General features: G+C 44.8%; 1 protein-coding gene across 1 annotated transcript; it reads left to right on the forward strand.

Moving 5' to 3' along the window:
• The first annotated feature begins 19,841 nt into the window (after positions 1 to 19,841).
• On the forward strand, positions 19,842 to 76,434 carry LOC137428460 (uncharacterized). The gene is made up of 4 exons (XM_068118376.2): positions 19,842 to 19,971; positions 41,563 to 42,552; positions 44,166 to 44,230; positions 75,814 to 76,434. The coding sequence occupies exons 1-4, from the start codon at positions 19,842 to 19,844 to the stop codon at positions 76,432 to 76,434; spliced, it is 1,806 nt and encodes a 601-aa protein (XP_067974477.2).
• Positions 76,435 to 144,179: the final 67,745 nt, after the last annotated feature.

A 144,179-nucleotide genomic window follows, 5' to 3' on the forward strand; every position in this document is an offset into this window, starting at 1 on the left:
GAAGACTACAAGAGAATTATAATTTTTGTATTCAGGGATACCTACAAGAAAAGGGTGCTCGGTATTACATACCTTATGATTTGGAGCATATACATGGAAATTTTATCATTAAAAACTGGCCTTATACTGATATTGCTAAACCCACAAATAGAGACTTGTTTAAAATATTAAATAAAAATGAACTTCTCAAAGTTATGAAATATAAAACTCTTAGAAATCGTCAACAAATCTTATTGGTATCCTATTATGAGAAAAATAATTATAGATACAAGAATATCTCAAAATCCAGATGAGTATATGTATAATATTCTTTGGGGCTCAAACCCAAGGGTAGCAAGGGATGAGGAAGGAGTTGAAGAAGAGAAGGAGGAAGGAGTTGAAGAAGAGGAGGAGGAAAGAGAGAAAAAGGAGAAGGAGGAAAGGGAGAAAAAGGAGAAGGAGGAAAGGGAGAAAAAGGAGAAGGAGGAGAGGGAGAAAAAGGAGAAGGATGAAAGGGAGAAAAAGGAGAAGCAGGAGAAGGAGGAGAGGGAGGAAAGAGAGAGGGTGGAAAAATATAAAAATATGACCATTCCTGAGATTAATGAAAGATTGAAGTTATTATGGCAAATAAATCGATCTCAACGCACTGAAGAGGAAAATAAAGAATTAATGACTCTTACGAAGATATTGGTTTTTTAATTTGCTGTAATGAATTCAGAGAGCAGATATACAACATATAGTTGATGATGTTGGTGTTATTGACTTTAGTTAGTTTTATTTGTAAATAAATGGAGGAGAGAGTGAAGCCATTTCTAAGGATTCTTTATGTTTTAAAAATCAAGATAGAAATGTAGAAGTTGAAAACCAAAAAGGTTTTGGCACTATGTCGGACTTTTTCTCATAAATAAATATGAGTTATTGTCTCAAATGTAAAAAGAAAACGAAATCTAAAAATATCTCATGTTAAAGCTAAAAATAATAGAGTTTATCAAAAAGGAATATGTCAAGTGTGTGGCTCTAAAAAGTGTCAATTCATCTCACCTAAAACTGGAGGAGACATACAAAAGTTTTTGTCAGGTAGCAAATTTACAACAACTGGAATTCCAGGGGAATTACACCTTCCAGGGTATTCTTTCTGTGGCCCAGGAACAAACTTGGATAAAAGATTAGATGAGGCTGACAATCCTAAACCTTGGTCTAAACCTACAAATAGGGTTGACGAAGTGTGTATGAAGCATGATATTGCTTTTGGGAAAACCACTACGTTGACTGAAAACCATAAAGCCGACAGAGAAATGTTGTATAATTTGTCTTTGATACAAAATCCAACATTGAGAGAGAAAGTTGATAGGTTTATTGTGAGAAATTTGATAAATGCTAAATTGAAACTTGGTCTTGGTTATTCACCCTCAAAAAACTATTAGGCTCTAATGATGTCATCAAGACTGAGGAGCTTTTGGCTGAAGAATTACACAAACCTATAATCACCAAGTTTAAAAGAAGGAAGGTTTATTCCAAAGACACTGACTACATATGGTCCGCTGATTTAATTGAATTGAATAATGACAGGGGATACAGGTATGCGTTTAACCGTTATTGATTTGAGGAGTAGATTTGCCTGGGTTATTCCTTTAAAAAATAAAAAGGGTGATACTTTAATGTTATCCTTTAAGCTAATATTTGATAGGGATAAAAGAAAACCAAAGAAACTGTGAACCGATGAGGGAACAGAGTTCTATAACAAAATATTTATGAAATTTCTTAAGGGGGAGGGTATTAAATTATACAGCACCTTTAATGAAGGAAAAGCAGTTGTTATTGAGCGTTTTAATCGTACTTTGAAAGAGAGGCTATATAAAAAATTCACACAACTCGGTTCTCAAAAATGGGTGTATTTAAATCAGGGTATTGTAGATAATTACAATAATACCGTTCATTCATCAACAAAATCAAAACCATCAGAATCATTTACAAAATTAGAATATGAAAAGGAGATTAATTTGAGAAAACCGAAGTGCAAAGTTGGTGATATTGTAAGAATATACAGATGGAAAAGCCATTTTGAGAAAGGTTATACAAAAAATGGACTAATGAATTATTTAAAATCGTTGATGTAATGGATAGTCCCTTGGACCTACAAATTATATGATTTAAATGGAGAAGAAATCTTAGGGTCATTTTATTCACAGGAATTACAAAAAACAAAGCTGATAACCCTTGAAAATAATAAATAAATAAATAAAATGTAATGGGGATACGTTTTTAAATCTGTGAACCCCAAACACAGAATCCCACAACTTTTTAGTTGGGGCTTAACTTTTGTGTGTATAATGGGGATATGTTTTTTCAATCTGTGAACCCCAAACACAGAATCCCACAACTTTTTAGTTGGGGCTTAACTTTTGTGTGTATCATGGGATACGTTTTTAAATCTGTGAACCCCAAACACAGAATCCCACAACTTTTTAGTTGGGGCTTAACTTTTGTGTGCATCATGGGGATACGTTTTTAAATCTGTGAACCCCAAACACAGAATCCCACAACTTTTTAGTTGGGGCTTAACTTTTGTGTGTGTGAGTGGGTCACAATAATGTACAAACCCTAACCCAACCCCCACATTAAAACACCAAATTTGTTAGTCAAAACAACTGAATCCATTACATCAACCATAAAAAAAGTTCTTAACTCCATCTCTTTGTATGACCTTACAATTCTATTTATCTTTTCCCAACTTTTTAAAAACAATTCAATGATAATATGAGATAAATGAGTCTGTGAGGTTTGACATTCATTCAAAAATTCACCTCACATCCAGAACCCTAACCCAACCCAATCCCTAACCCATCCCCATCCCTTACCCAACCCATCCCTAACCCTCACATTCAAAATCCCAACCCTAACCCAACCCATCCCTAACCCATTAACCCAACCCCATTCCTAACCCTCACATTCAAAATCCCAACCCTAACCCTAGCATAATCTTTTTTTCCTTTTCTTTTTTTTAATACGTATTTCAATATTTTTTTAAAATGTTTTTTAATACGTATTTCAATATATATTTTTTTCCTCTTCCTCCAATTCTGTCTTTCAAGGCTTTCAAGTTGGAAAAAGTAGAAATGGGAAGAAAGTATTTTCCAGCATCTTCTTCCCCGAACTTTCTTGATATTGCTGAAATACATGTAAAAAATATATATATATTACTTATCTAATATTGAATGAAATAACATATACTTTAATTGATTATTAATCAACTGAACTTACCTTAAATCAAACGTCATTAAAGAAAGAACATTGTTCATTGCTTTAGAATCCAAAGAGCCTCCAAGGTAAAACTCTTTCGTTGGATTATCAAGGTAAAACTCGTTCTCTTGGTCATGGTTGCTCAAAAGGTCTTTAAACAAATCGATCATTTCACCCCAGGTTGTGGCAAAAGTGGTATTTTCATTTTGAATCTCAGATACAATTTCCTGTGAGAGAAAATAACAACGTATTAATTAATTATTTTTTACATTTAATACACAATTATTATATGTATATTAAAATAAAATATTACCTTCATTGATGAGAAATTAGAATCGAGTTTATCAAGGTGAAGGTTTAGCTCCACACAGGTAGAGTCTCCAAAACGAAACCAGTTTTCAAAGTCTCCAAGGTAAAACTCTTTTCCTAATTTTATGAAATTTAGTGAGTCTCCAAGGTAGGCTCCACAGTTAGAACCATCTAGGCAGACCTCATAATTTGTTTTTCCCAAATTTAGTGAGTCTCCGAGGTAGGCTCCACAGTTAGAACCATCTCGGCAGACCTCATAATTTGTTTTTCCCAAATTTAGTGAGTCTCCAAGGTATAACTCTTTGGCTGGGTCATCAAGGTAGAACTCGTTCTGTGGGTCTTGGTTGTTCAAAAGGTCTTCAAACAAATCAATCATCATTTCACCCCAGGTTGTGGCAAAAGTGGTATTTTCATTTTGTATCTCAGATACAATTTCCTGTGAGAGAAAATAACAACGTATTAATTTAATACAATATTATTATTTATATAAATCAAGCTCTATGAATATTAAAAGAAACTTTGCTGACTCTTACACGAGTCTTATCTTTAAAAAAATAAAAAAAAATAAAAAATAAAAAAAAATAAACTTACCTCCATTGATAAGAGGTTCGAGTCCAGTTCATCAATCTGAAGGTTGAGCTCCACACAGGTAGTAGGACTCCAAGGAATGTCAAAGTTATCCAACTCCTTTTTAGCATAGTAGTCCATTCTCAAGTGAAGCAGAAAGTGTGTTTGAAAAGTCCTGTGTGGTTAGTGCCTTTTATAAGAAAGACTGGGTGTGTCATTTCCTGTGGAAATTCCCTTGGGCAAGTGTGGGCAAGTCTGGGCATGTCTTAACCGGAAATGATGTAATGTCTCAACAGAAAATGATGTAATGTTTCAACAGAAAATGATGTAATGTTTCAACAGAAAATGATGTAATGTTTCAACAGAAAATGATGTAATGTTTCAACAGAAAATGATGTAATGTTTCAACAGAAAATGATGTAATGTTTCAACAGAAAATGATGTAATGTCTTAACTAAAAATAATGTAATGCTGGAGAGTTTATAAAGTGGGTGGGCTTTAGTAAAAAGTGGGCGGGGCTCAACAAAAAGTGGGCGGAGCTTAACAAAAAAGTGGGCGGAGCTTAGCAAAAAGTGGCGCGGAGCTCAACAAAAAGTGTGTGGCACAAGACCCGAACATAATCAATGATCAATGAACAACAATGATCATTGATAGTAAGAGTAAAAGGCCCATAAGACCAAGGGGGTCAGGAATAGAGGTGTTAAGGGGAAATGAAGAAAAGTGATGGTGAGAGGAAAATTTACATGTAAGTGAGAAGGATCATAGGTTCATAATGCTAGAAGGATTATAGGTTCATAAAGGAAGAAAATCATAGGTTCATAAGGCGAGAAGGATTATAGATTCATAAAGGAAGAAAATCATAGGTTCATAAGGTGAGAAGGATTATAGGTTCATAAGGTGAGAAGGATTATAGGTTCATAAGGCGAGAATGATTATAGGTTCATAAGGTGAGAAGGATTATAGGTTCATAGAGGGAGAAATAGAGGTGTTTATGGTTTTTGAAAAAGACAGGGGGGTAAATGACATTAGATAGGGATTTCCCATGTTAAACTGAGGTGTCCCAGAAGCAACATTTATCACCTACTCCTGTCGACATCCTTTTCCTGTGCAAAGGCTAAGTCTAAGGCACAGATGTGAGAGTAAGATATTGTGACATTCTCAAGCTTATTATTCTAAACAAACCGGGCCGGCTTCCAGGACAGGAAATGTATGCCACAAGGGATTTTACAGTTTCCAAGCCTTGGCCAGTAAAGCAAGCTGAGCCAAATGCAAGCAATGAATATACGTGCAGGCAAGTTAAAGGATAATAAATCATGGTCCCAACCGAGCTTCCAAGGTGGGCTTTTTAAAGCAAGCAAAAGTTCAACATGTTTTGCAACATCCTTTAAGTTCTTATCTTCCTATGGCAGCTGTTTGGGGACTGGGATTATAAACGTTTATTTCCAGGGGCAGCTTGACCAAAGGATGAACTTCACAAATGCATTCATGAGCAATTTCTGAAGCAAAGGGCATAAGTAGTTTAAAGCAAGCATTAATCTGGTTACAGTCTTTGGCCCAGTTGGACAGCCGAGTACATTGTAACGATGTGAAAAGTGGCAAGCTTAATTCCATAAATGCAGTAAGCAAGTGTTCGGACCGTGCCATGGCCTGTGGTCACAGATGCCGAGATAATTGCATGTCCCATCCGATAATTTGCTCCAGGCTGGCTCAAGGAGCAAGATTTAACAACCTATCCACATTTTATATCCATGCTGTATAGGCCTTACAAGTCTCACCCCCCACATACATATATATATATATATATATATATATATATATATATATATATATATATATATATATATATATATATACATATATATATACACGAGGTGTGTTCAAAAAGTATCTGACCTTTGTTCTTAAAAAATACTCGTATCCAGATACAACAAACTTATACTAATCTCCTTCAAAGTAGTCCCCTTGGGCTGCCACACACTTCTCCCAACGGTTCTGCCACTGTCGGAAGCAGCGCTGGAACGCTTCTTTTGGGATGGCGCGCAGCTGGTCCATCGCATTCCGCATGATGTCTTCTCTGGACTGAAATCTGGTCCCTTTCAGGGGCATTTTCAGCTTGGAGAAAAGCCAGAAGTCACACGGAGCCATGTCGGGAGAGTAGGGAGCCTGACGAAGCACTGGTGTGTTGTGTTTGGCCAAGAAGCTCTGTATCAAATGTGAAGAATGGGCGGGTGCGTTATCGTGATGGAGCTGCCAATTGCCCGCTGCCCACAGGTCCGGCCGTTTGCGTCGCACAGCGTCATGAAGGCGACGCAGAACCTCTTGGTAATACTCCTTGGTGATGGTTGTGCCGTGTGGTGCGTACTCGTGATGAACCACGCCACTGGAGTCGAAGAAGACGGTCAGCATGACTTTGACATTGCTGCGGACCTGCCTTGCTTTTTTTGGCCTCGGGGATGTTGGTTGCTTCCATTGTGATGACTGCAACTTGGTTTCTGGGTCGTACCCATAAACCCAGGACTCATCGCCAGTGATCACTGTGTTGAGGAAGCTGGGATCGCTGTTCACAGTCTCCAGCATGTCCTGTGCGATCTCCAAACGGAGTTGCTTCTGCTCAATCGTTAGCAGCTTTGGTACGAACTTCGCTGAGATTCTCCTGAAGCCCAAATCCTCCTTCATAATGGAATGAACGGATCCAATGCTGACGCCCACCTCGTCTGCAAGTTCTCTGATCGTGATTCGATGATCCTGCATCACCAGGGTCCTCAATTGGTCAATGACGATCTCATTTCGGGATGTTGAGGGCCTACCCGAACGTGCTTCACTCTCCACTGATGTGTGGCCATCTTTGAAGCGGTTGTACCACTCCTTTATCTGTGTGGTGCTCATTGCTTCGTCCCCGAAGGCCTGTTGAATCTTGCGGATCGTTTCCACTTGGGAATCGCCAAGCTTTACACAAAATTTGATGCAGTAGCGTTGTTCAAGTTTTTCTGTCATTTTGTCAAAAACGAAAATCCGACGGCGCTCACTTACACTTCCTCACTCATCGGCGGTCTGCCGTCGAATGACAGCTTCTGCAGGTGGGAAAAAATTCACGCGTGCGCATTAGGATCGCCTACATACGTGCACCAATCAACGCCTCCCTAGCTTCATTTGTTTACACACGACAAATTAATGTCGCATACTTTTTGAACACACCTCGTGTGTATATATATATATATATATATATATATATATATATACATACAAATAACAATAGAAAATTTAAAAACGGCTTTGCTACCAAATATGAAGTCTCGAGTGTCAATAATTTTGTCGATGCCATTTATTTTTATTTTCTGATTTAAAAGGATATATTAAGGTCTGAATCAAAAACAAAGGTTCTGTAATATTAACAGTGAAATAGAGAATCGTGGAGACCAAATACTTTTGTCAATTTCAACTTATTGTTGGAGAAAATTGTGAGTTATTTGAAAAAAGTGCAAGGGTGCCAATATTTTTGGCCACGACTTTCGGGGCTCAAGGGAAACATTGGAGAACCGTTGACCTTTCAGCACCATGGGGAAGCTCTTGGAGCAGATGAGGAACCATTACGTAAATTAATTTAAGAAAGCCAGTACGAATTTGCTAATGGAAAATCATGGTATAAAAAATTGGTATCATTTTTTGAGGCAGTTGCTGATTGGGAAGATGATGCAAGTGCAGGAGGTGAAGCATCGCTGAACTTCTGGAAGGCATTTCATAAATTACTAAATATAAGGCTGTTCATATTGGATCTGGCAGAGACTTCAGCAGAGATAGGGGCAGATTTTTGGGGCCTGGGCAGAAAAAATATTTAAACCCAAAACAAATCCCCCCAAAATACAAATACATGAAAATGCATTAATACATAGTCTCCATTCAATGTTACACCGAGTTAATAAAGGATACACAAGGACTAGGTACATACATCTACAAGGAATAGGACTAGCTGATTGGTAATGAACACACCCCAGCTCTTTCATTGGTGTGTTCATTACCAAGTTTTTATGACTTACAAAATCGAAGATTTTAAAAGTACATTGGTTGGTCTTGTGCATTATTCTGTCTGTTTGTTTGTCAGGTTGGTCTGTTTGTTTGTACGTCATTCGCCAACAGATAGCAATTCTAAACTTAATCGCCATGAAACATAAGCAAGTTGTAAAGGTAGTCACAACTGAGAAGCCTGTTGATTTTGAGGTCGAAGGTCATCTTGAGGTCAAATTTAATGAAATTGACATTCTTTATCTGATTGCCATGAAAGTTGAACAGCATTTGCATATTGATTCACTGAACTGGGAAATCAACTTTTTTTGAGGTCAAAAGGTTGAAGGACAACTCAAGGACAACTCAAAACTTCAAAATCATAAATTTTCATCTGAAAATCAATTTTCATCTCATTGATCCGAGCTCTGATTAAGATTGTCAATTTAAATCTTCATGAAATTGATAATTTGATGTCTCCATGGCAAATTTCTTTGGGGGCATTGGGGGTGGATTATGCACGACGTTTTTGTCCCCCGTCGCACCGCGGAGCGAAAGTGGGACTCTGGTTTTCCCCTCCATCCGTGTGTGCGTCCGTCCGTGCGTGCGTCTGTGCGGACGTGCGTGCATGCATAAGTGAAAGACCGAATTCTAATTTGGTGTGTGGGTGCAACTAGGCATATGGAAGAACCCTATTGAAAATTAGGTCGCCACGTCAAAATCCAAGATGGCTGTCACCATATCTAAACCTTGTGAGCGTGATATCTTGAAAAGTAAATGTCTGAACCTTTTGAGCGGAATATCTTGAAAAATAAATGAACTACTAACCTCTAATCCGGTGTGTCAGTGTATCGAGGCATAAGGAAGAACGCTATTGAAAATTGGGTCGCCACTTCAAAATCCAAGATGGCCGCCGCCATGTATGTCTGAACCTTGTGAGCGGAATATCTTGAAAAATAAGTGAAGTACCAACTTTTAATCTGGTGTTTGGGTGCATCTAGGCATAAGGAAGAAAGCTATTGAAAATTGGGTCGCCACGTCAAAATCCAAGATGGGCCGCCGCCATATATATGTCTGAACCTTGTGAGCGAAATATCTTGAAAACTAAACGAACTACTAACTTTTAATCTGGTGTGTGGGTGTATCTGCGCATAAGGAAGAACGCTATTGAAAATTGGGTCGCCATGTCAAAATCCAAGATGGCCGCCTTGCGTCTTCCACTTTGTCAACTCACATCACTTCACCAACGGGGGACCTGGGCGTAACGCTTCTTTTATTTGTTTTTGTGTACATAGACAAGGCTCGTGGAAGAACAAAAAGTTTATTGTAGAGCGCTCGCCAAGTTGCTAAAGCACTCGAGCAAGCACTACAGCAAAACTGTTGGTAAGGAACGGCTGGTTTGGCAAGCGATAGCAAGTCCATTGGGAACTGCACACATCTAGATGAGCGAGACAGACCGAGCACCCTTTTCTGATTCTGCCGCTTGTGCAATTAATTTGGGGTGATTTTCAACCCTTTTCACCTTTTGTTATCTCCACAACTGAAGGTGGATGGAGGTCAGGTTTTCACCCTCGTCTGTTTGTGAAGAAGATATCTGAAAGATTTGTGGACGGGTTCGGATTAAATTTGGTGGAGATGTTGGGTATGTGACAAGGACGAAATGATTAGATTTTGGTGAAGATTCGGATCTGGTGAAGATTCGGATTCGTGGCGATTCGTCTTGGCCCTGCACAGTCGGGAAATGTGGACCGAGAGTGTGAGGTTTGGCAGAGACTCTGAACAAGGACTGTGTGAGGAAAAGGAGGAGGGTTGCGCGAGGGAGATGAGGAGGATTGCGCGATGAAATCAAGGGTTGAACTGAGTGGCGGGGAAAAGCATTTACTGTTTTTACTTTGAAAAATTTGCCAAAGGAGAAGTGAGTCGAGTGAGGAAGGAGAGAGTCAGGCGAGGGAGAAGTGAGTCTGGTGAGGAAGGAGAGAGTCAGGCGAGGGAGAAGTGAGTCTGGTGAGGGAGGAGTATAGCACATCGAGTGGAGGGTGAAAATTACAACAATGAGGTGGGGGGGGGGGGGAGGGGGTTGGGTGAGCGGTGCAGGAAGTGGGTATGAGTGTGTGCACGCATGATGGGGACAGTAGATCGGCCAGGTCAGGGCTGCTGATTGATGACCTGAACGCCCCCAAATTATTTAAGATGGCTCTATCGCTGTCAGTCTGGCAGTGGTTTAGAAGTGAGGTCGGCTTGGTAGTTTGAATGTGGGATCAATGGGGGTTGGAAAAGGGTTGAGGTGGTGGACATGATGGAGAAGATGCAGAGAAGGAGGTTGAAAGTGTTGTGTGTGCAGGAGAACAAATGGAAAGTGGCAGGGGGAGGAGGTTGGGAGGAGGGTGCAAGTTCTTGAATGCGGGTTACGATGGCAGGTGGAATTGCCTGGGAATAATAGTAACGGAAGATATTAACAAGCAGGTGGTCAGAGAGGATAGATAGGAGAGAAGGATAGTTATGGCATGGGTGGTGATACAGAGGTAAATGGTGTGTGTTATTGTTACATGCTCCTCCCCGACCCCCTGGTCACGGTGTACCTCCGAGCCCCGAGAGGAGTTACGGCAGAAAAATGTGTTATTCTGTGTGTCAAAGATCAACGGAGAAGCCACCCCAATTGTTACTCACAAACAATTATTGTATTAAGATCACACAAGAATAACAGTACAACAACAATAGTATTCAAAAGTACAATCAATATGTCCTATGATGGTACCATCAGTTTTGTAATATATAACTCACTGTGCTCCTAGTGAGTGAAACAAGAACATTCCCCAATGTCTCTTATTCCCGGCTTCAAGACGAAGTTGATTTGCTCCAGCGATCGCCAGAACGATGTCCAATCGAGACCAGAATCCTGGGCGGATGGCAAGTACAGTCACACCGCCGGAGCTGTACAAAGGTGCCATCAAGGCGACTGGGAAATCCAAAGGCGCCCTACAGGCGACTGAGAGATCACACCCTCGGGTATGGATGAAGTGACCTTCAAAAAGCCACATCACACACACGCCCCAGATCGACGTCTGAAAGTGGTGAAAATGGTCGAAAAGAGACGAAACCGCGAGCGAAGCACAAGTCCTGCGTGAGTCAAAATGGCCAACAACCCGCTCTTGAGACGTAACGGCCCGGCGATAATTCTCCTCGGAATCCACCGCCAAAAACCTGACACGCAGGTTGAACGGTCACAGCGATGACAACTCTGTCGAAGGGACCCCTTTCCCGGGAACCCGAAAGTTCGCTAGTGACTCTTGCTCACCAACGTTCGCTTCAGAACTCGGAGTGGCTCGGCCCCTTCTGGTCCGACTCACTCGCTCCGCCCTCTTTTCTCTTCTTCCTCTTCGTCGTCCGGTTCCCGATCCGGTTTCCTGTTTCTTTCAACATTAACTTTTTTTACCTTTTGAAAACAGTTCATGAACAATAAACCTTTTGAACACAATCATAGTACATGGAATCAGAAATATTTACAGTGGATGTAAACCACCACAACGGAAGTGACGAATCCGTAACAGTTATATCGCTTTGTGGGTCACAAACACAAAGGACTGGGGCAGAGAAGGAGGAATTCAGGGACGCACTGCAGAGGATGATGGGAATGGTTGACCTGCAGGTGATGCTGTGCATTGCAAGAGACTGTAATGTGCACGTGGAAGTTGTGGAGCTTGGGTAAAGAGGATTGTGTGGGAAGTTTGGTTGGGAAATGAGGAATAAAGAGGTTCAAGAGATGGTAGAGCTGGAATCGAGGAATAGGTTGGCCATAGCAGGGTCATTCTTTCAAAAGCGGGAGAGCCACAAGATTACCTGTATGAGTGGACAGCGATGGGAGATGGTGATATCGATGGTGAGATGGATGGGAGTATCGGAAGCAGAAGTTAGGTTGGTGAAAGGATGTACATGGGAACGAAAGGAAGAGTTTTGATTAGTCATGGAATGTCGTAAGAATTCAGTGTGAACATCGGTTTGAGGCAGAGATGCTCTCTCACCCCACTCATGTTTTTCATGGTGATGGAGCTGGTAAGCAGGAAGGTAAACATGACAGGTATTATTGGGAGGATGTTGAATGTGGACGATCTCGTGAGGATGTAAGGCGGGAGATGCAGGTAGTCCTGGGGGATTGGAAGGTATTTGAGAAACATGAGCTGAAGATGAGTATGGAGAGGACTGAGGACACGTGGGTTGAACAGCAGAGAAAAGAAATGAATATCAGGTGAGAGGGGAAGGAGATCAGACGGGGAAATATGTTTGATTATCTGGGGAACAGTGACCAGGGGATGGTGGTGGTGGTTCGTGTGCAGCCTATGGCTGCTTGGCTGCATCATTTTCTGGGGTGTGGCTGTGCCGCTGATACAATGCCCCCGTTACCATTCAGCTGGTGCTCATTTTGTCGACGTCGGAAGCATGGGTGCAACGGATGATACAGGTGGGTGTGAACGTGTTTATGAGGGTAGAGGGAGTAATGACAGACAGAAAGATGTCAATGACATTGAAAGGGAAAGTTCGGATGCCATGTGTCATGCCAGCCTACCTTCATGTTCTGGAAACGGTGGCACTGGCAGAGGGACAACAACAGAGGCTGCAGGTTTGTAAGAACAACTCGGTGAGGAGGATTGCAGGAGTGAAGAGGGTGGATAGAAAGAGGATGGATGAACTGAGGGAGGAGATTGGTGTGCAGATGAGTTTGACGGGGAGATTGGTGAAATACCGGCTTAGATGGGCTGGACACGTGGTGCAGATGGGGGAAGAGAGAATGCAAAGAGAGCGGATAGGTTGACTGAGCAAGGTAAGAGGAAAAGAGATAGGCTACGGTTGAGATGGGAGGATTGTGTGAAGCGTTAGATCAATAAGGTGTGTGAGCCTGGTGTTGGCTTTCCAGTTAAGGTGGTTGACTTGATGGTCTTTATGGTCCCGAGTTCAAACATCTGTCATGGCATTGGATTATCACAATGCGGGCCTGTCATCCTTCTAAAGTTCACAAAATGAGTACCAGCTTACTGGTAATGGGGGGTGTTGCATCAGTGGTACAAACGCACTCACAGAAAGTGATGTGTGGCTTAGCAACCACAGACTGCATAGGAACCACCACCACCCGCAACATGGGAGTTGCTGGGGAGTAGAGAGAGTTGGCTTAGAACATAACAGAGTGAAGTGGAGGTGTATCGTGGTCAAGGTAGGGCAGAAGCTTGGAGCCATTGGACCTCACCCCTTATAATGGGAAGAGGACGAGGAGAAGAATTATTCTTCCTATTTCCTGCATTTTTCCACATTGCATTTCCAAAGAAGCTTAACTTTCCCGCAGGGTTCAAAATATCTAACTTTACAAATGCTCTTCCAAAAAACTTTAATACAGGTGAGTCAGTCCTACTTCCCAGTGTGATGATCTTGAACTGAATTCCCATGGACATGTTCCAGAGGAATGTTGTTGTTCCATCCGATTTTATTATTAGGTTTACTCTCCATGAAATGGAGAGTAACCTATTATTACTGCTAGAGTTTTTCTTATTATTCTTCCACGCTATTTTGCACCTCCGAAAACTTCATAATTAAGTTTCTCAGCAACCGCTGGACGGATTGACAGGAAATTTTCATCAAATGATCGGCTAGGCTCGTAGAATTTTTAAATGCTAATGATGACGTCATGTGTCACGTGGTATGGGCGCCATCTTGTAAAACACCTTCAACTTTGCCCCTCTGTATCTCCGAAACGGCTCAATGGAAAAATTTGAGGAATGGCTCATTCTAAAGAACTCTGCAATGGGAACAAAAAACATGTGTATTGAGTATATCAAAAATGCTAACGTTAAGAGGTTAGAATTCGTCAAACACAGTTTTTCTCCCCCGAAAAAGATTTTTCCCCCAGATGCTTAGTTAAAAAAAACTCAGAATGCGAAAATTTTCGAAGTCATACGTCACATGGTTCGGCCGCCATCTTGTTTTCCGTGAAAAAACACAAAAAACCCTTTTTCTCCGCAACAGCTGAACGGATCGAGCCCAAACTTGGCATGCGTATTCGGATACCCATGACAAACAAAAAAGTCAGCGAGCACGACGTCATCCGACACGTGGTTTCAGAGTTATGACGTTTTCAAATCTCAAACTAGAAATGGAATCACCTCCATAATTTGTGGAGGTATCGAGTGGAAACTTTACACAAGTGTTCCTCATGGGGGGATGTTTAATCGTTACTTGAGACGTTTTTTTAAGTCACATGGTTTGGCCGCAATAAATAATGGAAGTTAAATTTTAAAAAGCTTGTAACTCTTGAACCACTGCATGGATCGACTTGAATTTTTAATACAATGTAGCTCTCATCGGGTGGAACAAGTGTGCAAAATTTCAAGATGATTGGATGTACGGTCGCGAAGCTAAAGTCTTTATTGTTGAAAGAGGAACAAACACACCATTTTGTCCTGCCAGGCCACATCTCCCAGTGCTTTTGCCATTTTCAGTTTTAATTTCCTTTAAAAAACATTTTCTCTGCAATAATAGGGCCGATTGAGATAAAATTTTCACCATAGGAGGCACTCGGTCTGTAGAATATTTTAATGGTAATTATGACGTCGCAGGTCACGTGGTTCGGCCGCCATCTTGTTTTTCGTGAAAACACGAAAATCCATTTTTCTCTGCAACGGCTGAACAGATCGAGGCCAAACTTTGCAAGCAGAATCGCATACCCATGACGAACAAAAAAGTCAGCGAGCACGACATCATCCGACACATGGTTTCAGAGTTATGACGTTTTTAAGCATGAACCTTTAAAACCTAGCTCCTCCCTCATTTTTGATCCAATCGAGGAGAAAATTCACAGCTCTGTTCAGCATGTCGGTCTACTAAAATGTCATTTTAGAATTTGCGATAGGTCACGTGGTTTGGCAGATATCGTTAATTAAACGATTTTTTTTTTTAATGGATATCTCTTGAATCGCTTTATTGATCGACATGAAACTTCATACTCTAGTAGAAGTCATGAAGAGTAACAAGTGTGCAAAATTTCAAGATGATTGGATGTACGGTCGCGAAGCTATGTCTTTATTGTTGAAAGAAGAAACACCATTTTGTCCTGCCAGGCCACGTCTCACAGTGAGTGCTATTGCCATTTTAAGTTTTAATTTCCTTTAAAAAACATTTTCTCTGCAATAATAGGGCCGATTGAGATAAAATTTTCACGATAGGAGGGACTCGGTCTGTAGAATATTTTAATGGTAAATATGACGTCGTAGGTCACGTGGTTCGGCAGCCATATTGTTTTTCGTGAAAACACGAAAACCGCTTTTTCTCTGCAACGGCTGAACAGATCGAGGCCAAACTTTGCAAGTGGCATCGCATACTCATGACGAACAAAAAAGTCAGCGAGCACGACATCATCCGACACATGGTTTCAGAGTTATGACGTTTTAAGCATGAACCTTTAAAACCTAGCTCCTCCCTCATTTTTGATCCAATCGAGGAGAAACTTCACAGGTCTGTTCAGCATGTCAGTCTACTAAAATGTCATTTTAGAATTTGCGATAGGTCACGTGGTTTGGCAGATATCGTTAATTAAACGATTTTTTTTTTAAAAAATGGATATCTCTTGAATCGCTTTATTGATCGACGTGAAACTTCATACTGTAGTAGAAGTCATGAAGAGTAACAAGTGTGCAAAATTTCAAGATGATTGGATGTACGGTCGCGAAGCTATAAGTCTTTATTGTTGAAAGAAGAAGAAACACACCATTTTGTCTTTCCAGTACGTGCTCACGATAACGCGATCTCCCGCGGTCATTTGAACCGCAAAAAAAATTATAATTGCAGCTTTGTCAATAGCTGAGGCATATTAACAAACGAATGAAACAGATTTGCTCAAATTCTGACTATTTTTAACTCGATCGTATTTCACTGAAAGTAAGCCCATCAAGGCGCGTACGTAATACACGAAAATACAATGGCCCATTTGCGCATATGCAAACATCCATCCACATATTACGTAAGGTGCTGTGCGAGAAGGAAATGGCTGTCATGGTCGTAATTGGTCTTGAAATTTGCGCAAATAAATGCCCTACACGATGCCGTTTATTTCGTCACAATCCATCCAGCCGATCTGAAGTTATATGAAGAAATGCATTTACGTCGTGACGTCATCACGCGATTTTCGAATTCAGACGTCTTTTCGGAAATTAAATAAAGATATAAATCGAAATGAATCATGTCCGCGATCTGCGCATGCGCGGTTTTCTCAGTCGCTTTTCAGTGGTATCGCAGTGCAACCCATCTGCGCATGTGCCAGCTATTGAAAATTGGGTCGCCACGGCAAAATCCAAGATGGCCGCCACCATGTATGTCTGAACCTTGCAACCTGCATATCTTGAAAAATAAGCGAAGTAGCAACTTCTAATTTGGTGTGTGGGTGTATCTAGGCACAAGGAAGAACGCTATCGAAAATTGGGTCGCCACGTCAAAATCCAAGATGGCCGCCACCATATATATGTCTGACCTTGCAACCTGCTTATCTTGAAAAATAAGCGTGTGTGTGTGTAGGGGGGATGTGTGTGTGTGTGTGTGTGTGTGTGTGTGTGTGTGTGTGTGTGTGTGTGTGTGTGTGTGTGTGTGTGTGTGTGTGTGTGTGTGTGTGTGTGTGTGTGTGTATGTGTAGGGGGGATGTGTGTGTGTGTGTGTGGGGGGAGGGATGTGTGTGTGTGGGTGTGTGTGTGTGTTTGGAAGGGTGTGCATGTGGGGGGAGGGGTGTGGGTGTGTGTGTGGGAGGGGGTAGGGGGGATGTGTGTGTGTGTGTGTGTGTGTGTGTGTGTGTGTGTGTGTGTGTGTGTGTGTGTGTGTGTGTGTGTGTGTGTGTGTGTCGGGGTTGTATCCAAGGGGGTTGTGTCAAAGCATGTCCAATGAAAGTGGGGTTGTATCACAAGTGGGGTTGTATCAAAAGTGGGGTTGTATCAACAGTGGGGTTGCATCAAAACTGGGTGCGAGTAAACCGGTCATCACTGCCAGCAGTTTTAAAGTGGCAGTTCTAGTTTATCTTATTTCTATTATTTATCTTATTTCTATTATTTTATTGTTTATCCCTGGTGTTGGGCGAGCGGCTAGGGTGCCAGCTTAGGATAAAAACCAAGGATCCTGGGTTCGAATCCCGGTCGATCGCTGAATTAACGCCAGGGGGGTTGACTCAGCCTGTTCATCCTTCCGAGGTCGGCTAATTGAGTACCAGTTCACTGGTAATTCCCTGCTTGTCGTAAAAGGCAACAAACAGGGTTGGCGGCAGGAAGGGCATCCGGCCGTAAAACATTGCTTCAAAAAGGGGACAAAAAAAACAATCAACAACCACGGTCCCCGAAAAGGCCAACCCCCGCCTTGCAGGGAAAAATGGCCTCTAAACGGTGGTTTTTTATTATTTTATTGTTTATTTCATCCTATTATGTTTTCGGGTTGTCCATCCGTGCGGTTTAAACCTCGTTTTTCTCAGCAACCACATGTCCGATTGAGACGAAACTTTCAGGGTTGGAGTGACACCCATGCACAATATTTTTGTGATAATTGTGATGTCATCGGTCACGTGGTATGGCAGCCATCTTGGATTCAAAGCAAATAATTAAAAAATTATTTACCGCAGAATGGAAAAATTTGAAACTTCACACATTGTCAGGTCCTCCCAAAGGGAAACAAAAGTGTGATAATGATGACATCATCGGTGAAGTGGTATACCAGCCAAAAATGTTTTATTCGAATTCCTTATCCTAAAAATCTGAAATTGCATGCACATGATTTGTGACCCATTTGTATTGAAATATTAAATTTATGACATCATAGGTCACATGGTTTGGCAGCCTTATTGGATATGTGTGTCATTGACTGGGCATGGCGATTAAAAGATGATCATGAAAACATCATTGGTCAAATGGTGTGGCAGCCATATTGGATTGAAAGAAAATATAAAATAATTACATCTCTGAAACTGCTTACCCCATTGATGTGAAATTTAACAGATATCATCTAAAACCACTGTCGCATATAGTTTGAAAATGATGTAGGTCACGTGGTTTGGCAGCCATCTTGGATAGAAAAACGCACCTTATCCGTTCAATATGAAACTTCACAAACGTTATCGCCGACCCACACATATGCAGAGTGTACAATTTTGTAAGGTCATATGTCACGTGGTATGGCAGCCATATTAGCCTGAAAGCCATTATTAAAAAAATTCCCTTCTCTGAAAGTGCTTCACCAATCGGTGAAACCTGTCATGGCTGGTGAAAATGTGATATGTGAAAACAGCTGAAGGGATTTAAATCAAATTTGTTTATTTTTAGGACAGAACGAGGGCATATACACGCTGTGGGACTATGCGGAGGCATATTAGTGAAACAATCGCATTGTTCTCATTTTACATAGTTTTATATTTGGCTAAATCAACATTCACATCAACATGTAATACAATCAGAGTATTGTCTTCAGAATCTGCACCATGTACACTTTCTTTTTGGGGGTGTCACATGGTGTGTGTTTGTGTTTCATGAAAGTTTAAGTGCTGTAACTGCTTTTGGGAGAGGATAATGTCTCGAGTACAGAGGTACTTCACATACAGGTACTTTATCAGATCAAGGTACTCAGAGTGGAGCAAACATCAGGAAGAGTGGTATGTTTGTCGCCCCACTCAAGGTTCATCGACCATGGACGCTCAAGTTGGCTGTTGGAAGGATTCCTATCGTGTGCAGCTGAAATCGGAACAGCCGACTGCGCTTGGGCGTGGAATGAAGGTTGAGAATCTGGAAGGATTTCCTGAGATTGTGCAGATAAAAATAGAGGATGTGAACTCCTTTGGCATGGAAGAGGAGCAAAGCGACCAGCCGAATGGTGAGTTGTGTGATCAACGTGACTTCTGATGGGATCTGTGTTTGGTTATTGCCAAGTTTTTTATATACATGATGGAGGCTCGTGGAGGAGATGGAACAGAATGGAAGGGAATGAAATGGAGGGGAAAAAACCACAATTTGCAGAGTCAATGTGAGAGTGAAATGAAGAGAATGGGAAGGAAGAAAGGAGAAGGACACATGCAGGTGAACAAGCTGCAAAAAATTTGAATGAAACACAAGAAGGAGAAGGGGAACGCGGAAATGAAACAGAAAAGTAACAAACCAAACAACAACCAATGAACAAATGAAAAGAGATGAGGGAGAGGGGAAAATTGACAATGACCTGGAAAAAGGGAATGCTTTGGAATGGAGTAATTTGTGGTGGAAAAGATAGTGGTTGGATTGGGGATTATGTGAGATGGTGATAAGCAGCTGTCTTGAAGACCTGGAGGGAAGAATGAGATTGAAGAGAATGTGGAACATGTTTCCACAGGTAGAAAAAAGAGGAATGGATGAGTGGAGGTGAGCAGTGATTCTAGATTTTGAGAATTTCACCAGAAGGTGTTTGCTGGTGGATGTGTTACCGCAGAAACCTGGAGGGGAAGGACAAAGCATGGAAAGGGCAGACCAGAAAGAAGGCAGAATAAGAGACACCACCAACCTGTCTGTGGTGTGAACGTCATGGGCCCGCAGACTCAGCTTCATCGCGGGAGATTCCAATTGTCTTGAGGCCTTGATTTCCACAGAGTGAAGCTGAGAAAGATGAGGCAAAAGAGCCAGGCAAGAGGGGGGAGCAGTTTTAATGTTGATGAAGCTGTTGATGAAGTCCTTGTTAGTGGATAACAGATCAAGTGTGTTGAGGAAGGACTTTGCACAATGGAGGATGCTCACTCTTGCTTTGAAGGCCAACTGAGAAATGTGGTTTCCCCAATAAAGATCATAGTTGATGATGAGACCCAAAAGTTGGAGTTACTGAACTTCTTCATGAGGATTGTTAAGAAAGGAGGTTGGAGGGTTTGCCAGATGATCCTTTTCACAGAGAGAGAGTGAGAGGGTGAGATTTGTAAGAATTGATGACATATTCCAAGTGTTTGAGCTACTTGTAATTCTATAAATGTCTGAAGAGAGGGAAGAGGCTGCTGCTTCTCTGAAGAATGAGGCATGTCATGGCAAAAGGTAAGCCTGGTGTTTGCTTCATAGCCACGACCCCCTGTCGCTCTATTGAAATAACACCAGGTGGGTTGACTCAGCCTGTCATCCTTCCGACTTCGGCATCTAAATGGGAAATGATCATAAATGAGTGCACTAAACAGCAACAACAGCAGACGGTGGGGTCATCAGCAAAGAGATGGAGGATTTTCCCAAAAGTCAGAGAGATGGTTGATGGAAAAAAGGACTTGACCTACCACACTGCCTGAGGACAATACAACCTCGACAGGGAGAGAAGATGAGAGGATTCCATTGAGATTTAAGCTTAACACATGTCTGGGGAGAAAACCCTGATCTCATGTGTGAAATTGAAGGCCTCCATCCATTTTTGAGAGAGCAGAAGAATAACGTTCATGGTAGAGTCACTGGAAAGAGTGGAAATGTGAATGGTTTGGTGGGTGTGCGGAGTATCGTTGAGAGAGAGGAAGACAAATGATGAATTTCGAAAGATGATGGGAATAGAGCCTGTGATGGATGCTGTGAAGAGAAACAGGTTGAGATGGTTTGGTCATGAGTTGAGGAAGGACGAAAGTGACTGGTTGAGAAGACTGATGGAAATGAATGTAGAAGGAAGTAGAGGACAGGGAAGACTGAGAAAGACTTGGCTAAAGATGGTGGAAGAAGAAATGCGGGCAAGGGGGTTAACAAGGGGAGATACAGAAAATAGGGCAAAATGGAGAAGATTGTCATGGGGCCCGCAAGGCTAACCCCCGCTCCAGCAGGGAAAATGGCCTTAAAATGCCTGTTGTTGTTGTTGTTGTTGTTGTTTGTTGTGGAATCACTGGGTGTGAATCTGAACATTTCACAGATTTGCTGTGCATTTTGAGTTGTGGCTCCGTCCTCCATCATATGAAGATTTCTCTCATTCGGTCAACTGCGCACATTGAAATGACCACGCGGTGAAATTCATAAAACCATAACATTGTGATGAATGATTCATGCATGTGCATTTGCCTCCACTTACTGTCCTGGGAGGTGATTACTCTCAGGAGGTAATATTGTCATGTCTCCTGTTTGGGAGTCTGAATCCGTTACAATTTACATCCATTGAAAGTCCAATAACTTGTCTCATTTGTCATTGGAGGAAACAATCAATGGGCTCTCGCCTCAGCAATCATCTCCAGCTGTGACTCAGCCGAGACAGGCAGCCAACACTTGGGCCCTCTCATGAAAGAAAGCTGAATAAAGCAATTTATAAACGCTACACAAGATAAGACCTTTGCTGTTTTAAACTCTACCCAGGTTCTTCCACAGCTGCAGACAATTGGAAGTAGCAAAAGGATGAAAACCCCAATGCTACAAGCTCATATCATGGACTGATTTCATCACTGATTAGCGAATCGTCAGCGATAGTTTCGACGGAACGTTGTTCTGTGGAGGAATCCAGGGCCTTCAATCTTCATATCATGTGCAACACTTGGCTCTTGATTTGTATCATTGTTGGAAGTCCGGCTTTGCTGCTGATGAAGGTGATAGTGGGAAGTTAAAAAAATTGTTCTGTGTGCCGAGATTATCTCGACTACCCTATGTGAAAGACAACAAGGGATCATAAATGTCCATTAACTAATGCTGGGAGACAAGACATTCAGTTTAATATTCATCCGATGGATGGCACATTGATTAATTGACTGCATGCGGAAAACCGGGATGGCAGTTTATGTGTGGGCCGAGATTTGAACTTTGACTAGATTGCTCAAAGATATACTTGCAAGGTATTGTTGTGTGCCTGCCCTCTGGTGAACACCGCAGGGCGACACGGATGACCAAACGAGCTTTACTCCCAGGCGTTCAATCCAAATTTACGGTATTCTTTACACGCGAGGGAAAGGGGGATGACAAACTTACCTGGACGGCTTCTACCCGACTTCTTCACACCTGGATAAATTAATCAACTCAAACGACACAGGGTTAAAATGTACAAAAAGACCGGCTTTATTAAATAAACTGCCGGTAACAAGGAAAGCACCATAAAAATAAATTCCTCATTGGAGCGCCCCCGTACAGACTCAAATACAAACAATGGGAAACATAACTGTAAAAATTAATGTGTTTGTGTGGCACTTCGCTCTAATCAGCTCTTGAACCTTGTCAGGAATCGTCAAACCCCCTCACGTCCTTCGCGGCAAAACCGCAGGCAGCACTGCCGTGGGCACAAACTAGGCGTCACGCACCCTCGTTCGCCCAGCTGCACTCGGCTTCGTCGTCCTTGCGCGGGAAGCTGCAGTTCTCGGTCCGCAGTTCCTCCTCCTCCACACGATTGCGATGAAGATGTTAGAACACGACCGTTCACCACCAAATCCAGCAAACGAGAGATACAAAATCGTGGCTGTTCCCATTGAATATCCCTCGCTCCGGAACACCCCAACACAAAAGAGAAAGCCACGAGGAAAGCGAGAGAAGAAGAAAGAGACAAAATGTCGGGACATGACTGTTCATGATGAATCTCCCTTGCGCAAGAGGAGAAAATGTCAGCCGAGCGTTCCTTTAGAGTCAAGGCTCTGACGTCATCTCACGACGTCTCTGTGTCCGCTCTCCTCAGCAAGTCCCATCTTAGCAGTCTTTTTGCCAATCAAATCCCGGACCGATTACTGCTCTTTGGGGCGTGGCTTCACGGACATTTTGTGTGTCTGTGCTCACCAGGTCGATGTTATCCATGGTAGTGTTCAATGTCCTCTTTCGGGTTGGTTTTTATTTGGTGTAGTTAATGCGCGATTTCTTACTATTTGTGTGTGCTGCCTGGTGTCATAAGGAACAAATGAAAAAATAACAGAGGCCATTACATACAGGGGATTAATTTACCCATCATCCCTAGCTAATTAACAAACACCACCTCTCTCATGGGGACAAAGACACACTCTTCCACGACATACAATCTACACAAATTTCCTACTTATGATACATCAAGGTTCTTCTTCATCACGACATACGGAGCATGTTTTTTTTTTTTTTTTTTAATACTGAATCGAGGCTCGTGAAAGAGCTGACAACCGTGAGGGAAAGACACCACAGGGGGACCGCGAGGGAAAGACAGTACAGGGGGACCGTGAGGGAAAGACAGTACAGGGGGACCGCGAGGGAAAGACAGCACAGGGGGACCGTGAGGGAAAGACAGTACAGGGGGACCACGAGGGAAAGACAGTACAGGGGGACCGCGAGGGAATGACAGCACAGGGGGACTGTGAGGGAAAGACAGTACAGGGGCACCCTGAGGGAAAGACAGCACAGGGGGACCGTGAGGGAAAGACAGCACAGGGGGACCGTGAGGGAAAGACAGCACAGGGGGACCATGAGGGAAAGACAGTACAGAGGCACCGTGAGGGAAAGACAGCACAGGGGGACCGTGATGGAAACACAGCACAGGGGGACCGTGAGGGAAAGACAGCACAGGGGGACCGCGAGGGAAAGACAGTACAGGGGGACCGTGAGGGAAAGACAGTACAGGGGGACCACGAGGGAAAGACAGTACAGGGGGACTGTGAGGGAAAGACAGCACAGGGGGACCGGGAGGGAAAGACAGTACAGGGGGACCACGAGGGAAAGACAGTACAGGGGGACCACGAGGGAAAGACAGCACAGGGGAACCGCGAGGGAAAGACAGTACAGGGGGACCGCGAGGGAAAGACAGTACAGGGGGACCGCGAGGGAAAGACAGCACAGGGGGACCGCGAGGGAAAGACAGCACAGGGGGACCGCGAGGGAAAGACAGCACAGGGGGACCGCGAGGGAAAGACAGTACAGGAGACCGCATGGTAATCTATACACTCTCCCTGGCTCCAAGGTAATCATTGTCTACCCCCGACAAACGTAACACAGGCCCCTTAAATTCACCCTTACATTTTGCATCGAACCCTCAGATTACCCATGCCAATTTTTCCACATTTCGCTATCTTCACCAAAGAAGGGTGCTTCTCCATACACCTGCCAGCCGAGCATGGCCCCATGTGCTCGGCTCGTTCCAAATTTCCCGATTCCATCCCATGGCTCTCTTCCTAAGCCGAGAGTCCACAAATCACCACAGAATATCTGTGGAAGGTCATTCTCACACCATCATGTTCCACAGGTGCCACAATGGTTGTCTGGTGGGCTGTACTCATCACTGTCCATGCGGATCGACCCGCGTCCAAAAACCAGCACAGCATGGCAGTTCATCACATGCTGGCTGTCCCAGAGTCTCGGGGAGAGGCTGCCAGGCCGCATGCCCGGGCGGTCACCACATCAGGCCCTTGTTGGCCGTCTGTGGTGCCTCCACCAAAGCGCGGCCCACAACACCTCCCGCGAGTGGTCCTCATAATACACCATCCTAGGTACCTGTGAGAAACCACCTCAGATCCCCGGAGGTCTAAACCCCCACCTGAGACATTCGCTTGGACGGTGCCCCAATGAACAAGGGAAGCCTCACTCCACCCTACCCCCCCCCCCCCCCATGGGGCCCCTGTTCGTACCATGACACCTATGGTCGGACCCCACGTACCAATCTCACCAGCACAGGCCCCCCAGCTGGCTGGCATAATCAGATTTTGAAAGGGGCAACTTTTCCCCGAGGCCCACCTCAATGACCTCTCCTGGTCCGAATTCCGCACCCTGGGGACCAATTCCCTCCAAGGCTGTGCCAAACCAAACTCCCATTTAAATTGAATTTTAAATTTCCTTTGAAATTTTTTTGCCCCTTGTGTCCAAACGGCAGCTGCAGGTAACGACCCCTTTCTCGGGGTGCTCTGCCCCTCCCTGCAGTTGTTCCAAATTTTATATGGGGACCAGTTCTTCCGAGGCTCTATCTCCCGACTATTCCATGTCCGAATCCAGCTTGGAGACCAAAACACCCCCCCCCCTCCCCCTCCCCCCTGCTGGGTTTTCAATTTCGGAGCCTTTTGTACCCAATTGTTGTTTGTGGTGATGGTCCCCTCGGTCGCTTTAATCTCATCCTGGGGACATTCCATGGGCCGACTCACCTCATCTCCCAGACTCTCTTGGACTCGATCAATCCCCTCCCTGATGACACGGTCCAAGGTGCTCGGCTGCTCCGTTCCAAATTCATTCACATTATCATCCCCAATCACTTCTGGCCCCAACATGTCTTCATCTTTTCACACCCGGTCTGGTTCTCTTACACGGACCTCCAATATTTTTACCCCCTGTTGCCCCGCATCAAAGACCTGGTGCTCCACAAGTTCAAATTCCTCTCCCTGTTGTTGCATTGTGACATCCACACCAGCCGGACAGCCTTCCAGGTCATTTCCAGTCAAACATTCCCCATTTAAATTTGAGTTTCCCCCATTTACCTCGACACTCCCCATTTACCTCCAAGCATGCCGTCTCCTGCGCCCCAAGTGTATCAGCTTGGGTTGCACCCTCTTTCATTCATTCTTTCATTCCCAATACAATCTCTTCCCCTGCTACTTTGTCAATACATTCCCCCAGTTCTTGTGTTGTTCCCTCCATTTTTCTTCCTTTCGTTCATTCCTTCCCTCCATTACATCAATTTTGCCTTCCAATTGTTCCCCACGCTCATTCTGAGCATTAATTTGTTCACTCGGGCTATCTTTAATGAAACATTTCCCCTCCTGTGCCACAATTGTATCAATTTTGTTTTTTCCATTCCATTGATTTGTCCCTTCAATTCATTCTCTATTTCCTCCATGAATTTGTTCGTTTGTTCTCTTCGGGCTTTTATTTCAGCAATTGTTACATCCATGATGGCTATCATTCGTTCAGTATGGGCATCCATTTTTTCATTCATTTGTTCGCTCCGAGCATCCATTCCCATTAACCATTTGCACATGGCCTGGAAATCCATCGGATCCGTTCCCATTGTCGCCGGCTCCCTCATAGGAAAGGGGGGTGGACTCGTGCTCGGGACGTGCACACAAAGAAAGAACAATTCAGTATCTTTTACTTTTTATTCCGATAACATAATCATCAAAATATGTCTCCAACTCGTCCATATTTTCCACAATGCTACTTCCTCGATTTCAAAACATGTTTATTTTTATGCTCCAGATTAATTTGTTTCACCTTTTCATTTAAAAAAATGCACCAACCCAACTGGTATTTACCCTCCAAATTGTTTCCTGAGCCTGGACCTCCATTGTGCAGCTAAATAGCACCAGGCAGACTGAATCCGCCCATAATCCTTCAAGGTTTACAAAATGCGCAGCAAGTTACAAGAATAGGGGCACTGCATCGGCGGCACCACCACGTTCGAACATCGCAATTTCCCACATCTTTTACACTATATGTCCATGATTAAACACCCCCGTTCATTGTTTTAGCCAAATTTCTTAGCCTACCCCCTACACAGCGCGCGCGTGTGTGTGTGTGTGTGTGTGTGTGTGTGTGTGTGTGTGTGTGGGGATGTGTGTGTGTGTGTGTGTGTGTGTGTGTGTGTGTGTGTGTGTGTGTGTGTGTGTGTGTGTGTGTGTGTGTGTGTGTGTGTGTGTGTGTGTGTGTGTGTGTGTGTGTGTGTGTGTGTGTGTGTGTGTGTGTCTTCATAAGGCGAGGTTTTATAGGCTTCGTGTAGTGCTTTCGGTGGGATTTGAGTGGGGGGTGGGGAGGGGGGGTTAAGGGGCAATTACTGTATGTCCGCCTGTTAGAAGACCCAATGACCCAGAAGACCCCAAGGACTCTGAAGACCCAAAATACCCCAAGGACCCCAAAGACTGAGCACACCCAATGGACCCTAAAGACCCAAACAACCCCAAGGACCCAAATGACAAAAAAGACCCCAAGAACTCAGAAGAACCCCAAGTACTCTGAAGATCCAAAATACCCCAAAGACCAAAAAGACCCAATGAACCCCAAACACCCAAAATACCCCAAAGACCCAAAAGATCCGATAGAATGAAAAGACCCTGAAGACCCAATGGACCCCAAAGACGCAAAATTTTGGTAAGACCCAAAAATCCCTAAGACCTAAAAGACCTCAAGGACCCAGAAGACCCAATAGACCCAAAATACCTGAAGACCCAAAATGCTCTGTCGAATGTTAAAGACACAAAAGATAATGAAGACCTAGAAGACCCCAAGGACTTTGAAGACCCAAAATACCCCAAAGGACCCCAAAGACTGAAAAGACCCAATGGACCCCAACAACCCAAAAGACCCCGAGGATCCAAAAGACCCAAACAACCCCAAGGACCCAAATTACAAAAAGAACCCTAATGACTCAGAAGACCCCAAGGACTCTGAAGACCCAAAATAACCCAAAGACCAAAAAGACCCAAAGGACCCCAAATACCCCAAATACTGCGAAAACCTTAAAGACCCAAAAGACAACAAAAACCCAAAAGGCCCTGAAGACCCAAAACTTCCCAAAGACCCAAAACACTGAAAAGACGATCTCGCGAGATCTCGGCGAGGTCACGTGTTTTCGAAGCTGTTCCATGCGCTCACGCTTTCGAAGCTAAGTGATCTTTCACAATTGTGTTTTTGTCGAGATTGTATCTATCTTTCGGTGTATGTGTACCTATAGCGTATCCTTTGGAAAATTTTCGGTGCTAATTTTTCGTAAATGTATACACAATCGTCGGTTAATGCGTATCGAGTATTCTGAGGCCGAGTACTCGTAGGCTTAGGCTACCGTACCGTCTTCAACCTTGTGGTTTTGTTTTTCTCTCCGATTCGTCGAATGTGCTGCAATTATTTTCGTTCTCTGTTTCGTCCCAGTCGTTCACCCCATACCTCCTTGTTTAATATCTCTACTCAAAAAAAAAACAACCCAAAAAAATATTTCCTTCTCAGGGCTTATTCGTTTATTTGTTGTTCTTATTTGTTCGTTCGTTCTTCGTTCACGTTGTTCGCGATCACGCGGTTAGAAATGTATAATCTCTCCCCTGAACAACTGTTTTCTCTCTTTTATTATAACACCCTTTTCTTCTTCTACAAAAGAATGCTTTCATCTTGCTCACCAAATCTATTCATTCCAAAAAATATATATAATACCATCTCTTATAGTTCCTCCTTTCTACATTCCCTAAACTATCCAGAACTCCACCCCTCCTTCAGTGTCCTCAAACTTATTTTTGACTCGAAGGTCTCAAACTCATTTTGCAAAAAATGTTCGTTTCCCATGAATCGTACACTTTTCAAAATCCAATCTCACCGCTCCCCTTCAAATCCTCCCCATCACCCATCCCTTTCAAATCTCCCCCCTTGCCCCTTCCCTCCCCTCCCTCCTAAACTCCCCCCACACCCCTCCCCTCTGAGACTCTCCCTCGCTCCTCCCCTCCTAGACTCCCCTCTCACCCCTCCTCCTCAAAGCATCCTCCCTGCTTCTTCCCCCTTCCAACTTTCACCTTCATCTCCCCCAACCTTCTGCCTCGCTCTTCCCCCTCCTCAAATAACACCTCACTGTGCCTCACCCAATCTCCATCAAACCTTTTGTCCGCCCCATTCTTCCCTTTCTCCAAGCTATTCTGAAATCTCTGAAATCTCTGACACACCTTCAACAGCTCTCCCTACCTCTTCCTCCTTTCCACATCTTACCCTACCCCCCCCCCCCCTGTTCTGTACCCGATGCTCCCCCTTCCTCTTCATTAACGGTATGGACCTCAAACATCCGGGGCCTTCGCTCAAACTTGACTGATCTCTCCATACAGGTTGCTTCTGACAAACCAGATGTGATCTGCTTAACAGAAACTTTCCTCCTTCATGATGTCTCTGATGCCTTGGTATCTCTCCCAGGTTACTCCCTCCTCCGGTATGATAGACCTGAGACTCGTCCTGGAGGTGGGGTTGCTATCTTTATAAAAAACTCTCTTCCTCACTCGCCCTCCACTGCTCTCTCTCCACCTCACCCCCAGGAATACCTTTGGCTATGGCTTCCCCTTCGCTCCCACCTTTTGTTCATATGTGTGTTGTACCGTCCACCAAACAGCGATGACTCCATCTACATCTCGCTGTCTGATAATATGGACCAACTTCTATCTACTCATCCCAACTCTCTCTTCCTCATATGTGGTGATTTCAATTGTCACCATGCCAGTTGGCTGGGTGTGGGTACCTCTCTCACCAGCCATGGCTCTTCAGCAAAGGACTTCTGCGACTCACTGGGACTGACACAATCTGTCAATTTCCCGACCCGTATCTCAGTCAACGGAGCATCTTCTCTTCTGGATTTGGTTATGACTAACTTCCCTGAAAATGTCTGCTGCTCTTCTTCTGCTCCAATCGGCTCATCTGATCATGTGCTTGTCAAAGTGGACATCTCTCTGCCCATTCTCAGAGAGCCTCCTCAGCGTCGACGAGTCTGGCATTTCACTCAGGCCAACTGGCACGGTTTTCAAGCAGCCATTAATCATCTGGACTGGTCTCCCATCTCTACCGCCTCTGACATCAACTCATCCTGGGAATTCTTTCAAAGTAAATTGCTCTCTCTCATGCACAGATTTATCCCATCTCGTCTTCAGTTGTCATACCCTTCCTCCCGTCCATGGTACACGAAATCTTGTGGTGAGGCTGTTGCCCTGAAACAATTTGCTTTCGTCTCCTGGAAAGAAAATCCAACGGAAGGAAATCTCATTTCCTTTCACAAAGCCCGAAACAAGTGTGTGTCCACCCTCAGGAGAGCCAGGAAACAATATCTCACCGTTCTCAAGACCGAACTCTCTTATCTGTCTCCCTCTTCCAAATCCTGGTGGTGTCTGGTCAAATCTGTTTCTGGTGTTTGTTCCCCCTCCATCCCCTCCCTCACCTCAAACGGCTTAACGGCTGACTCCGCACGTGAAAAAGCTGAATGCCTCAACTCTGTGTTTGCCTCTAAATCTTGTGTCCCAAACCCATCCCTCTCTGTACCCACCGTACCCAGTCGTACCCAGCTGCTCCTGGACTCAGTGTCCTTTCCTCCTGACAAGGTGGAAAAGTTTCTGTCAACCCTCGACTCTGATTCTGCAACTGGTCCTGACGGCATCAGCCCACGTGTCCTAAAATCGTGTTCTTCCGCTCTTTCACTCCCTCTTTCTGTTCTCTTCACCCTCTCTTTTGCTCAAGGTCATCTGCCATCTGCTTGGAAATCAGTCAACATCACCACTTTGCACAAAAAAGGTGCAAAAACAGATCCTAGCAACTACAGACCAATCAGCCTTCTCCCAATTATCAGCAAAGTCATGGAATCCATCATTGCTTCAGATATGAAATCTTTCCTCTTCTCCAATGGCTTGATCTCTGATCATCAATTTGGTTTCAGACCTGGTCACTCTACTCTGGACATGCTGCTTCTGCTTTCTCAACAATGGATGGAGGTCCTCAACGCCAAACAGGAAATTAGAGCTGTCTCCATTTATTTATTTATTTATTTTTTTTTGTATACTGAATCGAGGCTCGTGAAAGAGCTAACATTTACTTCACAAACAAATCGACCAGACAAACAAAATACACAAAAAGAGGGAGCGGAAGACAAGATGGGGAGAAAAGGGGAAGCACACAAACACAACATCCGAGAGCAGGGAGATGTGTGGAAGGGAGAGGGCCCGGGGGGAGGAGGCATGGGAAGGGGGGGGGGGGAGGGAGAAGTATAAAGCACAAGGACACCAAGGACTTCCAGGACAGAAGTTGGTATTTCAAAAAGTGGAATTGGGGTGAAATTAGTGGGGGTAGAAAAGATCAAGGTTTTGGATGGGGGAAGATAAGAGATGGTGGTGAACAGCTGTTTTAAAGACTTGGAGGGTGGAGTGGGATTGAAGAGAGTGAGGGAGTTTGTTCCAGAGGCGGGAGAAAAGAGGAATGAAGGAGTGAAGGTGAGCAGAGAGTCTTGATTTTGGCAGTTTAACCAAAAGAGGGTTGCAGGCAGATCTTGTGCGACCTGTAGGAATATTTGCGGGACAGAGCCCAGAGAGAGCTGGGGGGGCAAGGCCAGAGAGGAGTCGGTAGAAGACGGAAAGACCACCAACCTGCCTGCGGTGAGTGAGTGAGAGGCCCTTGGAGTTAGCTTCATCGTGGGAGATTCCAATGATTCTGAATGCTTTAGTATCAACAGCGCGAAGGCGAGCTAGGTGTGAGGCAGGAGCACCAGCCCAGAGGGGAGAGCAGTAATCCATTGAGCTGCGGATGAAAGCCTTGTATGTGGTGAGGAGCTCAGGTGTGCCAAGGAAGGACCGCACGACGGAGGATGCCCAGTCGGCGACTGGCTTTGGAGGCCAGATTTGAAATGTGGTTTTTCCAGGAAAGATCATGGCAGATAGTGAGACCCAAAAGCTTGAGTGACAGAACTTCTTGGAGAGGATTATTCAGAAAGTGGATCGGAGGGTTGTCCAGTCGGTCTTTTCGGAGAGACATCGTAAGAGTGTGAGATTTGTCAGGATTGAAAGACATGTTCCACTTTTTTCCCAGTCTGTGATTTTGTCAAGGTCTGCAGAGAGTGAGGAGGCTGCAGACTGCCGATCTGAGGGATGAAGAATGGAGCGACAGAGAGTAGAGTCATCAGCAAAGAGATAGAGAGGATTTTCAAGAGAGTCAGAGAGATCATTGATGAAGACCAGAAAAAGCACAGGGCCCAGAACACTGCCTTGGGGAACTCCAGCCTGAACAGGAAGAGGAGATGAGAGAAACCCATTCAGGGCCACACGTTGACTACGACTAGAGAGGAAGGCCGCCAGCCATGCGTGGAGATTTCAATGGATACCAAAAGAGGAGAGTTTGGTGAGCAGAGCGGGGTGCCAGACCATATCGAAGGCACGTGATATGTCAAGGGAGACTGCTCTAATTTCCTGTTTGGCATTGGGGACCTCCATCCATTGTTGAGAAAGCAGAAGCAGCATGTCCAGAGTGGAGTGTCCAGGTCTGAAACCAAATTGATGATCAGAGATCAAGCCATTAGAGAAGAGGAAAGATTTCATATCTGAAGCAATGATGGATGCCATGACTTTGCTGATAATTGGGAGAAGGCTGATTGGTCTGTAGTTGCTGGGATCTGTTTTTGCACCTTTTTTGTGCAAAGCGGTGATGTTGGCAGATTTCCAAGCAGATGGAAGATGACCTTGAGCAAAAGAGAGGGTGAAGAGAACAGAGAGAGGGAGTGAAAGAGCGGAAGAACATGATTTTAGGACCCGTGGGCTGATGCCGTCAGGTCCAGTTGCAGAATCAGAGTCGAGGGTTGACAAAAACTTTTCCACCTTGTCAGGAGGAAAGGACACAGAGTCCAGGAGCAGCTGGGTATGACTGGGTACGGTGGGTACAGAGAGGGATGGGTTTGGGACACAAGATTTAGAGGCAAACACAGAGTTGAGGCATTCAGCTTTTTCATGTGCGGAGTCAGCCGTGTGGCCATTTAAGGTGAGGGAGGGGATGGAGGGGGAACAAACACCAGAAACAGATTTGACCAGACGCCACCAGGATTTGGAAGAGGGAGACAGATAAGAGAGTTCGGTCCTGAGGACGGAGAGATATTGTTTCCTGGCTCTCCTGAGGGTGGACACACACTTGTTTCGGGCTTTGTGAAAGGAAATGAGATTTCCTTCCGTTGGATTTGCTTTCCAGGAGACGAAAGCAAATTGTTTCTGGGCAATAGCCTCACCACAAGATTCCGTGTACCATAGACGGGAGGAAGGGTATGACAACTGAAGATGAGAAGGGATAAATCTGTGCATGAGAGAGAGAGCAATTTACTTTGGAAGAATTCCTAGGATGAGTTGATGTCAGAGGAAGTAGAGATGGGAGACCAGTCCAGATGATTGATGGCTGCTTGAAGACCGTGCCAGTTGGCCTGAGTGAAATGCCAGACTCGTCGACGTTGAGGAGGCTCTCTGAAAATGGTCAGAGAGATGTCCAACTGGACCTTGACATGTCACGTGCCTTCGATACGGTCTGGCACCCTGCTCTGCTCACCAAACCCTCCTCCTTTGGTATCCATGGAAATCTCCACGCATGGCTGGCGGACTTCCTCTTGGGTCGTAGTCAACGTGTGGCCCTGAATGGGTTTCTCTCATCTCCTCTTCCTGTTCAGGTTGGAGTTCCCCAAGGTAGTGTTCTGGGCCCTGTGCTTTTTCTGGTCTTCATCAATGATCTCTCTGACTCTCTTGAAAATCCTCTCTATCTCTTTGCTGACGACTCTACTCTCTGTCGCTCCATTCCTCATCCCTCAGATCGGCAGTCTGCAGCCACCTCACTCTCTGCAGACCTGGACAAAATCACAGACTGGGCAAACAAATGGAACATGTCCTTCAATCCTGATAAATCTCACACTCTTACGATGTCTGTCCGAAAAGACCGACTGGAAAACCCTCCCATCCACTTTCTGAATAATCCTCTCCAAGAAGTTCTGTCACTCAAGCTTTTGGGTCTCACTATTTGCCATGATCTTTCCTGGGAAAACCACATTTCAAATCTGGCCTCCAAAGCCAGTCGCCGATTGGGCATCCTCCGTCGTGCGAAGTCCTTCCTTGGCACACCTGAGCTCCTCACCACATACAAGGCTTTCATCTGCAGCTCTATGGAATACTGCTCTCCCCTCTGGTCTGGTGCTCCTGCCTCACACCTAGCTCGTCTTCACGCTGTTGAAACCAAAGCGTTCAGAATCATTGGAATCTCCCGCGATGAAGCTAACTCCAAGGGCCTTTCATTCACTCACCGCAGGCAGGTTGGTGGTCTTTCTGTCTACTACCGACTCCTCTCTGGCCTTGCCCCCCCAGCTCTCTCTGGGCTCTGTCCCCCAAATATTCCTACAGGTCGCATAAGATCTGCCTGTAACCCTCTTATGGTTAAACTGCCAAAATCAAGACTTTCTGCTCACCTTCACTCCTTCATTCCTCTTTTCTCCCACCTCTGGAACAAACTCCCTCACTCTCTTCAATCCCACTCCACCCTCCAGGTCTTTAAAACAGCTGTTCACCACCATCTCTTTTCCTTCCCCATCCAAAACCTTGATCTTTTCTACCCCCGCTAATTTCGGTCCCCTTGTGATTTATGCCTCTCCCCCCCCCCCCCCCTTCCCATGCCTCCTGCCCCCAAGCCCTCTCCCTCCCAAACTTCTCCCTGCCCTCAAATGTTGTGGTTGTGTGCTTCCCCTTCTCTCCCCATCTTGTCTTCCGCTCCCTCTTTTTGTATATTTTGTTTGTCTGGTTGATTTGTTTGTGAAATAAATGTTAGCTCTTTCACGAGCCTCGATTCAGTATACAAAAAAAAACAAACAAAAAAAAAAAAAAACACAAAATAAAAAGACCCCAAGACCCTCAAAACCCCATGAAGACCCAAAATACTGAAAAGACCCCAAGACCCTCAAATACCCAAAACACAACCAAGACCCAACATACCCCAAAGACCCACAAAGACAAAAATACCTCGAAGACCCAAAATACCCTGAAGATCCAAAGACTCCAACTTCCCTTAAATACCCAGAAGACCGAAAAGACCCCAAAGACAAAAAAGACCCCAAAAACTGTTCCAACCCATCATTTTTGATGGCCTTTATACTCGTGTTTAATATGTTACAAGATTCAATTCATCATGTATGTAACAGGACCCCAATAAACCCACCACCGAGAAGACTTTGCCCAAACATCATGCTGAAATGTCAAAGCACAATAACATGCATGTACTCAATCAGTTCCCTTCATTCATATGACATAATTACGAAATAGAAGATAACATCAAATGGTTTATCATTGCCTTGGTTCCTAAGGAACCATGACAAGAGGTTGTACAACATTGCCTCTGTTGGAGTTACACTTTTCCCTATCCTGAGAAATGAATTTAAACAAAGAAATTCAGTTGGGATGCCGGCGATGATTTATCTACTCTTCACGAAAAGCACATGATTTGTTTTTACAATCAGAAAACATTATAGAATCAAATGCAATACCCTCTCCTCTGGCGAGGGTAACGAGAAGGGCACTTTGTGGAGAGCATACCTCCGCCTGGTTGACCATATCACTCAATGGTGAAGAATCACGAAGAAAACTATTCTAGCTGGATCCAGATCCGGATCTTCACCATTATTGAATTGATTCTTCTTTGTCACACACACAACCTGTCCAATAGGTTTCGTCCAAATCCATCCATAACTTATTGAGATATCCTGCTATGTATCGTTTTTGGCTCCATCTCCCAATGGTGAAGTCACTTTAAAAATTAAATAATTCTCATATCCGAATCCATATTCAGATCTTCACCAAAATCTATTCGAATCGTCATTGTCAGATACCCAACCAGTCCACTAAGTTTCGTCCAAATCCATCCACAACTTTTTGAGATATCCTGCCATGTATAGTTTTTCGCCCAATCTCCCAATGGTGAAGAGTCACTTAAAATTTTTTGTAGCCAGATCCGAATCCGGATCTTCACCAAAATGTAATAATTTCGATCCGAATCCGGATCTTCACCAAAATGTAATAATTTCGATCCGAATCCGGATCTTCACCAAAATGTAATAATTTCGTTCTTATCACATACGCTACATCTCTACCAAATTTTGTCCGAATCCGTCCACAACATTTTGAGATATTTTATTCATAAACGGACAGACAAACAGACAAACAAACAGTTTCAGATAGACAGGGGTGAAAACGTAACCTCCATCCACCTTTGATGGCGGATGTAATCATTATTCTGCTACTAATTTCTCCCACAATGTCACAATGCTTTGACACGTCACTATTCCCTTGGGGAAAGTTTTTATTTTCTCTGTTCAAGTAAGACCTCAAATCAATGATTTTAATGCAATATTTATATTTATTTATCTATTTTAAGAGTCTGGAACCAGCTATGCATGTAACACAACACTGCCTGCATTTAATAATAGTTACTTTTCCAGATTTATTTGTGAAAGTGGAAGTGAAAACTGAGCACGACATTGATGTTCACCTGGATCGACCCGAACCCAAATATGCTGAAGCTTCTTTCTTCAAGAACCATCCCCATGAAGGTTTCTGTCAATGTCTATACATTTTGATTTGAACAGTTTGATGATGAACTCTGGTGTTAAGAAACATAGGGCCAATACTCCTGGTATAGTACCTGGTAGAATAATACCTGGTAGAATAAACAGTATACTGCACCGACTCAGGGTATTTTAAACCAATTTCAATGGTTGCTAGAAGACAGGGCAGCATGTACAATCACACTAACATAATCATAAGTCAGAATCAAACTTTAAACAAACAAAGAAAAAAATACCTATTTTGGGGGGCAACTCCCCCTCCCCGAACCACATATACGTCCGAAGACCACAATTTTTCTTATGCCTCTAACAAACATTAGTACATCAATGGTGATTAAGGTTTGGTGAGGTTTCATCGAAATTGCAAGTGTAGTTTTTGAGAAGAAAGCAAGTACCTATTTTGGGGGTAACCCCCCCCCCCCCACCCTCCATAGATCCCCAAAGGGGCAGATTTTTTTCAATGCAGTGAATATGCTTTGGTACATCATGGGTTGTGAAGGTTGTGGTGAAGTTTCATCGAAATAGTGTGTGTAGTTTCTGAGAAAAATGCAAATACCTATTTTGGGGGGAAACCCCCCCCCCCCCCCCCGTGCCCCCTAAAGGGGCATTTTCTTTTCATGCCATGAACAAACTTTGGTACATCATGGGTAGTGAAGGTTGTGGTGAAGTTTTATCGAAATTGTGTGTGTCGTTTCTGAGAAGAAAGCAAATACCTATTTTGTGGGGGAAATCCCCCGTTAGTTTCCCAAGGGGGCAGATTTTTTAAAATGCCTTGAACAAACTTCGGTACATCACGGGTGGTGAAGGTTGTGGTCAATTGTCATCAAAATTGTGTGTGTCGTTTCAGAGAAGAAAGCGAATACCTATTTTAGGGGGGGTCAAACCTGGACCCTCGTTGACCCCCGTAGACGCCCTTAGACTTTGATTTTCTTCGTGCCGTGAACAAACATCGGTACATCACGGGTGATGAAGGTTGTGGTCAGGTTTCATCGAAATAGTGTATGTAGATTCAGAGGAAAAAAGCAAATTCCTATTTTGGGGGGGTCAAACCTGGATACACTCTGACCCCGGTAAACCCCCTTAAACCCCGATTTTTTTCAGTGCCGTGAACAAACTTTAGTTACAACACAAGAAATATCATTTGTGCCAAATTTGGGCGCAATCCCATCAGCGGTTTCAGAGAAGAAGTTTCAAGTGTTTACGGACAGACGGACGGACAGACTGACAGACGGACAACGCACCATCTGATAAGCTCCCCCGTTCCAGTTGAGCTAAAAAGCTAGAGCAATGCGACTCTGCGCCAATATGCATCCGCATGTCATGGGTAGATGCCGTAGTTCGCTGTCCTAAAAAGAAACAAGTGTTTTTTTGTTTTTGTTTTGTATGCAAGATCGAGGCTCGTGAAAGAGCGAACATTAATCACACAGAAAGACAAACCGACACATAAAACATATAACATCGGGAGCGGTAGACAAGATAGGGAGAGAGGGGGAAGGACACAAACGCAACAGTTGAGAGCAGGGACCGAGAGACATGGAGACATCGAGAGATCTGTGGGAGGGAGAGGGCTTTGGTGGGGGGAGGCATGGGAACGGGGGGTGGGAGAGGTATAAAACATATGGACACTGCCAGGACTTCCAGGAAAGAAGTTGAATTTCAAACAAGGTGGATCTGGGGTGAATTAGTGGGGGTAGAAAATATCATGGTTTTGGATGGGGGAAGATAAGAGATGTTGGTGAACAGCTGTTTTAAATACCTGGTGATTTAACAGCTGGTGATTTAAATCCTTTCAGCTGTTTTCAAATATCCCATTTTCACCAGACAGGACAGGTTTCACATCAATCGGTGAAACGGTTTCGGAGAAGGGATTTTGTTTCAATATCGGCTTTCAATATCAGCACCTGTCCCGGGGTACCGGGGTGTGTACCCCGGTTTAAAATAGGTACACCGTATCCCTGTGTGTCGTAAGAGGCGACTAAAAGGGTTGGTGTCAGGAAGGGCATCCGGACATAAAATATTGCCTCAAAAAGGGAACCATGACAATTACAACTACATATGGGCAGGGTACAGCTCGAAGTACCCCGTGAGGGACCTCACTCCCTCTCGTAAAAAATCGAGGTGGGGAACCCGATCGAAGCAAGGGTAGAAATCACTCCATTTATGATGACGAAACGTCTGATGCCCCACGTGGATATCGGTTTCTGAGGTTTGGGACATGGAATGTAGGGACAATGACAGGGAGATCAGGAGAAGTGGTGGAAGTATTAATCAGAAGAAGAGTGGACATATGTTGTGTGCAGGAGACGAGATGGAAGGGAAATGGTGTGAGAATGGTGAAGGGTAGGCAGGGACAGAAATACAAGTTTGTGTGGCAAGGGTGCCTGGAGGGCGTGAATGGTGTTGGTGTCCTGTTTTCTGAGGGGTTTGTAGACAGTGTGGTGAGTGTGACGAGAGTGAGAGAAAGGTTGATGATGGTGAAAATGATGATTGGAAAGCTCTTGGTTAACGTCATCTCGGGGTATGCTCCGCAGGTCGGTCGGAGCGATGAAGAGAAGGACAAGTTCTGGTGTGCAATAGAGAAGCTGATGGAAAACGTGAAAGATGAGGAAGTTGTTGTGGTAGGCGGAGACCTAAATGGACATGTGGGAAGGAGTCTAGATGGTTTTGAGGGAGTTCATGGGGGTTACGGATATGGTGTGAGGAATGGAGAAGGTGAAAGGATTTTGGAGTTTGCTGATGCAGCTGGTTTGTTGATTTGTAATACTCAGTTCCAGAAAGAGGATAATAAGCTTGTTACATACACGTCAGGTGGGTCGACGACAACCGTTGACTGCCTAATGGTGCGTTGGTGAGATAGGGGGCACCTTCGGGACACAAAGGTGATCCCGGGGGAGGAGGCTGTTTCGCAGCAACACTTGGTTGTCTGCGATTTAAGGGTGAAAGGTGCGAGGTGAGCTCGGCGGGTGAAGTACCAACCGAGAATAAAGGTGTGGAGGTTGAAAGAGGTGACGGTGAGTGAGGCATTAAAAGAGAGGCTGAGTATGGTAGAGGTTGATGTGGTTGAGCTTGAAAGTGGTTGGATGTCAATGAAAGATAGTCTGTTGGGAGCCGTTGGTGAGGTATGTGGATGGACAAAGGACCACCGAGGCACTCGGAAACATGGTGGTGTGATGATGAAGTTGGAAAGAGGATTGACGAGAAGAGGAAGAAGTTCAAGGAGTGGCAGAAGACGAAGGGTACGGGGGCAGAAAAGGCAGAGCATGAAAGTTATAAGGCAGCCAAGAAGGCTGCAAAGAAAGAGGTAGCAAGGGCGCAGGAGGTATGCAGGAAAATGTTCGGAGAACGCTTGGATTCGGAAGAGGGTCAGAGAGCGGTATTCAGGATTGCAAAGCAGATAGCGAAAGAGAGGTGTGATGTGATGGAGGTGAGTAGCTTGAAGGATGAAGTGGGACAAATCGTTGTGGACCCAGATGGAATTAAAGGAAGATGGCAGAGATACATGGAAATGCTGTTGAATGCAGAGAATAAATGGGATGGCAACATAGAGAGTAACCCAGTTTTAGGACCGACAGAGAAGATAACTGAGAAGGAAGTTGAGGAAACGATTAAAGCAATGAAGAGCAGAAAAGCGGGAGGGCCGACGGGAGTTGTGGGAGATATGTTGAAGGCAGCAGGAAGTTGGGGTGTGAAGAGAATGACAGAGATCTGCAATCTGGTGGTGAAAGAAGTAAAGGCCGCATTCCAGTGAATTGGGAACTGAGTACCCTCGTCCCTCTATACAAGGGGAAAGGTGACCCTCTGGACTGTGGCTCGTATCGAGCGATAAAGTTATTGGAGCATGGAATGAAGGTATTGGAAAGGGTTGTTGGAGAGGAGGATAAGGAAGAAAGTGAAGATTGACGAAATGCAGTTTGGATTTATGCAAGGAAGAGGAAGGACAGACACACTTTTTATTGCAAGGCAGTTGCTGAAGTACATGGTGAAGAGGAAGAAGTTGTTTCTTGGGTTTGTTGATCTGAAGAAAGCATTTGATAGGATTCCACACGAAGTGGTGACATGGGCATTGAGGAAGTTAAGAGTGGAGGAATGGTTGATCAGAGTAGTGATGGCAATGTTCGAAAGAGCGCGCAGAGCTGTAAGGACGAAGGACGGGAACAGTGGTGAGTTTGAGGTGAAGGTGGGAGTGCATAAGGGGTCAGTACTAAGTCCACTACTATTTGTAGCTGTGATGGAGGTGCTGGCTCGGAATGTAAAGGAGGGTTTACCATGGGAGTTGTTGTATGCAGATGGTCTGGTGTTGATTGCGGAAAGTATGGATGGACTGAAGGAGAAGATGAACAAGTGGAAGGAATGTATGGAGACAAAAGGTCTGAAGGTGATTATCGGAAAAATGAAGGTGATGGGGTGATGGCAAATGGTAAAGCAAGTGGTGAGGTGGAAAGAACTGGGAAATGGCCGTGTGCGGTGTGCAGGGAGGGTGTCAGAGTGAACTCCATTCAATGTACAATGTGCGCAGAGTGGGTTCGTCAAAAATGTAGTGGTGTGAGAGGGTCATTAACCAGTGTGGCAGCTACATTCAAGTGTAAGGTGTGCACAGAGGGAGTTGCAGATGGAGGAAATGTTGAGTTGGATGTTGGCGACGGCGTGAAGCTGGAAGGTGTGAAAACATTTTGTTACCAAGGAGATGTGTTGAATGGAGAAGGTCGATCAGACTCGGCAACGGCTGCTTGAGTGAGATGTGCATGGAAGAAGTTTCGGGAACTGAGTGGCGTGCTGACGAGGAGGGGAGTGTCGTTGAAGCTGAAGGGAAAGGTGTATGCTGCATGTGTGAGAAGTGTTATGATTTATGGGAGCGAGACATGTGTGATGAACGTAGAGCAACAACGAAGGGTGGAAATGCGAATGGTTCGGTGCATGTCTGGAGTATCGTTGAGAGAGAGGAAGACGTATGATTAATTGTGAAAGATGATGGGAATAGAGCCTGTGATGGATGCTGTGAAGAGAAACAGGTTGAGATGGTTTGGTCATGTGTTGAGCAAGGATGAAAGTGACTGGTTGAGAAGAATGATGGAAATGAATGTGGAAGGAAGTGGAGGACGGGGAAGACCGAGTAAGACTTGGCTAAAGGTGGTGGAAGAAAAGTTCATGATAAACTTTCAATCACCATGCCGAGTCAATGAATCACGTAAAGCTTTGAGTCAATCGATTTGGTGCTTTGGGCGAAGATGTTTTTTTCAAGTTTTAGGTTAAATCAAATATGGCTGCCAAACCATGTGACCGATGATGTCATAAATTTAATATTTCAACACAAATTGGTCATAGATCATGTGCATACTCAAAACTCTGATACCTAAAGTATGATTATCATGGAAACCCAAACTTTTGCACATTACTGTATATACACAACAATATATATACTTTTAGTTTTCTGCAGTGGAACAAATACGATGTACATGTTTCGGCACATTTGTCTGGTCATGTGAATCTTATTTTTTTACAGATCATGTGATGTTGTATTTACAGGTGAATCCACTGAATCTACACGGGAGACTGCACCAACTGCAACATCACCAGATGCAACAAACAAGAGGAATTTTTCCAAGCAAGACAAAATGAATGTGGAGATGTTTGCACAGAATAATTTTCACAACGCTCACCAAAGAAAGAAATCTGAACATCAATACAAATGCACAAATTGTGGAAAATCTTTCCGTCGCCCAGACAAATTGAAAATACACATGAGAGTTCACAGTGGGGAATGCCCGTACACATGCACAAGTTGTGGAAAATCTTTTAAACGGCCATCCGGCCTTAAACAACACATGACAATTCACAGTAGTGAACGCCCATACAAATGCACAAGTTGTGGAAAATCTTTTAAACGGCCATCCGGCCTTAAACAGCACATGACAATTCACAGTAGTGAACGCCCATACAAATGTACAAGTTGTGGAAAATCTTTTATACGGCCATCCACCCTTAAATCACACATGACAATTCACAGTGGTGAACGCCCATACAAATGCACAAGTTGTGGAAAATCTTTTAATCTGTCAACCAACCTGAAACAACACATGACGATTCACAGTGGTGAACGCCCATACAAATGCACAAGTTGTGGAAAATCTTTTATATGGCCATCCACCCTTAAATCACACATGACAATTCACAGTGGTGAACGCCCATACAAATGCACAAGTTGTGGAAAATCTTTTAATCTGTCAACCAACCTAAAACAACACATGATGATTCACAATGATGAACGCCCATACAGTTGCTCAAGTTGTGGAAAGTCTTTTCATCAATCATCCACCCTTAAAAAACACATGAGAATTCACAATGGCGAACGCCCATACAGTTGCTCAAGTTGTGGAAAATCTTTTAATCATTCATCCACCCTTAAAACACACATGGAAATTCACAATGGAGAACGCCCATTTAAATGCACAATTTGTGGAAATTCTTTTAATCATTCATCTCACCTTAAAAGGCACATGATGATTCACAATGGACGTTCCTGAATAACGATCCTTTACCGAAAAAGGAGGGGGACATTTTGAGTTCTGATAGAACTTCCTCACCTTCTAAAACCCGCAAATGGAGATGACAACGAACGGGAGAACACCTGCATGCATGTATGTATGTGCACAATTACTGGAAAAAATTTTTAACGAGTCACCTCACCTTAAATATAATGCACATGACAATTGAAAATGGAGAACGCCTGGAGAAACGCACAATTTGTGGAAAGTCTCTCATTCATCTATCCACCCTTAAAATGCACATGGGAATACACAATGAGATTGGGGCACATGAGCATTAGCCGCAGGGTGCAGCACGAGTCTAGAAAAGGGGGATAAGCCTAAAAAGTGGGGATGGGGTTGGTATATATATATATATATATTACATATTAGATACACAAATACCACATAAGCACACAAACACAATGGAGGTGCATACTTTGAGAACTGTTTGGTTTCTGTTCCATCTCTTGAAGCCCTCCAACGTGTGGAGATAGCAACCAACAACAACTACTTACACACAAACATACATGCATATATAGGCACACACATGTACACACACACAGACACACACACACACACACACACACACACACACACACACACACACACACACACACATATGCACACACACACGTGGAGGTGGACACTTTGAGACCTGGGAAGGCTCTGTTCTCCCTTCTCAAACCCAAATTATGGAGATAATAACCAACAAGAACATTCATACAAATGCACAGTTTGAGCAAATCATTCACTTATTTGTGTGACATCGAAAGAGATTTAAAAATTCACAATGGAAAACACCCGTGGAAATGTACATTGTGTGAAATGCTTTTTATTGGGTTCCACTCTCAGGAATACACAGAAAATTACATCTGTCCAACCTCAAGAATGAACTTTCAAACTTGTCTCCCTTCTTGAAAACCTGATGGTGCCTTGTTAGTCTTTCTCAGGAGTGTGGTCCTCCGCTATCGTTCTCTTCAAGTGACACCACAGCCGCTTCCACTCTTCAGAGGTCATGGAATCCATCATAACAGTTGATATGAAATCTCGTTTCAACTTAGGAAATGTGAAATCTTAACTCAGGAAATGTGCAATTCTAACTTAGGAAATGAGTTTCGTCTACGTATATACACATATGTACCTCCATACATGAAACATCGGCCATATCCCCATTATAGTTTGATGATGATGATTGACACAACTCCACTGAGTGATATCAGTAACCCCTATCAAGAAACAAGCATCCCATGGGGTAAGCCACGTGATTGGCTGCAACCAAAGATTTCCCAATAATGGTGAACCCTCTTTTGTGGAGGACATACTTATGAATGCAGACTTACCAAGAAGTGCAAAAAGGGACACAGATCCCTTCAATTGAGAAATATTTTCATCAAGATATTGAATTGTCATGAAAATACCTGTTTGAATAAAGTGACGACTTGCAGCCATGTCCACACTGGTTTATTTAAATGAGAGTAAAATGTGTACAAGAGTCGCAGGATATGTTAGTTGGTGTCGTGTTCACGATTCATCACCAGTCTTTGGTTTGATTACTGAAGGAACAAATCTGATAACACGTGTAACTCTGATGTACTGTGTCAGCAAGGAGAGGTGCATTTCAGAGTACTAGGACGTGCCCGTACGTGGGTGCCCGTGCCCTTGCGTGGGTGGGTTCCTTGCCAAAAAAAAAAAAAAAAAAAAATTCCCAAATTTAAATCAAGTTTACCTCCCTGTCTTTGCTAGCCATGACATTCGATGCCATTGACCATTGCCACTCCTACGCCACGGTGAGGCGACAGGGTAGGATTTGTAGGAGACCTGAAAGTGCAGTGTCAGTATGTATTCCATGTTCGAATTGTTTTAGTTTTAAAATAGTTTAAAAAAAAAAAGGTTTGCAAAGCATACCACCAAATTGAAACAGAATTGAAACAGAGCAGAATTCTTTTCGAAACAATTTTTCTTCAATAAACAAATAATAATAAAAATTGTCTACATGTACATTGTACACACCTTTATGTCGTTAGCACCTCTTCATAAACAACATTGCAGAGGAAACGGCGCTTCTTCTTTGTTTCCTCGTCCTGGGCAAGAATGCGGAGGCTGCTGGATCTGCCAACCCTACAGGCCGCCACGTAGAACTGACAATGGCTGAAGAAGTCTCTTGGGCAGAAGATCCCAACATGGTGTAGCGACTGCCAAAAGAAGTTGTGCACTTTTTTTGAAGAATTCTTTTCGAAACAATTTTTCTTCAATAAATAAATAATAATAAAAATTGTCTACATGTACATTGTACACACCTTTATCTCGTTAGCACCTCTTCATAAACAACATTGCTGAGGAAACGGCGCTTCTTCTTTGTTTCCTCGTCCTGGGCAAGAATGCGGAGGCTGCTGGATCTGCCAACCCTACAGGCCGCCACGTAGAACAGACAATGGCTGAAGAAGTCTCTTGGGCAGAAGATCCCAACATGGTGTAGCGACTGCCAAAAGAAGTTGTGCACTTTTTTTGATGAATTCTTTTCGAAACAATTTTTCTTCAATCAATAAATAAATAATAAAAAGTGTCCACATGTACACACCTGTATCTCGTTAGCAGCTCTTCATAAACAACATTGCTGAGGAAACGGCACTTCTCCAGGAGATCCTAACATGGTGTACGACTGCCAAAAAAAGTTGTGCACTTTTTTTGATGAATTCTTTTCGAAACAATTTTTCTTCAATAAATAAATAATAATAAAAATTGTCTACATGTACATTGTACACACCTTTATCTCGTTATCACCTCTTCATAAACAACATTGCTGAGGAAACGGCGCTTCTTCTTTGTTTCCTCGTCCTGGGCAAGAATGCGGAGGCTGCTGGATCTGCCAACCCTACAGGCTGCCACGTAGAACTGACAATGGCTGAAGAAGTCTCTTGGGCAGAAGATCCCAACATGGGGTAGCGACTGCCAAAAGAAGTTGTGCACTTTTTTTGATGAATTCTTTTCGAAACAATTTTTCTTCAATCAATAAATAAATAATAAAAAGTGTCCACATGTACACACCTGTATCTCGTTAGCAGCTCTTCATAAACAACATTGCTGAGGAAACGGCACTTCTCCAGGAGATCCTAACATGGTGTACGACTGCCAAAAAAAGTTGTGCACTTTTTTTGATGAATTCTTTTCGAAACAATTTTTCTTCAATAAATAAATAATAATAAAAATTGTCTACATGTACATTGTACACACCTTTATCTCGTTAGCACCTCTTCATAAACAACATTGCTGAGGAAACGGCGCTTCTTCTTTGTTTCCTCGTCCAGGGCAAGAATGCGGAGGCTGCTGGATCTGCCAACCCTACTGGCCGCCACGTAGAACTGACCATGGCTGAAGAAGTCTCTTGTGCAGAAGATCCCAACATGGTGTAGCGACTGTCCTTGGGATTTATTCACAGTCATGGCAAAGCAGGGTCGTACCGGAAACTGCCGACGCCGCAGAGTGAACGGGAACATGTTGTCAGATGGACTCAAGGTTATGCGTGGAATGAGCAATGTGCGTCCAGAATTGACACTCATCACAGATTTTGCAACCAACAGATTTGGAAGGATCTGAAGTATGATGTACCTTGAGCCATTGCAGTGCCCGCTTTGCTGGTCGAAGTTTCACAGCAGCATGATTACCATACCCACCTTGAGAGAGATTCGATGTGGAGGCATACCAGATGGACAGAGGGTGTTCAGGAACTCAGGCGGATACAAATGATCACCCTCAGATTCCGCTGTATCGACGCTACAGCAAACATGTTCCTCCCCTGGAAATATGGTCGTCATGTAGTCATTTACCTGATCGACTTCGGAATTGGTCGGACATAGTATAACACGCTTGCATAGCCACTTGGGGTTGCTAATGTTGTTATGCAAGTCTTCGTACACCCAAGTGACAATATCCTGAAGTTTTTCACCTGGAAGAATGAGCGGTTCCCTGAGCTCAATAGCAAATTCACCCTCTTCTGGATTGACAGGAATCTTCCCTTCACCCAGATCCAGCAGGAATTTTGCAAAATCAGATTCGTCCTGTTGTTCTCCAGCACCCTGCATGATCCTCATGTTTACTCTGAGACGAAGTATCTGCACTTTTCTCCACAGGTATGAGCTCTTGAAGCACCTTCCAACTATGTCAATACGGCTACCGTGTGGCACAACAGTAAGGATCTGCCTCCAGTCACCACTGAAAACCATTGTGATGCCGCCAAATGGTTCCTCTGAGCCCCGAAGCCACTGGAATGTTCGATCTGCTGCCTCCAATGCGCGACGATCCATCATTGAAACCTCATCCACCACCATTAGATTAGTCATGCGTATGACTGCTGCAGTGGTGTCATTTTCACTGATGTTGCAAGTGGACTCATCAGTGAGAATGAAAGGACACTTGGTCCTACTATGGAAGGTGGCCCCTTTAGGCAGCAGAGTAGCTGCAATACCACTTGCAGCAGTTGCAAGAGCCACTTTTCCCATTGCTCGCACTTTGTTGAGTATATGAGACAATGTGAATGTTTTCCCAGTCCCACCACTTGCATCAACTGCAAGCATGCAGCCATGTCCGTGTTCCACACTCCTCATCACTTTATCGACAACAACGCGCTGCTCGTCATTAAGAAGGCACTCTGTTTGAGCGATGTGAGCCTCAAGTTCTCCTATATTGTGCACTGTTTCGTGCTCGATGACGCGCGGAATGCGAGACTGGAAATGAACTGGTTCAGGCTCAGGAAGGCCAAAGGTCTTACTGAGCGAAAAGCCGTGGCACTCAACTTTGTTCCTCAGCTCTAGTAGCACTTCACTCACAATGCGTCCATTTGGTTCATTCACACCTGCTGCACGCATGAAGTCCTCGCACAGCACATACTTGTGCCTTTCCCAGAACTGCACGTGGTTGCCTCTGAGAACGAATATGAGCATGTTGGCAAATACTTCGCGGACTGCAGGGCCAAATGCAATATTTGCAGCCTCTTCCATAACGGAATCCACCTCCTGGTCATTGTCAACGATGCCATATGCAATGCAGGCTGCCAGATAGGTCTCCATGACCCTACCACCAACACGACGGAGATCCTGAAAGCATGTGGGGCCAGGCACGCGGTACAGTAGCATGCGGAGATAGTACAACTCGGCATTATGTGAGTTGACGGAAATAATGGGGAGCCGCCCAACCGTATCAGCCTTACGGTTATCCTGGAAACTCAGCCTTCTCTTCCGCAATTGAAACCTTTTCCTCAAGTAGGTGAAGTGTTGGAATACATCTGGATATAGAACATGACGCATGTGTGGATGGAGATTCATGGCTTCAAAAAAGGCGGTGAGGGTTGTTGCAGGGGGTCCTGACTCTGCCACGTTCTGTACGGCACCTTCGTCATTGAACGTGATCACCTGCTCATCCTGTAGATGGAGTGCCAGCATCTCGACTGGTGAGTACTTGCTTTGAATGGGGAAATCGTATATGCGCCAGTATCCCTCAGATGCGGTGATGTAACGCCCTAGTTTGTAGCGTGCCACTTCATCATGTCGTAATGCCTCTCGCATCCTCATGAGGCTCTAGTCTGACCAGGCACTGGTCCGGGCCCTTTTCAAGGTATTTGTACAGGTACTTGACACTGGTGACAGCACAGACGATCTCAAGGTTGATGTGAGCATCGTACCTGAGGACAATATATGGATTGTAAGGCACAACCCATGCATTGTTAACTAATACGTTAGCACCGCCTCATATTGTCTTCATGATGGGATCACCAGGTGCTGCTTCTGCCCGTCTTCTGTACAGGGGATAGGAGTCATCAGAGAAGCTTGTCGTTTGTCGTAGGGCTTTGGGATAGTCCTTTGTGCACTTCCGGTCTGCCATGCAAGGGCTCAAGATGTTCCATTCCCCACATGGGCCGTGAATCATGTGTGATGTCACGATACGGTGTAGTTCCGGATTTGTGAGTCTGTCAGGAATCTCAGCAGAGACCACGCGATCGACATCTGCTGGTGTTCTGGGCTTGTCGCGAGGTACCACGGTCAGGAGCATGTGTATATGGGGAAGGTGACGCTTTTGCGTTTCCTTCACCATCACGTAAGCGTCCACATGCCCCAAGATGTCATGCTTGAGGATGTCTGCGAGGAGTGCTTCCACCTTCATATGAAACACCCGGGCGATGATATCAGGTCTTGCATTGGGTGGCTGACCCTCAAAAACCGATTCTTTAATTTCTGGCCACTTTGGGTTGCAGGTGAATGTTAGGAAAAAGTCTGGTTTTCCCTTGACTCGGACTAAAGCCATTGCATCCTGAAACTCTTTGGCATACCAACGTGGCGACCCATAAATTGACGGTGGCAGAATGGTGAGGCGTCCAGGTAGCACCTCAGCATCACTGTTCAACGCATCAACGATGATCTTATACTTTTCTGCCTTAATTGACTTCTGGTTGCAGCGAATCCAATTGAGACGGTGTGACTCAATTTTTGCCATCATGTCGCATACGTACTGCTGTGTCAACTTTCCACCACGAAGCAGTAGATTGAAGTGATGAGTAGGATCACGTACTTGTAGATGGTAGCGGTAGAAAGTTGTTGGCGTTGTCCCTGCCAACTCAGTGTGGTACCCCTGAGAGCCGCAGGGTAGCAGAAGTATGTATGATAGTGGGTCATACGCTGGATGCATGGCGTCTATTGTCTGTAAACCTCCTCCTCTGAGGTGAACAGCGACTGCCAGCCTTCCAAACTGCTCTGTTGTCATTGGCCCTGGAGCAATGACAGCCACATCGCTGTCTGGTGAGGGAAGGTTGACGGTACCATGATGAAGGTCTCGGCGCCGCGTGCGACCTGTTAACACAATATTCAGTTCATTGGCGCTATCATTATGAACCACATACTCAATGGCTGATTTGAATTGCTGGACGTATGGGTTGCACTCATGAATGGCCTCTTGTGCTCTTAGCAAAAACTGCTCATTCAGGCCACTGTTCGAGGTGTGGGCACGACGATAATCCAGCTCATGGGCTGGATCGTGAAAGTAGATCTGAGCAAAGCGTGGGGTACAACCCAGATCGGCAAGAGGAGCACCAATGTAATGGTAAACCTTACCTTGTATGCGCACTCCAGGATTGAAGCCAGGCATTCGTATCTCTCGGACACCGATACTTGCCATTGCCAGCGCGTTGTTGTACTGTTTCGCGTGCTTCACAAAGTCCTGGTTAAGGAAAAGGTTTTTAATAGCATCTGGAGGTTGTGATGGAATTGAACCGGGTTTTGGATTCGTAGGATCATGCATAAGATCGACCTTGCCGTGGTTGCAGCAAAATCCTCTTCTCTCCTCATTCCACACCAAAGCAGCACAATGCAAGCATTTAGTGCATTGAAATATTGAGGTCCTGCTCAACGCGTGCCTGTACTCACCATGAAGTACCTCTCGGAAGAAATCGGTATCATCGTATCGAGCAAGGTTGCGATTGTCATGGTGAGCCTGCTCTAGTCTCACACGGTGTACATCCTGATGGCGCAGGGCATCCCTTACTTGCCGGTCTTCTCGCTGGTGAGGGATTTCTTCTGCACGACGCCTTGCCTCGCGTTCAGTGTTGTCTGCAAAGCGAGCAGTCCGTTCTTCATCCGTTTCTTCTGCATGACGCCTCGTCATGCGTCCAGTGTTGTCTGCCAAGCGAGCAGTCCGTTCTTCATCCGTTTCAGCTGCACGACGCCTTGTCACGCGCGTAACGTCGCATGTCAAGCGAGCAGCGCATTCTTCATCCGTTTCTTCTGCACGACGCCTTGTCATGCGTCCAGTGTTGTCTGCCAAGCGAGCAGTCCGTTCTTCATCCGTTTCAGCTGCACGACGCCTTGTCACGCGTCCAGTGTTGTCTGCCAAGCGAGCAGTCCGTTCTTCATCCGTTTCAGCTGCACGACGCCTTGTCACGCGTCCAGTGTTGTCTGCCAAGCGAGCAGTCCGTTCTTCATCCCTTTCAGCTGCACGACGCCTTGTCACGCGCGTAACGTCGCGTGTCAGGCGAGCAGCTCGTTCTTCGTCAGATTCCATTGCGCGTGCACGACGTGCAGCTTCGTTCCTTCGTTCTCGTAAACGACGACTCGATTGGGGCATTGTCTTTATCTACAATCTATCTATAAGATAGACAGTAAGTATATAGACGGTAAGTATAATATAGATAAGATAGAATAGATAGATCTAACAATAAGACAGTGGTAAGATACAATCGAGACAGTTAGTCGGCACTTTCGTAAGGCCGGAAGTGAAATCTTCACTGTCCGGAAGTTCGCATATCGCAGTTACGATTATTCGCCATTTAGTGTTAATGCCCAATTATTCAATTAGCGCCAACGTATTTTGGCTTTTTGCAATTTAATCGCAAGGAAAAGTAGAAAGAGAAGAGAAAAAAAAATGAAAAGGAAAAACATTAATAGCCTACGCAACAACGTGTTCTGTGATTGGCTGGCCTACCCCGCAACCTGTTCTGTGATTAGTTTGGTAAATAAATCGCCATAGCTCGGTAACTACTTCTCCGATTAATATGAAACCTTGAAAAGGCACATCCTCAGGTCCCCAGCAATATATCTGGCAATTTTAATTGAATTACTATCCGTAATGGCGCACGCGCTCTCACATCGGCCATGCCTACGCAACAACGTGTTCTGTGATTGGCTGGCCTACCCCGCAACCTGTTCTGTGATTAGTTTGGTAAATAAATCGCCATAGCTCGGTAACTACTTCTCCGATTAATATGAAACCTTGAAAAGGCACATCCTCAGGTCCCCAGCAATATACCTGGCAAGTTTCAAGTATATCGGACCCGTGGTTGTCGAGAAACAGCGGTCACAGACAAACAAACACACAGACACACACACAGAGATTACTGGAATTATAGATAGACTAGGGCATGCCCGTACTATATATATATCTGAAATTATATCCCCCCCCCCCCTCTATTTACATGAAATGGTTTGGTCCATTCGCAAAGCCAAAGCGAACGGCTTGCGAGTACGGTGACAATCCCCCCCCCCCCCCCTCTATTTACATGAAATGGTTTGGTCCATTCGCAAAGCCAAAGCGAACGGCTTGCGAGTACGGTGACAATCCCCCCCCTCTATTTACATGAAATGGTTTGGTCCAAAGCGAACGGCTTGCGAGTACGGTGACAATCCCCCCCCCCCCCCCCCTCTATTTACATGAAATGGTTTGGTCCAAAGCGAACGGCTTGCGGAGTTTGGTAAAGAAATCGCCATAGCTCGGTAACTACTTCTCCGATTAATATGAAACCTTGAAAAGGCACATCCTCGGGTCCCCAGCAATATACCTGGCAAGTTTCAAGTATATCGGACCCGTGGTTGTCGAGAAACAGCGGTCACAGACAAACAAACAAACACACAGACACACAGACACACAGAGATTACTGGAATTATAGATAGATACTGCCACATTTTAATTTCGGTTATGGTTGTTGAATATCCCGTGATACCTTTATTTAAAAAGTTGGCCTTTCATTCATGTGTTGGTGGTTTGGTAATCGTGCGTACCTGGGATGAGCAATGATCCCAAGAATGGTAAGGAAATCGATGTTTGGGAAAGGATGGAATTGCTATAGTTTCTCCAAGGTCATATTTCATTGGTCCAAGGCCAATGGCTTGATCTCTGATCATCAATTTGGTTTCAGACCTGGTCACTCTACTCTGGACATGCTGCTTCTGCTTTCTCAACAATGGATGGAGGTCCTCAACACCAAACAGGAAATTAGAGCTGTCTCCCTTGACATTTCACGTGCCTTCGATACGGTCTGGCACCCTGCTCTGCTCACCAAACTCTCCTCCTTTGGTATCCATGGAAATCTCCACGCATGGCTGGCGGACTTCCTCTCTGGTCGTAGTCAACGTGTGGCCCTGAATGGGTTTCTCTCATCTCCTCTTCCTGTTCAGGCTGGAGTTCCCCAAGGTAGTGTTCTGGGCCCTGTGCTTTTTCTGGTCTTCATCAATGATCTCTCTGACTCTCTTGAAAATCCTCTCTATCTCTTTGCTGACGACTCTACTCTCTGTCGCTCCATTCCTCATCCCTCAGATCGGCAGTCTGCAGCCTCCTCACTCCCTGCAGACCTGGACAAAATCACAGACTGGGCAAACAAATGGAACATGTCTTTCAATCCCGATAAATCTCACACTCTTATGATGTCTCTCCGAAAAGACAGACTGGAAAACCCTCCCATCCACTTTCTGAATAATCCTCTCCAAGAAGTTCTGTCACTCAAGCTTTTGGCTCTCACTATTTGCCATGATCTTTCCTGGATAAACCACATTTCCAAGCTGGCCTCCAAAGCTGGCTCATTGTAAAGAACTCTCCATGGGGAATAAAATATGTTCATGATGACGACATCGATCACGTGGTTCGGCCGCCATCTTGGAAAAACGGATAAACTTTGCACCTCTATATCTCCGAAAGTGCTGAATAGAAAAAATTGAGACATGGGTTATTGTAAAGAACTCTCCATGGGGAATAAAATATGTCAATGATGACATCATCGGTCACGTGGTTCGGCCGCCATATTTGTTCTAAATGGCCAATAAAAAAGTAAAAGTCTGGCAAGTCCTCGGTCTCTGACCGAATTTTCATCCTGTCTGTTTGTTTGTCAGGTTGGTCTGTTTGTTTGTATGTCATTCGCCTACAGATAGCAATTCTAAACTCAATCGCCATGAAACATAAGCAAGTTGTAAAGGTCGTCATAACTGAGAAGCCCATTGATTTTGAGGTTGAAGGTCATCTTGAGGTCAAATTTAATGAAATTGTCATTCTTTATCTGATTGCGATGAAAGTTGAACAGCATTTGCATATTGAGTCACTGAACTGGGAAATCAACTTTTTTTGAGGTCAAAAGGTTGAAGGACAACTCAAGGACAACTCAAAACTTCCAAATCAAAAATTGTCATCTGAAAATCAATTTTCATCTGATTGATCCGAGCTCTGATTAAGATTGTCAATTTAAATCTTCATGAAATTGATAATTTGATGTCTCCATGGCAACTTTCTTTGGGGGCATTGGGGGTGGATTATGCACGACGTTTTTGTCCCCCATCGCACCGCTGAGCGAAAGGGTGACTATGGTTTTCCCCTCCATCCGTGTGTGCGTCCGTCCGTCTGTGCGTGCGGACGTGCGTGTGTAAGTGAAAGACCGAATTCGTCGCTACGTCTTGTCTCCCATATCCCCCTCTCTGTCAAATTCGTCATCCAATCCCTCCCAAGAAGGAAGAGATGGAATCACACACAATGTCACTTTATGTCGTGATGCATCTCACATTTACTCAAATCGTTCACATTGTTCTGGTGTGGAGTTTTGTCACCTTGGTGAGTGGATGTGGATGGTGCGAAGAGACTTCTCAATTCCTAACTATCCTATAATGACTTTAACTCTTTTACACTACCCGGGGTCTTGCCCTGCCAATCCAATTGGCCATCTTTACTCTATGTGGTTCTAAAAACCAATTCCCATTGACCATCCTGTGATGCCATCCAAATTTGGGTCTCACTCCCCAATTTTTCTTACTGTGCCCTCGCACAATTTCGGCGCTGGGTCGTGTGGCTCCAGCAGCAGGTCTACCTACCTGCGCACCTCCGCCACTGAGGTCGCCACCTGAGCTTACCTTGCTCCTTGCGACTACCGAACTGGGGAAGGCCCCTCCTGGCTCTCTCACCCCTCTGATGCCCTCTCTGGCATTGGGCTACCCTGGTCCTTCTCCTGGATCCTCGGGCCCCACTGAACTCTACTCTGACTGGCTCCCAGAGCCTAACTGCGGCCTCACCTGGCCAATAGACTACCAGTGGTGGAGTGCCCCAATAACCATACGCACCAACAGGCCCACACGCTCAGCCATTTCCACAGACTCATGCACCCATCCAAGCACTTCTTTGCTTCTACCTGCACCACAGGTGTCAATATCCAAAAATTTACCTAAACCCTCTACCTGACTTTAAACTACCCACCCCGGGTATTCGTGAATGGGTCCATCTCCCCCATTCACTCCTTCGCACCATGCATTCCACACCTTTGACTTCACACCAAGCATTCCGCACCACTCATTCCACACCATTTATTTCACACACCAATTATTCCCGGCACACCTCTTGTGCTCTCATTCCTTTTTCCACTTGCACACCATGCAAGTCAATACACTTCCACACAACTCCATTCACCTCAATACACCACCTCTGGTTATCCCCAACCAATTGCTCATTTGCTCAACATGCAGATTCTCACACATACAGCATCATCTAGCTGGAGCTGCTTTTCCCCCTAATACTTGTGCTTCCCCGTTTTCCCTTACACTAAGCACATCCCTCGTCATTATCATCCTTCTAATCTCTCGACGTCCCCTCTACCTGTACCAAAGTCACTACTTAAATCTTGTCATCTACTGTCATCTCTAAATCCCTAACAATTACCCTAGCCCACCCTGGCTAGTTTTCACTGCCACCCCATAATCTAGCGCTCCTTTGCCCCAAGTGAGGGATGGCGAAGCTACCATCCCTCTACACCGGGTACCATTTGCCAACGCCATTGCTATCCGTCCACGACACTGGAGCCTCTTGGTGCGGAAATACATTTTCGTCACAGCTCGGCTTCGAAAAGCCGAGCGATGCATGCGGGTGGTTGGTCTCCTGTTGGTTGGGTCCGTCCAGCATTTTCGATTCAGGGGAGGAGGCATGCTCGGGCCAAGGTTCAAGGCGCCATCTCTACGTGGAGCCTTCCGGTCCCACGCACGATGGCCCAACCGGCCCCGGTCGGAGCATCGCAGCCGCAAGGGGGCGCGGTTCCGAACTCTCCTACCTCCCCTTGAACCGTGCCGATCGCCTTTTCCGCCAAGGCGCAGCACCGACCATACAGGGCGGGGCCTGGCACGAATCGTGCACGGCGGTTCTTGTGAAACCGCCGCGGCATCGATCCCCGCCGGCCCCCGCAGCACACAAAGCACACCACGCACCGAGGACTTGCGTCGGCTATACGTCGCGCTAGACGCTACTCCCCCGGTCTGCGTCGATGCCCGAGTCGCATTCTCGCACCTCGCGACCCGTTCCTCACTCACACAACGCGGCGCTCCAGCGCCTCTCATACACCCCTTGAATTCCGTTACTGCACTTTCTCTCCGTGCATTCTGTCCTCTTGCACACTCAGATTCACACCACTCAGGCGCACTCATGCCGTTCGCACCACTCCATTATCGCACTCCCTCGCGCACATCCTGGCACACTCATACCACTCACACACTCTGTTACACACTTTTCCTTCACACACTCCTGTACCGCACACCCTCGCGTACACTCTTCTGGTACACACCCAATCCGCGCACACTTACCCATGGGTGTGCACTCCTCTGGTACACACCCAATCACGCGCTCTGGTGTGCATCCTCTCTCACTCTCCTTGGCCATCGCACACTCGGTAACACACTCGTCTTCGACACACTCTTCCCACACACATTCGGTGTGCATTCTTCCTCACTCTCCGTAACGCACTCTGAAACACAATCTCGCTGCGGTGCACACTTTTTTCGCACACGACGTGCCATTCACCCTCGTGCACCTCACAAAGGACCTTCACGAGCGCCCGGGGCTTCGTCGGGATCCGAAGCACGCCAAAAATCTTTTCGCGCCAAACATTTTCGTGCCAAACACGCTCCTACTCACCTTCGGGATCCTCTTCTCCTGCACCACCACCTGCAAACTTTCATTGGGGTTAGGCAGCACGACATCACGATGCAAATGCAGACTTTGAGTACATTCCATCTCTTTTTCTTGCGATTCAATTTCTAACTCTGCCGTCTCTTCGACCCCAATTTCAACTATAACCACCTCTTTTTCTTTTTCCTCGACAACCGCCGGCGCACATGAAATTTGCTTTTCCAATTCGACGGCCGTCGGCTTTTCTACACCCCGTGTCGCGATTTCCATTCCCTCGGTCAATTTAGCTGCGCCCTGCTCTACCTCGCTCCACACGCGTTCCCCACACCACGTTACCTCGTCGTGTCCCAATGCGACTTCTTCGCTCAACTTGCGCCTTATGTCCTTCCCTGCTTCTTTTGTTTCTTTCTTAGACGCCATGCTCATTTTTACCAATTCGTTCTTTTGGGTGTCCATTTTGCTCTCCAACCCGTTTTTCACCTCTTCCAATTGGTCACCCATTTTTCTTCCCAATTCATTTTTTGCCTCCTCCAATTCTCGGATTGATTTGTCCCCCATTTCTTTCAATTGGCCGCCCATTTTGCTTTCCAATCGCTCACCCTGAGCTTTCACCTCGTCCTTTTGGGTGTCCAATTTATCATTCAGTTTCTCGAAGCTTGCCGCGAGTTGAATCATAAAAAGACCCCAGTCCCCTGGCACCACGGGCTCGGCTCTCGCCACCACGTGCGAGGCGCCGCCATTTTCTTCCCCTGTTACCTCTACTGCTGTATCCTCATTAATGTCCTCCTCCACTTCTAGCTGTCCTCGGTCCTGGGTTGTTGATTCTAACTCATCAGATACCTCCTCTTCTACCCCCACCGGCATTCGACCGTCTTGGCTATCCATGGTACGAATACAATTTTGTTTTAATACTAAATTTTGGTCGCTCTTAATTTTGGCCAAATTTGTCGAAAGAAAATTTGGTTGGGTTCCAAATCCCACTCCCCGACACCAATTGTTGCGGCCAATATGTACAATTGGTGTCCAAAATTTTGTCTAACAAATTTGGTCCCAGGTTCCAAATCCCACTCCTGACACCAAATGTTGCGGATCTGTCTCCGGCCTTCTCCCCATACCAAGGGGGGGTTAGTCCCCTTGTCTTTGACTGACCAGGCGCGACTCGAGATCTATCACATCCTTTCCGGACAGCGCTAAATAGGGTTGCAGGACCAAATTCGCTGTTACCTAAGTACTAGAGCTGCCCTGAAACGAGGAGATAAGCCTCACCCGAACCACGTGTGTTGGTGGATGCGCCGAGCGGTAGCATACACGTGATCCGAGCCGTTTAGTTGATGGTGGAACCCGATTCAAGTGGTCTTATTCGTACCACGCTTAGTCAATGGAGAAATCACAGGTACGATCGAATCAGGAAAGATAGGAAGAACAAATGGTTTATTTACACTATACAATGAAGAGGAGGAGGGACACAGAGCAATCCTTTAGAACAGTCTTAACTTAATACCCAAGGGCACGGGCCCGTCTGACACACACACACTCACACGGGGATTGCAGGTGCAGGATGATGGTCCGTGGCTCGTCCAGGGATGGCTCCCGTGCAGCTTCCTCTGGTCCCCGGCACATCCCGCAAAGATGGATGGAACAGAAGACAGGCAGGAGCTCGTAATATGCCATTTGGACGCAAAGGTTATGACGGGCGCACGGTAGGGGGGCGGACTTTGGCGTGGCTGACGGTAACTCACTGGCGGCTATTGCCGCGTTTACTCGCGTGGCTGGAATAGGCGCTATTAGCCACCGGCGTGTTTGGCTGTGGCCGCATACTCGTACCGCTAACGCTTCTTCTTCTTCCCCTCTGGCGCGTATGTAATATGGCGGGCTTCCAGTTCAAAGCCTCAAAGCGCTATTGCCACGACGTGCTCTCCACGAGTCCTTTCGATGCGCTCCATATAAGTGCTCACTATTCTAGCAAGTCCTTCACAATGCGCTTATTCTCTCCCAGTCCTTCGTAATGTGCCACTGGTGCCAGTCCTCCCGCGCTAGTCCTTTCGAAGGCGTTGTGGGTGGGCTTATATAGCCCCGCCTTGTGAACCTTCTCTAACTCACCAGCCGTTCTCTGCCACGCCCTGTCACACCATGCCGCTCGAGCCCTGATTGGTTGGTGACCCTTACCGTCCCCCACTGCACCTTACCGATTGGCCTCACGCACCCTCGTTTGCCCAGCCGCACTCGTCTTCATCGTCCTTGCGTGGGAAACCGCAGTTCTCGGTCCGCAGTTCCTCCTCCACACGATTGTGATGAAGATGTCAGAACATGACCGCTCACCACCAAATCCAGCAAACGAGAGATACAAAATCGTGGCTGTTCCCAATGAATGTCTCTCGCTCCGGAGCACCCCAATGCAAAAGAGAAAGCCACGAGGAAAGCGAGAGAAGAAGAAAGAGACAAAATGTCTGGACACGACTGTTCGTGATGAATCTCCCTTGCGCAAGAGGAGAAAATGTCGGCCGAGCGTTCCTTTGGAGTCAAGGCTCTGATGTCATCTCATGACGTCTCTGTGTCCGCTCCCCTCAGCGAGTCCCATCTTAGCAGTCGTTTTGCCAATCAAATCACGGACCGATCACTGCTATTTGGGGCGTGGCTTCACGGACATTTTGTGCGTCTGTGCTCACCATGTCGATGTTATCCATGGTCGTGTTCAATGTCCTGTTTCCGGTTGGTTTTTATTTGGTGTAGTTAATGCGCGATTTCTTACTATTTGTGTGTTTTGCTGGTGTCATAAGGAACAAAGGAAAAAATAACAGAGGCCATTACATACAGGGGATTAATTTACCCATCATCTCTAGCTAATGAACAAACACCACCCCTCTCATGGGGACAAAGACACACTCTTCCACGACATACAATCTACAAAAATTTCCTACTTATGATACATCAAGGTTCTTCTTCATCACGACATACGGAGCATGGTAATCTATCCACTCTCCCTGGCTCCAAGGTAATCATTGTCTACCCCCTACAAAGGTAACACAGCCCCCTTAAATTCAGCCTTAAATTTTGCATCGAACCCTCAGATTACCCATGCCAATTTTTCCACATTTCGCTATCTTCACCAAAGAAGGGTGCTTCTCCATACACGTGCCAGCCGAGCATGGCCCCATATGCTCGGCTCGTTCCAAATTTCCCGATTCCATCCCATGGCTCTCTTCCCAAGCCGAGAGTCCACAAATCACCACAGAATATCTGTGGAACATCATTCTCACACCATCATGTTCCACAGGTGCCACAATGGTTGTCTGGTGGGCTATACTCATCACTGTCCATGCGGACCGACCCGCGTCCAAAAACCAGCACAGCATGGCAGTTCATCACATGCTGTCTGTCCCAGAGTCTCAGGGAGAGACAGCATGGCAGTTCATCACATGCTGTCTGTCCCAGAGTCTCAGGGAGAGGCAGCCAGGCCGCATGCCCAGGCGGTCACCACATCAGGCCCTTGTTGGCCGTCTGTGGTGCCTTCACCAAAGCGCGGCCCACAACACCTCCCGTGAGTGGTCCTCATAATACACCATCCTAGGTACCTGTGAGAAACCACTTCAGACACCCGGAGGTCTTAACCCGCACCAGGATCCGGTGACCCTGCCAGCCCGAGACACTCGCTTGGACGGCGCCCCAATGAAAAAGGGAAGCCTCACTCCACTCTACCCCCCATGGGGCCCAGTTCGTACCATGACACCTATGGTCAGACCCCACGTCCCAATCTCACCAGCACAGGCCCCTTGTGTTTGCCCCTTGTGTCCAAACGGCAGCTGCAGGTATCGACCCCTTTCTAAGGTTGCTCTGCCTCTCCCTGCAGTTGTTCCAAATTTTCTATGGGGACCAGTTCTTCCGAGGCTCTATCTCCCGACTATTCCATGTCCGAATCCAGCTTGGAGCCAAAACACCTCCCCCCCCCCCCCCCCCCCCCCGCCCCTGCTGGGTTTTCAATTTCGGAGCCTTTTGTACCCAATTGTTGTTTGTGGTGAGGGTCTCCTCGGTCACTTTAATCTCATCCTGGGGACATTCCATGGGCCGACTCACCTCATCGCCCAGACTCTCTTTGACTCGATCAATCCCCTTCCTGATGACACGGTCCAAGGTGCTCGGCCGCTCCAGTCAAAATTCATTCACATTATCATCCCCAATCACTTCCGGCCCCAACATGTATTCATCTATACACACCCGGTCTGGTTCTGTTACACGGACCTCCAATATCTTTACCCCCTGTTGCTCTGCACCAAAGACCTGGTGCTCCACAAGTTCCAATTCCTCTCCCTGTTGTTGCATTGTGACATCCACACCAGCCCGACAGCCTTCCAGGTCATTTCCAGTCCAACATTCCCCATTTAAATTTGAGTTTCCCCCATTTACCTCTAGTCTCTCCCCATTTACCTCCAAACATGCCGTCTCCTGCGCCCCAAGTGTATCAGCTTGGGTTGCATCCTCTTTCATTCATTCTTTCATTCCCAATACAATCTCTTCCCCTGCTACTTTGTCAATGCATTCCCCCAGTTCTTGTGTTGTTCCCTCCATTTTCCTTCCATTCGTTCATTCCTTCCCTCCATTACATCAATTTTGCCTTCCAATTGTTCCCCACGCTCATTCTGAGCATTAATTTGTTCACTCAGGCCATCTTTAATGAAACATTTCCCCTCCTGTGCCATATTTGTATCAATTTTGTTTTTTCCATTCTATTGATTTGTCCCTTCAATTCATTCTCTATTTCCTCCATGAATTTGTTCGTTTGTTCTCTTCGGGCTTTTGTTTCAGCAATTATTACATCCATGATGGCCATCATTCGTTCAGTATGGGCATCCATTTTTTCATTCATTTGTTCGCTCCGAGCATCCATTCCCATTAACAATTTGCACATGGCCTGGAAATCCATCGGATCCGTTCCCATTGTCGCTGGCTCCCTCATAGGAAAGGGGGGTGGACTCGTGCTCGGGATGTGCACACAAAGAAAGAACAATTCAGTATCTTTTAATTTTTATTCCGATAACATAATCATCAAAATATGTCTCCAACTCGTCAATATTTTCCACAATGCTACTTCCTCGATTTCAAAACATGTTTATTTTTATGCTCCAGATTAATTCGTTTCACCTTTTGATTTAAAAAAATGCACCAACCCAACTGGTATTTACCCTCCAAATTGTTTCCTGAGCCTGGACCTCCATTGTGCAGCTAAATAGCACCAGGCAGACTGAATCCGCCCATAATCCTTCAAGGTTTACAAAATGCGCAGCAAGTTACAAGAATAGGGGCACTGCATCGGCGGCACCACCACGTTCCAACATCGCAATTTCCCACATCTTTTACACAATATGTACATGATTAAACACCCCCGTTCATTGTTTTAGCCAAATTTCTTAGCCTACCCCCGACACAGCGTGTGTGCGCGTGCGTGCGTGCGGGCGTGCGTGCGTGCGTGTGTGTGTGTGTGCGTGTGTGTGTGTGTGTGTGTGTGTGTGTGTGTGTGTGTGTTTTCATAAGGCGAGGTTTTATAGGCTTCGTGTAGTGCTTTCTGTGGGATTTGAGTGGGGAGGGGGGACGATCGGGGGGGGGGGCGGGGTTAAGGGGCAATTACTGTGTGTCCGCCTGTTAAAAGACCCAGAAGACCCCAAGGCCTCTGAAGACCCAAAATACCCCAAAGACCCAAAGGACCCCAAATACCCAAAGGACCCCAAAGACTGAGCACACCCAATGGACCCTGAAGACCCAAAAGACCCAAACAACCCCAAGGATCCAAATGACAAAAAGGACCCAAAAGACACCAATAACTCAGAAGAACCCCAAGTACTCTGAAGATCCAAAATACCCCAAAGACCAAAAAGACCCAATAGCTGGGCGGCTTAGCTAAAAAATTCGGATCGATTGTGCCTTTTCCCTTAAAAGCATGAAACTTGGCACATGGCTAGAATACCCGAAAAGAAAGATTTTTAGTCCAGGGGGCATCCCCAATTTCACCCCATATGGCGGCCATCTTGAAATCCAAGATGGCCGTCATACAAGACCTATTTTGATGAATATCTCCATAATTAGAACAGATATCAAAATGGTTGAAGTGCCTATACCTACATTTTTAGGGTCTAGGAATCCAATGGCAACATAAAATCCAATGGCAACATATTGGAACACCCACAGTTCCAATACTGGAGTCTCACGATGGCATTGGAGAACAGCATCCTGACCTTTGTGCGCTCATTGATGGAGGCTGACTTTGAAATGTAATTAGATGCTTTATGGGAGCTTCTTCCGTGGTTCTTTGCTCTTGACCATACGCACTATGCAAGATGGGTCACAGTCCATTTGCGTGATATGATGGACTTGCACAAGACACACCCTAAAGTTCTGGATAATTTCCGAGCTGGCATGTTCACGGTACAAAAGACCCAACGCAAATTTTCTTCAATTGCTACAGATCATGCACATGAACAGAACAATGCACGTATCAAGGGAGATGGAGGAGCTGTGGGTCTGCTGGACAATGCCCATGCTCTGCAAAGATGGATGGTTGCAGGTCCAGAGGTCTCAAGGGTGATTGATGAGTTTGAGACTGCACAGGAGCAACATGAAAGCAAAGCGCCATCACTGCATCATGATCAGAATAAAAGCACCCAGATGACCTTTGACAAACATGTCAGATCACTTGTATCAGTTATCGAGGAGCTAGGTAATCCATTTCTTGAAGAAACCGCTGACCTTTTGGTCCTTGACACAAAGGATATAGCAAGTGCATCAGTCGTACAAAGTGTGAAAGACGTGCAGAAAGTGGGAAAGGAGGCTCTGGAGTCATTCGTGCAAGAGAGGCTGATTGAACGCTCAAAGCCTTTGAATGATGTCGTCCCGCACAAAAAGTTACCTCTGTTTGGCAGCTCATCAGTAACAGACCAGCTGACAGATAAACACAAGGTAGCCTCATTGAAGAGTGATGTTCAACTGTTTTCTCGCCTCTATATTGCCTGTCAAACCCGCGAGGGAAACCTGGATGAATTTTTCTGTCATGAAAATCAATCTTTCCCTCCATCTCTGTCCAAGGATGGGAAGCTTCGACCTGGTACAAAGAGCGACCTTTTGGACTGCTTAGAGGAACTTTCACCATCAAGCACACAGATGCCAGAGGTGACATGTGTCATACTTGACGGGGCAGTAATTGTTCAAAAGCTAAAGCCTGATGTTGGCACAGTCAAAACATTTGGCGAATATGCCGAAAAGGTCTTCATCCCATTTGTTTTCTCACAGTACAAATCTGCAACCCGACTTGATCTGGTGTGGGACCGTTACCTACCCGACAGCCTTAAGAGCATGACCCGTGAAAAGCGTGGCAAGGGGGTTCGCCGACGAGTAGATACCTCAGTTGCAATTCCTGGACAGTGGCAGAACTTTCTTCGAGTTGATGAAAACAAGCGTGAACTCTTCAGCTTCCTTTCCAATGAAACAATTAAATCATTTGAAGACCAGCGCAAGGAGCTAGTTGTCACACTTGATACAGAGGTTCTTACTGCTCCACCACGCATTGATCTAGAATCACTCTCCCCGTGCACTCAGGAAGAGGCAGATGGTCGGATGTTCCTACATGCTGCTGATGCAACACAGAGAGGGCATAGTAAGGTCCTCATACAAACTGTGGACACAGATGTTGTCGTGCTTGCAGTTACAGCATCCCAGAAGCTTTCAGTGATGATATGGTTACAATTTTGGACAGGCAAGAACATGCGATTTATCTCTGCACATGATATAGCCACAGCTCTTGGCCCTGAGAAATCTAAAGCCCTCCCCATGTTTCATGCACTAACAGGGTGTGACACTTCTTCAGCACTTAATGGGCGTGGAAAGGTAACTGCATGGAATGTGTGGGAATCATTCCCTGAGCTCACAGAGGTACCAGCAGAAATTTGCCACCAGAGCACAGAGATAACTGAAACCTGCATGAACGTCATTGAGAGATTTGTTATTCTGTTGTATGATCGCACAAGTACTGCTACTGACATTAACATTGTACGAAAGAAACTGTTTGCAAAGAAGGGCAGACCTGTGGAATCAATTCCACCAACACATGATGCCCTTGTGCAGCACGTAAAGCGGGCAGTATACCAAGGCGCACTATGCTGGGGACAAGCATTGCATGCTAAGCCTGATCTACCAAGCCCCACTGAATGGGGTTGGCAAAAAACGTCTGCTGGCCTGTTCAAACCAATATGGACAACACTTTCAGAGGCTGCAAAGATCTGCAATGAACTTGTTAAGTGTGGGTGCAAAAAATGATGTACTGGTCGTTGCCGGTGTAAGAAAGCTGCACTTCCCTGTACTTCTCTCTGCGCATGTGATGGAGAATGCAGCAAAGACTAGAAAACCACAATATGGCACAGTTACAGTCTGCGATGTCATAGACACTTTTAATCACTGAAGAATGCCAACCTGTTAAGAGTATTTATATGCATTCCCAGTATGCATGATACTATGCAAAATTAATATTTTCATATGACTGCTTAATATTTTATGTGACCATTGGATTCCTCGACCCTAAAAATGTAGGTGTAGGCATTGCAACCATTTAGATAGCTGTTCTAATTATGGAGAGATTCATCAAAACAGGTCTTGTATGACGGCCATCCTGAATTTCAAGATGGCCGCCATATAAGGTGAAATTGGAGATGCCCCCTGGACTAAAAATCTTTCTTTTGGGGTATTCTAGCCATGTGCCAAGTTTCATGCTTTTAAGGGAAAAGGCACAATTCATCAGTTAAGCAGCCCCACTACAATGAACCCCAAACTCCCAAAATACCCCAAACACCCAAAATACCCCAAACACCCAAAATACCCAAAATACGTCGAAGACCCAAAAGACCCAATAGACTGAAAAGATCCTGAAGACCCAATGGACCCCAAAGACGCAAAATTTTGGTAAGACCTAAAAGACCTCAAGGACCCAGAAGACCCAATAGACCCAAAATACCTGAAGACCCAAAATACTCTGTCGACTGTTAAAGACACAAAAGATAATGAAGACCTAGAAGAGCCCAAGGACCCAGAAGACCCCAAGGACTTTGAAGACCCAAAATACCCCCAAAGGACCCCAAAGTCCCAAAAGACTGAAAAGACCCAATGGACCCAAAAGACCCCGAGGATCCAAAAGACCCAAACAACCCTAAGGACCCAAATTACAAAAAGAACCCTAATGACTCAGAAGACCCCAAGGACTCTGAAGACCCAAAATAACCCAAAAGACCCAAAGGACCCCAAAATACCCCAAATACTGCAAAAACCTTAAAGACCCAAAAGACAACAAAAACCCAAAAGGCCCTGAATACCCAAAACTTCCCAAAGACCCAAAACACTGAAAAGACCCCAATACCCTTAAAACCCCATTAAGACCCAAAACACTGAAAAGACCCCAAGACCCTTAAATACCCAAAACACAACCAAGACCCAACATACCCCAAAGACCCACAAAGACAAAAATACCTCAAAGACCCAAAATACCCTGAACATCCAAAGACCCCAAATACCCTTAAATACCCAGAAGACCCAAAAGACCATGAAAATTAAAAATACCCCAAAGATTCAAAAGACCCAGAAGACACTGAAATACCTCAAGGACCCAAAATATCTCCAAGACCCTTAAAAGCCCAGAAGACCGAAAAGACCAAAAAGACCCAAAAAACTGTTCCAACCCATCATTTTTGATGGCCTTTATGCTCGTGTTTAATATGTCACAAGATTCAATTTATCATGTATGTAACAGGACCCCAATAAACCCACCACCGAGAAGACTTTGCCCAAACATCATGCTGAAATGTCAAAGCACAATAACATACAAAGACTGAGCCCAAAGACTGAGCACACCCAATGGACCCTGAAGACCCAAAAGACCCAAACAACCCCAAGGACCCAAATGACAAAAAGGACCCAAAAGACCCCTAGAACTCAGAAGAATCCCAGACTTACCCAGTCGTACCCAGCTGCTCCTGGACTCTGTGTCCTTTCCTCCTGACAAGGTGGAAAAGTTTCTGTCAACCCTCGACTCTGATTCTGCAACTGGACCTGACGGCATCAGCCCACGGGTCCTAAAATCCTGTTCTTCTGCTCTTTCACTCCCTCTCTCTGTTCTCTTCACACTCTCTTTTGCTCAAGGTCATCTGCCATCTGCTTGGAAATCTGCCAACATCACCGCTTTGCAAAAACAGATCCCAGCAACTACAGACCAATCAGCCTTCTCTCAATTATCAGTAAAGTCATGGAATCCATCATTGCTTCAGATATGAAATCTTTCCTCTTCTCCAATGGCTTGATCTCTGATCATCAATTTGGTTTCAGACCAGGTCACTCTACTCTGGACATGCTGCTTCTGCTTCCTCAACAATGGATGGAGGTCCTCAATGCCAAACAGGAAATTAGAGCTGTCTCCCTCGACATATCACGTGCCTTCGACACGGTCTGGCACCCCGCTCTGCTCACCAAACTCTCCTCCTTTGGTATCCATGGAAATCTCCACGCATGGCTGGCGGACTTCCTCTCTCGTCGTAGTCAACGTGTGGCCCTGAATGGGTTTCTCTCATCTCCTCTTCCTGTTCAGGCTGGAATTCCCCAAGGCAGTGTTCTGGGCCCTGTGCTTTTTCTGGTCTTCATCAATGATCTCTCCGACTCTCTTGAAAATCCTCTCTATCTCTTTGCTGATGACTCTACTCTCTGTCGCTCCATTCTTCATCCCTCAGATCGGCAGTCTGCAGCCTCCTCACACTCTGCAGACCTGGACAAAATCACAGACTGGGCAAACAAGTGGAACATGTCTTTCAATCCTGACAAATCTCACACTCTTACGATGTCTCTCCGAAAAGACCGACTGAACAACCCTCCCATCTACTTTCTGAATAATCCTCTCCAAGAAGTTCTGTCACTCAAACTTTTGGGTCTCACTATCTGCCATGATCTTTCCTGGGAAAACCACATTTCAAATCTGGCCTCCAAAGCCAGTCGCCGACTGGGCATCCTCCGTCGTGCGAAGTCCTTCCTTGGCACACCTGAGCTCCTCATCACGTACAAGGCTTTCATCCGCAGCTCAATGGAATACTGCTCTCCCCTCTGGGCTGGTGCTCCTGCCTCACACCTAGCTCGTCTTCACGCTGTTGAAAGCAAAGCATTCAGAATCATTGGAATCTCCCGCGATGAAGCTAACTCCAAGGGCCTCTCACTCACTCACAGCAGACAGGTTGGTGGTCTTTCCGTCTTCTACCGACTCCTTTCTGGCCTTGCCCCCCCAGCTCTCTCTGGGCTCTGTCCCGCAAATATTCCTACAGGTCGCACAAGATCTGCCTGCAACCCTCTTATGGTTAAACTGCCAAAATCAAGACTCTCTGCTCACCTTCACTCCTTCATTCCTCTTTTCTCTCGCCTCTGGAACAAACTCCCTCACTCTCTTCAATCCCACTCTACCCTCCAGGTCTTTAAAACAGCTGTTCACCACCATCTCTTATCTTCCCCCATCCAAAACCTTGATCTTTTCTATCCCCGATAATTTCACCCCAATTACACTTTTTGAAATACCAACTTCTGTCCTGGAAGTCCTTGGTGTCCTTGTGTTTTATACTTCTCCCACCCTCCCCCCCCCCCTTCCCACGCCTCCTCCCCCCAAGCCCTCTCCCTCCCACACATCTCCCACACATCTCCCTGCTCTTAAATGTTGTGTGCTCTCAAGTGTTTGTGTGCTTCCCATTCTCTTGTCTTCCGCTCCCTCTTTTTATATATTTTGTTTGTCTGGTTGATTTGTTTGTGAAGTAAATGTCAGCTCTTTCACGAGCCTCGATTCAGTATACAAAAAAAACCAAAAAAAAAACCCCCAAGTACTCTGAAGATCCAAAATACCCCAAAGACCAAAAAGACCCAATACAATGAAAAGACCCTGTAAGAAAGAAATGGACCCCAAAGACGCAAAATTTTGGTAAGACCCAAAAATCCCTAAGACCTAAAAGACCTCAAGGACCCAGAAGCCCCAATAGACCCAAAATACCTGAAGACCCAAAATGCTCTGTCGACTGTTAAAGACACAAAAGATAATGAAGACCGAGAAGACCCCAAGGACTTTGAAGACCCAAAATACCCCAAAGGACCCCAAAGACTGAAAAGACCCAATGGACCTCAAAGACCCCGAGGATCCAAAAGACCCAAACAACCCCAAGGACCCAAATTACAAAAAGAACCCTCATGACTCATAAGACCCCAAGGACTCTGAAGACCCAAAATAACCCAAAGACCAAAGGACCCCAAAATACCCCAAATACTGCAAAAACCTTAAAGGCCCAAAAGACAACAAAAACCCAAGAGGCCCTGAAGACCCAAAACTTCCCAAAGACCCAAAACACTGAAAAGACCCCAAGACCCTTAAAACCACATGAAGACCAAAAATACTGAAAAGACCCCAAGACAAATACCCAAAACACAACCAAGACCCAACATACCCCAAAGACCCACAAAGACAAAACTACCTCAAAGACCCAAAATACCCTGAAGATCCAAAGCCTCCAAAGACCCTTAAATACCCAGAAGACCGAAAAGACCCCAAAGACAAAAAAGACCCAAAATACTGTTCCAACCCATCATTTTTGATGGCCTTTATGCTCGTGTTTAATATGTTACAAGATTCAATTTATCATGTATGTAACAGGACCCCAATAAACCCACCACCGAGAAGACTTTGCCCAAACATCATGCTGAAATGTCAAAGCACAATAACATACATGTACTCAATCAGTTCCCTTCATTCATATGACATAATTACAAAATAGAAGATAACATCAAATGGTTTATCATTGCCTTGGTTCCTAAGGAACCATGACAAGAGGTTGTACAACATTGCCTCTGTTGGAGTTACACTTTTCCCTATCCTGAGAAATGAATTTAAACAAAGAAATTCAGTTGGGATGCCGGCGATGATTTATCTACTCTTCACGAAAAGCACATGATTTGTTTTTACAATCAGAAAACATTATAGAATAAAATGCAATACCCTCTCCTCTGGCGAGGGTAACGAGAAGGGCACTTTGTGGAGAGCATACCTCCGCCTGGTTGACTATATCACTCAATGGTGAAGAATCACGAAGAAAATTATTCTAGCTGGATCCAGATTCGGATCTTCACCATTATTGAATTGATTCTTCTTTGTCACACACACAACCTGTCCAATAAGTTTCGTCCAAATCCATCCATAACTTATTGAGATATCCTGCTATGTATCGTTTTTGGCTCCATCTCCCAATGGTGAAGAGTCACTTTAAAAATTAAATAATTCTCATATCCGAATCCATATTCAGATCTTCACCAAAATCTATTCGAATAGTCATTGTCAGATACCCAACCAGTCCACCAAGTTTCGTCCAGATCCATCCACAACTTTTTGAGATATCCTGCCATGTATAGTTTTTCGCCCAATCTCCCAATGGTGAAGAGTCACTCAAAATTTTTTAGTAGCCAGATCCGAATCCGGATCTTCACCAAAATGTAATAATTTCGATCCGAATCCGGATCTTCACCAAAATGTAATAATTTCGATCCGAATCCGGATCTTCACCAAAATGTAATAATTTCGTTCTGATCACATACGCTACATCTCTACCAAATTTTGTCCGAATCCGTCCACAACATTTTGAGATATTTTATTCATAAACGGACAGACAAACAGACAAACAAACAGGCACAGATAGACAGGGGTGAAAACGTAACCTCCATCCACCTTTGATGGCGGATGTAATCATTATTCTGCTACTAATTTCTCCCACAATGTCACAATGCTTTGACACGTCACTATTCCCTTGGGGAAAGTTTTTATTTTCTCTGTTCAAGTAAGACCTCAAATCAATGATTTTAATGCAATATTTATATTTATTTATCTATTTTAAGAGTCTGGAACCAGCTATGCATGTAACGCAACACTGCCTGCATTTAATAAAAGTTACTTTTCCAGATTTATTTGTGAAAGTGGAAGTGAAAACTGAGCACGACATTGATGTTCACCTGGATCGACCCGAACCCAAATATGCTGAAGCTTCTTTCTTCAAGAACCATCCCCATGAAGGTTTCTGTCAATGTCTATACATTTTGAGTTGAACAGTTTGATGATGAACTCTGGTGTTAAGAAACATAGGGCCAATACTCCTGGTATAGTACCTGGTAGAATAATACCTGGTAGAATAAACAGTATACTGCACCGACTAAGGGTATTTCAAACCAATTTCAATGGTTGCTAGAAGACAGGGCAGCATGTACAATCACACTAACATAATCATAAGTCAGAATCAGACTTCAAAGAAAAAAATACCTATTTTGGGGGGCAACTCCCCCTCCCCGAACCCCATATACGTCCGAAGACCACAATTTTTCTTATGCCTCTAACAAACATTAGTACATCAATGGTGATTAAGGTTTGGTAAGGTTTCATCGAAATTGCAAGTGTTGTTTTTGAGAAGAAAGCAAATACCTATTTTGGGGGTAACCCCCTCCCCACCCCCCATAGATCCTCAAAGGGGCAGATTTTTTTTAATGCAATGAATATACTTTGGTACATCATGGGTTGTGAAGGTTGTGGTGAAGTTTCATCGAAATTGTGTGTGTCGTTTCTGAGAAGAAAGGAAATACCTATTTTGGGGGGAAACCCCCCCTTAGACTCCCGAGGGGGCAGATTTTTTTTAATGCCGTGAACAAATTTCGGTACATCACAGGTGCTGAAGGTTGTGGTCAAGTGTCATCAAAATTGTGTGTGTAGATTCAGTGAAGAAAGCGAATACCTATTTTAGGGGGGGAGGGGGGTCAAACATGGACCCACATTGACCCCGTAGACGCCCTTAGACTTTGATTTTCTTCGTGCCGTGAACAAACTTCGGTGCATCACGGCTGATGAAGGTTGTGGTCAGGTTTCATCGAAATAGTGTATGTAGATTCAGAGGAAAAAGCAAATTCCTATTTTGGGGGGTCAAACCTGGATACACTCTGACCCCGGTAAACCCCCTTAGACCCAGACTTTTTCAATGCCGTGAACAAACTTTAGTCACAACAGAAGAAATATCATTTGTGCCAAATTTGGTCGCAATCCCATCACCGGTTTCAGAGAAGAAGTTTCAAGTGTTTACGGACAGACAGATGGACGGACAGACTGAAGGATGGACAACGCACCATCTGATAAGCTCCCCGTTCCAGTCGAGCTAAAAAGCTAGAGCAATGCGACTCTGCACCAATATGCATCCGCATGTCATGGGTAGATGCCCAAGTTCGCTGTTCTAAAAATAAACAAGTTTGATTTAAATCCTTTCAGCTGTTTTCAAATATCCCATTTACACCAGACAGGACAGGTTTCACATCGATCGGTGAAGCGGTTTCGGAGAAGGGATTTTGTTTCATTATCGGCTTTCAATATCAGCACCTGTACCATCTTCATCCTTTCACTCACTCTAGTCACACTTTCAATGGTACCGGGGTGTGTACCCCGGTTTAGAATAGGCACACCGTATCCCTGCGACTAAAAGTAAGAGGCGACTAAAAGGCTTGGTGTCAGGAAGGGCATCTGGACATAAAATATTGCCTCAAAAAGGGAACCATGACAATTACAACTACATATGGGCAGGGTACAGCCCGAAGTACCCCGTGAGGGACCTCACTCCTTCTCGTCAAAAATCGAGGTGGGGAACCCGATCGAAGCAAGGGTAGAAATCACTCCATTTATGATGATGAAACGTCTGATGCCCCACGTGGATATCGGTTTCTGAGGTTTGGGACATGGAATGTAGGGACAATGACAGGGAGATCAGGAGAAGTGGTGGAAGTATTGGTCAGAAGAAGAGTGGACATATGTTGTGTGCAGGAGACGAGATGGAAGGGAAATGGTGTGAGAATGGTGAAGGGTAGGCAGGGACAGAAATGCAAGTTTGTGTGGCAAGGGTGCCTGGAAGGCGTGCATTGTGTTGTTGTCCTGTTTTCTGAGGAGTTTGTGGACAGTGTGATGCGTGTGACTAGAGTGAGTGAAAGGTTGATGATGGTGAAAATGACGATTGGAAAGCTCTTGGTTAACGTCATCTCGGGGTATGCTCCGCAGGTCGGTCGGAGCGATGAAGAGAAGGACAAGTTCTGGTGTGCAATAGAGAAGCTGATGGAAAACGTGAAAGATGAGGAAGTTGTTGTGGTAGGCGGAGAACTAAATGGACATGTGGGAAGGAGTCTAGACGGTTTTGAGGGAGTTCATGGGGGTTACGGATATGGTGTGAGAAATGGAGAAGGTGAAAGGATTTTCGAGTTTGCTGATGGAGCTTGTTTGTTGATTTGTAATACTCAGTTCCAGAAAGAGGATAATAAGCTTGTTACATACACATCAGGTGGGTCAACGACAACCGTTGACTGCCTGATGGTGCGTTGGCGAGATAGGGGGCACCTCCGGGACACAAAGGTGATCCCGGTGGAGGAGGCTGTTTCACAGCACCACTTGGTTGTATGCGACTTAAGGGTGAAAGGTGCGAGGAGAGCTCGGCGGGTGAAGTACCAACCGAGAATAAAGGTGTGGAGGTTGAAAGAGCCGACGGTGAGGGAGGCATTAAAAGATAGGCTGAGTATGGTAGAGGTTGATGTGGTTGAGCTTGAAAGTGGTTGGATGTCAATGAAAGATAGTCTGTTGGGAGCCGTTGGTGAGGTATGTGGATGGACAAAAGGACCACCGAGGCACTCGGAAACATGGTGGTGGGATGATGAAGTTGGAAAGAGTATTGACGAGAAGAGGAAGACGTTCAAGGAGTGGCAGAAGGCGAAGGGTACTGGGGTAGAAAAGGCAGAGCATGAAAGTTATAAGGCAGCCAAGAAGGCTGCAAAGAAAGAGGTAGCAAAGGCGCAGGAGGCATGCAGGAAAATGTTCGGAGAACGCTTGGATTTGGAAGAGGGTCAGAGAGCGGTATTCAGGATTGCAAAGCAGATAGCGAAAGAGAGGTGTGATGTGATGGGGGTGAGTTGCTTGAAGGATGAAGTGGGACAAATCGTTGTGGACCCAGATGGAATTAAAGGAAGATGGCAGAGATACATGGAAATGCTGTTGAATGCAGAGAATAAATGGGACGGCAACATCGAGAGTAACCCAGTTTTAGGACCGGCAGAGAAGATCACTGAGAAGGAAGTTGAGGAAGCGATAAAAGCAATGAAGAGTAGAAAAGCGGGAGGGCCGACGGGAGTTGTGGGAGATATGTTGAAGGCAGCAGGAAGTTGGGGTGTGAAGAGAATGACAGAGATCTGTAAACTGGTGGTGAAAGAAGTAAAGGCCGCATTCCAGTGGATTGGGATCTGAGTACCCTCGTCCCTCTATACAAGGGGAAAGGTGACCCTCTGGACTGTGGCTCGTATCGAGCGATAAAGTTATTGGAGCATGGAATGAAGGTATTGGAAAGGGTGTTGGAGAGGAGGATAAGGAAGAAAGTGAAGATTGACGAAATGCAGTTTGGATTTATGCAAGGAAGAGGAAGGACAGACACACTTTTTATTGTAAGGCAGTTGCAGGAGAAGTACATGGTGAAGAGGAAGAAGTTGTTTCTTGGGTTTGTTGCTCTGGAGAAGAAAGCATTCGATATGGTTCCACGCGAAGTGGTGACATGGGCATTGAGGAAGTTAGGAGTGGAGGAATGGCTGATCAGAGTAGTGATGGCAATGTACGAAAGAGCTGTAAGGATGAAGGATGGGAACAGTGGTGAGTTTGAGGTGAAGGTGGGAGTGCATCAGGGGTCAGTACTAGGTCCACTGCTCTTTGTAGATGTGATGGAGGTGCTGGCTCGGAATGTAAAGGAGGGTTTACCATGGGAGTTGTTGTATGCAGATGGTCTGGTGTTGATTGCGGAAAGTATGGATGGACTGAAGGTGAAGATGAACAAGTGGAAGGAATGTATGGAGACAAAAGGTCTGAAGGTGAATATCGGAAAGACGAAGGTGATGGCAAATGGTGCGGTGTGCAGGAAGGGTGTCGGAGTGAACTCCATTCAATGTACAATGTGTGTAGAGTGGGTTCATCAAAAATGTAGTGGTCTAGAGGGTCATTAACCAGTGTGGCAGCTACATTCAAGTGTAAGGTGTGACAGAGGGAGTTGCAGATGGAGGAAATGTTGAGTTGGATCTTGGAGACGGCGTGAAGCTGGAAGGTATGAAAACATTTTGCTACCTAGGAGACATGTTGAATGGAGAAGGTGGATCAGACTCGGCAACGGTTGCTCGAGTGAGATGTGCATGAAAGACGTTTCGGGAACTGAGTGTTGTGCTGACGAGGAGGGGAGTGTCGTTGAAGCTGAAGGGAAAGGTGTATGTTGCATGTGTGAGAAGTGTTATGATTTATGGGAGCGGGACATGGGTAATGTATGTAGAGCAGCAACGAAGGCTGGAAAGGGTGGAAATGTGAATGGTTCGGTGCATGTCTGGAGTATCGTTGAGAGAGAGGAAGACAAATGCTGCATTGCGAAAGATGATGGGAATCGAGCCTGTGATGGATGCTGTGAAGAGAAACAGGTTGAGATGGTTTGGTCATGTGTTGAGGAAGGATGAAAGTGACTGGTTGAGAAGAATGATGGAAATGAATGTCGAAGGAAGTAGAGGACGGGGAAGACCGAGTAAGACTTGGCTAAAGGTGGTGGAAGAAGAAATGCAGGCAAGGGGGTTAACAAGGGGAGATGCAGAAAATAGGGCAAAATGGAGAAGATTGTCATGGGGCCCGCAAGGCTAACCCCCGCTCTAGCAGGGAAAATGGCCTTAAAATGCTTGTTGTTGTTGTGTATCGGCTTTCAAGCTAGTATTGCTGCCATTCCACATAACATATGACCTTAAAAAATGTACACTCTGCATACGTATGGGTGGGGTCTCATGCTTTTGTGAATTTTCGTGTTTATCGGATAAGGTTTGTTTTTCTATCCAAGATGGCTGCCAAACCACATCACCTACGATGTCATCATTTTCAAATTAAATGCAAGAATGGTGTTCGATGATATTTGTAAAATTTTGCATCAATTGTGCAAGCTGTTTCAAAGATATCATTGTTTAATCTTTTCCTTCAATCCAATATGGCTGCCACACCATGTGACCAATGTTGTTTTCATGATAAACTTTCAATCACCATGCCGAGTCAATGAATCACGTAAAGCTTTGAGTCAATCGATTTGGTGCTTTGGGCGAAGATGTTTTTTTCAGGTTTTAGGTTAAATCCAATATGGCTGCCAAACCCTGTGACCTATGATGTCATAAATTTAATATTTCAACACAAATTGGTCATAAATCATGTGCATACTCAAAACTCTGATACCTAAAGTATGATTATCATGGAAACCCAAACTTTTGCACATTACTGTATATACTCAACAATATATATATTTTTAGTTTTCTGCAGTGGAACAAATACGATGTACATGTTTGGGCACATTTGTCTGGTCATGTGAATCTTATTTTTTTGCAGATCATGTGATGTTGTATTTACAGGTGAATCCACTCAATCTACACGGGAGACTGCACCAACTTTAATGACAGTGCAGACGCACACCCGCAGGGATCACCAGATGCAACAAACAAGAGGAATTTTTACAAACGAGACAAAATGAATGTGGAAATGTTTGCACAGAATAATTTTCACAACGCTCACCAAAGAAAGAAATCTGAACATCAATACAAGTGCAAAAATTGTGGAAAATCTTTCCGTCGCCCAGACAAATTGAAAATACACATGAGAGTTCACAGTGGGGAACGCCCATACAGTTGCACAAGTTGCGGAAAATCTTTTAATCCGTCATCCAACCTTAAAACACACATGGAAATTCACAATGATGAACGCCCACACAAATGCACAAGTTGTGGAAAATCTTTTAATCCGTCATCCACCCTTAAACAACACATGAGAATTCACAATGATGAACGCCCACACAAATGCACAAGTTGTGGAAAATCTTTTAATCCGTCATCCACCCTTAAACAACACATGAGAATTCACAATGATGAACGCCCACACAAATGCACAAGTTGTGGAAAATCTTTTAATCATTCATCCAACCTTAAACCACACATGAGAATTCACAATGGAGAACGCCCCTTCAAATGCACAGTTTGTGTAAAATCTTTAAATCAGTTATCTCACCTTAAAAGGCACATGATGATTCACAATGGACGTTCCTGAATAATGATCCTTTGCCGAAAAAGGAGGGGGACATTTTGAGTTCTGAGAGAACTTCCTCACCTTCTAAAACCCGCAAATAGAGATGACAACGAACGGGAGAACACCTGTATGCATGTATGTATGTGCACAATTTCTGGAAAAATTTTTAACGAGTCACCTCACCTTAAATATAATGCAAATGACAATTGAAAATGGAGAACGCCTGGAGAAACGCACAATTTGTGGAAAGTCTCTCATTCATCTATCCAACCTTAAAATGCACATGAGAATACACAATGAGAGATTGGGGCACAGGAGCATTAACCGCAGGGTGCAGCACGAGTGTAGAAAAGGGGGATAAGCCTAAAAAGAGGGGATGGGTTTGGTAGATTTTTAAAATATATATATATATACATATTAGATACACAAATACCACATAAGCACACAAACACAATGGAGGTGGATACTTTGAGAAATGTTTGGTTTCTGTTCCATCTCTTGAAGCCCATCAACGTGTGGAGATAGCAACCAACAACAACAATTTACACACAAACCATATGTGCATATAAGGGCACACACATGTATGCACACACACGTGGAGGTGGATACTTTGAGAGCTTGGAAGGCTCTGTTCTCCCTTCTCAAACCCAAATTATGGAGATAATAACCAACAAGAATTTGTGCGACATCGAAAGAGATTTAAAAATTCACAATGGAAAACACCCATGGAAATGTACATTGTGTGAAATGCTTTTTATTGGGTTCCACTCTCAGGAATACGCAGAAAATTACATCTGTCCAACCTCAAGAATGAACTTTCAAACTTGTCTCCCTTATTGAAAACCTGATGGTGCCTTGTTAGTCTTTCTCAGGAGTGTGGTCCTCCGCTATCGTTCTCTTCAAATGACACCACAGCCGCTTCCACTCTTCAGAGGTCATGGAATCCATCATAACAGTTGATATGAAATATCTCCTTTCAACTTCGGAAATGTGCAATTTTAACTTAGGAAATGAGTTTCGTCTACGTACATACACATATGTACCTCCATACATAAAACATCTGCCATATATCCATTTTAGTTTGATGATGTTGATTGACACAACTCCGCTGAGTGATATCAGTAACCCAAATCAAGAAACCAGCATCCCATGGGGAAAGCCACGTGATTGGCTGCAACCAAGGATTTCCCATTAATGGTGAACCCTCTTCTGTGGAGGACACACTTTTGACCTCAGACTTACCAAGAAGTGCAAAAAGGGACACAGATCCCTTCGATTGAAAAATATTTTCATCAAGATATTGAAATGTCATGAAAATACCTGTTTGAATAAAGTGACGACTTGCAGCCATGTCCACACTGGTTTATTTACATAAGAGTAAAATGTGTTCAAGAGTCGCAAGAGATGTTAGTTGGTGTCGTGTTCACGATTCATCACCAGTCTTTGGTTTGATTACTGAAGGAACAAATCTGATAACACGTGTAACTCTGATGTACTGTGTCAGCAAGGAGAGGTGCATGTCAGAGTATACTGCCACGTTTTAATTTCGGTTATGGTTGTTATGGTGGAATATGCCATGATACCTTTATTTAAAAAGTTGGCCTTTCATTCATGTGTTGGTGGTTTGGTAATCGTGCGTACCTGGGATGAGCAATGATCCCAAGAATGGTAAGGAAATTGATATTTGGGAAAGGATGGAATTGCTATAGTTTCTCCAAGGTCTGTGTCTGAACACAAGGCGACATTATTTTCTGTCTCACTGATGTGCTCCATGAATGCAATCATCATTTTCCTCCAATCACCATCCTTTTGGGCTGCTGCGATACCCTGGAGGTGTGCACACGGCTCTGTGCTATCTCACCTTTGTTTCACTCTCAGCCCAGCTACAAACTGCCATCCTGGTTTATCACATGCAGGAAATACATCAATATGTGCACCATCTCTCGGATGAAGGTTAGGCTGGGGGTCCTGTCTGTTAGCATTAGTTAGTGGATGTTACACATACCATGGTGTCTTTCGCAAACTATGAGTGAGTTATTACGGACACCCTGGACAACTTGCAAGCAAATACCTGCTCACTCGCTCTCGTAACCTGATGGATTGTTGACCCACCCAGGATTGTAATCCCCGACCCTCTGTGTGGAGATAGAGAATGGTACCTGGTGATGAGTGTCCTTTCATCTCCAATCCCATATGAAGTTTGAGTGCTCCAGAGCCAAGAAAATCTTTCAATCCAAGAAATTCTCACATTGTCACCTTCCTTCCCTCTTCAAAAGGATTCGATCCTGGAAATGTCACGTGTTCATCCTGAACTTGTGGTTCTGGTTTTGTTTGTGTTCTGATTTCCTTTTTGCTCCAAGAGAAAAACTTTCAAAGCTAAAGCAGACATTTTGTATTTTTCTCATCAAACTGTTCTCAATTATTACTTGCAGCGATGTTTTCTCAAATGGCACCGTGTCCTCTGATGTTTATATTTTATTATTCTGTATTTGTTTAATGTGTGGATCTCGACTGTCTAGTCACGTGTTTGTCGGACTCCACGACTCTCTCACTCCACTCTGCCAATCCCGATCTCGTTCCTTTCTTTCTCGCTCTTTTTCCCCTCACATTCCTCCTTTCAATCTCTTCTTCACCCACCCGATTACTTTCTGCAAAACTCTTCCTCTCCCCACATGTCTACCTTGAGTTGTCGGACTTCGGCTTTCTCCAGCAGAGGTGGGTTCAGTTCCCAAGTTTATTGGAGAGCGGTCACCAAGTGGCTAAAGCACTCCATTTGATACCGTTGATAAGGAACGTCTGGCTTGGCCAAGCGATATCTAGCTGCTTGGTAACTGAACACACCCCTGGAATGCGGAACAGTTGAGAGAAAGGTATCTGATCCTTGAACAACAGGGCACCACAAATAAACAACAACAACATCCTTTCAGTGACGTTGCACTCTGAAAACACCAACGGGGGTATATTCTAGCTTGGTTTGTCGAACCTTCTTTTTCCCTCTCTTTCTTTCAGCAATGGATATTTTTGTGTGAAATACATTTTAACACTAGATGGTGTTCATAGAATACTTACCCTGGGCAGTCAACTTGTTGTGAGTGTCGGAGTTCGGTGTCCGCCGTCCAATAAGAACTTGGGACAACGTCTGAGAATATAAGCCTTTTTATTACGGAGCCATTACAACACGTGAGGAAGATAGGAGGGCACGAAACTGGCTGGTCCTTTCTCGAAATAAATTGTTGCGGATATGAGGATTGTGTTTTTTTTATTGTGTTGTATTGTATAGTAAATTGTTGTAAATATCACCCTCTGTAAAATGTAATAATTCCTTGTAAATACCTCCGTAGAGTAAGGATAAAAAGGGCGTCTCGGTAGTTATGCCATACACACCACATTGCAGGACACGATAAAAACCCCTGTTCAGTAGCTTATATCTTATTATGTGTCTTAGGGTAAGGCTGTGTCTCCCATTAATTTAAATACTCCATTGCACCGAGTGAAATAAGAGTAGATCCCCTTTCATTTCATTTCAATGGCCAACTGCATTTTGGGCGGTTTTCTTCAACCACCATTGGCCACGAGGCAGGGTTGGGGAAGAAAGGCGGGTCCCCACCTCGTCAGAGGGGGAAGGAGTGGCCCGGCCCTGAACAACCAACCAAGCATGAGGGGTTTGGTTAGAGAGGGCGGAGGAAGAGCGATCGGGGAGGTTCACAAAGGTTCGAGGGTGGGGCTATATATAACCCATGAGAGACGCCCCCCACAGAGATGAGCTTTGACTGAGAAAGAGAGAGGAGTTCTGCGTCTGAAAAGAGAGGTCCATGGCAAGAGCTGTGTTGTGTGGGTTTGGTCAGAGCTGAGTTGGTCGTCGGGGTGGTCAGTGGTTGCGTTGAGTGGTTGAGTTGGTTGCGTTGAGTTGTCGGTGGAGAAAGAGTTGTTGGACCAAGAAAGAGAGAGGAGAGAACCCGTCCCACCAGACCCCCCACCAGCGCGTCGGCTCCGACCGTGATCCGACCCGAGATCCGACCCGTGATCCGACCCGTGATCCCGCGCACACGACAGGATCGGTGGCATCAGCGGCCGTCGAGGTCCAGCCCGACGTCCCGTGCAGGATCAGGCTCCAGCCAGCTCCGTGCAGTCCTCCCCCTCCAGCCACACACCTCCTTCCAGCCAATCCACTCTGCAATTCCCCGTGTGAGTCAGTGTCTTTGTTTGTTCTGTCCTGGGTAGTAACTAAGTCTGTATAAGCTAGTATTTTCACTGTGTCACCTGCGTCTCATGTCCCCTGTAAATAATTGTGACTGCTCTTTTTGCTTATGTGTGTAAATAATAATAAACCCCGTTACTCTTCTGTTCGTCTTCTTCCTCTTTGCATTCGGTCGCTTTAGAGTTTTCCCAGATTGAGTAGCTGTGGCGCGATATGGCCAACGTTTGGGTAAATCGGGTTTTAGTCAGGGAACAACTGTTCGGCCGCGGTTATACCTCAGCTCGGTAAAATAACATCTGATCAAATTGGTGTCGGGGAGTGAGTTGGTGTCGGGGACCGTAAGTTGGTGTCGGGGACCGTAACAAATTGGTGTCGGGGAGTGAAATACGAGGCCCGAAGCGCGCTTAACGTGCTCAAAATTACGAACTGCTGGAAATTTGTGTTGTTTTAAAGCAAAACCCGAATTTTGAAATCGCGCCATGGCTGGTCAAGGCGACGGGATGCCGGTGGGAGAGATAGAGATAGACGGAGTAGAATCGACCCAGGACCTCGGGGAAATGTATGTGGAGGAAAGGGAGGAGGAGAAAAATGGCAATGTGGTTGCAGAGGTCTCAGACGCACAAAATGGCGTCCTCGCACACGTGGGTGTAGCGGCACCAAATTTAACGGCGCCCGCGACCGTAGCAGCGCCGCTGGTGGATTCGAACCTTTTTTTCCTGCAAATGGGGGCCTATATGGACAAAATGAGGGACGAAGCGAGGGCTGATAGTGAAAAAATGGAAAACAGAATGATGGGGGCCATTATGGGAGAAATGGGGAACCGGATGGATGCTCAGAGTGAGCAAATGAGGGCTAACAGTGAGCGATTGGGAAACCAAATTGAAGCAATAACCAACAGAATGGGTGACCGCATGCAAAAATGTGGGGAGACCATGGATCGCATGGTGGGTGAAAGGGTCCCAGGGGTGCACGAGGAGGTAACGTGGGTCGAGAAGCGCTGGTTGAGCGAAGTGGAGGAAAGCGCGGGTACAATGACCGGGGTAGAAATCGCGACCCGGGGTTTGGAAAAGCCGGCGACCGATGAGATAGAGGGAATTTTATTAAAGCCAGCGGTCGTCGAGGTGAACAAAGAAATTATGGGTATAGTTGAAATTGAAGAGACCAGGGACTTAGAAAACCACTCGCGGCAGGAGGAGGTGATGGAATATGCACAAGGTCGGTGCTCAACTCATAATGATGTGCTCACTAACCAAATTAAGAGTTTGCAGGTTTTGGTGCAGGGAGGAAGAAGAACCCCGAAGGTGAGACGTGCTGTGTATTGTGCGGGGAGATTTTGTAAGAGGATGTTTGGCGACAAAATAAGTCCATGGCAAGAGCTGTGTTGTGTGGGTTTGGTCAGAGCTGAGTTGGTCGTCAGGGGTGGTCAGTGGTTGCGTTGAGTGCATTGAGTTGTCGGTGGAGAAAGAGTGGTTGGACCAAGAAAGAGAGAGGAGAGAACCCGTACTGCCAGACCCCCCACCAGCGCGTCGGCTCCGACCGTGATCCGACCCGAGATCCGACCCGTGATCCCGTGCACACGACAGGATCGGTGGCATCAGCGGCCGTCGAGGTCCAGCCCGACGTCCTGTGCGGGATCAGGCTCCAGCCAGCTCCGTGCAGTCCTCCCCCTCCAGCCACACACCTCCTTCCAGCCAATCCACTCTGCAATTCCCCGCGTGAGTCAGTGTCTTTGTTTGTTCTGTCCTGGGTAGTAACTAAGTCTGTATAAGCTAGTATTTTCACTGTGTCACCTGCGTCTCATGTCCCCTGTAAATAAGCGTGACTGCTTTTTTTGCTTATGTGTGTAAATAATAATAAACCCCGTTACTCTTCTGTACGTCTTCTTCCTCTTTGCATTCGGTCGCTTTAGAGTTTTCCCAGATTGAGTAGCTGTGGCGCGATATGGCCAACGTTTGGGTAAATCAGGTTTTAGTCAGGGAACAACTGTTCGGCCGCGGTTATACCTCCGCTCGATAAAATAACATCTCATGATCTCGCGAGATCTTGGAGACGGCGGCAGGGATTTTCGAAGCTCCACACGGTCTCCACGTTTTTCGAAGTTAAGTCTGTTCACAATTGTATTTTGTCGAAACTGTATTTATCTTTCGGTGTGTGAAGTTATTGTGTGCAACTTTGGTTGTTTCTCGGTGTTTATCTTTCATAAATTGATCGTCTGTTTGCCGTGTCGTGTCTTGAGGCCTTGTACAGTGTGCACTGTACAACCTTGAGGCTTTGTTTTTCTCTCAGCGGTCCGTCTTTTTGTGATCCAATAACTTTCGTTCTCTGTATTCCCAGTCTTTTCACCCATAGCCTACTTCCTTGTGTAAATCTCAACTCAAAAAAAAAAAAAAAAAAAAAAACATTTTCCTTCTCTGTTCTCATTCGTTTATTCATTCTTATTCGTTCGTTCGTTCTTCGACCACGTGTTTCTCCCCCATTTCCCCAGATAGTTTTCACTCATTAACCTTCAATGTTTACACTTTCCCCTCAAGTTATGTATTCCGTCATATTTTATAACACCTTTTTCTTCTTCTTCTTTAAAAGGCTGCTTTCGACCTGCTCACCAAATCAATTCATCCCAAAAAAAATATCCATCTCCTATAGTGCCTTTTTTCTACATTCCCTAAACTCTCCTGCACTCCATCCTCCATCCAGCGTCCTTAAACGTATTTTTAACTCGAAGGTCACAAGAAACTCATTTTGCAATAAATGTTCGTTTCCCATAAATCGTACACTTTCAAAAATCCAATCTCACCCCTCCCCTCCAAATCTTCCCCATAACCCCTCCCCTCCAAATCTTCCCCATCACCCCTCCCCTCCAAATCTTCCCCATCACCCATCCCTTTCAAATCTCCCCCCTTGCCCCCTCCCTCCTAAACTACCCCCTCACCCCTCCCCGCCAAGACGCCCCCTCGCCCCTCCCCTCCTAGACTCCTGCCTCACCCCTCCCCTCCAAATCTCCCCCATATCCCATCCCTTTCAAATCCCTCCCCTTGCCCCTTCCCTCCCAAACTCCCCCCTCACCCCTCCCCTTCAAATCTCCCCACCCTCATTGCTTCTCAATTTCCCCCCTCTCACTCCCCCTCCTCAAAGCGTCCTCCCCGCTTCTTCCCCCTTCAAACTCTCACCTCCATCTCCCCCAACCTTCTGCCTCGCTCTTCCCCCTCCTCAAATAACACCTCATTGTGGCTCACCCAATCACCATCAAACCTTTTGTCCGCCCCATCCTTCCCTTTCTCCGAGCTATTCTGAAATCTCTGACACACCTTCAACAGCTCTCCCTACCTCTTCCACCTCTTCCACATCTTACCCTACCCCTCCTCCCCCCTGTTCTGTATCTGATGCTCCCCCTTCCTCTTCATTAACGGTATGGACCTCAAACATCCGGGGCCTTCGTTCAAACTTAACTGATCTCTCCATACAGGTTGCTTCTGTCAAACCAGACGTGATCTGCTTAACAGAAACTTTCCTCCTTTATGATGTCTCTGATTCCATAGTATCTCTCCCGGGCTACTCCCTCCTCCGGTATGATAGACCTGAGCCTCGTCCTGGAGGCGGGGTTGCTATCTTTATCAAAAACTCTCTTCCTCACTCGCCCTGCACTGCACTCTCTCCACCTCACCCCCAGGAATACCTCTGGCTACGGCTTCCCCTTCGCTCCCACCTCTTGTTCATATGTGTGTTGTACCGTCCACCAAACAGTGATGACTCAATCTACATCTCGCTGTCTGATGATATGGACCAACTTCTATCTACTCATCCCAACTCTCTCTTCCTCATATGTGGTGATTTCAACTGTCATCATGCCAGTTGGCTGGGTGTGGGTACCTCTCTCACCAGCCATGGCTCCTCAGCAAAGGACTTCTGCGACTCACTGGGACTGACACAATCTGTCAATTTCCCGACCCGGATCTCAGTCAACGGAACATCTTCTCTTCTGGACTTGGTTATGACTAACTTCCCTGAAAATGTCTGCTGCTCTTCTTCTGCTCCGATCGGATCATCTGATCATGTCCTTGTTAAAGTGGACATCTCTCTGACCATCCTCAGGGAGCCTGCTCAGCGTCGACGAGTCTGGCATTTCACTCAGGCCAACTGGCACGGTCTTCAAGCAGCCATCAATCATCTGGACTGGTCTCCCATCTCTACCACCTCTGACATCAACTCATCCTGGGAATTCTTCCAAAGTAAATTGCTCTCTCTCATGCACAGAATTATCCCATCTCGTCTTCAGTTGTCATACCCTTCCTCCCGTCCATGGTACACGGAATCTTGTGGTGAGGCTGTTGCCCAGAAACAACTTGCCTTCGTCTCCTGGAAAGCAAATCCAACGGAAGGAAATGTCATTTCCTTTCACAAAGCCCGAAACAAGTGTGTGTCCACCCTCAGGAGAGCCAGGAAACAATATCTCTCCGTTCTCAAGACCGAACTCTCTTATCTGTCTCCCTCTTCCAAATCCTGGTGGCGTCTGGTCAAATCCGTTTCTGGTGTTTGTTCCCCCTCCATCCCCTCCCTTACCTCAAACGGCTACACAGCTGACTCCGCACGTGAAAAAGCTGAATGCCTCAACTCTGTGTTTGCCTCTAAATCTTGTGTCCCAAACCCATCCCTCTCTGTACCCACCATACCAGTCGTACCCTGCTGCTCCTGGACTCCGTGTCCTTTCCTCCTGACAAGGTGGAAAAGTTTCTGTCAACCCTCGACTCTGATTCTGCAACTGGACCCGACGGCATCAGCCCACGGGTCCTAAAATCCTGCTCTGCTGCTCTATCTCACCCTCTCTCTGTTCTCTTCACCCTCTCTTTTGCTCAAGGTCAACTGCCATCTGCTTGGAAATCAGCCAACATCACCGCTTTGCACAAAAAAGGTGCAAAAACAGATCCTAGCAACTACAGACCAATCAGCCTTCTCCCAATTATCAGCAAAGTCATGGAATCCATCATTGCTTCGGATATGAAATCTTTCCTCTTCTCCAATGGCTTGATCTCTGATCATCAATTTGGTTTCAGACCAGGTCACTCTACTCTGGACATGCTGCTTCTGCTGTCTCAACAATGGATGGAGGTCCTCAATGCCAAACAGGAAATTAGAGCTGTCTCCCTCGACATATCACGTGCCTTCGACACGGTCTGGCACCCCGCTCTGCTCACCAAACTCTCCTCCTTTGGTATCCATGGAAATCTCCACGCATGGCTGGCGGACTTCCTCTCTAGTCGTCGTCAACGTGTGGCCCTGAATGGGTTTCTCTCATCTCCTCTTCCTGTTCAGGCTGGAGTTCCCCAAGGCAGTGTTCTGGGCCCCGTGCTTTTTCTGGTCTTCATCAATGATCTCTCTGACTCTCTCGAAAATCCTCTCTATCTCTTTGCTGATGACTCCACTCTCTGCCGCTCCATTCCTCTTCCCTCAGATCGGCAGTCTGCTGCCTCCTCACTCTCTGAAGACCTGGACAAAATCACAGACTGGTCAAACAAGTGGAACATGTCCTTCAATCCTGACAAATCTCACACTCTTACTATGTCTCTCCGAAAAGATCGACTGGACAACCCTCCCATCTACTTTCTCAACAATCCTCTCCAAGAAGTTCTGTCGCTCAAGATTTTGGGTCTCACTATCTGCCATGATCTTTCTTGGGAAAACCACATTTCCAAGCTGGCCTCCAAAGCCAGTCGCCGACTGGGCATCCTCCGTCGTGCGAAGTCCTTCCTCGGCACACCTGAGCTCCTCACCACATACAAGGCTTTCATCCGCAGCTCAATGGAATACTGTTCTCCCCTATGGGCCGGTGCTCCTGCCTCACACCTAGCTCGGCTTCACGCTGTTGAAACCAAAGCTTTCAGAATTATTGGAATCTCCCGCGATGAAGCCATCTCTGAGGGCCTTTCACTCACTCACCGCAGGCAGGTAGGTGGTCTTTCTGTCTTCTACCGACTCCTCTCCGGCCTTGCACCCCCAGCTCTCTCTGTGCTCTGTCCCCCAAATATTCCTACAGGTCGCACAAGATCTGCCAGCAACCCTCTGATGGTTAAACTGCCGAAATCTCGGCTCTCTGCTCACCTTCACTCTTTCATTCCTCTTTTCTCCCGCCTCTGGAACAAACTCCCTCACTCCCTTCAATCCCACTCCTCCCTCCAGGTCTTTAAAACAGCTGTTCACCACCATCTCTTATCTTCCCCCATCCAAAACCTTGATCTTTTCTACCCCCGCTAATTCACCCCAGATCCACCTTGTTTGAAATTCCAACTTCTTTCCTGGAAGTCCTGGCAGTGTCCATATGTTTTATACCTCTCCCACCGCCCCCTTCCCACGCCCCCCCCCCCCCCAAGCCCTCGCCCTCTCTCAGATCTCTCGATGTCTCCATGTCTCTCGGTCCCTGCTCTCAAATGTTGTGTTTGTGTCCTTCCCCCTCTCTCCCCATCTTGTCTACCGCTCCCTATGTTATATGTTTTATGTGTCGGTTTGTCTTTCTGTGTGATTAATGTTCGCTCTTTCACGAGCCTCGACCTTGTATACAAAAAAAAAAAAAAAAAAAAAAAAAAAAAAAATCTGATCCGCGGACCGTAACAATATTTACCATTGAGCTTCATTTATATACAAGCAGGCAATGTGTCCAGCGCAGTGGAGATAATAATATTCTAAGTGTTTCCTGCCATGAGTATGCCACGCCTACAATCTTGAAGGTCAGATTCCAACACGGGGCGGCCTGTTCTGAAAAACCCACAATGTGTTTTAAAATCTTAAGATAAGCAGAGAGAAAGACAGACCAGCTTTGTGGTCAGAACAACAAATGCAAGAGAAAAAGATCACAGAGCATGACATATGCATTCTTGGCCTGTTCAGTGAACTAATGAGAAAAGGTTTGATATGTTATATCATTATTTTCTTGATATGAGCCTCATATATGCTCCTATAACTTGGTTACAAATAATTCAGTGACAAAAATATGAAAATTTTAATTCAGGTTTGTTGGGAAAAGCTTCATTCTTCATTCACAACACTAATGCAGGCCTGGGGCATTGGAGGCGCCCCATCTCTCCCAATCTTGTCGACCGCTCCCTTTATTTTGTGTTTTCTGTGTCGGTTTGACTTTTTGTCTGATTAATGTTAGCTTTCATGAGCCTCAATCTTGTATACAAAAAAAAAGCAACCATCAGCTCGCACATTCCTTTCTCCTGTTCAGATATTAAATAAGAAAATGTTTTTTTTAAATTTATATCATAGAACATGGAATTCCATTAACGTTTCAGATCTGCAACGAAGACGTCTGGTCCGATGAAGATGTGCTCCACTCGAGGGCGACCAACTCCCCTGCGGAGCTGGCTCCCTCCATCTTGCAGATAATCGAGGTTAATTTAGGTCCATGCTCATAAGAGCCTGCACATGTTGTTCTGGGGAATACATAACATCGTCAAATCTCTTGTATCTTCTGCTCCTGTTTAGAGTACAGAGCTTGGTAATCTAAGGAAAAGAGAGACTTCCTTTGTGTCTAAGTCATCCTTGGACGTGGGCTCAGGGGGATCCGGAGCAACAGGTGGATCGGGCGGTTCCTCGTCATCGTTTTCGTTCTCTTTCTTGTTCACTTGCAGTTGAGCCAACAGAGACTTAGAGCAAGAAAAAAAATCTCTCAAGACACAGGTGAAGATGATGTTTCATTTTGAACACAGCACAGACAAGCCCGACGATTATCGTAAGCCCCCAAAAAACCCAAGACAATATGGTGTACCCAAGGCTGCCAAACCATCCAGAACGCCAATTTGTTATACCCAGATCCTCCCTGCTAGTCCGAAGTTTTGAGTTTTGTATATCATTCAGTATCAAGATTTCCAGTGCCACTTAGCTCAAATAGCAGACTCCCTTCCAGTTATCAAATATATAGTGGTGTAGCGGTTACCGGTAGCATGACACAATTACCTTGCACCGGCCGATGACGCAACCGGCGAGCGGTCACGTGTCCGGACTCGCCCGGGCGTGTTCAGTCTTGCCTTTACCGGGGGAACGCTTGCCTTTCATACCACGCCCCGTTGAGAGGCGTGGCTTATTTATTTGCATACCACGCCCCGCCTGAGAGGCGTGGCTTTTGTGTGTTGAGTTTCTGATATATTGCCGCCCGATCGTTGGGCTGATTCAGTGCTTTTGAGTGAGCTTGGAATAAATAGCTCAGAGAAACTTCATTCCTGGCGTCGTCCATTTTGTCCGATTTTATCGTGCGAGCACAGCTCCCACAGTGGTACGCTTTATCTCCACAAACAAACATTGTCCCATGTGGAGAAATCATATGATTTGAAAGACATCTCATGCCCTCTGATTTTACCGTCTTAATTAAACTGCTGAAACCCCTCAGATATTTGATGACCCTGTAGCGGTTACCTTATTCACATGTCGCGGTTAACTTACATGTGACGGTTATCAATACCATATGTTTGGTCTAATTCACGCGTACGGGCTTTTGGTTGTGTGGTCGTGACGCACGCGCGGCTGTTGGAGCCATGCCCTCCGAAGAGGGTTCTTGGTTTTATATAAGCCGTTACGACTTCCGTTCACGAGCAGTTGCTGGAGATTTCTGTACAATAAACAAGCTTTGTACCCAACGAAATGGCCTCTTCTTCTCGCCTTCGGCAACTCCTAAAACCCTTTAATTCCCCCATACCCCTGAAGACTACTAAGACCCCTGAATGCACCAAAATACCCTTAAAGACCCTGAAGACGCATACAATAGAGGCATTCGACCGAAGTATCATGTATTCGGATAAAGAAGAAGAAGAGTCGTGTATGGATGTTGTGTGTCGATGTGGTGTCCAGGAAATGCGCATCGAAAGAAACATTTTATACAAAGCGAGTTGTGAGTAAAGCAAATGTTGTGGAGATTTGGTGTTTTAAACACATTCATGAGTTGCGCTAAGATACCGTTCTGATAGTGTCATGTATGAAGGTGTAAATATTCCCCGTTTTATCCGGACACCGTGACCGCGGGTTTATTTCCGTTTCCGGAAGTCACGATTCAGCTCGGACGGCGCTGAGGTGAATCTGGCCTGTATCTGCAGAGTCAATAAATGTGCAACAATCGATTGTAGTCTGTCGAGATACTTTACATGGCGACGAGGATAAACATCTATATCTAGACCATGACTTCTTTCGGCCATATCGATGAATTCGACCCTCATGAGGGAACACGTATTCTGAGCGGTTGTCTTTCTACTTTGAGGCGAACGACATCGCGACCGAAGCCCGGATGAAGGCCGTCTTCCTGTCCGTTTGCGGGGGTGAGACGTTCACACTCGTTGAAAACCTGATTCGTCCTCGGACAATCCAGGAGCTCACGTATGCAGAGCTCAAAGCCGCTTTGAAGGAACATTGTAATCCGTCTCCTTCAGTCATCCTGTGTCGGTTTAATTTTTACATGTGCACACAGCAGCAAGGTCAGTCGATCGCAGACTTCATTGCACACCTCAAAAAACTGTCACATCTGTGTGAGTTTGGGGACACGATCGATGACATGCTCCGTGATTTGCTGGTGGTTGGCATGTCCGATGACCGCACTCGTAGACGCCTGCTTGCTGAGAGAAGACTGACGTTCCAAAATGCCAGAGACACCGCCATTTCCATGGAAAGTGCTGAACGCAACGCTACAAGCATCGGTGCAACTCGCCCGTCTGGTACCAGCCCTGCTGTGAATCGGTTGGATCATGTTCAGCCAAAACGTTGGAACAAGTCTCGTCGTCAGAAGCCAGTGCAGTCTCAAACACACAACAAATGTTTTCGGTTCAACGGAAAGCACCGTGGAGAAACCATATGATTTGATCTTTTGCCATGATCTTTCCTGGGAAAACCACATTTCCAAGCTGGCCTCCAAAGCCAGTCACCGACTGGGCATCCTCCATCGTGCGAGGTCCTTCCTTGGCACACCTGAGCTCCTCACCACATACAAGGCTTTCATCCGCAGCTCAATGGAATACTGTTCCCCCCTCTGGGCCGGTACTCCTGCCTCACACCGAGCTCGTCTTCACGCTGTTGAAACCAAAGCGTTCAGAATCATTGGAATCTCCCGTGATGAAGCTACCTCCGAGGGCCTTTCACTCACTCACCGCAGACAGGTTGGTGGCCTTTCCGACTTCTACCGACCCCTCTTCTACCGCCTTGCTCCCCCAGCTCTCTCTGGGCTCTGTCCCCCAAATATTCCTACAGGTCGCACAAGATCTGCCACCAACCCCCTTATGGTTGAACTGCCAAGATCAAGACTCTCTGCTCACCTTCACTCCTTCATTCCTCTTTTCTCCCACCTCTGGAACAAACTCCCCCACTCCCTTCAATCCCACTCCTCCTTCCAGGTCTTTAAAACAGCTGTTCACCACCATCTCTTATCTTCCCCCATCCAAAACCTTGATCTTTTCTACCCCCACTAATTCACCCCAGATCCACTTTTTTGAAATTCCAACTTCTTTCCTGGAAGTCCTTGCTGTGTCCATATGTTTTATATCTCTACCACCTCCCCCTCAAGCCCTCTCCCTCCCACAGATCTCTCAATGTCCCTGATCTAAAATGTTGTGTTTGTGTCCTTCCCCCTCTCTCCCCATCTTGTCTACCGCTCCCCTTATTTGGTGTTTGATGTTTGTCGGGTTGACTTTTTGTGTGATTAATGTTAGCTCTTTCACAAGCCTCGATCTTGTATACAAAAAAAAACAAACAACCTCCGGAGATGTGTCGGTTCAAAGATGCAACCTGCCATTTCTGTTCGAAAACTGGCCATATTGCTCCAGCTTGCATCACTTGCAAATCGGGAAAAGAGAAAGCTGCTGACAAGAAGATTCATCAGTTTATCGGTTCCGAGGAACCTGAGCTTGACCAGGTGAGCTCTGTTTGCGACAACTCAGAATCGTGCGACCTGTTTCATATTAATTCTCACGATAAGTGGGACCCTTTTCTTGCCACTGTTGTCAACAATCGACCATTGCACATGGCGGTCGACACTGGTGTGGCTGTCTCGCTCATCAGCTATGCTGTTTTCACAAACCTGTGGAGTGATGCTGACCGACCCCATCTGAAACCTACAACCTATGGACTCTCCACCTGTACAGGTGAGAAGATTGTTCCCTGCGGTACATGTGACGTCACGGTGGGCTACGATAACCGCGAGTTTCACCTACCCCTGATCGTCATTCCTGGAAAGGGCCCTTCCTTACTCGGCAGGAACTGGTTGAGCATAATTCGACTGAAGTGGGAAAGCATTCATCAACTCCGGGCAGCCAACGTTTCCCCCTACCGCAGCATACACACTCAAAAATGTGCTGGATACGTACCCGGATGTCTTCAAGGATGAGCTTGGAACCTTGAAAGGACAGACGGCTAAACTCAGTGTTGACCGGGATGCCAATCCTATATTTTGCAGGGCTCGCCCAGTCCCTTTCACCCTGCGGGAGCGGATTGACAAGGAACTGGATCATCTTGAAAATCTGGGGATCATCGAGCAAATCCAGTATGCCGAATGGGCGGCGCCCATCGTTCCGGTCATAAAATCGGACCAGTCCATCCGCATATGTGGAGATTATAAAATGACCGTGAACAAGTGTTCTTCATTGGATAAATAGCCAATCCCGAGGATCGAAGACCTCTATGCTCGTCTCACGGGAGGCAAGACTTTTACGAATCTCAATCTCAAATCCGCCTATCTACAGCTCCGCTTGGACGAGAATTCGAAACAGTATCTTACCATCAACACGCATCGTGGGTTGTACAGGTACCACCGACTCAGTTTTGGAGTGAAATCTGCACCTGGCATTTATCAGCGTGTCATGGACAGTTTGTTTGCCACCGAACGCAACGTCGTTTGTTACCAGGATGATATTCTGTTTACTGGTCGTACGGACGCAGAACATCTACAAAACCTAGAGAGAGTTCTGAAGAAGATTTCGGACTCCGGCCTACGTTTGCGTCGAGACAAGTGCAAGTTTATGGTGCCATCAGTCACGTACCTGGGTCATACGATTGATGCCGAGGGTCTACACCCGACAGATGAGAAAGTCCGAGCTATCAAGGATGCTCCTGCTCCACGAGACGTGACCGAATTGAAGTCATACCTCGGTTTGCTTCAGTTCTATGGTCGTTACATCCCGAATGTGACCGACGTTTTGGGCCCCCTTTATCGTCTTTTGAGGAAAGGAGTCTCCTGGAGCTGGGGATCCACTGAACAATCAGCATTCCAGACCTCTAAGGATCTGCTCAAATCGTCCAATGTTCTCGTTCATTTTGATCCAGAGAAGGATCTTGTGCTGACATGCGATGCCTGTCGGTATGGAGTGGGGAGTGTATTATCACACGTGATGCCTGACGGTACGGAAAGACCGGTTGCATTTGCTTCCAGAACGTTGTCCCGGCAGAGAAGAACTATTCCCAACTTGACAAGGAAGGATTGGGAATCGTTTTCGGCGTCGGCAAATTTCGCCAGTACCTTCTTGGACATCATTTCACGATTCACACTGATCACAAGCCGCTGATCAGTCTGTTTGGTCCAACTAAGGCGACATCTGACACACTACCGCCCAGAATCATCCGCTGGTCCCTGTTTCTCGCTGCTTTTGACTCCACCATATGTTATAAGCCCGGTTCGTCTGTCACAAACTGCAGATGCCATGAGTCGGTTACCCCTTTCCAGAATCTGTTGATGATTCGCCTACACCAGGATCCATTATCGCACTGATGGATCATCTGGAAGATTGTGCTGTCGATTCCGGCCAGATCCACACTCATACTCGACGAGACCCCGTTCTGTCCAGAACTGTCCAAGCTGTACAGCTTGGATGGCATTTGCTACCTGAGGGTGACCCAGATTTTGCGGCTTTTAAAGCACGTAAAAACGAACTCAGCGTGGAAAATGGTTGCCTACTCTGGGGATGTCGTGTCGTGATCCCGGAAAATCTGCGTTCCAGGGTCATGGATGAAATCCATGACTGTTACCCTGGGATTGTGAAGATGAAGTCACTCGCTAGAAACTATGTGTGGTGGCCGAATCTTGATGCTGATATCGAACATCATGTTCGACATTGTTACCCCTGCCAGAGCACCCGGAATACACCTGCGGAAGCGCCACTGCATCCCTGGGAATGGCCCAGCGAACCGTGGCATCGCCGACATCTCGATTATGCCGGGCCTATTAACGGCAGCATGATTCTAATAATTACGGACGCGCACACAAAATGGATTGATGCCTATGTGACGCGTGGTACTACGTCAGCCATTGTCATCGAAAGACTCAGACGCTGTTTCGCCACTCATGGTCTGCCCAGGATGATCGTGAGTGATAACGGTTCGTGTTTTTCCAGTTCCGAGTTTGCCGAGTTCACACGTCGGAACGGCATCAAACATAAGTTTGTCAGCCCACATCACCAGGCTTCAAATGGCTTGGCCGAACGATCCGTGGGAATCATCAAATCCGGATTGCAGAAACTTCAGGAGGGAACCCTGGAAACAAAGCTGTCTCGTCTCCTGTTCAAATACCGCATCACGCCACAATCAACAACCGGTGCAGCTCCGTCTGAGTTATTGATGAAACGACACTTGAGATCGACACTTGACAATCTCAAACCAGACATATCATCAAACGTTTATCAGAGCCAGCTTAATCAAAAGTTGGTGCACGATAACACGTCCAACAGTCGCTGTATCAACATTGGAGATCCAGTGTTTGGCCGAAATTCTGGTGCAGGTGGGACGTGGCTACCGGGGGACATCATCGAGAAGCCAGGTCCACTGTCCTGCGTGATTCGCCTGCAGGACGGCCGCGAAATTCGTCGACATCAGGACCACATAACCTGCCATCACTGTCAGTCGATCGAGCCTGCAGCATCGTCACAGTCAGAACAACAGTTCGACCGGAGATCGTCGTGGCCGCTCCAGCCGGCTCGGATGCCCCGAAAACCTCTGCGAACGCTACACCCTTCATGGAGACCAAAGGAATCACCTCGGACTCTGTATCCACTGGTCCACCGACGCTCAATGTGCGAGAGAAAAGCACCCGACCATTTGAATTTTTGAAGATGTTCTATTTTCATGTTGACACATGTTCTATTTTCACGTTGACACATGCTCTATTTTCACGTTGACACATGCTCTATTTTCACGTTGACACATGTTCTATTTTCGCGTTGACACATGTTCTATTTTCACGTTGACACATGTTCTATTTTCACGTTGACACGTTCTATTTTCACATTGACACATGTTTTATTTTCAGGTTGACACATGTTCTATTTTCACGTTGACACATGTTCTATTTTCACGTTGACACGTTCTATTTTCACGTTGACACATGTTCTATTTCCACGTTGACACATGCTCTATTTTCATGTTGGCACATGTTCTATTTTCACGTTGGCACATGCTCTATTTTTCACGTTGACACATGTTCTATTTTCACGTTGACACATGTTCTATTTTCACGTTGACACATGTTCTATTTTCGCGTTGACACGTTCTATTTTCACGTTGACACATGTTCTATTTTCACGTTGACACATGCTCTATTTTCATGTTGACACATGTTCTATTTTCACGTTGACACATGTTCTATTTTCACATTGACACATGCTCTATTTTCACGTTGACACACGTTCTATTTTCACGTTGACACATGCTCTATTTTCACGTTGACACATGCTCTATTTTCACGTTGACACATGTATTTTCATGTTGACACATGTTGTATTTTCACGTTGACACATGTTCTATTTTCATGTTGACACATGTTCTATTTTCAAGTTGACACATGTTCTATTTTCACGTTGACACATGTTCTATTTTCACGTTGACCCATGTTCTATTTTCACGTTGACACACACAGGGGCAGAATTATCCCCGTGTCCACTTGCTTTTGTTTGCACACATATTTTTGGAAATGTTGCTTTTGAAATGTCAATTTTGGTAATCTAGCACGTTTTGCTCTTGGTAATTTTGGACTTAAAGGGGAGGATGTCATGTATGAAGGTGCAAATATGCCCGTTTAATCCGGACACCGTGAATGTATTGTAACGATTTTGAGAAGTGTGTAACGAATTTGAGAAGTGTAACGGTTTTTGAGAAGTGTAACAATTTTGGAGGAAGTGCAACGAATGTGGAAACGTTACAATGTGAACGTTACAAAAGTATGGTAACATCCTCGTAATGTAAATAATGGTCGCAGCCGTCCTCCTAGTTAATTCCATGAAACTTACACGCAGGTCACGATATATCTTTTAAATAGTGTATTTCCTTATTCCATGTAGGCTAAATATGTGTTTCCCACTAGATTGACTTTGCATTGTATCAAACAAAATTAGGCCCTTCCAATTTCCCCAAACATCTCCGCTCTCCAAAGTTCCTTTCAAAAGGGGAGTTGTTTTCAATCCCGCAGGCCGCCATTGCCCATGTGCTTTGAGTCGGAGAAGAAAGGCGTGTCTCCACCTCGTCATAAGAGGGAAGGAGTGAACCAACCCTAACAGCCAATCAGCACCGCGGTAAGCGACCCGGTAGGCGTGCCCTCGGAGCCGGCGGCTTGATTTCGCCCGAGGTGATAAAAGCGACTGTAAGGGACTGCTTTACCAGAGGCCTTGGGAGATGACCTGGGAGGAGCAAAGAGGCGGCACCAAGAGGAGCGGTGAGATGCGAAACGCTCCAAGCCAAAGAGGAGAGGTACTCGGCAAGGAAACCAGCTTTGGAGAGACGCGCTGAAAGGAGGGAGACGGCTCCACCACAAGAAGAGGAGCAGGTGTGCCGAACCAGCGCGTGGCGTCTACCGCAGCGGATACGCGACGGAGGGTTTTCCCGCCAAAACCGCGAGGAATTGCGAGCTGCTGCCTCCCGACTTTGCCTCCCTCTCAAGCAATCCACCTCAAGCACTACCTGCCTGCAATATCCCCTGTGTAAGTGTGAACGTCCTGTCCTGCTCGTTGTCTTGGGGTTAAGTAAAAATGAATAGTGTAAGTTAACGATTCGCTGTGTTACTGCTTCTTCCATCCATTGCTTGTGTGTGTATAATAAATCTGTTCTTCCTCCGTATTCTTCTTCTTCTTCTTTTTCATTCTCTTTCGGTCGCTTTAGAGGTTTCCCGATTGAATATCTGTGGGGCGATCTGGTCAACGTCGGGTGGAATCGGGTTCTAATCGGGGAGTAACTGTTCGGACGCGGTTAAATACACCACCGCTCGGTCAATATAACATCTAAAGCCGCGTCTGTAACAATTGGTGTCGAGGAGGGAGATCAGACCCGAGATCGGACCCGAAGCGCGCTTAACGCGCTCAAAATTACAAGCTGCCGAAATTTATTTTGTTTTATAAAGCAAAACCCGAATTTTGAGATCGCGCCATGGACAATCAAGGCGATCGGATGTCGGTGGGAGAGATAGACAGGGTGGAATCGACCCAGGACCTCGGGGAAATGTATGTGGAGGAAAGGGAGGAGGAGAAAAATAGCAATGTGGTTGCGGAGGTTTCGGACGCACAAAATGGCGCCTCGCACATGGCCACGGCGTCCACGCCCGCGACCGTAGTAGCGCCGCTGGTAGATTTGAACCTTTTTTTTATACAAATGAAGGCCCTTATGGACAAGAATAGCGAAGAAATGGAAAGCAGAATGATGGGGGTAATGGGGAACCGGATGGATGCTCAGAGTGAGCGATTGGAGGGACAATTGGGGGTAATGAGGGACGGAGCGAGGGCTGATAGTGAGCGATTTGGGGGCGAAATGGGGGGCAAAATGGGAGAAATGGGGGAACGGCTAGAAGCTAAATTTGAGGGGTTAGACCAGGGGTCGGCAACCTTAGGCACGCGTGCCACCATTGGCACGCGGCAGCGCAATCATTGGCACACTGGCGAAAGCAGTGCCCTCTCCGCTGCATGCCAAATCACTTCTTGAACAGCCATTGGCTGTTGTGCGTGTTGCACTATAATAGTATTCCGGTGTGATTGTGCAGGGTGATGAGGTAGATGGATCAGAGCAGAGTCACCATTCCAATTCCAAATTCTTTCACTGGAATAATAATCAAAGATGCACAACATGAGATGCCGGCCTGGCGCATTCAAACACAATATTCGCGGCAACAGGATGTGCTGTAAGAACAGTGGTGTTGTTCACAGCAGATGGTCCGAGGCTGCATCTCCACTCATTATTATTATTCGGACTGGTTTCTGAGTTTTAACATTAATCTCATCATTATTCTGAATTGTATAATAATCGTAGATATGAAATAGGAGATGTAGGCTTGGTGCCTTCCGATACGCCGTTCATGGCAACCTGAGGTGCTGTAAGAGCAACTGTTGTTAACATCCGGTGGTCAGCGGTTGCATCTCCACTCTTTATCATTCAGGCTGCCTTCTGCGTTTTAATATTAATCTCGTCATTATTTTGAGTTTTTTTTATGGGGTGGTAGTAATGAAAATGGGGGTAGTAGTTTTTCTCGTAACACGCGGTCTGTCTTATTTAGTTTGATTGACGGTACGGCCTCCCGCTCACATTTACCACAGGAATTGCAGTGAAGCGGTTCAGGTTCGGTAAAAAAAAAACACCTTTAGAGGCCATTTTTCCCCACAAGCGGGGGTTGGCCTTTTTCGGGGACTGTGGTTGTTGTTGTTTTTTGGTCCCCTTTTTGAAGCATGTTTTACGGCCGGATGCCCTTCCTGCCGCCAACCCTGTTTGTCGCCTTTTTACGACACACAGGGAATTACCAGTGAACTGGTACTCAAGGTTCGGTAGATGTTCGGTAAATGTTTCTTTAAAATGTTGTTGCAATGCATATGGCCTATATGGATGGAATAAAATTCCATGTCTGTTGGAAATATTTTTTTGATGTGGTGTCATAATTAAACTTAATGTTGAACTTAATGTTGATATGGCACACGAATTAACAAGAACATTTCAAACTGGCACTTCATGTCAAAAAGGTTGCCGACCCCTGGGTTAGACAATGGGTTAGAGGGGGTGAAAAATGGGTTAATAGGGTTAGAAAATAGGATGGAGGACAAATTGCGGGAAATAGGGGAACAATCTGCCAGGGAAATCAAACAAATGGGAGAGCAGATAGAGGAGGTGAAAATCGGAGTAGAAACCAAACTGGATGCTCAGAGGGATGAATTGGGACAGATGAGGGTGGCATCTACAAAAGAGATGGAGGAAATACGACGAGGGGTAAGTGAGGAGGTTTCGGGGCTACGCGAGGAGGTAAAGTGAGGTGAGAAGCGTATGGAGAAAGAGGTGAGAAATAATACGGCTAAGTTACAAGGGGGAATAGAAGATCTGACGAAGGGAGTAGAACAGCTGACAGTCGGACAAAGGGAACTAGCGGACCAAGTGGAAAAGAACACTGCAATCATCGGGGGTTTGAAAGCGACACAAAAGGACATTAAAAACGAATTAATAGCAACACAAAAGGAATGTCAGATGGTACATGAGGGGTTGACGAAGAAGTTGGAGGAGGTGACAGAAGTGATGGAGACGAAGGACCGAGAGGTGAGGACGCACATCGAAACGGTTAAGGTGGCATTAGAGGAAGAGATAGAGGGGGCGCACCGGGAGATGAAGGAGGTAAAACAAAAATTAGAGGAAGTGGAAGAAGAGGTGAGTGAAATTAAGAAGAGACGGACAGAAACTAAGAGAGAAATAAAGGAGGAGATAGCGGAATATGTACAAGGTCGGTGCTCAACTCATAATGTGATGCTCACTAACCAAATAAAGAGTTTGCAGGTGGCAAAGGAGGTGCGGAGACAAGGTACGGAGGTGAGTGGCAATGTATATGATGTGAGGAAAGCTTCAGTCGGCTTGGGGATTGGTTTGAATCTGGGTGTTCGTGAGAGGCCGTTGGTGAAGTGTGCGACAGATCAGGTGTGCGAAAAAAGAGGTGTGCGAGAATGTCCGACCATGGGGTGTGTGAGGAAAATGTGCACGCCGAGGAGTGAGTGTGCCGTCAAGAGTGAGTTGGTCGAAGCGCGTGTGCGAGGGGGTACATGGAAGCGCGGTGTGGTGAGTGTTACAGAGGGTGTAACGGGAGAATGTGCGGAAGAGTGTGCGCGAGAAAGGTGTGTAACGGACGGGTGCATGAGGAAAGAGTGCGCTGTCGAGAGTAAGGGTGAGTGCGCTGTCAAGAGTGGAGGTGAGAGTAGTGAGAGTGAAACGGAGCGTGAGTTGGTTGTGACAGGTGAGCGAGGATGTACACCTGGAATGGAAGGATGCACACCTGGAATGGTAGAGCGTGTGTGGGGATGCACACTTGAGTTGGTCATGAGGCACGCGGTTGGGTGTGCGGGTGAGAGCACACCTGTGATTGTCACAAAGGAGGTGACCGAGAAAGGGGCGCGAAGAGGTGTGTTGGTGAGGTGTGCGAGCGACGAATGTGTGCCAAGGTGTTCGGTGGTCAGGTGTGTGACCAAGTCGGTGAGCGGAATGAGTGTACCGAGGTGTGTTAGAGAAGGTACGACCAAGAGCAGGGAGACGGCTGCATGTATGAGCAAGAAAGGGGTAGCGTATGCATGTAAACGTCCAGGTGAAGCGTCGACGGTAACCGGTTTAGCGGTTAGGGCGACTTATAGCCGAGTCGGGCCCTCGGTGCGCGTCGGGCAGCTTCGCGTGCCGCGAGGACCAGCGGGGATCCGAACCACGGCGGTTTCGAAAGAACCGCCGTACGCGATCCACGCTGTGCCTCGCTTGGAACGGCCGCGTCCGGGCTCCACTAGGCGGAGCGGGCAGCTGGATAGGAAGGGTCGTCATGGCGACCACGTTTTGTTGAGACGTGCCGGCAGGTCGAGATCGGGACATTGGATGGCTCCACGCCGAGGTGGTGCGTGGGATCTCGGCCCGGGTAAGCCCCCGCCCCTGCCCCGAATGCGGGACGCATCCAGCCGCCGGCACAAAAGAATCCGCGTTCATTGCTCGGCTGTACGAAGCCGGGCTGCAGACGTGAATTGGCGCACCGAGAGGATGTAATAAGTAGACGGGTGATGGTGATAGTGATAGTGATTTAAAACGAAATTTAGAAAAGTGAGTAGAATTGGCAGTAAATGGAAAATTTTTGAATTGGTTGGAATCTGGACGAACAAAATTGATAGTGAGAGACCCCCGATGTGGTGGGATGGCAAATCCACCATCCCTCACAGACGTGGGGGCAAATGCGCAATAGTTTATGGGGTGGCTATGACAACCGAGCCAGGGAGGGCTTGGATAATTGTAGGGATCTAGCGAAGATGACATTAGGTAACGTTAAGTTTAGTTAGTGACTGATACCTGTAGTGGGGACGCAGGTAGATTAGTGTGGATTATAATGACGTGGGAGCGCAATAGTTTAAAGGGACGACTGGGAAGCGCAAGTTTCAGAGGGGAGTAGTTAGCTGAGATGATGCCGTGTGTGTGTGAGGATTGAACAGGTGAGAATGGAACAGGTGTGATTGCACAGGTGTGCAACTGAACAAGTGTGTGGAGCAGTGTATGAGGGAGTAGTGGTGATTGCGTGTTGTGTTGACCAAATGGTCCAGGAAGAAAGGAGGGTGCAGGTGGCACCAGGTGTGAGGGCACAGGTGTGCAACAACAGGTGTATGTGGCTGTGTGGAATAAATGGTAGTGTGGAATATCTGGAGTATTGGAATGAATGGTCGTGGAGTGAGAATGGTGGAAATTGTGGAGTGGAGTGGATGGTGCGAAGGTGTGAATGGGGGAAGAGTGGACCCCCATCACGGATACCCGGGGCGGGTAGTGTAAGTGTTAGGTAGAGGGTATAGGTAAATTGTGGTTGGATATTGGCATATGTGGTGCGGGTGGCAGAATGGTATTGTGGATGGGTGCATTAGTGTTGTGGAAATGGCTGGGCGTGTAGCCTGTTAGTGTGTGTAGTTGGTTTGGGCACTCCACCACTGTGAGGATGTCGGCCAGGTGAGGCCGCAGGTGGGCTCTGGGAGCCGGTAGTAGTTGTTGTGGATGGGGCCCGAGGATCCGGAGGACGGACCGGGGTAGCCCAGTGCCAGAGGGCACCATGGGGTGACAGAGCCAGGAGAGGGGCTGTCCCCAGTTCGTTAGGTTAGGGTGAGGAGCTAGGTAAGCTCGGGTGGCAACTACAGTGGTGGAGGTGTGCAGGTGGGTAGACCTGTTGGGAGAGCTAGACGTCGCAGCCCAGAAATTGTGCGAGCGCACCGGGAGATGAATCGGGGGAGTGAGACCCCAAATTGAGAAGCACCACAGTTTGGTCAATGGGAATTGGTTTTTAGAACCAATAGTGTAAGTTGGCCAATGGATTGGCAGGGAGAGACCCCGGGTAGTGTAAAGTGTGTTAAAGTCATTTAGAGGATAGTTAGGATGAAGGATCTCCTCGCACCATCTGCATCCACTCACCTGAGGTGACAGGTACTCCACACCATGCCATGTTTTGATTATTTTTTATGATGCAAATGTTTGGATTGTGAGACGCATCATGACGTGGGTGTGACATTGTGCGTAATTCCATCTCTCCCTCCTTATGAGGATTGATGATGAATTGGTGATGGCAAATTTTGAAGTAGAGGGATTGTGGAGACGAATTTGGTATAGGGGAAATATGGGGAAGACGTGACAGTAGTGACGAATTTGTAAATGTGTAGATTGTTGTACATATGGGGTAAGAGCAAGGGTAGGGTAGGTGACAGGGGGGTGACGTACGGTAGGGACGAGCTTTCTCACTTCGCCCTCCGTACGCATTTCGCCTTGCATTGCCTTATTGACGTGTACCCTTGTGACCTTACCCCTCGCTCAATTGTCTTTCTTTTGTCTCCCACATGACCTGTGCGCCATTGGGTGCCGAGGGGAGCGTGCGTGAGGTGGCCATTGTGCGCCCGAGATTCCCAGAACCAGCATGCATTGCGTTGATGTACCACTGTATGGACCGCTGTTCTGCGGCCAAGTACCACTTGATGGACCCCAGGTTCTGGGGCAGGGCACCTCTGTTGGAGACCGGCCATAGTGGCCAGGGAATCTTGCTTGCGGACCTCGGTAAGGTGGCACCTATGCCAAACAGGTGGACCACCCTTAGTTGGCCCCTGAGGCCCTAAATAAAAATGGACACAAGTTGTGCTTTTTATTATTTCCAACTAGGCCGCATGAAGCCAGAAGACGTCGGGAAGAACATCGGCCCAGCAGAGAAAGAGAAGACCACCACCAGTTGTTTTGTTGTGTTTATTATGAACCATGGTGACTGCGCACCGGGTGGTGCTTTTGGTGCTTTGTGGTGCTTTTGGTGCTTTTGGTGCTTTTGGTGCTTTTGGTGCTTTTGGGTGCTTTGGTGGTATTGGTACTGGTGCATCGATGCAATGCGTGCTGTCTCCTCCCTCCCAACAGGAATTTCTTTTTCTTGTTCCCTAAGAAAAAAAAAAAACACACAGGTCCTGGGTTGCATTGTAAATAAGAAATCACGTCATTGTAAATAATGCTCCCCACCGTAAATGTATAGTTTGAGAATAATTCCGTAATTCGGTTAGCTGTGGTCTTGAGTCTGTTAGACAGGGTGCAATGCAATAGGGGGACATACTTATTTGTGTTTTAAAATTGTCACACTCAGGGTCAGGTTAATTGTAGAGGGAATTACACCTACGTGTCACACTAAGTTAAAGTTTAGTAGGCCCGAGTACGGACCTGAAGAAAGGAGGGTGCAGTGTAACGATTTTGAGAAGTGTGTAACGAATTTGAGAAGTGTAACGGTTTTTGAGAAGTGTAACAATTTTGGAGGAAGTGTAACGAATGTGGAAACGTTACAATGTGAACGTTACAAAAGTATGGTAACATCCTCGTAATGTAAATAATGGTCGCAGCCGTCCTCCTAGTTAATTCCATGAAACTTACACGCAGGTCAAGATATATCTTTTAAATAGTGTATTTCCTTATTCCATGTAGGCTAAATATGTGTTTCCCACTAGATTGACTTTGCATTGTATCAAACAAAATAAGCGTAGGCCCTTCCAATTTCCCCAAACATCTCCGCTCTCCAAAGTTCCTTTCAAAAGGGGAGTTGTTTTCAATCCCGCAGGCCGCCATTGCCCATGTGCTTTGAGTCGGAGAAGAAAGGCGTGTCTCCACCTCGTCATAAGAGGGAAGGAGTGAACCAACCCTAACAGCCAATCAGCACCGCAGTAAGCGACCCGGTAGGCGTGCCCTCGGAGCCGGCGGCTTGATTTCGCCCGAGGTGATAAAAGCGACTGTAAGAGACTGCTTTACCAGAGGCCTTGGGAGATGACCTGGGAGGAGCAAAGAGGCGGCACCAAGAGGAGCGGTGAGATGCGAAACGCTCCAAGCCAAAGAGGAGAGGTACTCGGCAAGGAAACCAGCTTTGGAGAGACGCGCTGAAAGGAGGGAGATGGCTCCACCACAAGAAGAGGAGCAGGTGTGCCGAACCAGCGCGTGGCGTCTACCGCAGCGGATACGCGACGGAGGGTTTTCCCGCCAAAACCGCGAGGAATTGCGAGCTGCTGCCTCCCGACTTTGCCTCCCTCTCAAGCAATCCACCTCAAGCACTACCTGCCTGCAATATCCCCTGTGTAAGTGTGAACGTCCTGTCCTGCTCGTTGTCTAGGGGTTAAGTAAAAATGAATAGTGTAAGTTAACGATTCGCTGTGTTACTGCTTCTTCCATCCATTGCTTGTGTGTGTATAATAAATCTGTTCTTCCTCCGTATTCTTCTTCTTCTTCTTTTTCATTCTCTTTCGGTCGCTTTAGAGGTTTCCCGATTGAATATCTGTGGGGCGATCTGGTCAACGTCGGGTGGAATCGGGTTCTAATCGGGGAGTAACTGTTCGGACGCGGTTAAATACACCACCGCTCGGTCAATATAACATCTAAAGCCGCGTCTGTAACAGTATATTCCCGTTTCCGGAAGTTACGGCCCAGCTCGGATGGCGCTGAGGTGAATCCTGGCTCTATCTGCAGAGTCAATAAATGTGCAACAATCGATCGTAGTCTGTCGATATACCTTACAGATCGATTTTAACATGTTTCTCACTCAACTCGATATCAACGATCGCGAAGGTTAAGCTCGTGACTTGGTCCGTGATGTCCATATGTTTTCGAACCACCAGGTGACCAGAGACAGCCTATGTCATTCAGAGGTCTCATGTAACACTAATGTGATGGATAGGAAGGTAGTTGAGAAACATGAGTATGGAGAAGACAGAGGTAATGTGGGTTGGGCAGCAGAGAAAAGAAATGAATGTCAGGTTAGGTGGAAGGAGATTAGAGAGGGAAATAGGGGAACAGTTTGATTATCTGGGGGGAACAGTGACCAGGGGATGGTGGTGGTTCCTGTGCAGCTGTGGTTGCTTCGCTACACATCACATTGCAACAAATGCAACACCCCCCATTACCAATGTGGAATTATATATAATGTGTGTGTATATATATATATATATATATATATATATATATATATATATATATATATATATATATATGTATATATATGTATATATATATATATATATATATATATATATATATATATAATATATATGTATGTATATATATATATATATATATATATATATATATATATATATATATATATATATATAGTGTTGCGGATATGGGATTTGCATCCATCCATATCCGCTTGTAAATATTCCCCTATTTCCTCAATACTTCCCAACTCTCCCCAATCCCCCATTCCCTAGTCCCATTTTCTGTAAACAACACTCTGTAGACCCGACCTCCCCCTCTTTCCCCCATTAAATGTCGCATCCAGGTCCACCGCATCTCAGGTAGACAACTATAGGACATCTTGCTAGTTATTCTTAGTCTATGTCAGGTAAGGATTCGTTTCCATTAATTCTGACCCTTCGTTGCACCAGAATGTGATTGTATGGCACCGTTAGGAAGTTTAGGACCTCCCAATACCTCCCCGCAGCTCTTCCTCACAGTTCTCTTCAACAACAACAACAACAACAACAACAACAACAACGAGCGCAGGGAATGCGCGTCCTCACTCCGGCTTGGTAGGAGTGGTGGGAGGACACCAGGCACTTTTTGCGCCCTTACCAACTTACTCACCTGTCTTCTTTTGTCTCCCACCTCCGAGGATCTGGCTTTGGGGCAGAGAGAGAGGAGAGAGAGGTGCTGGCTCCGCAGTTGTGGGCCTGTACTTCCGCTGCTTGCTGCCTGGATCGATACACCATATGGACCGCAATTTTTGTGGCCGCCCACAATGGACCGCAGTTCTTTTGCGGTCAAGCACCACCCGTTGATGGACCTCTGGGTCAACGTGGCACCTATGCCATACAGGTGAACCACTTTTAGTTGGCCCCCTGACGGCCACAATTAAGAGATGGACGCGGTTGGCGCCTTTCTTTATTTCTAAAGAAGCCAGAAGGCCAAGTGCACTCCATGAAGACAAGACCAGCGGCAGAACATTGGCCGGCTGCGACACCACCGGTGACCATGGACACTTGATTGTGCATTTTTATTGAACACTTTATTGGTGCACCGGATGGTGCTGACTGTGCATAATGGGGTGGTGCTTTTGGTGCTTGGAAGGGGTGCTCTGCACATTAATAAAGGCCGTAGGGCCACAGGGCACTCGTGGGTTGGTGTATCGATGCTGGCATGCGTGCTCTCCCTATGCATAACATCTGCATGTGTTCCTCAAAGAATAGGTCCTGGATCGTAGTGTAAATATCAGTGTAGTCTTGTATAAATGAGGCTCCCTACCGGCTGTATGTTTAGTTTGAGGATGCTTTCCGCGATTCGGTTATCGTGTGGGTGTGTTTCTGTTAGGAGAAGGGTGCAACGTCGCAGGGGGACATATTTACTCATTTGTGAACATCTGTAAAACTGTCACATTCAGGGTTGAGTTAATAGTAGAGGGAACTATATCTGAGTGCCACACTAAAGTAGGTAAAAATTTATCGGGTCGGACCGCCCAGAGGTCGAGAAGGGTGCAGTGTTGCGGATATGGGATTTGCATCCATCCATATCCGCTTGTAAATATTCCCCTATTTCCTCAATACTTCCCAACTCTCCCCAATCCCCCATTCCCTAGTCCCATTATCTGTAAACAACACCCTGTAGACCCGACCTCCCCCTATTTCCCCCATTAAATGTCGCATCCAGGTCCACCGCATCTCAGGTAGACAACTATAGGACATCTTGCTAGTTTTTTTTTTTTTTTTTTTTTTGCATACAACATCGAGGCTCGTGAAAGAGCGAACATTAATCACACAGAAAGACAAACAGACACATACAGCAAATAACATCGGGAGCAGTAGACAAGATGGGGAGAGAGGGGGAAGGACACAAACAAAACATTTGAGAGCAGGGACCGAGAGAGATGGAGACATCGAGAGATCTGTGGGAGGGAGAGGGCTTTGGGGGGGAGGCATGTGAAGGGGGGTGGGGGGGTGGGAGAGGTATAAACATATGTACACTGCCAGGACTTCCAGGAAGGAAGTTGGAATTTCAATCAAGGTGGATCTGGGGTGAATTAGTGGGGGTAGAAAAGATCAAGATTTTGGATGGGGGAAGATAAGAGATGGTGGTGACAGCTGTTTTAAAGACCTGGAGGGAGGAGTGGGATTGAAGGGAGTGTGGGAGTTTGTTCCAGAGGCGGGAGAATAGAGGAATAAAAGAGTGAAGGTGAGCAGAGAGTTGAGATTTCGGCAGTTTAACCATCAGAGGGTTGCTGGCAGATCTTGTGCGACCTGGAGGAATATTTGGGGGACAGAGCACAGAGAGAGCTGGGAGAGCAAGGCCGGAGAGGAGTCGGTAGAAGACAGAAAGACCACCTACCTGCCTGCGGTGAGTGAGTGAAAGGCCCTCAGAGATAGCTTCATCGCGGGAGATTCCAATGATTTTGAAAGCTTTGGATTCAACAGCGTGAAGCCGAGCCAGGTGTGAGGCAGGAGCACCAGCCCATAGGGGAGAACAGTATTCCATTGAGCTGCGGATGAAAGCCTTGTATGTGGTGAGGAGCTCAGGTGTGCCGAGGAAGGACTTCGCATGACGGAGGATGCCCAGTCGGCGACTGGCTTTGGAGGCCAGCTTGGAAATGTGGTTTTCACAAGAAAGATCATGGCAGATAGTGAGACCCAAAAGCTTGAGCGACAGAACTTCTTGGAGAGGATTGTTGAGAAAGTAGATGGGAGGGGTGTCCAGTCGATCTTTTCGGAGAGACATAGTAAGAAAGTGAGATTTGTCAGGATTAAAAGACATGTTCCACTTGTTTGACCAATCTGTGATTTTGTCCAGGTCTTCAGAGAGAGAGGAGGCTGCAGACTGCCGATCTGAGGGAAGAGGAATGGAGCGGCAGAGAGTGACAAAGGACTGACAAAGGACAAAGGACATCAGCAAAGAGATAGAGAGGATTTTCCAGAGAGTCGGAGAGATCATTGATAAAGACCAGAAAAAGCACAGGGCCCAGCACACTGCCTTGGGGAACTCCGGCCTGAACAGGAAGGGGAGATGAGAGAAATCCATTCAGGGCCACACATTGACTACGACCAGAGGGGAAGTCCGCAAGCCATGCATGGAGATTTCCATGGATACCATAGGAGGAGAGTTTGGTGAGCAGAGCTGGGTGCCAGACCGTATTGAAGGCACGTGATATGTCAAGGGAGACAGCTTTGATTTCCTGTTTGGCATTGAGGACCTCCATCCATTGTTGAGACAGCAGAAGCAGCATGTCCAGAGTAGAGTGACCTGGTCTGAAACCAAATTGATGAACAGAGATCAAGCCATTGGAGAAGAGGAAAGATTTAATATCCGAAGCAATGATGGATTCCATGACTTTGCTGATAATTGGGAGCAGGCTCATTGGTCTGTAGTTGCAAGGATCTGTTTTTGCTCCTTTTTTGTGTAAAGCGGTAATGTTAGCTGATTTCCAGGATGCTGGCAGATGACCTTGAGCAAAAGATAGGGTGAAAAGAACAGAGAGAGGGTGAGACAGAGCGGCAGAGCAGGATTTTAGGACCCGTGGGCTGATGCCGTCTGGTCCAGTTGCAGAATCAGAGTCGAGGTTTGACAAAAACTCCTCCACCTTGTCAGGAGAGAAGGACACAGATTCCAGGAGCAGTTGGGTTCGACTGGGAAAGGTGGGAACAGTGAGAGATGGGTTTGGGACAAAGGATTTTGAGGCAAACACAGAGTTGAGGCATTCGGCTTTGTCACGTGCGATGTCAACTGTGTGGCTATTTGAGGTAAGGGAGGGGATGGAGGGGGAACAAACACCAGAAACGGATTTGACCAGACGCCACCAGGATTTGGAGGAAGGAGACAGGTTTGAGAGTTCATTCTTGAGTGAGGAGAGATAGTGCTTCCTGGCACTCCTGAGGGTAGACACACACTTGTTCCGAGCTTGGTGGAAGGAACTGAGATTGCCTTCAGTTGGATTAGCCTTCCAAGAGGCAAAGGCAAGTTGTTTCAGGGCAACTGCCTCACCACAAGATTCAGTGTACCATGGACGGGAGGAAGGGTAAGACAACTGAAGGCGAGATGGGATAAATCTGTGCATGAGAGAGATCAGTTTGCTTTGGAAGAATTCCCAGGAAGAATTGATGTCAGAGGCAGTGGAGATGGGAGACCAATGCAGATGATTGATGGCTGATTGAAGACCGTCCCAGTCGGCCTGAGTGAAATGCCAGACTCGCCGACGCTGAGGAGGCTCTCTGAGAATGGCCAGAGAGATGTCCACTTTGACAAGCACATGATCAGAAGAACCGATTGGAGCAGAAGAAGAGCAGCAGACATTTGGAGGGAAGTTTGTCATAACCAAGTCTAGAAGACAAGATACTCCATTGGCTGAGATCCGGGTCGGGAAATTGACAGATTGTGTCAATCCCAGTGAGTCACAGAAGTCCTTTGCTGAGGTGCCCTGACTGGTGAGAGAGGAACCCACACCCAACCAGGTGGCATGATGACAGTTGAAGTCACCACATATGAGGAAGAGAGAGTTGGGATGAGTGGATAGAAGTTGGTCCATGTTGTCAGACAATGAAATGTATTATTCTTAGTCTATGTCAGCTAAGGATTCGTTTCCATTAATTCTGACCCTTCGTTGCACCAGAATGTGATTGTATGGCACCGTTAGGAAGTTTAGGACCTCCCAATACCTCCCCGCAGCTCATCCTCACAGTTCTCTTCAACAACAACAACAACAACAACGAGCGCAGGGAGTGCGCGTCCTCACTCCGGCTTGGTAGGAGTGGTGGGAGGACACCAGGCCTTCCCAACGAGCCGCCATCGGACATGTGCTCGACGGGGTTACCAAACAGGGGCTCCCTGTCAGCTCCTTGTCAAGGGCGGAGCCCGGTAACCCCCGCACCCAATGGAAGTGGCGGACCGGCCCCAGTTGGGGCGGAACCAACCAGCCAAGGGCATGTCACTCCCCGCTGAGCATGCGCAGAGAGAGAGGGAGGTGACGTCAGATGCGTGCCGAGCTTGGAGCAAGCAAGACCACCTCCGAGCGTTGTGAGACCTCCCTGCATCTTTGAATCGTGCTTATCCTGTCCCCGAGCCAAGGTGCACCTTGTGCCAGCGACCTACCTGTCCATTCCTGCCATCAATCCCCGTGTGAGTCTACCTTGTCCGTTTGTCCATGGTCTGTCGGGGAATAGATAAGACTGTATTTAAGTGCCCATCTCTTCTGTGTCTCTACCTCACTCTGCCTTGTAATCTACCCCCTTTTCTCCACCACTGTAATTACACCCTCTTCCGGAGGTCTTGAGAACTGTACCCCCTTGAGTCGTTTCATCTTTCCCAGTCGTCGTGTCCTTTCCATCATTGATTTAGCATAGCGCGATTTGGCCAACGTCTGGGTGAATCGGGTGAGTCGGGAAGAAACGGGGAACAACTGTTCGGCCGCGGTTACCTCCGCTCGGTAAATAACATCCAATCCGCGGACCGTAACAATATATATATATATATATATATATATATATATATATATATATATATATATATATATATATATATATATATATATATATATATATATATATATATAAAACACAGTTTGTGTGTGTGTGTAATGTTACCGATAGACTCCTAAACGGAGAGGCTTACGTGCTTGATATTTGGCATAGACATGGCCATTGAGCCTGGGACGAACATGGCCGAACTCAAAATATTTGACGATCCATATTTTTTATTCATATTTACCTCAGCGCATTTCAGCGCACGGAATCAATGGAATCAAAGCAGGTGGGCGCTGATTCGCTCAGAGCGATCACGTGATGACGCTATGACGCTATGAACGCTATGACGCTATGAAAAAAAAATCTCTGACGCTGTGAAACGCTATGAACGCTATGACGCTATGAAAAAAAAAAATCGCTATGACGCTATGAACGCTATGACGCTATAAACGATATGACGCTATGAACGCTATGACGCTATGACGCTATGACGCTATGACGCTATGACGCTATGAAAAAAAAAATCGCTATGACGCTATGAAACGCTATGAACGCTATGACGCTATGAACGCTATGAACGCTATGACGCGATGACGCGATGACGCTATGAAAAAAAAAATTGCTCGCTTTGCCAAGGGGCTCGCTCACTCCCCCCCCCCCCCCGTTCCCCTCCCCTTCCCCCTCCCCCGCCCGGCAATGCCGGGTACTTCTGCTAGTATATATATATATAATTAATATGTATTGGGACAATTTATTGCTAAAAACAGTTAAATTGCATTTCGATGTGAATCTTGTAAGGAGGGTTCACAAAGCGTGCATGGGAATGTGTATGGAACAGAACGACAACCGGCCATCTGTGGGTTAACCCTTTTTCACCTTGGCGGATCGGCAAAGTGTTGACTCAGCCCGGGCTTGAGTGCAAGACTTAATTACCTGAGAGTGAAGTGTGGTGCTATGCGCACGACTTGTTTGCCAAGAAGATAAGCAACAACGCGGGTAACCAAAAAGAGTCTTTATTCCAAAGCTCAACTATAGCACTGAAGTGCTCGGGGCTGCGCACCCCGTGTATATCCCGAGGCCACGCCTACCCCTCGGGCGTGGCCGACACCCTCTTGGTGTGCGGAATGATGTCACTGCGCCAGCGAGCCATCGTGTCCACCACACGCGCCCCCCCAGAATTCCCGCGCACCTGAAGGGTCAGTTTGTGGGGCAAACGGATGACCCGGCCGAAGCACCCTCTGGCGGCTGGCGGCGTATGGGATGCCCCCGGCGGCACCTGGGATGGGTGCAGGACCGGGGGGGCATACCGGTGGGGCTGGGCGGTGCCGGAGGCATGGGGGCCGAGCCACTGGCGAGGGGTGGTCCACGTCGAGGTGGGCCGGCTTGAGGCGGTCCATGGAAATGCGGTCAGGAGTACCGCCGATGTCGAGGGTGAAGTGTTTCGCCCCGGTTTCCAGCATGCGGAAGGGCCCGTCGTACGAGGGCTGCAGCGGTGTCCGGTGGGCGTCGTGGCAGACGAACACGTACTCCGCCGTGCGAAGCTCCGAGGCGACGTGCATTGGCGGGCACCCGTGGTGCGCCGTCGGCACCGGGGCGAACCTCCGGGCGGTCTCCTGCAGTGCGGAGCGCTGCTGCGCCGCGGACCATAGTGCCGTGGAGTCGGGGAGGAACTCGCCCGGCACCCGCAGTGGTTGTCCGAAGACCAACTCCGCCGCGGATGCACGCAGGTCGTCCTTGGGCGCCATCCGGAGGTAGGCCGTGGTGCGGTGCAGCTGGACGCCGAGCCCCCGCGCGACTGCCCCCAGAGCTCCGAGGTGAACTGGGGGCCGCGGTCGGATGAGATGTCCGAGGGGGCGCTGAACCGGGCAACCCAGGTGGGGATGAATGCCTGCGCGACGTCCGCTGCCGTCGTCGCCGCCAAAGGCACGACCTCCGGCCACCGGGTGGTGCGGTCCACCATGGTGAGGACGTGGGTGAAACCCCGCGAGGGGGGCAGAGTTCCCACCAAGTCCACGTGAACGTGGTTGAACCGACGTTCGGGCACCGTGAACGGGGCCAACGGGGCCTGGGTGTGGCGGTGCACCTTCGTGCGCTGGCACGCGAGGCACATCCTGGTCCAATCGCGGACGTCCTTCCGGAGGCCATGCCAGACGAACTTGTCGGCGACCAGCCTCTGGGAGGCCTTCGTGCCCGGGTGGGACAGGCCATGGATGGCGTCAAAAACCAGCCCGCGGGCACGATGGGGCGAGGCCGCCCGAGGGAGACGTCGCACAAGAGGGCCGTGCCTGCGCCGTCGGACGGCACCTCGGTGACGCGGAGGCCCGTGACGGCGGTCCACAAGGCCTGGACGTCGGGGTCGGCGGTCTGGTCCGCCGCCATCCGGGCATAGTTGATCCCGAGGTGGACCGCGTGGGCGACGGACCGGGAAAGGCAATCCACCACCGGGTTGTCCTTTCCCGCGACGTGCTGGATGTCATTCGTGTACTCAGACACGGCCGAGAGGTGACGCTGCTGCTGGGCCGACCATGGCTCGGCGACCTTGGCCATCGCGAAGACCAAGGGCTTGTGGTCGACGAAGGCCGTGAACGAACGGCCCTCGAGCAGATGGCAGAAGTGCCGGACCGCCAGGTGGAGCCCGAGCAACTCACGGTCGAAGGTGCTGTACCGGCGTTCGTGCGGGCGAAGCTGCCGGCTGAAAAACGCCAGCGGTTGCCAAGCGCCACGCACCCATTGCTCGTGCACCGCGCCCACCGCGTAGTCCGACGCGTCGGTGGTGAGGGCGATCGGTGCATCGAGCGCCGCATGAGCGAGCATGGTGGCATTAGCCAAGGTGAGCTTCGCGACTGCGAATGCCGCGTCCATCTGCTCGGTCCAAACGACGTCACCTTTGCCCGGCTTCCCCCGGAGGGCCTCGTGCAAGGGGCGCAGGAGCTGGGCGACGCGGGGCAGGAAACGGTGGTAAAAGTTCACCATGCCCAGGAACTCCTGGAGCCCCTTGATCGTGCGGGGGCGCGGAAACCCCTTGACCGCCTCCATCTTTGCCGGTAAGGGGGTGGCCCCGTGCCTGGTGACGTGGTGCCCCAAAAAGTCGATTTCGGCGACGCCGAACCGGCACTTGGAGGGGTTTACGATCAGGCCATGCTGGCCCAGGCATTCGAAGAGCGTGCGGAGGTGGCGGAGGTGCTCTTCGCGGGACGTGCTTGCGACGAGGATGTCGTCCAGGTAGACGTAAACGCAATCCAAGTCGCGCAAGATGCTGTCCATCATCCGTTGGAATGCCTGAGCCGCATTCTTCAACCCGAAGGGCATCCGAAGAAACTCGAAGAGGCCGAATGGTGTAATGACGGCCGTCTTCGGTATGTCCTCCGGCCTGACGGGGACCTGGTGGTACCCCTGGATGAGGTCCACCTTAGAAAAGAAGGACATTTTCGCCAATCGGGCGGAAAAGTCCAGAATGTGCTGGACCGGGTAGCGGTCGGGGGTGGTGGCATTGTTGAGGCGGCGGTAGTCTCCGCACGGCCGCCATCCCCCGCCGGGCTTCAGCACGATGTGCATTGGCAATGCCAAAGCGCTCTTGGAGCGCCGTACGATGCCCAGCCGATCCAGCGTAGCGAACTCAGCCTTCGCCACCGCGAGCTTCGTCGGCTCGAGGCGGCGTGCCCGGGCGTAGACCGGTGGCCCGACGGTGGGGATGTGATGTTCCACCCCATGCTTGACGGCCACCGCCGAGAAGGTGGGCCACGTGAGGGCCGGGAAGCTGGCGAGGAGGCGGGTGAACTCGTCCGCTGCAGGAAGCGTACAGACCAACCTCGCCGGGACCGAACCGCTCAGCAAGCTGCTTGGCAAGCCGTTGGGTGAGACGCTCAGGGAGCTACCCAATGAACTGCTCAGCGCGCAAGCAAGCGAGCTGAACGTTTCCGCCTGGACGAGGCGTCTATGCTTCACGTCCACCAACAACCCGTTTGCACATGGGAAGTCCACACCGAGCAATGCCATGGGCACGCTGGTGGTTACGAACGTCCATTGAAAGCGTTGCCCTCCGAACCGCAGGGAGAGGCAGCACTTCCCGAATGTGCGTATGGGTGTACCGTTGGCTGCAAGCAATGCGGGGCCCTGGCCCACGGTTCGCTTGTCGGACGTGGAGGCGGGGATAATGCTCACCTGTGCGCCTGTGTCGCAGAGGAAGCAACGCCTGGACAAGGTGTCCGTGACAAAAAGGAGGCTGCCGGAGAGGCCGACGCTCAAAGCCGCTACCGAGCGCCGGCCCGGGAGTTTCCCGACTTGCAAAATGAGCACGGCGGGAAACAATTCCTAGCCTTGTGGCCAAGCCTGGCATGGAAATGGCACCAGGTTTGCGGCGGAGGTGGAGGCCGCAGCTTTCGCGGTGGTGGTGGGCGGGGCGTGGCGGCGGCCACGAGGTGTGCATCGGCATCAGCCTCGGGATCCACGAGGTGTGCATCAGCATCAGCCTCGGGATCCGCGATGGCCGCACCGACTCTCGCCCACGTATCACAAGCCGCGAAAAACTTGTCGGCCTCGGCGGCCAGAGCACAGGGTTCCTTTATTTTGGAACCGGCCAACGCGAGGCGTACCTGTGCCGGTAGCTGGTGTAGAAAGAGCGCCTGGAATAAAAAATCCGGGGCTTTGTCACCCAGCAGCGACATCATGTCGTCCATCCGGACCGATGGTCGTGTGTCGCCGAGTTCGGGAAGGTCCAGGAGGCGGTCAGCCCGTTCGCACTCCGTGAGGCCGAACATGGTGATGAGGAGACGCTTGAGTGCCTCGTACCTGTGGTCGGCCGGTGGGTTCCGCAGGACGGACACGGCTCGGGTGGCTGTGCCGGGCCCGAGGGCGGCGATGACGTGGTAATAACGAGTCTCATCCGCCGTTACGCCTCGAAGTTGGAACTGTGCCTCGGCCTGCACGAACCATACTTCGGCCTGAGCTTCCCAAAACTCAGGGAGCTTCAACGCTACCGCGTTATTTGACATGGCACGTTCTGTTGGTCAGCGGCGGCGGAACCAGCGTCGAGGTCACCAGTGAAGTGCGGTGCTATGCGCACGACTTGTTTGCCAAGAAGATAAGCAACAACGCGGGTAACCAAAAAGAGTCTTTATTCCAAAGCTCAACTATAGCACTGAAGTGCTCGGGGCTGCGCGCCCCGTGTATATCCTGAGGCCACGCCTACCCCTCGGGCGTGGCCGACACCCTCTTGGTGCGCGGAATGATGTCACCATGCCAGCGAGCCATCGTGTCCGCCACAAGAGTAAATTTGTCAGAGAGTAATGACTTTTTCGGATCGAACAATGACCTTTTTGCCCCTGTTCCTGTGATAGCCATCTTTTGTGAACCTCTTAGTGCCATAATGGGGAACAGATGGGAAGGGGAGCCACAAAGTCTAATCCCTGGCAAGTCTCATGGTGACCCCAAATTCCAACTGGAAGATAAGAGGGTATGATTTTCTATTTAACAAGAAGACTGCAAGGCTTGGCCAGAGAGAATTCCTTTGACTGAACGACGCGTCGTTTGTATGTGTTTTGTTGCGTGTAAGTTTGTAATAAGTGTTGGTTTTTCTCTCCGCGATATTTGAATAAATCTCGGTTTGAACTCAGTGAGGTTTCTTAATTGTTAATCGAGAAGTCTCGCTGAGAAAGGAGTCTGGAAGCAGCTACACCAGTAAGCTTCTACTCATTTTGTGAACTTTAGAAGAATTTCAGACACGCATTAGTCCATGGGCTGGGGTGGTTTCTGTGTGACTTTTATGTGCCCTAAGTTTCTCTTCATATTATTGAAGTAGACCATGTGGGACATCAAAAAAGTGAGGGTGGACATCTGGGAGCCTGGTCGGATTTGAGAAAACGACGTCACAATATCAAGCTTTTGCGTTCATGCGGGACCAAAAATTTGGGGTAGGGGAAACTAAAATGCTTATAACGCCACAACCATACATGATATAACTGCAAACTACCATTCAAAATATTTGTTTTTATTCACTCTACATGTGACAATATGTAATTATCTGATTATTATGCAAATTTGCTGTCCAGAGGTCAAAAGGTCATGGAAATCGGGGGTTGCTTAAAATGTGACCCACCGGAAGAAAAATGTGAGTTACAGGCTGCCTGTACTACTTGAGAATGTTTGCTGGCTGTCAGAGGTTGCCAAGACATATCTCTATCACATGATATGCATTGTATAAGAATTAACCCTTTTGTAACGTAAACATCAACTTTGATAAATGGTGCTATTTCAGACATGTCAGAAATTCCAGTTTTTCCATCGTCTAAGTGTACATTATTCATACCATACAGGTTGGTGATTGTTTTGTAAACCTCTTTTAGATTATTACTATACATATCAGCAGAAGACCCAGAGGAAATGACTTCTTGCTATTTCTGACAACGATGAACCATTTAACCCTTTTATTTCAGTTGTTTTAAAATGGGCAGAGGTTGAGTCCTCTATTTCTAGTCAGTTCCCATTATCTCCAGTCATTTGAGGCTTCTTTGGATTCCCACAATAGAGTAGTTCCACGTGGTTCTGTTCGAGGGCACTACCACTGATTCTAGTATTGACAGCTTGGTGGCAGCACTGTACAAGTGCATTTCCTCATGGGTGAAAGTGAAAGTAAAAATTGAATCAACATTACAATCTTCAATTTGACAGACAGTTCTCATGTTTTAACGCACAGACTACTTGTGGTAGGTGTTTTTATCTACAGAAAGGCTTAAACAAAATCAGTAGTATAATCAGCCTTCACTACACACCAGTGCACACATGCATACCCCATCAAGTACAGGAATGTAAGCAGGCTCGCAAATGGTCGAGCAGTAACGCCGCCTGCCCAACGCAAGACTAACTAAACGTCTGTCCGATCTTCATTATCCCAATAGCATGTTTATCACCAGACAGCTTTCAGAGGGCTGAAAGTTGATTTATCCTGCCAAGATGTCAGATTATGTATGCCTTTCAGGTGTGTTATGACTTACAATAATGCTGCCATCACCCATGTTCATGGAATGCCCTTCTTAGGCCTCAAGCTGAGGCCTGAAATCGTGCCAAAAAAATGAGTTTCGTTCCGAACTCGTGGGACTACGATTTCTATGCATTTTGTTATTGTATATAACATGCCTGACCTTGTGTTAAAAGTTTAACTCTGAAATCCTGCCAGTGTCCGTGGACGGCCACGTCAAACTAGGTCATGTCGAGTCAAAAAGGAGGGTTTTTAGCTCCGGTGCCGACTTTGCGGCGTGGTATCTCCGTCAGTACATATAATTCAGCCTAGGAATTTATGCTCGGCACAGACCTCCCATGGTTCTGTGGCCCAGTCAGTTTTGAAGGCTCTTACTTACGCACGCATCATACAGCGGAAATGTAAAAAATGTACTTTTGTCATATGTACCTACTGTAAAATTCAATGAATTTCTCCAAAATTAACCCAAAATATTTTCGAAACCATCAGAGATATCCTCTCGAAAATGGGTAAACTTGGCATATGGAAGGGATACTGCTTATTGACGACGTTTCGTGGTTGTCTGGAAAACAACTGATAAAGGCGACACTAAAAATGCCTCCAGATGCATATGGGGACCGCATGATGACCAGGGATAGCGCAGTGAATGTAGAGTAGGGAAGCTTGGTATTATGGTCGGCGGTATGAATCCGATGAATACATGATAATCCATTGATACAATAAGTATCAATCCATAGATAATAATAAGGCACACACCTGAAGTAAATCGCATGATAGTTTATTCACCGTCGTGTCAATACGCAAAGATACAGGCTTCAATGTATGCGAAAATTCTGAATGTCCACGGGCTCAAGTAGCACAAATCTTCTTAAAATTTCAAGGCAATCGGATGAAAATTGAGGATTTTACAAATTCGACAAAGTTGGTGAACTTTGGCCTATGTTGACCTATTGACCTTTTGATCCCAAAAACAATAAGCTTCTTGTTTATGATCAACTCTACCATTTGGTGAAGTTTCATGAAGATCGGTTGAAAATTGTGACCTGTAGGCACCTGACAGACAGACAGACAAACAGACAGACAGACAGACAGACAAACAGACAGAATAACGCACAAGATCAAGCAATATACTTGAAAAATCTCAGGTAGAATTAATCAGCAATTATTTAGCTCAGGTAGAACAGCAAGGTGATGGTGAGCATTTTATTATTAAAATTAGTATACAGTGCACGTTTTTATGCCTCCGTAGGACGGTTGTCCGTCCGGTTGTTGGTTCGTACCAGACTTTCGTTTCCAGAATAACCGCTTATGGGATTGGCTTATTGGTATGAACTGTATTAATTGGTATGATAACAAAATTGGTATGAACTGTAATGCAAAGGTGAACTGGTTCGATTTTGGGTTGAAAAGGTCAAAGGGACCATGGTCATGTGACCTTTAATTTAAAATCTTGGTTACCACAACTTGTGGACGAGAGAAGGGATTTCAATCAAACTTGACAGTAAATATCGCGGATGCTTCTTCATGGTGGTCGAACCCTTCCTCCTGCTCTCCCCAATGCAATTCGGGGGCAAAATCTTCCCCATTCTGTCCTGCTGCCCGTATTCGTCAGGTCAGCGCTTTATTAGGGTCAGAGTGCCGATTGGTCCCCATGGACCATCCCTTTCCCTCTTGTCCTTGTTTCTCTCTTTCTCCAACTCTGACGTGGCCCTGACTTCGTGAAGGTGGGTCACACCATCCTCGATGTGGGGGATCTCTGGGTCGTTTCTGGGAGATCGTTCCGCTGTCTTTGTGTCACGGGCTTGTTCGAGAGAACTGTCCGAAGTGATACAACAACAACCAAATTTGATACCACAATGGCCTGCTGTGCAAAGATGGACAGATTCAATTTTTGGGTGTAACAGGACATGTGCCCTTTGAAAATATTTTTGCAGATCATAACTCGAGTTTGAAACATCTGAGGTTTTACCTCTGTCATGTGACCTTTAATCGAGATCAAACGTAAACAGTGGGTTGACATCCAACGCAGGCGGACGCATATCCAATATCACCCACCGATGCAGACATTGTACAACAGAGCTCGTTTCGTCCCACCCTGCACAATAACGTGGGGTATAATTAGCAGTGTAGGTAGATCCTAGACTCGTGGAGGTAGATCCTAGACTCGTGGAGGTAGATCCTAGACTCGTGGAGGTAGATCCTAGACTCGTGGAGGTAGATCATAGACTCGTGGAGGTAGATCCTAGACTCATGGAGGTAGATCCGAGACTCGTGGAGGTAGATCCTAGACTCGTGGAGGTAGATCCTAGACTCGTGGAGGTAGATCCTAGACTCGTGGAGGTGTATCCTAGACTCATGGAGGTGTATCCTAGACTCGTGGAGGTGTATCCTAGACTCGTGGAGGTAGATCCTAGACTAGTGGAGGTAGATCCTAGACTCATGGAAGTAGATCCTAGACCCGTGGAGGTAGATCCTAGACTCGTGGAGGTAGATCCTAGACTCGTGGAGGTAGATCCTAGACTCGTGGAGGTAGATCGTAGACTCGTGGAGGTGTATTGTAGACTCGTGGAGGTGTATCGTAGACTCGTGGAGGTGTATCGTAGACTCGTGGAGGTGTATCGTAGACTCGTGGAGGTGTATCGTAGACTCGTGGAGGTAGATCATAGACTCGTGGAGGTGTATTATAGACTCGTGGAGGTGTTGGTGAACTCGACCTTGACCAGATGCTGGTGTCTGTTGGCAAGATTGTGACACTCACCGTCCAATTGCAGCCACGTCTGCAGGCATTCACAATATTTACTCCATCTAAGAGGCGTAAACGGCGAAGTTATGTCATTCACGACGTGTTTAAAGTGCATGAAGCACTTTAAACGCGATTTTCCCGAGGCCATGACTAAACATTCAGCGCGACATGGGCGCCGCCATTTTGTATGTCATGTGACCCAAGCAAGTGTTCTGATAGGCCTATATTCAAAATTAGTGCCTTTAGTGCGACATAAACGCGTGGAAAACTTTCAAGCTGGCAGGATCTGATAGTTAAACCTTTTGTATGTGCTACAACTCGGCACGTACTCAGATTACCAGTGATTATTTTTTAGTCTCTCTGACCTCGGAACGGGATTGAACGATACACGGTGTCAGCTTGAGGCCTATCTGGTTTGTTTCAGATGAGAGGCAGAACACTTGTGTCAGCTTGGTTGGTGGAGCTGGAGACAGTGAATACCTTGATCTTGATAAATGCATCATTTGCCAATCTTCGAAAGAAAAAAACCCCACAAGAACTGAACATGGGTGGAAACGAATACGTGAGGCTGCTGCAGAACGAAATGACCATGTTGCCAAAAGACTTCGCACCCTTGAAGATGAAGAATTTGTCTATCATATGGACAATCTGTGTTACAAAGCTTACACTCACAAAAAATCGTTGGAAAATATCAGTAAAGCTTCCGCCTCCACTTCTAGTGGCAGTGAAGAAGTCAGTCGTGAGGCATCATCACGCCGCTCTCGCTCAAGCATCTCGCCGAGACCTGGACCTTCCAATGTACCGGACATGAGGGAGTTATCATGTGTCATCTGTGGATACAAGAAGCACCATGGGGTGCATCAGAAATACCGCATATCAGAGTGTGACAGGGCCAGTAAATTCTTGGAGGCAACCGTAAGCTTTCAGGATGATGTTTACACTCGCACTTGTGACATACAAAGTGTTAGTGCAGTATTTGGTGCCGACTTATATTGCCACAATTTGTGTATTAAAAGTTATTTGCTGAACTATGAGCGTATATTTGAGAAAGGACAAACAGAAAAACCTGCGACTCACAAGCAACAAGAATGGGAACAAGTAGTGAAGGACATAGAGATTGGGATCAATCAAGGCTTTGGTTATGAACAAAGCTTTGTAAGAGACTGTATGAACCGTGAAATTACGTCATGTAAAAGAGTAACTAACAAGGAAGTAAATGTACTCTTACTTAATCACTTTGGAGATAGAATTAGATTCTCTGTGCCTAAAGAGGCCAATAAGTCTGTGATGTTTTTTGGCAAAGATGTCAATGTCCAGCATATGGCTGAGACAATTCGTGCTAATGACCCTATCCGTCAGTGTGCAGAAAGCATGACAGTGTCTTTTAGAGTATGACTTTGATCATAGCTCATAGAAATGATCATTTGATCATTTTAAAGTATGACTTTGAGCCAAAATGGATCTTCTGACGATGAAGTTGAGAGAGCAGAATCATATCTAGTGAAAGTCCTAAAGAATGGAACGACCTGCACAACAATGGATGAACTCAGGGATCATAATTATCACCACAGCAAAACCCCACTCGAGAAGTTGCCACCTACAAGCCATGCCATAAAGGCCCATATTCTAAGGGCATATTATGCCACATATGTGATGACATCAATTCTCTCTGCAAATACGACTGAGTTGAATCCTCTCCTATACGGATTTGAAGAGGAAGATGAACTTCTCCATCCAGATAAGGCCATCAGACCCATTCCCGAGGAATATGCTGTGCGCTGTACTTGCTTGAAATGTGCGACAGAGAGATATGCATGTCGAAAGAGTGACCTGCATTGTTGCAAGTTCTGCAAGTGCCAAGGTATGGGAGACGAGAATGTTTGCTGTAAAAATACAGCTGGTTGTATCCAAAACCGAACAGAACTCATATGTGACACTAACAGCTGCGTGGAAATGTACTCCTGGCATCTACATGTATTCCTTCTCCCATTATCAAATTGGCATGATTTGGAATTGTGACTACAGTCAGCAGTATACCTTCATTTGGATATAAAAACCTAGACTATTACTAAAACTGAGCAGATTCAGCAGTTTATTTTTGCTGAATGGACTAAGGATGTTCCGAACCCCCCCCCCTCCCCTCACTCAGAAACGTGAGCCACTCCCCTTCCTCTCCTGCCTCCCCCCCTCCCCTTCCCTCCTCCTTCCCCCCCTCCCCCTCCCCTCCCCCCCCTCTACAGGTGGTTGTTTTAGGACTTAGTGGGTTAACGACATGGGAATATTGTAAGAAATTAGTAAATTAAGTGATATTTAGGCTTAAAGAAATAAGTAGTTGGTGATAGATCATATTCGTACTGATGAAAATGTTCGATTACTTTATTTTGTGGCATGTGTCTTCTGCTGCAAAGGAAAATCAGCTTTTCTGAAATAGCACCATTTATCAAAGTTGATGTTTACGTTACGAAAGGGTTAATTCTTATACAATGCATATCATGTGATAGAGATATGTCTTGGCAACCTCTGACAGCCAGCAAACATTCTCAAGTAGTACAGGCAGCCTGTAACTCACATTTTTCTTCCGGTGGGTCAGATTTTAAGCAACCCCCGATTTCCATGACCTTTTGACCTCTGGACAGCAAATTTGCATAATAATCAGATAATTACATATTGTCACATGTAGAGTGAATAAAAACAAATATTTTGAATGGTAGTTTGCAGTTATATCATGTATGGTTGTGGCGTTATAAGCATTTTAGTTTCCCCTACCACAAATTTTTGGTCGCCTCATGAACGCAAAAGCTTGATATTGTGACGTCATTTTCTCAAATCCGACCAGGCTCCCAGATGTCCACCCTCGCTTTTTTGATGTCCCACATGGTCTACTTCAATAATATGAAGAGAAACTTAGGGCACATAAAAGTCACACAGAAACCACCCCAGCCCATGGACTACATGGTGTTAATCCAATGCCACGACAGATGCTTGAACTCGGGACCATAAAGACCATCAAGCCAACCACCTTAACTGTAAAGCCAACACCAGACTTACACACCTTATTGATATACCTCTTCACACAATCCTCCCATCTCAACCGAAGTCCACCTGTTTTCCTCTTACCTTGCTCAGTCAAACTATCCGCTATCTTTGCCATTCTCTCTTCCCCCATCTGCACCACGTGTCCAGCCCATCTCAGCTGGCATTTCACCAATCTCCCCGTCAAACTCATCTGCACACCAATCTCCTCCCTCAGTTCATCCCTCCTCTTTCTATCCACCCCCTTCACTCCCACAATCCTCCTCACCGAGTTGTTCTTGCAAACCTGCAGCCTCTGTTGTTATGTCTCTGTCAGTGCCACCGTTTCCAGACCGTGAAGGTAGGCTGGCATGACACACGGCATCAGAACTTTCCCTTTCAATCTCATTGACATCTTTCTGTCTGCTATTACTCCCTCTACCCTCATAAACACATTCTCACCCACCTGGATCATCCTCTGCACCTACTGTATGCTTCCGACTTACCATCACTGTTGAGCCTTGTGTTGCCTTAACGGTTCCTAGATTATGCTCAATAAATTTCATCATGATCGGATGAAGTTTTGTACTTGTCGAATTATGACGTCATAATGGAGGCACCTATGACATCATCATTAACATATTTTATTCCCCATGGAGAGTTCTTTACAATGAGCCATGTCTCAATTTTTTATATTCAGCGCTTTCGGAGATATATGGGTGCAAATTTTTTCGGTTTTTCCAAGATGGCGGCCAAACCACGTGACTTATGACGTCATAATTATGATTATAAAATTCTACAGGTGGAGTTGCACCTTCAGTGAAAATTTCCTGTCAATCGGACCAACGGTTGCAGAGAAAATCATATTTATTCTGTGCGGAGAAACATACAAACGAAAAAATCACTCAGAGCGACACTTGGCAAAACAGTACAAAGTAGAATGCCACTCAGTGGAGCATACTTTTGACCTCAAAAAAATTTGTGGTTGAATTAAATTCGCTGATATGAAAATCTAATTCAAATTTCAAGTGAATCGGATGAAAATTGAGGATTTTAGAAATTTGAAAAAAGTGTTTGACCTTTGACCTATTTTGACCTTTTGGCTTATGCTGATCTCAAAAATAGTTGTTGGTTGAATTCAGTTAACTGATATGTAAATCCCATTCAAATTTCAAGTGAATCAGATGAAAATTGTGGATTTTAGAAATTTGAAATTGTTGTTGACCTTTGACCTATGTTGATCTTTTGACCCCAAAAATATATAGGATTTTGCCGGACTACGAACTCTACCATTTGGTGAAGTTTCATGAAGATCGGTTTAAAATTGTGACCTGTAGGCAAGTTTAAGTTTGTGGACAGACAAACACACAAACAAAGACACAAACACACAAAGCAGTGATCAACACAGTTGCAAAAAAAACAAAAAAAAATTTGCCAAGTAACAAATGGACTCAAATGCAACACCTCTTCAAGCGAGGGTAACAAGAGTATATTAACACAAACAGATTATGTATATTAATCGAGGTAATACAATCAAGCCATCTCGCAGAGTACGATTTCTCAATCTTACCAGCATGAACCATTGTCTGGCTTCAGCTCACAGCAGGACAAGTCTCGCACGAACATCCGCGCGCGGTGAGAACTTAAATAGCCTCAAGTCCCTGGAGGTCGATACCTTCAATTGCTCTTCTTCTTCACAATCACCACAGAACAACACACTTCGACGTCATCAAAAAAGGAAATATACACCATAATCCCTTGTGAGCGACGCCATCCTCCCCTGCAGACACGAGTTTGAGTGGAAAGTGATTTCTGCAATTCGGCAAAATAACAGGATTCAAGTTGAAATGTCACTTCTTCAGGTTGGGGTAAAAAGGTACTTTTATTACTCTCCTGTTGGGTCTCCCATTGCTATGGAAGTCTCAGACATCAGGTCTGTTGTTGGGCCATGGGCTGGTGTTATGAAATGTCTGATGTTACCATGTTAACCCTTGATATCACTTTCATGGGGGTGGACGTGCTTCTTTTTCTCCATGGAGCGATATAAAGGTGGTTGCTAAGCAAGATACTGTTGCTAGACAACAGAACCCAAAAACAGCAAAGAGATGAAGAGGATTTTCCAGAGAGTCGGAGAGATCATTGATGAAGCCCAGAAAAAGCACAGGGCCCAGAACACAACCTTGGGGAACTCCAGCCTGAACAGGAAGGGGAGATGAGAGAAACCCATTCAGGGCCACACGTTGACTAGGACCAGAGAGGAAGTCCGCAAGCCATGCGTGGAGATTTCCATGGATACCATAGGAGCTGAGTTTGGTGAGCAGAGCGGGGTGCCAGACTGTATCGAAGGCACGTGATATGTCAATGGAGACAGCTCTAATTTCCTGTTTGGCATTGAGAACCTCCATCCATTGTTGAGAAAGCAGAAGCAACATGTCCAGGGTAGAATGGCCTGGTCTGAATCCAAATTGATGATCAGAGATCAAGCCATTGGAGAAGAGGAAGGATTTGATATCTGAAGTGATGATGGATTCCATGACCTTGCTGATTATTGGGAGAAGGCTGATTGGTCTGTAGTTGCAAGGATCTGTTTTTGCACCTTTTTGTGTAAAGCGGTAATGTTTGCTGATTTCCAAGATGCTGGCAGATGACCTTGAGCAAAAGAGAGGGTGAATAGAACAGAGAGAGGGTGAATAGAGCGGCAGAGCAGGATTTTAGGACCCGTGCGCTGATGCCGTCTGGTCCAGTTGCAGAATCAGAGTCGAGGTTTGACAAAAACTTCTCCACCTTGTCAGGAGAGAAGGACAAAAAGTCCAGGAGCAGCTGGGTACGACTGGGTACGGTGGGTACAGAGAGAGATGGGTTTGGGACACAAGATTTTGAGGCAAACACAGAGTTGAGGCATTCAGCTTTGTCACTTGTGGTGTCAGCTGTGTAGCCATTTGTGGTAAGGGAGGGGAAGGAATTGGAACAAACACCAGAAACAGATTTGACCAGATGCCACCAGGATTTGGAAGAAGGTGGCACGTTTGAGAGTTCAGTCTTGAGAGTAGACAGACAGTGTTTCTTGGCACTCCTGAGGGTTCCAAACTTTGTGGACAAGCACACACTTGTTCCAAGCTTTGTGAAAGGAATTGAGATTGCCTTTGGTTGGATTGGCCTTGCAAGAGGCAAAGGCAAGTTGTTTCAGGACAACTGCCTTACCACAAGAGTGGGATAACGGAGAAGCGAGTAACCAGGAAATCCATAATTTGGGTTTCAGAAGGGTGTTGTTGTTATCTCCATAATTTGGGATTCAGAAGGTCGAACGGAGCCCTCCCAGTTCTCAAAGTATCCACCTCCGTGTGTGTGTGTGTGTGTGTGTGTGTGTGTGTGTGTGTGTATACACGAGTGTGTGCCCGTTTATGCATGTATGTTTGTGTGTAAGTTGTTGTTGGTTGTTGCTGTCTCCACATGTTGGTGGGCTTCAAGAGATGGAACAGAAACCAAACAGGTCTCAAAGTATCCACCTCCATTGTGTTTGTGTGTTTATGTGGTATTTGTGTATCTAATATGTAATATATATATATATATACGAGATGGTATTCCCAGAGGAGATCTGTGTGACAAGGTTGCGGCCTGACATTGTCATTTGGTCAAGTGCAACAAGACAGGTCATCTTAGGGGAGTTGTCGGTACCTTGGGAAGAGAACATGGAGGAGGTGCACGAGAGGAAGAGAGGAAAGTACAGTGAGCTGGAGGCAGAGTGCTGGGAGAAGGGTTGGCGCGTTTCGTGTCAGCCATTTGAGGTGGGGTGTAGAGGGTATATTGGCAATTCCTCTTTCTGCATTTCTTGCTAGGCTGGGAGTGTGTGGGACAGAAAGGAGGATGTGTGACAAGGTGGCCCAGGTTGCCTTGAAAGGCTCATTTTGGATATGGAGGAAGTTTATGGAGGCACGTCGAACGGTGTAGGTTGGTTGTGTGTGTGTGTGTGTGTGTGTGTGTGTGTGTGTATGTGTGTGTGTGTGTGTGTGTGTGTGTGTGTGTGTGTGTGTGTGTGTGTGTGTGCGTGCGTGTTTTTTTTTTTGTTTATTTGTTTTTGTTAACATTATTACTTCTTATTTTGTGTATATGAGTGAGTGGGTGAGGGTGTGTGTTTTTGCATTAATTAATTTTTGCATGAGTGTGTGTTTTTGTGTGTTGAGTGGTGTATGATGTAATGGCAGGTGGTTGTTTGGTTGGTGTTCTGTATGTATGTGTGTGTATGAGTAGGTGATAAATGTTGCTTCTGGGACACCTCCGTTTAACATGGGAAATCCCTATCTAATGTCATTTACCCCATTGTCTTTTTCAAAAATCATAAACACCTCTATTTCTCCCTCTATGAACTGAAAATCCTTCTCACCTTATGAACCTATAATCCTTCTCGCCTTATGAACCTATAATCCTTCTCACCTTATGAACCTATAATCCTTCTAGCCTTATGAACCTATGATTTTCTTCCTTTATGAATCTATAATCCTTCTAGCCTTATGAACCTATGATCCTTCTCACTTACATGTAATTTTTACCCTATTCCCCCCACTAGCCCCTTAATGTAGTTCCTTAGACCACTCTGTAGTCTGGCTCATACTTGGTTCTATCATTTATGGTGAAACATTGCATCATCTTTTGTTGAGCCAGTTGCCAACGTGGCACAGGAAATGACAGCCTTGCCAATGACTCAGCCTTGCCTATAAAGGCTCTAACCACACCTTGCTTTTTTAAACACACGTTATGTTTCTCTGGAGGATGGAGGATGAAGCTTTATCAGAAGACAGGTAAGTTTTTTTGTTCTCACGATTAATTATTCATTGTCTTATATGGAACATCATTAACATCCTCTCAATAATTATTGTTTTTTCTCTTTTACAGTATATCTTTATCAAACCTGGTGATTGATGTTGAAAATTAAATCATTGATTTTCACCAACAAAGGGAGAAGTTAAATAAAAACTTTTACAGAATTCACTGAAGTTCGGAGGGGTCTTCATAATGAGATGGTTGAGTGTTTAGAAAGCCTCTCTCACCCGTTAATATTATCCAAGGTTGTCTCAACAGAACCAATGACTGACAACGAATTAAACACCTTGTTTGAAATTCTATGCGAGAGGTAAGAGATATAATTAATTATTCACAAACTTCAATCCATTAATTTTCTCCTTTTTATCAAAGTTGGTGGTTGAATAACTGTGTGTTAAAGGTGCTGTGTGGTAAAGTGAGCTGTGTGTTATTTCCTTTAACTAACTGTTTTATTCCAGCATGAAAAGCCAACCAAGCAACATGACGGTAGTAGTGTAATAATGTTGCTTCTGGGACACCTCCGTTTAACATGGGAAATCCCTATCTAATGTCATTTACCCCCTTGTCTTTTTCAAAAATCATAAACACCTCTATTTCTCCCACCCTCATCTTTATGAACCTTTTGTCTGTAGTACCTATCCTTAATGTTGTTCATTAGACCACTCAAACACTACAAATATTTGTTTTCTCTTATAGACCTATCATCCTTCTTCTACATATCATCTGGCAGATTAATCTTTGACCCACTCAAACATTGACCCATTCACTTCCATATTAATTCTTTCCCTCCCTCATTGCCCCTAAACACCTATATTTCTCTCACCCTGTTCTTTACGAACCTTCTAACCTTTTGACATGTTATCCTTATTCATTAGACCACTTAAACACCTGTGATCCTTCTGACCTCATGGACCTTTTAACCTTTTACTCTTAATATCATCTGGTGAATATAACCCACTCAAACAACGACCCTACAAATATTTGTTTATGCGTGGGAAATAATTTAATTCTCCTACAACTCTCTTCACCATCTAATATATTAACAAAAAATATGTTTGAGTTTGGTTCTTTATTAAGATATTTTAACTGAGCTAAGATAAAATGGTAAACCTCCCTCAATGTTCTTGCTTGAGCGCCTCCAGTGCCACATACCATTTTTTTGGTAAGCTCCGCCCACTTTTTGGTAAACCACGCCCATTTTTACTAAGCCCCGCCCACTTTTTGTTAAGCCACGCCCACTTTTTACTAAGCCCCGCCCACTTTTGCTAAGCTCCTCCCACTTTTGCTAAGTCCCACCCACTTTATAAACTCTTCAGCATTGTATCATTTCCAGGTAATACATTACATCATTTTCAGGGAATTTCCATCACATCATTTCCAGTTAAGACACGCCCAGGGAATTTCCACAGGAAATGACACACCCAGTCCTTATAAAAGGCACCGACCACACAGGCTTTTTCAAACACGCTTTCTGCTTCACTTGAGAATGGACTACTATGCCGAAATGGAATGGGATAACTTTGCTATTCCATGGAGTCCTACTACCTGTGTAGAACTCAACCTTCAGATTGATGAACTGGACTCGAACCTCTTATCAATGGAGGTAAGTTTGTTTATTTATTTATTTATTTAATTTTTTTTTTTTTTTTTTTTTTAAGATGAGACTCGTGTAAGAGTTAACAAAGTTTATTTTAATATTCATAGAGCTTGATTTATACAAATAAAAAATATTGTATTAAATTAATACATTGTTATTTTCTTTCACAGGAAATTGTATCTGAGATACGAAATGAAAATTCTGCTTTTAACACAACTTGGGATGAAGTTATTTTTTTGTTTGAAGACATTTTGAACAACCAAGACCCCCAGAACGAGTTCTACCTTGATGACCCAGCCAAAGAGTTATACCTTGGAGATCCACAAAATCCTGAAAAAGAGTTTTACCATGATGATACTTGTTGTGAGTTATCAAAACAAAACCCACTGAACAAGTTCTACCTTGATGAGCCAGAATACAAGTCATACATTGGAGACCCACAAATTTCTGAAAATTGGGAAAGGAGAGTTCTCCCTGATGGTCCGCAGTTATACTATGTGAGACACATCATAGAAACCCTAAAAAATTGGGCAAGGAGAGTTCTCCCTGATGGTCCGCAGTTATACTATGTGAGACACATCATACAAACCCTAAAAAATTGTGAAATGGGAATTCTCCCTGATGGTCCGCAGTTATACTATGTGAGACACATCATAGAAACCCTAAAAAATTGGGAAAGGGAAGTTTTCCCTGATGGTCCGCAGTTATACTATGTGAGACTTATCACGGAAACCCCCAATATTTCTGAAAATTGTGGTTTTACTTGGGGACTTGGAAAGATGGTTATATTTTTGGAGACTCGGAATGGGGGTTTTGTTTTGATGACTCGGAATGTGATACCTATCTTGGAGGCTCAACAGGAATGTGGTTATACCTTGGGAACTTGGAAAGTTGGTTTTATTTTGGAGACTCTACCTGTGGGGTTCCTCTTGGAGACTCTTTGGATTCTAAAGCAATGAACAATGTTCTTTATTTAATGACGCTTGATTTAAGCAATATCAAGAAAGTTCGAGGAAGAAAATGCTGGAAAATTCTTTCTTCCCATTTCTACTTCTTCAAACTTAAAAGCCTTGAAAGACAGAATTGGAGGAAGAGGAAAAAAAGAAAAGAAATACGTATTTAAAAAAGAAGAAAAGAAAGATTATGTTAGGGTTTGGGTGGGATTTTGAATGTGAGGGTTAGGGATGGGGTTGGGTTAGGGTTGGGATTTTGAATGTGAGGGTTAGGGTTGGGGTTGGGTTAGGGATGGGGTTGGGTTAGGGATGGGGTTGGGTTAGGGATGGGTTGGGTTAGGGTTGGGATTTTGAATGTGAGGGTTAGGGTTGGGGTTGGGTTAGGGATGGGATTGGGTTAGGGTTGGGATTTTGAATGTGAGGGTTAGGGATGGGTTGGGTTAGGGATGGGGTTGGGTTAGGGATGGGGTTGGGTTAGGGTTGGGGTTGGGTTAGGGATGGGGTTGGGTTAGGGATAGGGATGGGGTTGGGTTAGGGATGGGGTTGGGTTAGGGATGGGGTTGGGTTAGGGATGGGGTTGGGTTAGGGATGGGTTGGGTTAGGGATGGGTTTGGGTTAGGGATGGGGTTGGGTTAGGGCTTGGGTTGGGTTAGGGTTTGTATATTATTATGACTCACTCGCACATACACACACACACAAAAGTTAAGCCCCAACTAAAAAGTTGTGGGATTCTGTGTTTGGGGTTCACAGATTTAAAAACGTATCCCCATTATACACACACAAAAGTTAAGCCCCAACTAAAAAGTTGTGGGATTCTGTGTTTGGGGTTCACAGATTTAAAAACGTATCCCCATTATACACACACAAAAGTTAAGCCCCAACTAAAAAGTTGTGGGATTCTGTGTTTGGGGTTCACAGATTTATAAACGTATCCCCATTATACACACACAAAAGTTAAGCCCCAACTAAAAAGTTGTGGGATTCTGTGTTTGGGGTTCACAGATTTAAAAACGTATCCCCATTATACACACACAAAAGTTAAGCCCCAACTAAAAAGTTGTGGGATTCTGTGTTTGGGGTTCACAGATTTAAAAACGTATCCCCATTATACACACACAAAAGTTAAGCCCCAACTAAAAAGTTGTGGGATTCTGTGTTTGGGGTTCACAGATTTAAAAACGTATCCCCATTATACACACACAAAAGTTAAGCCCCAACTAAAAAGTTGTGGGATTCTGTGTTTGGGGTTCACAGATTTAAAAACGTATCCCCATTACATTTTATTTATTTATTTATTATTTTCAAGGGTATTATCTGCTTACTTGTGTTTTTTGTAATTCTTGTGAGTAAAATGAACCCAAGATTTCTTCTCCATTTAAATCATATAATTTGTAGGTCCAAGGGACTGTATCCATTACATCAATGATTTTAAATAATTCACGAGTCCATTTTTGTGTATAACCTTTCTCAAAATGACTTTTCCATTTGTATATTCTTACAATATCACCAACTTTAAACTTGGGCTTTCTCAAATTAATCTCCTTTTCATATTCTAATTTTGTAAATGTTTCTGATGGTTTTGATTGTGTTGATGAATGAACTGTATTATTGTAATTATCTACAATATCCTGAATTAAATACACCCATTTTTGAGAACCGAGTTGTGTGAATTTTTTATATAATTTCTCTTTTAAAGTACGATTAAAACGCTCAATAACAACTGCCTTTCCTTCATTAAAGGTGCTGTATAATTTAATACCCTTCCCCTTAAGAAATTTCATGAATATTTTGTTATAGAACTCTGTTCCCTCATCAGTCCATAACTTCTTTGGTTTCCTTTTATCCCGATCAAATATTAGCTTAAAGGCTAACATTAAAGTATCACCCCTTTTATTTTTTAAAGGGACAACCCAGGCAAATCTACTCCTCAAATCAATAACGGTTAAAGCATACCTGTATCCCCTGTCATTATTCAATTCAATTAAATCAGCGGACCATATGTGGTCAGTGTATTTAGAATAAACCTTCCTTCTTTTAAACTTTGTGATTATAGGTTTGTGTAATTCTTCAGCCAAAAGCTCCTCAGTCTTGATGGCATCATTAGAGCCTAATAGTTTTTTGAGGAATAACCAAGACCAAGTTTCAATTTAGCATTTATCAAATTTCTCACAATAAACCTATCAACTTTCTCTCTCAACGTTGGATTTTGTATCAAAGACAAATTATACAACATTTCGCTGTCGGCTTTATGTTTTTCAGTCAACGTAGTGGTTTTCCCATAAGCAATATCATGCTTCATACACACTTCGTCAACCCTATTTGTAGGTTTAGACCAAGGTTTAGGATTGTCAGCCTCATCTAATCTTTTATCCAAGTTTGTTCCTGGACCACAGAAAGAATACCCTGGAAGGTGTAATTCCCCTGGAATTCCAGTTGTTGTAAATTTACTTCCTGACAGAAACTTTTGTATGTCTCCTCCTCTTTTAGGAGAGATGAATTGGCACTTTTTAGAGCCACATACTTGACATATTCCTTTTTGATAAACTCTATTATTTTTAGCTTTAACATAAGAGATATTTTTAGATTTAGTTTTCTTTTTACATTTGAGACAATAACTCATATTTATTTATCAGAAAAATTCCGACAGAGTATCAAAACCTTTTTGGTTTTCAACATATACATTTCAATCTTTATTTTTAAAACATAAAGAATCCTAAGGAATGCCTTCACTCTCTCCTCCATTTATTTACAAATAAAAACTAACTAAAGTCAATGACACCAACATCATCAATCACATAATCTTTTCCTTCTTCTTCTTCTTCTTCTTCACCACTTTCTCGTTTAAATCTCCTCCCTGAAATTGAAGACATTGACGTTCTTATTTTTGAAACCATTATCTTCATAAGAGTTGTTAATTCTTTAATTTCCTCTTCGGTGCGTTGAGATTGATTTATTTGCTTTAATACACTCAATCTTTTATGAATCTCAGTGATTTCCATCTTTTTATATTTTTCCTCCCTCTCTCTTTGCTCCCTCTCCTCCTCCTCCATTTTCTCCCTCTCCTCCTTCTCCTTTTTCTCCCTTTTCTCCCTTTCCTCCTTCTCCCTTTTCTCCCTTTCCTCCTTCTCCTTTTTCTCCCTCTCCTCCTTCTCCTCCTTTTTCTCCCTCTCCTCCTTCTCCTCCCTCTCCCTTTCCTCCTTCTCCTTTTTCTCTCTTTCCTCCTTCTCTTCTTCAACTCCTTCCTCATCCCTTGCTACCCTTGAGTTTGAACCCCAAAGAATATTATACATATACTCATCTGGATTTTGAGATATTCTTGTATCTATAATTATTTTTCTCATAATAGGATACCAATAAGATTTGTTGACGATTTCTAAAAGAGTTTTATATTTCATAACTTTGAGAAGTTCATTTTTATTTAATATTTTAAACAAGTCTCTATTTGTGGGTTTAACAATATCAGTATAAGGCCAGTTTTTTATGACAAAATTCCCATGTATATGCTCCAAATCATAAGGTATGTAATACCGAGCACCCTTTTCTTGTAGGTATCCTTGAATACAAAAATTATAATTCTCTTGTAGTCTTCTTCCTGCCATTTATGTATCAGAAATATATGTGAGATTAATATTATGACAGGTAATACCACCCCATCTTCCCACTACCAAATCGGTTTGTATTCCTCGGCTTTCTATCCTTATCTCATTACCTTCCTTCTTTGTCATGCGAACCATCGCTATACTATCATATATTTTTATTTTCTTAAAATCACGTATTTGTTGTTTACCAATTGTACTTCCACATAAATCCTTATCTTCACCAAGTGGATAATATTCTTCTTTACGAGACTGATTTAAATCATGTAGGTCTTCTATGTTTATTGAAAAAGACCAATTATACCCTAAATCAGGCATATCATACCCCCATTTATTAATTCGCATATTAACTAAATGTCCTTCTTTATAAAATTTAATTGTAAGCAGGTAGTTAAATTCAATGAGGAAAGGTGTATGGTCAGTATAACCAGGTGTTGTGGTTGTAAATTTTACTTGTTTCACAAAACGTGCTGTTTTCTTTAAAGATATATATTGTGATAAATCACTGAATCTAATCAAGTCATTCGCATCTGTAGGGTTTGGATAATTGATTAATTTATAAGTATTCTTCATATTAATATTTTTACTTACACTATATTTTTGTCGTTCAGCCTGTGCCTTTGTATAATAATTTGATAAATCAATATCCTGAGAGGATTTTCCAAAGATAGAACCATCTTTTCCAACATAGGTCATTTATATTAGATAAAAAATGATATCATAAAAATTTTCATTATTGTTGAGTTGAAATAATACATATAAACATAATTGGCCACAACATTTAGAATTAATTTCTTGAACTTGGAATGTTTGATAAACACCATTCTGTAAGAATTGTATTACTTCAACAGGTGGTGGCATACCATAACTATCAAAATAATATTTATCCTGACTATTATGAATACAAACCCAATGAGAACCATTCTGTGTGTCTAAATTCATAATAATATTCTTTGTATTCTTATTTATATGTGTTAATTCATCTCTCATACAAATAACCACATTATCAATTTTTAGTGTTTTACAATACTTAGCTAGTTCTATATTTGACGTTGTATTCTTTCCAAATTGTTTAAACCATTTATCCATTTATTTATGAGAAAGATACAATCCATTACCCCGTTTAGTTAGTTTAACACCCGCTTGAGCGATAGAGGAAAGCATATCTCCAATCAACAATCTAGCTTTATCAGGTAGACTTTCAAGTTTTTGAGCAAAATCTACAATTACACCACTTCCACTAATTTGTTTCTCCAACTCCTTGTTATGTCTTTCCAATTCTTTTTGAGCTTTTAGTTGTGCCTTCCTTTCGTTAGCAGTTTTTACCGCTGCTGAAATACCACCAGTCAATGCTCCCGCCGCACTTAAACCAGCAAATAAAGGAATTAGAAACGGGAGAAATCCTCCTCTTGACTCGTCTATTGAATATTTCTTTAACATAGGTTTCGTCATTTTAATTTTAAGTGATCCAACATCATTTAGTGTTTTTACTTGTGTGTGTGTGAGTAAAACATCAATTCTTACAGCTCCTTTTCTTTGAATTGTATTAACATTAATAATACAAGGCTTTTGATTTTGAATACAAGATGTTAATTTATTAAGATTGATTTGATTAACATATACCCCAACCATTTATTTATGAGAAAAAACCTATGTGATATTAATCATAACACCATTATCTGTATTAATCTGTAATTCTGTTTCCTCCAAAAGCAAACAATATGCATTAACCTCTTCACTCTCCCCTCTTTCAATGTATAGAGAAGTATCCACTCGATTAGACTTTATAGTTTCCTTTTGAGAACTCAGGTCAATTGCGTAGATTGTATAAAGTTTTTGAAACGCAACCATATCCAAAATAGGATCATTATTACCATTACTTTCACACACCTTTTGGTAGGACTTGTAGGCTTCCGCATAATCATTTTTTTCCCAATCAATTTCCAATCTATCTCGCGGATAAAATGTGCCATCAAGAGAAACCCGAAGTTGTTTCACCTTTGCATTATCACTCAGGGCATTATTCTTATTAGTACCGTCCTCTCCATCTGGTTTTTTTAAAATGAGCCAGAGGTATCGTGGCTTTCCTTGAAGAACACCTAAATTCCAAGTGTAGGTAGTGTGTTCCAGTTTAACGTGTTGACATCTTCTTTTAAGGTATGATACATTTAGCGGTTTCTTTGAGTTAAGTCTTCTATTTAACATCTCTTCCGTTTTAAGATTAGGAGTATATTCACTGATATACCAACACAAATCATTAATAACAAATTTATTATTTTCTCCAAAAGCATTTTCATCCCCAAAAAGCAATCTATTTACATTATCATTCCTTTGTAGTTGAAATCTAATTTTAAGCCCATACAAAACTTTATCATAATCACAAAATCCAAATATACCTTTCAGAGGTACTGCTACGGTAAAACTATTCTCAGCTTTTGCGTCATCATTATACATTGACTTCCTTTGACTATAACCAGGGTCTGCGTTTGTACCCGTTGACATATCAGGAATAAAACCCTCAACAGCTCCCTTACCCATTCTATCACTAAACGAATATAGTGTAAATTTCATCATTTCAGATGTAGCAGAGACATAATCAACCGCTTCAACCTCTTGTGTTCCAATATACAGGCGGACACTGTCAAACATTTTCCAGAAGAAATCATTTACGAGTGTAGCATTAGTATTATTCGCAGCCTTAGTGAATTTAAATTTACACAGCAAGAAACTATCAGCTATATTCAAGTAAGTTTGTTGATTATTTATTTCAAAACTTTTTGTTCCGTTTGAATTCCAGTCTGTTCCTGTTATAGCATTTACCTTAAAATAGTCTTCCTTTTTAGTGGAGTTTGAAATGATAATCGTATCATCCAAATCATAGATACTATCAATCGCTTCCATACTTGTATTTATATAGCATTAAAATTGTTGAAACCCTGACCCAAGTATTTTAATGATTTTTTGTCGTTCTTGTGAAGATAGTTGAGTTTTACCTTTTTTTATTTCTTTGATTGCTTGTAATTTATGAGACTCCTTTTGAGCATCTTTTATACTCTTTATAGCACCCGCAACGGAGCCCACGGCAGAAGCAGTTGAACCAATTAGGTCTTTATGTTTAAGGATGGTTGAACCAATACCCATTAGAGTATCAATTATCCCATCTCCTTTATTTCGAAATTGATGACCTACACCTCGTTGTCTCTTAGGTTTATAGTATCCTCTACCCACATACCTTGTATAGTCTGGTGAAAGGAACATGCCCTCCCCTGTAATTATTTTATATTTTCCCAACTCGTGTTTTCTTACAATAACCATTATTTATTTATTGAAAAACTTCACGTAGGTGAATTCTGATGGATATAATTTCATCATTAAAGGATATCATACGATTATCTTGGTCGGTTATCCTAAAATTTACTCTGTATATGGTTTTTCCTGACACAGGTAAATAGACAAGATTTTTTGGTTCCATATTAAATTTATAACCAATCGGGGTTGAGTATGCACTGAATGAAAATATTGTATTTGTTCTTATTCCATCGTTATAAGCACCATCAATCAAATCACAATGAATTAATACTGAATTTATACCGGAGGATATTTGGATAACATTATCACTGTAAAACGTCCCGTTATTTTCAATCTTTTTTGAAGAGAAACCCAATAGCTCTCTGAACGAATTTTCAATCGTGAAATCAACTTTATAATTATTTTTAAGTTTAATAGTTGATTTTGAAGTGTGTTTTTGAATATCTATTACAATATTTTTTGGTTCATCACCTTTTTCTTTCATAAGGCGAGAGACTTCTGAAGATATTTGAGAAATCTCGTAAGCTCCAGGTGAAACGGTTATAGTTTTATATCCACTTCCTGGATTATAACTAAACTTGTTGTTTTTCTCTGTGATATTAAAAAGGGTATTGTAAGTTTCCATTGACAACAAAGATGCCTCATATGAGGTAAGGGGGTCAAGTTGTAGTGGGTAAGGGAATGAAGCTGTGTAATCGCTCGTTGTGAAATTAAAACTAAGAATTGTGCTTCTCATCTTATTTAATATCTAATAAAATATCTTTGTATTGACATTTATTAATTATTTTCATGTTCATCAACTGATCTAAAATGGCTGAGGATTCATTAAAACAATTGTTGTTTCCAGCCTTCTTACTACCTAACAACAATAATAGCCTATTAACTAATTGTGATGGGTCATTTGGAAGAAAACTAACACCCGAACCAAGCTTACTTAAAGCATCAATAATATGTTTCTCCTTCTCATTCTTCTTACTTTTACCAGCAACAGAAACTCCATAATCAAGTGCATTTAGCAACTCAATATATACCCTATCTTCCTCTCTTTCCATATCAAGTGGTTCCTCAAAATATTTTGAACCGCTGAATCCGGGGTTTGTTAGAAGAAACATTAATCTTGGAGTTAATTTAACATTTGGTTGAGTAGAACTCAAGAACATCAATTCATCATTAAATATCAATACCTTTTCTTCCACAAGATGAAACACTGCTGGTTCTTCTGTTGGAATGAGACCTGCTCTGGTTTTTGAACCCGCCGAATATTCATTGTTTTGAAGAGCTTCCACAACATAATTAGGGGGTTGATTTACCTCCTCAAGTTTCCGAAATAATCCCTCGTCATCATATTCTAATTCACCAAGTTCTTGTTTTGTTATCTGACTAAAATCTTTGAGCATTTGAAGTTTTTTCGGAGTAAATTCTACCGTGGGAACTGTAGGGTGTTGAGTTTTCAAAAGTGGTTTAAAGAATTTCTCTTGTTTTCTTTCAAAGGCTTCTTCACCAGTTAGTTTCTGTCTCCGTTTCTTCTTTATCTCTTCCTGTTGTTTAACAACTTTTGAAACTAATTGTTGATGTTCCTTAAACTTTCTTTCTCTTTCTTCAGTATTCATTTTCTGTATTTATTTATTGAAAAATATCATTTAGTATCTCATCTTGTTTCACAACAATATATTTATATTTTCCAATCGTGTGTTTCATATAATTTTCAAATTCTTTTTTACTACATAACGTAGAGCAATTATCTCTCCAAAAATTATTTACATCTATTGAATTTAACTTAAATAAAATAAAAGTATTGGCATTGTTTCTTATTGAGCGTCGAGGGAGTTGAAAATATGATTGACTAAGATATATACAATTACAAGAAGAATGTCTCCCTCTTGTATAGTAGCTATCCATTACTGTTTGGTTTCTCTCATTAACACAATCATCAAAGATGACAAGGTTCTTTTTTGATTTATCTAAATCTTGAGGTGAAGGTATATCATCCGTATTATCACTGAGAATACAAGTTATGGGTTTCGATTTTGATTTCTGTGTATCACAAAATAATTGTATTATATCATCAATATTATAATCATTTAGTTTGTTTTGAAGTTTAAATAAACCGATAATGTCTTCCTTTTTAAGACCCGCATTAAAACCCTGTGAGAGTAGTTGATACTCGGGTTGAAAACTTGACTTTGTAAAAATTATTAAATTATCATAATCTAAAAAATTAGAACCAAGGAGCATCTTTAAAAGTAAACAGGTTTTTCCACATCCGCTTGAACCAACTATTAGACATCTCAATGAATTTGGAATGTTTTTATGGTTATTAAATTTTATCTTATTTTCCCAAACGGGTAAAAAATCATTCATTTATATATTTGGAAAACAAGTTATCCAACTTTTTTTGAGCTATTTGAGAAACTCTATATTTTATCCTGAGTTCGGGTTTAATTTCAAAATAATCCATTATTTTATTTATATAGTATCTTGTATTAACATTTCCATTAAAATTATTTTGAATAATAAATATCATTAAACCCTTATACATTTCCTCAATACAATTAGTCTCTTCCCTTGAAAGAAATGGTGTATTATCATCACAATACTTAACATTCATCTCTCTTATTAATCTTGTAAAGTAATTCATTTTTGGTTCTAATTTAAAAGAGTTATATATTTTTTTATATTTCTTATTATCATTAATTAAAATTAAATCACAGAAAATACATTGTTTATATGAATCCTCATCATTAAGCCCCACTCTATCACAAGCCGGACAATTCTCTAATTTATCATATGGAGAGTCTGGAAATTCTAAATATCCTTCAGAACTTATCATATTTATGTGGTAAATTTTTACTTAAACTAAACGCAAGTTTATTCATTAATAAATACAATGTTTCAAAGCACAAAAGACAAATTTCAATCAATCTCTACTTCGGTGGAAGATATAGAAAAATATGTCAAAGATGTTAAATTGAACAAAGATAAATATGGAAATTTTTGGGTAAAACCAGTTATGGAAAATAACATGAGCCCCTCTATTTCATTTAAAGGAAGAGCTCTAACTATACCTGGAAAGACATCCATTAAAGTAAATCTAACAAAAGTTTCTCCTCTACTCCTGGCAATTTATTCAAAGCTTGAAAAAGTGATTGACCACGATACTTTGAAAAAGAATGATAAGACCATTAATAATTCTAGAGGAGACATTTGTATTTTCTTTAATAATCCAAAGGGTGTAGATCTAAGTAAAATGAATGATGTTAATATTTCTGGTGAAATGTCATTTCGTTCTATGATAGTTAGAGATTATTTAAAGATAACTTTTGATATAAAAATTGTAGAGATTGAATCTGTTAATGAAAGAAAGTATATAGATATTGATGGGAATATTTTTCTTGCTAATTAAATATGAGTCAATACAGCAGTGAAGATTTTACTATTTCATTGAACTCAGACGATAGTGATGATAGTATTTCATTGAACTTGGACGATGGTGATGATAGTATTTCATTGAACACAGATGATAGTTATGATACTAATAGTTTGTGCTCAAATGATAGTTATGAGAGTAGCTTTATTGATGACTCTGAGTATGATTCTGAGTATTCATGTGATAGTTATGACTTAGATGATTCTGAGTGAAAAAGTGTTTTAGTTTAAGCACAGCGATATATATAAAACGGAGCTGTAAAGCTCAAAAGTGTTTTATTTTAAGCACAGTGATATATATAAAACACCACGTTTTCTCACGCTATAAATATGGTTTATTGTGATACTTGCGAGAAGGAAGTAAAATATTATAAACAACATATTCTCACCGCAAAACATACATACAACATTTTAAACAAACTTTCCCCTCTTCCACCTGAAACAAAACACTGTTCTACATGTAATAAAAATATCCTCAAGAAAGGCTTCAAAATACATCTTAAAACAAATCTACATTTATCAAATTTTATCACAACTAAAAACTCTGATGGAGCATTCAAAGGACATATTAAAATAAGAGTCTTTAACTTCAAACCTCCTGAACCAGAGTCTATAGTTGATGCTGTAGAAATAGTTAAACCTGCTGTTCAAACGTTGATTGAAAAAACACTAAAGGAAATGAAACCACTTAAATTTTATATGGGAGTAAAATTAGAAATGACAAAGGATGAAGGAGTTATAGATGCACCATACATGAGAACTGAGCCACACTTTATATCTTCATATCAAGATTTTAAAACATCAGGAGTCTATGATGAACTTATTAAACAAGAGCAAGATGTGGATAATTCAATCGTAGGAAGTGGATTCAATATAGGAAAAATTATTTACATAGACATTCATATTCTTAAATCAGATCCTCTAAAAGCTTCTTCTTACATTGATTTACCCAGTGTTATCAAAAATAGAAAAGCAGTTATCAATATCAAAAATAAAGACAATAAATGTTTTCTCTGGTCTATTTTAGCACACTTACATCCTCCACATTTTCATGATGAAAGAGTATCTCATTATAAAAAATATGAGAATACATTAAATACGAAAGATCTAAAGTTTCCGATGACTTTAAATGATATTCCTAAATTTGAAAAGATGAATAATTTATCAGTTAATGTTTATGGTCTAACAGAAACAAACAACATTCAGGTTTTAAAGCTTTCTGACAATTGTAAACAAACTCATATTAATCTTCTATATTTTAATTCAGACGAAAATTCACATTATACATACATCAAAGATATTGCTAAATTAATAAAACCACAAGTCTGTAAGAGAACAAATAAAATATATATTTGTTTGCGTTGTCTTAACTTCTTCAATTCACAAGAAAGATTAGATAAACATTCAAATTATTGTGGCGAACATAAATCAACGGTAATCAATATGCCTAAAGAAGGCTCAAAGATCACATTCAAAGATGAAAATAAAAAGATCAAACATCCATTTGTTATATATGCTGATTTTGAAAGTATTTTAGAAAAAATTGATACTGCTTCTCAAGATCCAAAAGAATCATACACAAATAAATATCAAAAACATACTCCTTGTGGTTTTTGTTATTATATCAAATCATCCGTTGGTGATAAATATAACAAGTTAGAGATGTATAGAGGCTCAAATACCCCAGAGGAGTTTGTGAAACGACTAGAAAAAGACTGTGTTCGATTAACCAAGATAATGAGAGAAACCAATAAACCAATGTCCTTAACAAGTAAAGAAAAAAGGGAATTTATAAAAAACAATGTCTGTCATATTTGTGAGGAGAAAATTGGTAAAGGTCTAAAGGTTAGAGACCATTGTCATCTCACTGGTAAATATAGAGGTCCGGCTCATCAAAGTTGTAATATTAATTATCAACTCCCCTCTTTCATTCCTGTCTTTCTTCATAACAACGCTCATTATGATACACATCTATTTATCAAGGAACTCTCAAAGACTTCTGGAAGTATCTCAGCAATTCCAAACACGGATCAGAAATACATTTCATTCACAAAAACAATTCACACATCTCCTATTACTCATATCAGATTTCTTGATACATTTAAATTCATGGCAAGTCCATTGGTTAACTTGGTTCAAAATCTAAAAGAGTTTCCATGTCTTTCAGAGTATTTTTTAGATAAAGATTTTCTAACACAAAAGGGAATTTACCCCTATGACTATATGGACTCATTTGAGAGATTCAATGAAACACAACTTCCTTCAAAAGAAAATTTCTATAACAAATTAAATAATAGTCATATATCTGATAAAGATTATGTACACGCACAAAATGTTTGGGAAAAATATAACATCAAGAATCTTGGCGAGTATCACGATTTGTATCTCAAAACTGATGTGCTTTTATTGGCCGATGTATTTGAAGCCTTTAGATCTGTTTGTCGCACTGGATATGGATTGGATCCTGCTCACTACTACACAGCACCTGGATTGGCCTGGAGTGCGATGTTGAAAATGACAAAACAAGATTTGGATTTGATAACCGATGTTGATATGCTTTTGATGATTGAAAAGGCAAAAAGAGGTGGGATTTCACAAGTCTGCTCGAGTAGATACGCAAAAGCAAATAACAAATATCTTCCAAATTATGATCCAACGAAAGAGAGTTCTTACTTGATGTACTATGACGCGAACAACCTGTATGGCTGGGCAATGTCTCAGGCTCTTCCTTATGGAAAACTTAGATGGGTAAAGGAAAAAGACTACAAAAACGTTTTACAAGATGTATGTATCTCTACACAAAAAGAATTGGATGAAGAAAAAGTTGGTTATTATTTTGAAATTGATTTAAAATATCCAGAGGAACTCCATAACCTACACAAAGATCTCCCATTTGCTTGTGAGAAAGCAAGTCCAAAGAAAGAATGGTTGAGTGATTATCAACGATCGTTTGATATAGGTGAATCAACAGAAAAATTACTTACTACATTATATAACAAGAAAAATTATGTTCTACACCAAAGAAATTTGCGACAATATTTATCAAAAGGTCTAAGAGTAGAGAAGATCCATAGGGTTCTAAAGTTCAATCAAAGTCATTGGTTAAAGGGGTACATTGATTTTAATACACAAAGAAGAACAGAGTCAAAAACAGATTTTGAGAAAGACTTTTATAAATTGATGAATAATGCGGTCTTTGGTAAGACTATGGAGAATGTGAGGAAAAGACAAAATATCAGAC

Source organism: Myxine glutinosa, chromosome 5 (assembly GCF_964187855.1).
Source record: "Myxine glutinosa chromosome 5, kmMyxGlut1.1, whole genome shotgun sequence".
Taxonomy (NCBI): domain Eukaryota; kingdom Metazoa; phylum Chordata; class Myxini; order Myxiniformes; family Myxinidae; genus Myxine; species Myxine glutinosa.

Coding starts and splice junctions, on each gene's coding strand:
- LOC137428460 (XM_068118376.2), top strand. CDS start 19,842: ATGGAGGATGCTCACTCTTGCTTTGAAGGCCAACTGAGAAATGTGGTT. Junction 19,972..41,562: donor GAGGATTGTTAAGAAAGGAG/GTTGGAGGGTTT, acceptor TTGTATTTACAG/GTGAATCCACTGAATCTACA. Junction 44,231..75,813: donor GTGCCCGTGCCCTTGCGTGG/GTGGGTTCCTTG, acceptor GCACACCCGCAG/GGATCACCAGATGCAACAAA.